The 144,179-nt window shown below is 36.4% G+C and overlaps 3 pseudogenes; 1 reads left to right on the top strand and 2 right to left on the bottom strand.

Annotated features, from left to right (window-relative positions):
* Positions 1 to 44,598: 44,598 nt before the first annotated feature.
* LOC101432657 (olfactory receptor 4C5-like) lies at positions 44,599 to 45,526 on the bottom strand (annotated as a pseudogene).
* Positions 45,527 to 75,322: 29,796 nt separating this feature from the next.
* On the top strand, positions 75,323 to 115,880 carry LOC101432872 (dolichyl-diphosphooligosaccharide--protein glycosyltransferase subunit TUSC3 pseudogene; annotated as a pseudogene).
* A 2,279-nt stretch (positions 115,881 to 118,159) lies between these two features.
* Positions 118,160 to 121,865, bottom strand: LOC101432420 (DNA repair protein RAD51 homolog 3 pseudogene; annotated as a pseudogene).
* Positions 121,866 to 144,179: the final 22,314 nt, after the last annotated feature.

Here is a 144,179-nt window from a genome sequence, read left to right as displayed (position 1 = left end):
TCCTAAATAATCTTATGAGATGAGCATGACCATAATACCAAGCTAAATAGAGATATCACTGGAATTATGAACACATATTCTTTATGAATATTGATTCAAAAATGCTCAACAGAGCTCTAGCAAACAAAATTCAACAGCATGATACAATAATTATACACCATGATCAAGTGAGATCTGTCCCAAGCATGTTTCAGTGGTTCAACATTTTAAAAAAATAGTGTAATAAACCACATTATTAAAATGAAGTAAAAAGCTATAAAAACATGATGATCTAAATTGATGTAGGAAAATCATTTGGCAATCCAGCACCATTCTTGTAAAGACACTAAAAAAGCCTAGGAATAGTAGGAAATTAACTTAAAATGGTAAAGGTCATATATGAAAATCTCACAGATAGCATTATATTCAAGATGAAGAAAAGGATTCTAACTGACACCAATATTATTCAAATTTATTGTGTCAGTTCTAACTAGGCATGAAAAGGAAATGAAAGTCATCCAATTGGAAAGGAAAATGTAAAACTTTACTATGTGCAGATGACATAATCCAATATATAGAAAATTCTCATAAATCTACAACGAACCTAAAACTGATAACTAATTCAGCAAAATGAAGGGTGCATTATCAATCTTAAAAGTCAGCTATGTTTCCATAGATCAGTTAACAATTTTAAGAGGAAATCAAGAACAAAATTCCATGTACTTAAGCAAATGTAAAGTGTCAAATTATTAGTATTAAATTTAGCCAAGACTATAAATGATTTATACAAAAATAATTGTAAAACATTTCTGAAAGTACTCAAATAAGAATGAAATAAATTTAAGGAAGTTCCATGTTCATGAATTTGAAGATTTTACATTGTTCAGGTGGCAATTCACCTAAAAGTGATTTACAGATTCAATACAATCTCAATCAAATTTCAACCTATATATTAGAAGAAATGGAAAGCCAGTCAACAAATTTGTCTGGAAGTGTAAAGGAACAAATAACCAAAAACTTCCTGAAAAAAAGATTTTGGAGACCTAACACATAGCAATTTTAACATTTATTTCAAATCTACATTAAGTAAAATATCATGACACTAGCACAAAGGCAGGTAGAGAGACCAATGGCATTTAAGTGGGGATTCAGAAATATAACTCCACTGTTTTTATAATATGGAGCCAAATTCACTTAATGGGTTGCCCCATAAGAAAATTTAAGATGCAATTCTATAATCTGCCAACTTACATTTGGAAATGTATGTATTTCCAGAGAATCATTTTCTTAAAGCTATTCTGTCCTGTAGATGTAAACCTATTATATGTAGAACACTTTGATTTCATTACTTCAGTTAAAATATGGCCCTGGGTGGGTCTTAATCCTCTTACTGGAATCCCTTATAAATGGGATGAATAAGAGAAAGTCATGGAAGGATGAAGCTGAAAGGAATGAAACAGAAGAGAAGGGAAAGATCAACAGATGCTGCCATGTACCCTGCCATGTGACAGGGGAGTTAAAGATTGTCAGCAGCCAGTATTCAGGGAGAAAGCATTTGCTGATGATGCCTTGATTGGGACACTTTCCTCAGCCTCAAAACTGTAAACTCATAAGCTAATAAGTCCCTACTGTTTAAAAGCATCCATTTATGATATGTTTTTGGTAACTTAACAAACTGAAACAGATTTTTGTACTGGTTGAGTTGGGTGATGTGATGGTTAGGCTCAAGTGTCCACTTGAACAAGTAATGGCGCCTCATTGTTTGGTCAAGCAAGCACTGGTCAAATTGTTACTGTGATGATATTTCATGAACTTAAATCATTAGTAAGTTGAATGCATCTATGTGTGGTTACATCTACAATCAACTGAGGAGACTGCCTTTGACAATGAGAAGCATCTCTTCAAATCAGTTGAAGACTTTACAAGGAAAAGTGATTATTTCACAAGTCAGGAGTGAGAACTCCATCTCAAACTCTGCCAGCCATCCACTTGGGAGTTTGCAGCTTAGAGAGCCTTCTCTAGTGAATCAGACTCATGCATCCCCACAGTTATGTGAGAACATTTTCTAAAATCTCGTAATCACTTTCTCTAGAGAACCCTGACTAGTACAAGTGCCGCTACTTCAAATATTAAAAAAAAAAGATTTTTAAAAAGTCTTTGTAATTGGGTTATGAGAACAGGCAGGAATTATTTTGAGATGCTTAATTAAAAAGGACTACATTATTTTGAAAAGACATTTGTAGAAATATGAATGATAAAAGTACTTCAAATGAGGCTTTAGACAGAAATGATGAAGTGCCACTGAAAAGTGGAAGACAGATAACACTTATTTTTAAAGTGACAAAAAATTGGAAAAACTGATTTCTGATGTCAGAAGGAAGGCAAAATTTGAAAGTGGTCATCTTGGATATTTAACCAAAGACGTTTCAAACTAAACGTGGAGAACTTATATGATTTCTCCTTGTTGCTTATAGTAAAGTGTGAGAAAGCAGAGAACTGAATTCCTAGGCACAAAGAAATCAAAAATTGATGATCTGGAAAAATTCTGAGCTTCTGGAAATGGAGTCCCCAGGGAATAGAACACCATGTAAGAATTTAAGAGAAATGGAACTAATCAAGGATTTCAGTGCAATTCAGAATTGGAATGCAGTTATCCATAAAAGATTTGTAGAGAGTTCTATTGTCTTATGGTTTGGACCTTTGTGTTTTATATGTGAAACTAACAAGTGTTTTGTGAGGTCTGTATGAGCTTGAACCCTGCCTGCTTAGACTAAAAAGAACAGAAAAGGGACCAATTGAAGGAAAAATGACTTCAAAAGCAAAATCATGGAAATAGATGTCAGGGCTGGAGACATATTCTCAGGCCAAAAAAGCACACCAACCCATGTTTGTGGAAAGGGTTGTGTATGCCCCAGTACTTGGAAATGGCTTCCATTCCATTTTTCAGAAAGATTGTTACAACCTCAGTTTTCTCAGATGCCAGGTGGCAGAGAAGCTGACTGCCATGATATTCTGGACAGGTATGAAGTCTAGAGTTTGATTGCCATACTGAATCTGGACAAGAGTGGAAACAAGGGCCTGACTGTCACCTTGATCCTTTTGAGCCTTCACCTCAGTATTTGGGAAGAGCGTGGTCACTTCACAAGCCCTTGGAAAAGGTGGTGCTGCCACTCCGCCAGACCCAGAATAGAAAACATCATTCCATAGATGACCCTCAGACCTTGAAATCTAACGGAGTATGCCCAGGAGGAATTTCAGACTGTTTGTGACCCATGCCTCCTGTCTTCCATTGATTTATCCCTACAGAAATGAGAATGTTTTTCCTGCACCAGCTCCTCCTTTTTATATTGGAAGCAGATAACTTGTTCCCTACATTTCATATGTACACAAATTTAGGAAAACTGTGCCCCAGGAAAGATCACACACGTAACTAATTTTGATGAGACTCTGTACTTCGCATTGTTACTGAAATCATTTAAGACTTTTGGTATATGTAATGGAATGATTGTATTTTGCATATGGAAAGAACATTTTTTTGGCATCCAGAGTGTGGAGTGTGGTGGTTTAGAGCTATATGTACCACCCCAAAATCATGTCCTTAAACCTAATCAATTTCTGTGTGTGTAAACTTGTTGTCACTATGACCCTTTGAATAGGCTGCTTCACTTATGGCATGGCCTGGGGTGGGATTTAATCATTTTAATGGAGTCCTTTATAAGCAGGATGAATTCAGAGAGAAAAAGAGAAAGCCACAAAAGCCAAAAGCTGGAAACAATGAAACCCAGAAGAGAAAGGAGAGATGAGTAGAAGTTACCGTGTCCTTTGCCATGTGACAGAGAAGTCCAAGATTGCCAGCATCCAGTCTATGAGGAGACCACAGAGCCTGATAATACCTTGATTTAGACATTTTTATGGAGTTTCAAAAATGAAAGCTTGTGAGCTAATAAATTCTCATCATTAAAATGTGATGTGCATGTTGTTTTCAGCAGCTTAGCAAACTAAATTGGTAGTCATCAGAAAGCACTATTTTATTTTTAATTGCATTTTTTGAAGATACATAGATAACAAAAAAAGGTTACATTCAAAAAATATAAGAGGTTCCCATATACCCCCCACCCCCCTACTCCACTCCTCCCCCATCAACCACCTCTTTCATCATTGTGGCACATTCATTGCATTTGGTAAATACATTTTGGAGCACTCCTGCACCACATGGATAATAGTTTACATTGTAGTTTACTCTCCCCCAGTACATTCAATGGGTTATAGGAGGATATATAATGTCCAGCATCTGTCCATGCATTATCATTTAGGACAACTACATGTACCAAAAATGCCCCAATATCACATCTCTTCTTCCCTCTCCCTGCCCTCAGCAACTACTGTGGACATTTTCTCTACATCAATGCTATAATTTATTCCATTACTAGTCACAATTCTTCCATAGTGGAATATCAGTAAATCCATTCTAATCCATATTTTAATGCTCCATCCTGTGGACCCTGGGATGGTGAGGTCCACCCCAACTCTATATTGAGAGGGGGCTTATATTCCACATGGATGATGGATGCAATTCTCCTGCTTGCAGTTGTAGGCACTCTCGGTTCCCTGGTGTGGTGGTTGACCATCTTCACCTCCCTGTTAGCTGACCTGAGTAAGTCCAACAAACCTACATAATTTACATACCTTTACCATCGTCAGCTTTTTTATAGTCTTGTGAAGTAAATGTTGCTTATTACAAGCAAAAAGGAAAGACACTTTATGTATATTTCACCAAATACAAGAATAGAACTCAGTTGTGTGCTTTCCACTACCACATTTGTTGGATTTCTAAATCCCAATATACATTTGTTTACATATTTTAAGGTAATGTAATATGAGAAGATGTAGAAAATTCATCTGAAATAAAGTTGAAATTTATACTTAGTTTGGCAGGTTCTGTTGTTTCTTTTAGCTAACAAGTGAATGATACTATTTCTTTCTTTAAGTTGCTCAGGAAAATTCATCCTCTTGGACTCAACTTCTCTCTCATTACTAATTACATCCATGGCATGGAAGTCATTATGCCCTTCCAAGAAATGAAGATGACGATATAATTTTATATCTGTATTTGGACATGACATTGACTTGAGGACTGGTAAATCTAAGCTAAAATCTGCGTTATCATCTGATTTGGGTACATAAATGATTCCATTGATGAATATGACTGAAGTCACTATGTTTATTTTGATTGACCTCACAGATGATCTTGATTTGCAATTTTTCTATCTTTATTATTTCTAGCAATTTATTTCTTAGTCTAGTAAGAATTGGGATTGGTTGTATTGGTCATTGTAAATTCCAAGCTTATGTTATGTTTAAACTGATCCACATAAATGCTCATTGATTAACATATCAATAATTTTTCTTTATGTAATTTTATTTTTACTTAATATAATTACAGGAAATGTCCTCAAGTGATATGGCTTGATATAAACTCATATGGTTTACAATAAATCCTCAGCACTCATTAGGAAGTTAATTTCTCATTCAGACATTCCTGTGAAACACTCCCTAATGGTACCTCATTTGTTCCATGTTCATTTACACCCTCATGTCTACCATGCCTCCGGATAGGCCTTTTGCATTCCTTGATTCAATAAATATTTATCCCATTTTTTTCTTCCCAATGTCCAATTTAAAAAATGTATTCAATGTAATCTAAAACTCCCAAAGTACTATTGATGATATGGAAATATTTGTAGAGTGTGTAATTAAGGCTCAAGGAAAACAAAATAAAAATTAAAGAGTAACTTACAACTGGCTAAAAAGTACAGTAGGACCAAAATCTGAAAATATAGTTAGCCTACCTATGTGAGTTCCTGTGATGCAGATTCTTGCTCATTTCCTAGCCATGCCTTTCACCTCTATCTTTAAGAAAGAATTTCACTTGTCATTATTTCAGTTTGCTAAATGTGGCCAATGCAAAATACTAGAAATGGGTTGTCTTTTATAATTTATAATTTAGTAGAACAAAAGCTTATAGTTCCAAGGATGTGTAAATGCCCAAATCAAGACATAAGCAGAGTTATTGTATCACTAAACATTGGTAGCTGGATTCTGGATTTCTTCCAAATGGTAAGGCAAAATGGCATGTCTGTAAATCTCTTTCTGCTTTATCCTGCAGGCTCACATAATCCTCAACCTAAGCTGTAGGCAATCAGACACAATGCCTTGTCTCTCTCCTCTCCTTTGGTCTTTTTATCTCAGGTCTGAACTGCTCCATGATTCCAGCCTCCAGCTCCTCTCTTGGTGTATCTCTGTCTTTCTGCAGCTGTAGGTTATTCTGGAGTGATCTCATAATGCAAAGGAAGTTCTTTTTGTCCATTTATAAAGTACTCCAAAAAGGATTAGGACCCACCTTGGGCCCCACAATCTAATATTAGACTTTTAGCTGAAATGATCTGACCAAAAGTGATCTAATTAGAAGGTCCCTTAACTGATTCTAATGTGAAGGTCCTATATAAAATAGGTTTACATGTACAATAATAGGTAAGTTTAAGAATATAATTTTCTGTGGTTCACAAAGGACTAATACCAGTACATTCCATCAACTTGATCCCAAAAATCTATGTTCTTTTTACATGGAAATTACAGGCATTCCATCAAAATATTTCAAAAGGCCTTAAATAATTTCAGTAGCAATGCTAGTTTAGATCTCATAAACATCACTTTCGGAGTTCTGGGAAGATGGCTTCAGAGTAGGAAGGGGTCAGTTCTATCTCAAAAATAATGGAGAAAGGGCCAAAAATTATCTGAGAGATCTGCTTTGGGTGTCAGCACACTAGGAAAGTGCTCTGCAACTCCTGGTAGACTCAAGGACAAAGGGTTGGAAAAACAAAACAACAACCAAAAGCAATGAGTAACTAAACCCCCATGGCAGCTAGGAAGATCACCCATGCCCCACCTCCAAGGTGTTTGGCCTGGATAAGACATGTGGCCCACTAATGGTGAGAAAGGATATACTCTTCCTCCCTGGGAAAAGGGAGAGTATGGCAGAGGGAGAAATATAGTTTCTTTTCAGTGAATTTAGCAAAAAAAATCTGAATTTTAGTTTTTCCCAGATCAGAAACACTGGCAAGTGGAGGCTGAAAGAAATACTTTTGTGGAAAGGGTTGCCAAAGGGTGTTATCTACTGGCCAGCTGGGGGGGGGGGGGGGAACAAGAGAAAAAAATACTTTAAGTTCTTTCAATCCAAAAGCCACAGATAATCTGTGCCCTCTTTATAGGGTACCTCGTCTCATATTCATAACTTAAACTGGGCAATTTTAAAGACTCAGAAAAAGTTTAACTGGAAATCATAGAAGAGCCATGAAAGAAAACTCTACACAAGAGAAAGAAATTGATCATTAAAATAAATTCACCAACATATTCAGATGCAAAAAATAACAAGACATCCTAGGAAATAGGAAGAGATAGACTAACCAAAGGAAAACACAAAATATCTGTATGAGGTAGAGGATGTAAGATGAATGATCAACGACAATCACACAAATCTACTAAATCAACTCAAAGAATTGAAGGAAAATATGACTGAATAGATAAAACTATACTGTGAAGACACTGGGTCAGCATAAAGAATAATTTGAAAGCCTGTAAAGGAAAGTAATATGCATATGGGAATAAAAGACATAATGGAAGAGATTAAAATATATTAGAGGTGTATAAATCCAGATTTGAATTGATGGAGTACAGATGAGGGCAGAACATCTGACCCTGGAAAGACAGGAGAAGGGAATGAGAAGAGAATGGAGAAAAGAGAAAAGGGCCTCAGGGAACTGAAGACAATATGAAATATGCAAACATACGCATTATTGTTGTCCCAAAAGGGGAAGAGAATGGAAAAGGGGTAGGAAGAATATTTGAGGAAATAATGACTGAAAACTGTTCAATCCTTAAGAAAGACCTAAATATCAATATCCCAGAAGGACAACATACCCCAAACAGAATAAATCAGAATAGTCTTATCCCAAGACACCTATTATTCTGAGTGACAAATATCAGAGATAAAGAGAGGATTCTGAAAGAAGCAAGATAATTGCGAATCATCACATACAAGGGAACTTCAAAAGATTAAGTGCTGACCCAATCAGAAATGATGGAGGTAAAAACAAACAAATAAACAAACAAACAAAAAACAGTAGTATGATGTATTTAAGGTCCTGAAAGAAAAATACTACCAGTCAAGAATTCCGTATGCTTCAAAAATGAACGTGAGTTTGAAGCCTTCACAGACAAAACAACAACAAACAAACAAACCTGTATCCAAAAGAGCAGAATGAGAGGAGATAAAAAAACATGGGTGACAGACTTGGAGTTTAGAAATGAAGACTTTTAGGAAGGGTAAAGTAATGGGTATAAAGTCAGAATAGTAAATCTGACAAAAAAAAAAAAAACCAAAAGAAAAAATGCATGAAGTAAGTAATGTATTTATGGAAATAACATTGAATGGTAATGTCTTGAACTCCCCTATCAGGAGTCAAAGACTGAGAGAGTGGATAACAGAAATAAGAGCAATCTAAATGCTGTTTACAAGAGACACACCTCACACGTAAGAATACAATCAGGTTGAAAGGAGAAGGTAGGAAAAAAGATATTCCACACAAATAGTAACCAAAAAAGATCTGAAGTAGCAATACTAACACCAGACAAAAGAGATTTTAAATGCAAAACTACTATAAGGGATGAAAAAGGTAATAATATATTAATAAAAGGGGCCAATCACCAAGAAGATACATATATATTATATGTATAATAAATATTTAAGCCCCTTGCCTGGATGTCCCAAGATACATGGGGCACAAACTGGCAAAGCTAAAGGAAGAAATAATAGTTGGAGACGTCAATACACCACTCTCTCTGATTGGATAGAACATATGGACAGAAGATAAATAAAGAAAGGGAGATCTTGAATAATATGATAAATGAACTAGATCTAACAGACATTTATAGAACAGTATATCTCAAGACAGAAGGATATACATTTTTTTCAAAATTCATGTATCATTCCCTAGGTAGACTATATGTTGGTTCACAAGACAGGTCTCAGTAAATTCATTCTATGAAGCTAGCATCACCTTAAAAGCAAAACCAGATGAAGATCATGTGAAAAAACAAAATTACAAACCAATATCACTAATGAATATAGATGCAAAACTACTCAATAAAATAATTGCAAACCAACTCCAAAGGCACATTAAAAGTATTATACATCATGATCATTAGATTTTATTCCAGTTATGCAAGGTTTTCAACACAAGAAAACCAATTAGTGTAATAAATCACATAAGTATATTAAAGAAGAAAAATCACATGAGTGTCTCCATTTACATGATAAAGTCATTTGACAAAATACAAAATCCTTTATATAAGAAAAGAAGGAATCTTTCTTAATATCATAATTGACATATAAGAAAATCTGTAACTAGCACTGTAGTCAATTGTAAAATACTGGAAGCTGTCCTGCTGAAATCTGAATCACTTTATATCCACTGTTGCCACTATTATTCAATATTGTGCTAATATTTCTAGCTATGACAGGAAGAGAAGGCAACAAAAGGCATCCAAATAGGATGGAAAAATAACACTTTTGCTATTATCTCAGTATATGATCATATATCTAGAAAATCCTGAAAAATTCACGAAAAAAAAGTTACCTGAAATAATAGATGAGTTTGGCAAAGTGGTGGGATACAATATGCAAAAATCAGCATTTTCTGTATACAATTAATGAGCACTCTGAGGAGATAATCTGAAGAAATTCCATTTGCATTAGTGACTAACAGAATCACCTATTGAGGAATAAACTTAGCCAAGGACGTAAAGGACCTGTATTCAGAAAACTATAAAAATTGCTAAAAGGAAGCAAAAAGACTTAAATAAATGGAAGGACATTCTATGTTCATGGACTGGAAGACTGACTATTGCTAAGATGTCAATTCTACCCAAACTGATTTCCAGATTCAACACAATCCCAATAAAAATCCCAACAGTTTTTTTTTTTTTTTGCAAAAATGGAGAAGCCAATTATCAAATTTGTTTGGAAGGTTAAGTGGCCCCCAATAACCCAAAGAAGTTTTAAAAAATAGAACATAGTTGGAGGACTATCACCTCTGGACATTAAAACATACTACTCAGATATGGTAGTTAAAATAGCATGGCACTGGCTTGAAGGTGGGAAGATTGATGAGTAACAATGAATTAATAACTCAGAAATAAACCCTCCCATTTACATTCAAGCAATTTTTGACAAGGCTTTTAAGTCCACCCTGCTGTGCCCAAACAGTCTATTCAATAAATGGTACTGGAAGTAATGGATATCCATATGCAAAAGAAAGAAAAATGACCCCTATTTTATACCATATGCAAAAATTAACACAAAATGAATCAAGGACCTAAATATAAAAGCAACAAGCATAAAACTTACAGAAGAAAATGTAGGAAAACATCACAAGATCTTGTGGCAGATGGTCATTTCTTAAACTTTACACTCAAAGCATGAGCAAGAAAAAAAAAATAGATAAATGGGAACTCCCCAAAATTAAACACTTTTGTTCTTGAACAGAATTTGTCAAGAATTTACAAGGGCACCTGATGCAATGGGATAAAATATTTGGAAAATACATATATGCCAAGATTGTGAAATATATGTTATACAAAGAGATCACATAACTCAATGATATAAAGACAAGGAACCCAATTATAAAATGGGCAAACGATTCGAATAGATATTTCTCCAAGAGAAACTACAAATGACCAAAAATTACATGAAAAAATGTTTATTACACGAAAAAATGCAATTAAAACCAAATTGAGATATCATCTCACACTACATAAAATGGCTATTATTTTTTTAAAAAGTGCAGAAGACTAGTGCTGGAGATGATGTGGAGATTTAGGCACTCTCCTTCACTGTTGATGGGAATGTAGAATGGTCCATCCTCTGTGAAACAGTTTGGTATTACCTCATGAAGCCGAATATAGAACTGTCACATGATCCCACAATCCAGTTACTAGGGATATATTCAGAAAAACTGAAAGCAATCATATGAACTGACATTTGCATACTAATGTTCATAGCAGCATTATTCACAATTGTTAAACTATGGTGTCAGTCCAAGTGTCCATCAACTGAAGAATGTTTAAACAAAATATAAATACACACAATGTAATACTATTCAACTGTAAGATGAAAATAAATTGCTCTCTTTCCAACTCAATCACTTCAGTTGATAAATCTCTCAATCCATTAAACATTTCTTTTTTTCTGAAATTAGTACTATACATGTATGTTTGAGAATATTTGGCATTTATCTCCGACATTGCACTGTCCTCTATTAGCAGCGCTAATGCAGCTGCCATCAACATACCCCTCTTATCCCTGTCTTTGTTAATACTTTTCAATATAATAAAGTAATGTGTTACATGTTTTCACTCTGTACAATTTGGTTGAAAAAATACCAAATGATAAAGTCATGATTAAAGATGTGAACTCTAAAGCCAGACTGCCAGGGTTCTAATTTGAGCTTATCCTTTAACCTGTTGAGTGACCATGAGCAAGGTATGAAATCAATCTGTGCCTCAGTTTCTACATTTTTAAAATTCAGCCATTCAAATACATTTGTTGTGGCACTCTTCTGGGTGTTGGGTATATTACATAGGACATAATTGGCAAAAAATCTTGTGCTTATTGAGGTTACAAGGTAGGGAAAACAGAGTAATCAGAAGATATAATCAAAATATATGGAATGATAATATGGATAACTGCTATGGAAAACAAATGGAGTGTTAATCGGGTGTATGTATGATTTTAAAAGAATGGTAACGGATGGCCTTATGAGGAAAAGAATGAGAAAAAAACCCTTGTAGTTACTTTGGGAAAGAGAATATCAGGAAGAAATAACATTGGAATATTCCAGGCAGCATCAGAACTTATGTGTATAGGGAAGGGTGAAGAGGTCAGTAAGACTGATCCAAAATGAGTGTGATAGATACAATTATAAAGCATGATTTTATGTAACTAAGGGGAAATGGAAAAATTACACTGGACCTGTAAGACATGGAAAATTTTTGATTTTTACTCTCAATGTAATAGGAAGTCTTGTAGGTTTTGTGAAGAAAACTGACAAGATACAAACTACATTTTAACAGTATCACAGGACCCAAAATTGTGATTGAAATATGGGACAGTAAGAGTGAACAGAGGGAGAAAATCTAGAAGGCTGTGGCAATAATTTTAAAAATGGAGAATATGGTTGTTTGGTCCAGGATGGTAGTTTAGGAGGTGTTGAAAAATAATCACATGCCAAACATATTCTGCAGAATCAATATGAGAATGTACAAGAAATGAGATATGAGACACAACTAAAATTCTAGTAATTCTCTCATGTCTTTGCCTGAACAAGTAGAAGGATGGCTTTCATTACCTGAGATGAAATTTCAGATATTGATCTTGTGAAGATAAACTAAGTTAATTATATACATCAAACCCTTTGAAAATTGTCTAGCACTAATTAGGTGCTCTTTAAATATAATCTATTCTTACCATTAATATATAACACCAAGCATTTGCAAACATAAACTGTTTTTTATATTTTCTCATGCTCTATACTAGTTTTATTTTCTTTATCATTTTGAAAGTAGTTCAGATTTTACAATACATAGAATTTGGATATACACCAATGAACAAAAAGTATTTTGTCTTAAAAATACTTCAGATCACATCTTACATAAAATATGATATGCACTGATATAATCAAAGAAACAGAGGAAAATGTAAATAGCATAATCTTTTCATATTGCCCAAAGGTTATATTGCATTAATTTAATAGCCTCATAAATTAATTTGAGAATATATTATATGATGACAGGATAGTCTGAATTCAATTAAAGCAAAAATAAATCCTGAATGCATTACCAAATGAAAAATTAGAGAATATGTTGAGCATCATTGATAAGAAATACCAAGGTACACTTTCTAAATCCTAGAAAAGTACATAGATTAAAGTGAGGCCAGCAAAATCATAAAAAATACCAGGTAATGTAAATGGCCTATAAATATAAGAAAAAAGCACAAGGCAAAAACAAGATGAGAGACTGATTAAAAAGGTATAATATTAAAAGATAAATGCTTGTCAAAGACATAACTATAGGCAAGCAAAGAAAAGAATTGCAATAATGTAGATTCTAGGCAAGATAGAGTTCAGAGAAAAAATAACTGTAAATAAAGTAATTTATATGGATATTATTATATATGTCAAAATTTTATATGAATTCTGAATATAGAGAAAAATAATGTATAGTTTAGTTATTTGAATAAATTAATAATCAGTGATGAACTTGTGAGAATTCATTAAAACTTTAATCCTAAAATAGGGGCTGAATTTTTTTAATCTTTCAAAAATCATTTTAGAAAAATGAAAAAATATAATTCTACTAAAAATTAATGTAATTTAAAACACTATAAATCACCTGGAGGCAAAAAATAAATCGAATAAATGCTGCTTAAGTTTAAATACAAATAAATAGAGGAAAATGAAGAAAATACACTTACTTAAACATACCTTGAATCATAGAGAAAATTAAAAGAAAATTTTTTAAGTCAATAATAACAACCTACCTGACCAAAATGTATGGGATGACACCAAATTTGTATTCATAATCAATTCTTACATTTGCAACTTTTCTCTACTAAAATTCTTAAACTAATAAACAAAGAATTTAACTCAAAAATTAATTTCTTTAAAGAACATAAAATTATAGATCAGGAAAAAGGAAATTATTTCAATCATATTGAAATAGACAAAGAAATAATAATTAGTGAAGCATATTGATGCATCATAGAGTAGCCATTTGTTTTCAAATGGCTAGCAGGTAATCTCAAACTAGATGTAACAGTGTGCCAGATATTGAACACTGTGGATTTACAAATGCAAGTTTTTAAATCATTGAAAATTGAGTTTCATGATCTAAATCATGTTCCAAGAAAATACTCATCTCCTAAGTGCAAATGTGAAAAGAATTACCAAAGGTTATAGTTATGAGTAGAAATCCAATGCTGCAAAAAAAGAAATATAAAATGATGAAAAAATTATTTATGTGCAATATATGCATGTATATGCATAAGATTAGTGTACAAGACAGTGAACAAAACTATCAAGAATGTTTAGGATATTTCTATTTTCTTTAATAATTTAAAATATCAAAAATTTCTTCAATAATCACATATACCTTTTTTGATAATTCTATCACAATAGTTTACTTAGCTTTAAAACCAAATATTTAAGTGCTGTTTTTCCTTTTGAGGCGATTGTTGCTGAATACATTTAGCCAAAAGTATTTATTATAAAACACTGAACATTTTAAAACAAATGCCACTCTGTATTAAACTTTTTGTAAGAATGTAAGCACTCTCATAATTTGGTCAAAAATTATTACTACTGCCATCGATAGTTTTCATTTGTCTGATTTAATCTGTAAAATAACTCTATAGACTTAGAATTATTTATCATTTACTGTTGAGGAAACTAGCTTTAAACTTTCAGTCACAAATTTAAGTGAGATAGAACTAAAAAGCTGGCATTTCTAAAAGCTAAACCCAAGATTTTCTAGTCCAAAGCAGCACTCTTTAGGATTGTGCTGTTTTTCTTTCCCTTAGAATAAATGACTTTTAAAAGTACTCTATGTAATAAAGTTCTCTGAAACTAGAATATGTACTGGGATTTCTATGATGCAGTTTGAAGGATAACACCACATAGTTTTGCATATCAGTTGTCCTTAAGAACAAATACATTTAAACTACAGGTTTAACACATATTTCATGACTTCCAAATACTATGTAGATTTCTAAAATCATATACTTTGAAATGTTCCAGATAAGATGTGGTCAAATATAGGAAAAGTCAGCAGAAATTCAAACTATGTAAAGGATGTTACTATAGAGAGAGAGACCAAGAAAATACCCAAATAAAATACCCAAGTAAATAAAGAAAAGATTCCCTTAAATGTTCAACACCACTGTCACTTCAGTTGCCTGGAGCCCTCTCTATTCTGTATGACTCTAGTGAGAGCATTTTTTACTCTTTGTTCTGAAGACTACAAATTAATGAATTCAGCAAGGAGATCACCATAGTATAAAACACTGAAGTTACTTGAACCTTTACCAAGTAGTAGGACATCTTTGGCTTTAAATAAGTGAAAATTGTAGATCTATAAAAGATGGTGACTCCCAGGAGGTGGGAGGCACAAGCAGAGAAGGCTTTGCAGTTTCCTGACATGGAATTAATTCTCAGGATAGTGCACAGAATGGACCATTAGGACATATATATTGTGATTAGAGACACTATTATGTTTAAACTACCAAGAATGAATATCATGATTTCGGTGTCATGAGTATCAGTGCAAAACAGGGCTAAAATTGGTGTTAGGTCCCAGAAACAGTAACAGATTACATTGGATTTGCAGAAATGCAAAATGTTCATGAAAAGAACAATAAAATAAGAATTCACCTGAGCCAATCATGTAAGACCCATTGATGAGGACACAGCAGAGTGTCGTGGACATAACAACTGGGTAGTTAAGAGAATTGCAGATGGCAACATAGTGGTCATAGACCATTGAAGAGAGAAAGAAAAAATCAGTAACAACCAGGAAGACATACATTTGGGGGAAGCAGCCTATAAATGAAATATACTTGTTGGAAGTCAGTAAATTCTCTAAGGTTTTAGCTGTGATGATTGTTGTATAACTGAGGTCATATATGGAATGACAGGTGACTGAGGGAAAAAATACATGGGGGTCTGAAATTGGAGATACAGGTGAATTATCAGTATCATTCCTGCATTCCCCACCACAGAAATCAGGTTTATCAGGAGAAATAGCATAAAGATGACCCATTGGATCATTTCAGAGTCTGTCAGTCTCATAAGGATGAAGTCAGACACATTTGTGATATTTCTCCTTCCCACACTATCATTCAGCTCTTGTAAACTGTTGAAAAATCAAAGTGCATGCTTAGCATGAATAACCTAAAAAGGTTTTTTATTATATTATATAATAGAAACATATATATATATATAAAAATGGCACAGTTAGAATAAACATGACAATGTTAAAAATACTTTCTTTCATTAATATATTTATTCAGATTAAAATATTATGTATAGTTACTATTATTGCACACATTTATTGTATGATGAAAAGTGCAAGGAAAGTTAAATAACTTACTCACAGTTATAACTAGTACATATTGTTAGTTATGTGGTTCTAGCAATACTGTTTGATTCTTGAGAGCATGCTCATAATATTTTATTTTTATATATTTAATTTCAGCAAAACCAAAAATGTGAGTTTTGTAAACAATTGTAGAACATTTTAAAAATATTTTATTGTCTTTTTTTAAAAGATACATAGATCACACAAAATGTTACATTGAAAATATGAGGTTCCCATATACCCCACTCCTCACAAACCCTATCCTCCCACAACAAAAACCTCTTTCATCAGTGTGGCCCATTCATTGCATTTGATGAATACATTTTGGAGCACTGCTACACAGCATGGATTATAATTTGCATTGTAATTTACACTCTCCCCAGGCCATTCAGTTGGTTATGACATAATATATAATGTCACACATGTGTCCCTGCAGTATCATTCAGGGCAACTCCAAGGCCTAAAAATACCCCTATATCACACCTCTTCTTCCCTATCCCTAATTTCAGCAACTCCAGTGCCACTGTCTCAACATCAATGATACAATTTCTTCCAGTGCTAGAGACATAATAATTCTGTAGTAGAATACCAGTGAGTCCATTCTAATACACAGCTGGCACATGGACAGTCCAGAGATTCAAGTCTCCTGAAAATACAAAAAACCCAGCACCAACCACAGGTTCAGTGAAAGTGACAGAAGAGGCATGTGTAGAGAGGTCACATCTGAGTCCAACTCCATTATACTCGGGAGCACAAATTCCAAAGTAGGGTCCACTGGCAAGGCACTGAAATCTGGAACCATCTGCCATGACCGTAGGACCTAAGTTTCTCCATAGCCCTCAAGAGCACCTCTATCTGGAGTTGTATTTACTTTGGCTCTCTTTCAGATCCTGCTGAGATGTGTAAGAGTGACCCCTCTGATGAACTCTGGACTCATTTTAAAATCTCTTAGCCATATAAATTCATTTGTCTTTACCATTCCCCCTTTTATTCAAGATCCTTTTCAAGTTGCACCACCAGCTGATGCTTGGTAGTAATCCCTCAGCACCAGGGAGGCTCATCACCAGGAGTCATATCCCACTCAGGGGGTAAAGTAATGCATTTACATGCTGAGTTTGGCTTAGAAAGTGGCCAAGTTTGAGTAACATGGAGGCTTTCAGGAGGTAACTCTTAGGCACTCTGCATTTCTAGGCCTAGTTGAAATTTCGAACACACAGCTTCATAAGCATAGTTTTCAGTATCAAGAGCCCATCATTGGACTGTCCTTCACTGGTTTTTGCCCTTGCATTTGGGGGATTATTGCTCTTCCATTGAGGAATGCAACAGAGCTGCCCAGGAGTATGGGAACTCAGCACTCCCTCAGTTGTCATGTGTAACTCTACACATTATAACAATATCCAATGAACATCCAAATATATCTATATACACTATATGCATGCCCTGGAGAACTCCCTCTACCCCTGAATCCCCCATCAATGACATCCCACACCAGTGCTCCTCCTCTGCCATAGTTGAGCCCCTCTGCAATACAAAACTTCTTCAAAAATGAAGCCTAATATATTGCCAAATTCAATTAGTAGGAAAATGAAATAGTAACGACAGACTTAAAGGTTAGAAATAGAATACACAATAATTTAGAAAAACTAAAATAAAGTAAAAAATAAATTGGGGCATTAAAAAATGGAAAATATCATAAAACTTTTTTTTATATTTTGCCTTTCATCACTGTAATAGGTGTTGCCCTGTATGTACAGTGGCAAGGCAATCTCTTCCATTTCTCCTTCAGTGTCTACATCCACCCCCTCTTTTTTCCCTAGTTTTTAATTTTGCCTTCAAAAAAGTTTTAGATCACAGTAAAGTCACATATACAATATAGGGGACTCCCATATATCCAACATCAAACCCTTTTCCCCCTTCCACAGCAATGATCTTTTTACACGTGGATATTACATTTGCTACAAACCCTTTTCCCCCTTCCCCAGCAATGATCTTTTTTACATGTGGATGTTACATTTGCTACATCTGATGTACAGCTATTGAAACATGGCTACCAACCGTGGTTCCATTATGTTTTACATTCTGGTTTATATTTTGTACTGTACATTTAAATAAATTTTTAGTTACATTATGGTTTACATTTTAGACTGTACACGTTTATAAATTCTTGGTGAAATTTAACATGGCCTGTATTCATAATTGCATGCTCTTGTGGAACACTTCCATTGCCCTGCAGTTATCCCATCTTCCATCTATTCTATTCCTCTCTCCCCCTCCCTTCGGCTCCCACAGGGAAAACCAAGTTTCACTGCTTGAAGGGCAAGATTCATTCATACTTGCATCAATGCTGAGGGCTTGATACACTTATTTGTCTTCCCCCATTGGGAGCCACCCATTCTCTCGAGAGACACACTACCCTCTGTTTGAGAACATCAGGCTTCCCAAGGATGGGGGTAAATCACTTTCCTGCTCATTGTGTGGGTCTTCACCCCCTGATATAATGCACTCTGACAAGATGAGCACTCGTACACTCCTTAGATGCCTGTCCTAGGTGTACCCTGTGCCAGATGACCACCCTGTCAATCACCTTAAACCAGTAACCCTTCCTTATTATATATTTTTCTCTCTCTATTTTTTTAAATGTTGCATTTCAAAAATATGAGGTCCCCATTTACCCACCACTCCTCCCACATCAACAACCTCTTTTATCATCGTGGTTCATTCACTGCATTTGGTGAACATATTTTGGAGCCCTGTTGCACCACATGGATAATGACTGGGGGAGAGTGTAAACTACAATGTAATCCTTATTGTATTTTCTTTTTTTTTTTTTATTTTATTGACTTTGTAATAATATTACATCAAAAATATATATGTGAGGTCCCATTCAACCCCACTCCCCCACCCCCCCCTCTCCCCCCCAAAACACTCGTTCCCATCATCATGACACATCCATTGGATTTGGTAAGTACATCTTTGGGCACCTCTGCACCTCATAGTCAATGGTCCACATCATGGCCCATACTCTCCTCCAAATGCTCAAGCAAGCACTTCTAACACAATGTTAAATAGGAGTAGTTATAGTGGACATCCTTGTCTTGTTCTTGATCATAGATGGAAACATTTTAGGATTTCTCCATTGTAAATGATGTTAGCTGTGGGTTTTTCATGTGTACCCTTTATCATGTTCAGAAAGTTTCCTTCTATTCCTATATTTTGCAGTGTTTTTATCAGGAAAGAGTGCTGTAGTTTGTTGAATGCTATTTCTGTATCTATAGATATGATCATGTGATTTTTTCTTTCAATCTGTTTATGAAGTATATTATATTGACTGATTTTCTTATGTTGAACCATCCTTGCATACCAGGGATAAAATCCACTTGGTCATAGTACACAACTCATTTGATGTGTTGTTGAATATGATTAGCAAGTATTTAGTTAAGGATTTTAACATCTCAGTTCATTAGAGAGATGGGTCTGTAATTTTCCTTTCTTGTGATGTTTTTATTTGGCTTTGGTATTTGGGTAATTTTGGCATCATAGAATGAGCTAGGCAATGTCTCTTCTGTTTCAATTTTTTAGAAGAGTTTAAGCAAGATTGGTATTAGTTCTTTCTGAAATGTTTGGTAGAATTCATCTGTGAAGCCATCTGGACTGGGGCTTCTTAGTTGGGAGATTTTTAATGACTGATTCTATCTCTTTACTTGTGATTGGTTTGTAAAGATCATAAATTTCTTCTTCTTCAATGTTGGCTGATTATGTCTGTCTAGGAATTTGTCCATTCCTTCTAAATTGTCCTTCTTGTTGGCCTATAGTTTTCAAAGTATCCTCTTATGATACTCTTTATTTCTATGGTGTCAATGGAGATATCCCCTTTCTCATTTCTTATTTTTATTATTTTCTTCTACTCTCTTTTTTTTCTTTGTTGGTCTAGCTAAGGGTTTGTCAATTTTGTTGATCTTCTCAAAGAACCAGCACTTTGCATTGTTTATTTTTTTTCTAGTGCTTTCTTATTTTCTATTTTAATTAGTTCTGCTCTGATCTTTCTCATTTCTTTCTTGCATCTTCCTTTGAGGTAAGTTTGTTGTTGTTGTTGTTTACTTAATTCTTCCAAGTGTGCAGTTAATTTTTCAATTTTGGCTCTTTTTTTCTTTTCTGATGTATGAATTTATGACTATGAATTTCCCTCTCAGTACAGCTTTTGCTACATCCATAAACTTTCATATGTTGTGTTGTCATTTCGTTAGTTTCAAGGTATTGAGACTTTCTCCTTGACCCACTGTTTGTCTAAGATTGTGGTGTTTAACTTCCATATCTTTGTTCCTAATCTGGTTCTCTGGCCCTTGCAGATTTCCAGCTTCATTCCACTGTGGTCAGAGAAATTATTTTGTATGATTTCAATCTTTCTGAATTCACTGAGACTTCCTTGTGGCCTAGCATGTGGTCTATTCTGGAGAATGATACATGAGCACTTAGAAGAATGTATAACCTGCTGCATTGGGTGTAATGTTCTGTATATGTCTATTAGGTCCAGATCATTGAATATATTGTTCAAAGTCTTTGTTTCTCTATTGGTTCTATGTTGAGATGTTCTGTCTAGTGGTGGTAATGTTGTATTAAAGTCCCCCACTATAATTGTAGAGGCATCTATTTCTCCACTTGGTTTTTCCAGCATTTGCCACACATACTTTGAGGTGCCTTGAGTAGAAGCAAAATATTTATAATTGTTCTTTCTTTTTGAAAGTTTACCCTTTTGCTAATATGTAGTGTCCATCTTTGTTTCTCACAATGGTTTTATAGTTAAAGTCTATTTTGTCCAATATTAGTATAACTACTCCTGGTCTTTTTTGGTTATTATTTGCTTGTAAGGTTGTTTTCCACTTGCTCACTTTCAGCCTTCCTGAATCCCTGGGTCTAAGGTGGGTTTCTTGTAGACAGCATATAGATGGGTCATATTATCTTATCCATTCTGCCAATTTGTGTCTTTGGTGAGTTTAATCCATTACCATCCAGTGTTATTACTCTTGAGAAATTACTTACATTAGTTGAATTTTACGTGGATTTGTGTGTGTCATATGTTGTTTTTATTTTTCTTTTTATCTTTTTAGTTGTTCTTATACTCTTCTCCAACTCCTTCTCCTGTTTTTGTTCTTTCAACCTTGTATTTCTTGAAAGGCTGGTTTCTTATTGGTATACTCTATTAATTTCTGTTTATCTGTGACTATCTTGAACTCTCCATCACTTTTTTATTTTTTTAATTGATTTTGTAAAAATATTACATTAAAAAAATATGAGGTCCCATTCAACCCCACCACCCCCACCGCACCCCTCCCCCCCCCAGCAACACTCACTCCCATCATCATGACACATCCATTACATTTGGTAAGTACATCTCTGGGTATCTCTGCACCTCATGGTCATTGGTCCACATCATGGCCCACACTCTCCCCCACTCCATCCAGTGAGCCCTGGGAGGATTTACAATGTCCAGTGATTGCCCCTGAAGCACCATCCAGGGCAACTCCAAGTCCCAAAGGTGCCTCCACATCTCATCTCTTCCTGCCATTCCCCATACCCAACAGCCACCATGTCCACTTTTCCCACTCCATTGCCACCTTTTCTCTGAGGTCCTTGGATTAGTTGTGTCCGTTGCTCCTCTATGTCAAGAGGAGGCTCAGATTCCACATGGTTACTGGATGAAATCCTCCCGCTTTCAGTTGTAGGCACTCTAGGTTCCATGGTGTGGTGGTTGCCCTTCTTCAACTCCATCTTAGCTGAGTGAGGTGAGTCCAATAATTCAGATTGTAGGAGCTGGAGTCTATTGAGGCTCAGGGCCTGGCTATCATATTGTCAGTAAAAAGATTCAATCCCCTAAATATATCTTAAACCCCAATACCAACTACAATTCCAGTAAAGTAGCATGATAGTCTTATGAAAAGAGATCCCCTCTGGGTCCAGTTTCATCACTCAGAAACACCAGCTCTATAGAAGGGCCATCTGACATGGCAGTGAACCCTATCTGCCATGACCGTAGAACCCGTGGGTCCCTTTAGCCCTCAAAGGAACCAATACCTGGGGATTGTATCTACTTTATCTGTCTCTTAGACTCTGCTCAGTTGTGCATAAGGGAAATCCTTCTGACAGCCTCCAGACTCTTTTTTTTTTTAGAGACTCATAGCCATATAAACTCATTTCTCCTTTCTATTTCCCCCTTACATTAGGTCAAACAGCATTTTAAAGTCATATTATTCTATGTAGACAGGGATATTCTACTGATCCGCATCGAACCTTCAATTCAAGGTCATTTTCCAGTTGTATTATCAGTTGTTAGTTGATAGTGAGCCCTCGGTGCCAGGGAGGCTCATCCCTGGGTGTCATGTCCCACGCTGGGGGGAAGTCATTGCATTTAGATGCTGAGTTAGGCTTCGAGACTGGCCACATTTGAGTAACATGAAGGCTGTCAGGAGGAAATTCCCAGGCACAGTGCTGCTCTAGGCCTTGTTCTTATTTCAGGCCTATAGGCTCACAAGCATAGTCATTAGTATCAGGGGCTTACTGTTGGACCTTCATTCCTTCTCGGTCCTTGCCGCTGCACTTGGGGGACTGCCGCTGCTCCCCTAGGGACCACGGCACAGCACCCGCAGCCAGGGACCCAGTACCCCCCCCAGCTTTAGTTTTTAATTGTTGCCACTATGAGTATATCCAAACATTACCATGCACCCTGGACATATGCCCTGTATAGCTCCCTGTCAGCCATATATCCCCTGTCAATAGTATCCCATACCAGTATTTCTCCGCTGCCATTGTTGGACCACTCTGGGATCCAGAACTTCCTGAATATTGAAGCCCCAATAACATGTCAGGATCTCTTACTAGCAAAATGGAATATAGCGATGGGTTTAAAGGATAGATATAGAATACGTGTTGACTTGGAAAAATTCTACATCCTATCTTTTTCTTTTCCTTTTTTTTTCCCCCTAATTATTGACCTTCTCTTCACAAGAGCCCTAGATGACAGCAATTCATGTATGCAATATACAGCACTCCCACACATCCATTACAAAACCTTTTCCCTTCCACAGCAATACTCTTACAACCTATTCACAACATATTTACTTAAAGTGATGTACATAGTCTGAGACAATAGCTTTCAAACCAGGTGACATCTGTGCTTACATTGTGGTGCATACTTTAGGACACACAGTTTTCTAACATTTTTAGTTATCCTATGTTTTACATTATGGTTTACATTGTCATTCTGTTGTCCCCTATATGTTTATGATGTAATATTACATATTTTATATCCTTCCTTGTGTATTCTCACGAAACTCCTCTCTTACCCCTCATTTACATTGGTTTCACACATTTAACATACATTTTCCCATCCCCTTGGTGCCCACAGTGACAGCCAACCTCCGTTTCCTGAGGTGCCACGTCCAGAGATACTTGCAACAGTGTTCAGGTCATTGAGGTCATGTAGTATTTGTCCTTCAATGCCTGGGTTGCTTCACTCAACATAAGGTTCTCAAGATTCATCCATGTTATCACGTGTGTTTGTAGTGTCTTTGTTCTTACAGCTGTGTAGTATTCCATTGTGTGTATATACCACATTTTATTGATCCACTCATCTGTTGATGGGCATTTGGGTTGATTCCAACTTTTGGCGATAGTGAACAATGCTGCTATGAACATTGGTGTACATATATCGGTTTGTGTCCTTGTTTTCAGTACTGCTGGGTATATACCCAGCAGTGGTATTGCTGGATCATATGGCAAATCTATGGTTAGCGTTTTAAGAAACCGCCAAACTGTCCTCCAGAATGGTTGGATACTTCTGCATTCCCACCAGCAGTGGATGAGTGTTCCCCTTTCTTCACATCCTCTCCAGCATTTGTATTCTTCTGTTTTTTTTTTATAGCTGCCAATCTTATGGGAGTAAGATGGTATCTCATTGTAGTTTTGATTTGCATTTCCCTGATAGCTAGAGATTTGGAGCATTTTTTCATGTGCTTTTTAGCCATTTGTATTTCTTCTTTGGAGAACTGTCTGTTTAAATCTTTTTCCCATTTTTTAAATGGGTTGTTTATCTTTTTATTTTCAAGATATATGAGTTCTTTATATATGCAAGTTATAAGTTTCTTATCAGATATATGGTTGCCAAATATTTTCTCCCACTGTGTGGGCTCCCTTTTTACTTTCTTAACAAACTCCTTTGAGGTGCAGAAGGCTTTAATTTTGAGGAAGTCCCATTTATCTATTAGTTCTTTTGCTGCTCGTGCTTTTGGTGTGATATTCATGAAGCCATTTCCTATTACTAGGTCCTGTAGATGTTTCCCTACACTGCTTTCCAAGGTTTTTATGGTCTTGGCTCTTATATTTAGGTCTTTGATCCATCTTGAGTTGATCTTTGTATAAGGTGTGAGATGGTAATCCTCTTTCATTCTTCTACATATGGCTATCCAGTTCTCCAGACACCATTTGTTGAATAGGCCACTCTCTCCCAGTTGAGAGGGTTTGGTGGCTTTATCAAATATTATATGGCTATATATGTGAGGTTCTATATGAGAGCTTTCAATTCAATTCCATTGGTCTGTGTGTCTCTCCTTATGCCAATACCATGCTGTTTTCACTACTGTAGCTTTGTAGTATGTTCTGAAGTCAGGTAGTGTGATTCCTCCAATTTCGCTTTTCTTTTTCAGTATGTCTTTGGCTATTCGGGGTCTCTTTCCTTTCCAAATAAATTTCATAGTCAGTATTTCTAGTTCCTTAAAAAAGGCTGTGTTGATTTTTATTGGGATTGCATTGAATGTGTAGATCAGTTTTGGTAGGATAGACATCTTGATAATATTCAGTCTTCCTATCCATGAACAAGGAATATTCTTCCATTTATTTAGGTCTTCTTTAATTTCCTTGAACAGCCTTGTATAGTTCTCAGTGTATAAGTTTTTTACTTCTTTAGTTAAATTTATTCCTAAGTATTTGATTTTTTTATTTTCTATTGTGAATGGTATTTGTTTCTTGATTTCCTCCTGATCCTGCTCATTATTTGGTGTACAGAAATGCTACTGATTTTTGCACATTGATCTTATAACCTGCAACTTTACTAAACTCATTTATGAGTTCTAGAAGCTTTGTTGTAGATCTCTCAGGGTTTTCTATGTATAGGATCATGTCATCTGCAAATAATGAAATTTTGACTTCTTCCTTTCCTATTTGAATGCCTTTTATATCTGGTTCTTGCCTCAGTGCTCGAGCAAGTACTTCTAAGACAATGTTAAACAGGAGTGGAGACAATGGGCATCCTTGTCTTGTTCCTGAGTTTAGAGGGAAGGAGTCTAGGATTTCTCCATTATAAACAATGTTGGCTGTAGGTTTTTCATATATACTCTTTATCATGTTCAAAAAATTTCCTTGTATTCCAATCTTTTGGAGGGTTTTTATCAAGAAAGGGTGCTGCATTTTGTCAAATGCTTTTACTGCATCTATAGATATAATCATGTGATTTTTTTCCTTCAATCTGTTTATATAGTGTATTACATTGATTGATTTTCTTATGTTGAACCATCCTTGCATACCTGGAATAAATCCCACTTGGTCGTGGTGTATAATTTGTTTAATGTGTTGTTGAATACGATTAGCAAGTATTTTGTTGAGTATTTTTGCATCTAGGTTCATTAGAGAAATTGGTCTGTAATTTTCCTTTTTTGTGGTTTCTTTGTTTGGCTTTGGTACTAGGGTAATTTTGGCATCATAGAAGGAGTTGGGTATTGTTCTTTCTGTTTCGATGTTTTGGAATAGTTTCAGCAGGATTGGTGTCAGTTCTTTCCGGAATGTTTTGTAGAATTCACCTGTGAAGCCGTCTGGCCCTGGGCTCTTCTTAGTTGGGAGATTTTTAATGACTGATTCTATCTCTCTGCTTGTGATTGGTTTGTTAAGATCATCAATTTCCTCTTTTGTCAATATGGGTTGCTTATGTGTTTCTAGGAATTTGTCCATTTCCTCTAAATTGTCATTTTTGTTGGAATATAGTTTTTCAAAGTATCCTCTTATGATAGTCTTTATTTCTGTGGGGTCAGTGGTGATATCGCCTTTCTCATTTCTTATTTTGTGTATTTGCATCTTCTCTCTTTTTTTCTTTGTTAGTCTCGCTAAATGTTTGTCAATTTTGTTGATCTTCTCAAAAAACCAGCTCTTGGTCTTGTTTATCTTTTCAAGTGCTTTCTTATTTTCTATTTCATTTAGTTCTGCTCTTATCTTTGTTATTTCCTTCCTTCTTCTTCCTGTTGGGTCACTTTGTTGTTGTTTTTCTAATTCCTTCAAATGTGCAGTTAATTCTTCAATTTTTGCTCTTTCTTCTTTTTTGATATATGAATTTATGGCTATAAATTTCCCTCTCAGTACTGCGTTTGCTGTATCCCATAAATTTTGGTATGTTGTGTTATCGTTATCATTTGTTTCAAGGTAGTCATTGATTTCTTTTGAGATTTCCTCTTTGACCCACTGTTTTTCTAAGAGTGTGTTGTTTAATTTCCAAATCATGGTGTGAAACCTGGGCCTCTGTCCCTTGCAAATTTCCAGCTTGACTCCACTGTGATCAGAGTTATTGTTTTGTATGATTTCTATCTTTCTGAATTCATTCAGCCTTTCTTTGTGGCCTAGCATATGGTCTATCTTGGAGAATGATCCATGTGCGCTTGAGAAGAATGTATATCCTGCTGTGTTTGGGTGTAATGATCTATATATGTCTATTAGCTCCAGCTCCTCTAATATACTGTTCAAACATTTTGTTTCTTTAGTGATTCTCTTTTGAGATGTTCTGTCCAAGGTAGATAGTGGTGTATAAAAATCCCCCACTATGATTGTAGATGCATCTATTGTTTCACTTAGTTTTTCCAGTGTTTGTCTCACATACTTAGAGGCACCCTTGTTAGGAGCATAAATATTTATGATTGTTCGATCTTCTTGACAAATTTTCCCTTTCACTAAAATGTAGTATCCTTCTCTGTCTCTCAGAATTGTTTCACATTTAAAGTCTATTTTGTCTGATATTAATATAGCTACTCCTGCCTTTTTTTGGTTATTGTTTGATTGTATGATTGTTTTCCAGCCATTCACTTTCAATCTCCATGCGTCTCTGGGTCTAAGATGTGTCTCTTGTAGACAGCATACAGATGGGTCATATTTCCTTATCCAATGTCCCAGTCTGAATCTTTTGATAGGTGAGTTTAATCCATTGACATTCAGTGTTATTACTTTCAAGGAATTATTTGTGTTAGCCATATTTTTATTGGATTTGTGTTTGTCATATTTTGTTTGTATTTTTTCCCCATCTAGTTTGTCTTTTTTTGTTGCTCTTATACTCTCCTCCAACTCTGCCTGTCCTGTTTTTTCCTTTCTTCCTGCAGAACTCCCTTTAGAACTTCTTGAAGGGGAGGTTTCTTGTTGGTATATTCTTTCAGTTTCTGTTTATCTGCAAATATTTTGAACTCTCCATCATGTTTGAATGTTAGTTTAGCTGGATATAGTATTCTTGGTTGGAAATTTTTTTCCTTTAGTACCTTGACTATATCATACCACTGCCTCCTTGCCTCCATGGTTTCAGAAAAGAAATCAGCACTTAATCTAATGGAGCTTCCCTTGTATGTGATGGTTTTCTTTTCTCTTGCTGCTTTTAGGTTTTTCTCTTTGTGTTGAGCATTGGATAATTTGACGAGTATATGTCTTGGGGTGGGCCTGTTGGGCTTTATGACCAGTGGAGTGTGCTGTGCTTCTTGGATATGTACGTCTGTCTCTTTCAGTAGATTTGGGATGTTTTCAGCCATTATTTCCTGCAACACTCCTTCTGACCCCTTTCCCTTCTCTTCTCCTTCTGGAATACCTATAATACGTATATTTGAGCGTTTTGCATTGTCATTCAGGTCCCTAAATCCTAGCTGGATTTTTTCTATCTTTTTATCGACCCCTTCTACTATCTGTTTGATTTCTGATGTACTGTCTTCCACATCACTAATTCTCTGCTCTGCCTCTTCTAGTCTGCTGATATTTGCTGCAAGTGTATTTTTGATTTCTTGAACTGTGGTGTTCATTCCCATCATGTCTGTTATGTTTTTGCGTATGTCTGCAATTTCCCCTCCAAGAGATGTCTTCATGTTGTTAACCTCTTTCATTACTTCATCAAATTTGTTGGTGATAAATGTTGTGAGATCTTTCATTGCTTGTGCGAAGTTCTGCTCCCCTTCCTGATTTTTAGTTTGTTGATTGGATTCAGCCATGTTTTCCTGATTACTGATTTGGTTTGTCAATTTTTGTTTCTTTCTGGTCATCCCTTTATCTTGACGGGTTTAATCAGTTCCTTAGCTTCTTTGTCTAGTCTTGGAGATTAATTAGCTGTTATTTTTGTGTAAGTGTTATATCTTCTTTTTGTCATTTTGTTCTTCTTATTCTAATTTCTTGTTGCTGGTTAAGTTCACTTTAAAGGAAAGTATTAGTGCCAGGAAAAGGCAATTGTGTAAGCAAGGAAAAAGTGTAGAATAGTATTGGTGATATATGTTAACAAAGCAAGAATATGAGATCTGGGAGGATGGAGGTTAGATTCATGTAGATTGTGTAGAGTTATAGCTGTAGGTAGAGTACCTTTTATGAGGTAGATGACTGAATATGGGAGGAATATGGTATGAACTACAAAGCTATTGTTTTCGTGAGAGAGGGAAAAAGAAAAGAAAGGTAATAGTTTCAAGAGTGGATACCAGACAGAAAACTGAACAAAGGTATTAGAAATTAAGAGTTAGACACTTTGTGGATCAAAGAACGAGAGGTGGGGGGGTGGAATATAGGAGAGACAGTAGATGATAGTGGATATCAAGATGCAGGGGAAGGGGGATAGTGTAGGTAGCCTAAATCAGTTCACACAGAAATGAGGCAGTGGAGGATGGGAAAACCTAGCAAATGTGAGGTGTTCCCTGTAGCACCTATTGTATACTTGAATTAAAATAAAATAAGTGGAAAATGAGGGACAAGAGGGAAAGAGAAAACTGAAAAAGAAAAACTAATTATAATAAAGAAAAAAAGAAAGACAAGAAGAGAGGAAGAAAGAAAAAGAGGATGGGCAAATGGTGGGGAACAGATGGGGGAAGAGAGATACAGGTATACACGTGTCACAATTGCAACACTATCTAAAACAACAATGAAAAAAAACCCTAAATAACTGTATAAAAAAAAGGACTTTGGGGGACACGCTAGGAGAAAAGACTAGGGGATAATGCAATATTAGCAATCAGGGCATCAAAAAGAGTAAAAAATAAGATAAAGTGAAAATAAAAACAAAACAATATGAACCAATAAAGATAAAATGCAAACGTTAAGGTCCAGGGCACTCAAGGACCCCAGGTAGACCCCAGGGCATGATGGATTCAGGGGTGGAAAGTCTGAGACACTGAAGACTCAAGAGGTGTGAGTCTGGGGTGTGGACCGCCAGAGTCCAGGGGACCCAGACCTGGCAACCTCAAATCTGGTCCACAGGAAGCTTAGGAGCCCCGCAGTGCAACACAGCCCTCAGGGATCCCCGTAGCTGGGTGCCAGCCCCGTGGGGGAAGCCAGGTCTGCAAACTCTATATTAAATGTCTGATGCCTGCAATTCACCTACTCCTCAGGGTTTCAGCCTTTGGACAGCTCCCTCCCTGTGCTCCCACAAAACGGCCACTTGAGGGCGCCTCTACACCACAGCCAGTTCAATGACCCAGATCCCAAGCCCCGACCGGTGGGGTGGGCTTCAGCTGGAAACGCCGAAAACAGATTCCAAGACCGGAAATCCCAAACTTCGCAAAATATTCCCCAATCGGCTTCCAGACATGTCCCCCTCCCTCACTGCACTCTACAACAGTCTCCCAATTGTGTCCCCTTATTGCCAAAAATCCAATTCCGTTGCAGATCGGCAGCCGGACCTGTGGGGATGGAGCTCCAGGCGGAAGCGCTATCCCCCCTGTCCGGCGACCAAAACGTCCCGTGCTTCATAACAAAACACCGTCTGTCTCCCCAAATCAATCTGCAAAGGAGTCTTGTCCCATCAACCCCTCACCAGCCGGCCCAGTATCCGCGAATTCCTCAGCACCGCAAAGCCTCCAGAAAAAGGAAAAAAAAAAAAAAACCTGGCCGCGGAGGCTCCCCGAGCTGCAGCAGCGCCCGATACCACGGCTCTGCCCACCCAAGGAGGGAACTTCCCGCGCCCAGCTGGGACCTCCGTTTATATATTATAGACGTATCCTCTCTGTTACCTTCCCACCAAATTGACGTCCAGACACCTTCCAACCAGCAAAAATCCCTGAAACAGCGCGGTCCCAAAGAGCCTTCAACGCTGCCCAGCCGCCCCCTGCAGAGACATTACCAGGCAAGGTCACTCAGCCACCATCTTGCCCCCTCCCTCCTCTCCATCACTTTTGAATGCCATCTTGCTCAATATAGTATTCTTGGCTGGAAATTTTATTTATTTTAGTACCTTGACTATGTCATACCCGTGTATTTTTGCTTCCATAGTTTCAGATGAGAAATCTGCACTTAATCTAATTTAGCTTCCCTAGTATGTGATAGTTCTTTTTTCTCTTGCTGCCTTCGGTATTTTCTCTTTGTCTTGAGCATTGGCTAATTTGAGAAGTATATGTCTTGGAGTAGGCCTGTTGGGATTTATACTATTCAGGGTGTCCTGTGCATCCTGGACATGCATATCAATTCCCATCCATATGTTATGTGCTGAAAGTGTATTTTTTATTTCTTGGATTATGCCATTCATCACCATCATAGTCATTATCTTTTTGTGTATGTTTACAATTTCTTCAATATGCTCTCCCAGTGTTTTCTTAACAACCTTAATCTCTTCCTTCACTTCATTAAGTTGGTCCAAGGTATGTTTGGCGAGATTTGATTAGTTGCTCAAAGATCTGCTCTTCTTCCTGATTTTTAGTTTTTTCATTGCAGTGGACTAGGTCATGCATTCCTGATTATTGCTATGTTTGTAACTTTTTGTTGATGTCTGGTTATCATTTTATCTTCATGGGTTTATTCAGTTGATTAGCTTCTCTTGCTAGTCTTAGGTTTTATTTAGTTGTGGCTTTGTATGTGTCCAAATTGTTCTCTTTGAAACTTTGTTCTTCTTATTTTATTTCCTTGTTGTTGTCAAAATTCCCTTGAGGGAAAAGGATTAGGAAAGCAAAAGAGGGAAAGCAAAAGAGGTAAGAAAAGAAAAAGTATAAGAGTAATATTTATAATAAATGTTAGCAGAAGAACAGTGTAAGAAGTAGGGGAATGAATATTAAACTCATATAAGCAGAGTAGAGTTATAGGATTAAAAAAGTGGAGTATCAACAATGAAATATGAAGCTGAATATGGAAAAATATAGTATGAATTAAAAGGCCAGTCTGATGAGGAGAGAGAGAGAAAATATAAAGGGCAATAACAGAAAAAGTTAATAAAAGATAGATAACAGAATAGTAGTGTTAGAAACAAAAAGCCAGAAAAAATGATGGACAAGCCAAGAGTGGTGAAGTGTAAGAAGACCAAAAGAAGGTAGAAGATAGAAAGATGTAGGAAGGGAAAGAGATAGCATTGGTAGCCAAAATCAGTACACACAGAAATGAGGAATTCAAGGAAGATGAAACAGAGCCACCAGGGAACAATCTGGCAGCAAAGTTTTAACCTGAGCTATCACTCCTTTTGTTGCACTCTCTCCAGATGATGTCCTGAGCTTCCTGCTTTGTGGATTTCCAAAATAGCTCACTCGGCAGGATTTTGTCCCCAGTTAGCCATTTTTTTTGTATGAGAGATGATGTAGGTGCACTTACTTTGATGCCATTTTGCCCCTCCGTCCCCTATAGAATGTTTTAGTGTACCTGTCACTATGCTTTTGTATCCTATATTTTTTTGTAACAATGACAGGCCATAAATTAAAACTTTAGGTGTATTAACATTATAGAGCACACAATATAATTAAACTTTAAAAGATAGTGTTTATTTAAAAACAGAGTAATTTCTTCTAAAAAGTATATTTTCAGTATATGTATGTTGCAAAATGACTCATAATTTATCTTTTTAGTATTTTTATTTGTACAAATCCTGGAATTACTTAGTAAGGCTTACACGATATGCCTATGGATAGGTGGAACCTTCTAATTATATCTCTATGTTTGTTTAGATTACCTAAAATGCTCTTTCAGATTAATACTAACCAGGAGTCAAAGTTGGTGAAAACTTCTACCTGCTTTAAATATCTAGAATGTTTTCAACCTCAAATTTTTCTGAAAAGTAAAATATGCAAACTACTTGTGGAGTCTAAAATTACTATAATAATTGTTTCCATTAAGATAACATAAATTTAATTTTTATGTATTTTTAAATTATTGAAGTAGAAAAAGTCAATATAAAAAATGTTTTCAGTTCCTGGTCAAATAGAAAACTCAACCAGAAATTATGTCTCACTAGGGAGCTATGGTGAACATAAGCAAGGAGAAGATCCTTTGCCCTTCAGTCTAATAATGCAAAGATACTTCTTACAATGATGATTTTTTATTAAGCAACATGTAGTCCTCTCTGGGGCCAATTAACTTGGAAGATTTCTTGGTATGATGCCAATGATACAAAATCAAGGTCTAATGCATGCATTTTAATCTGAAACAAAGAGTTTCCTTCCCCTTAGAAGTCTCATAATGTTGAGAAGCATTTCTGCTATTCTTTGTGATGTTGTATTTCATGTCTAGGAAAAAGAGGAGGTCTTTCTAGAGAAAGAGCTAATTAATTTCTGGTTAAAAGGAAAGATTATTAAAAAAGGATGGACTAGTACATTTTTTGGAATGAAACATTTTCTATCCTTAAAAGTGCGATATTGTAATAAGATTAAATATTGTTCATTTCACAATATTTTTTACAACAAAAGAAAAAGAAAAAAAATGAAACTTTTACTTGTTGCTATTCATTAGATGTATTTTCTTCCAAGTATTCTCCTTTTTACATATAAATCTTATTTACAAGTGTACTAATTGTTTATATAATTTTATCACATTGAATTTTCAGTAATATACTGATTTTGTTAGAGAAAATTTATAATCAATCTTGACCTATGTAATAATAGACTTTTATAAACCCAGAATCTCTTGTAGTTTTCTTTGACTGCTGCAGTGTGACAAACTTCTTTCTGGGAGTGTGCACCAGATGATGAGTGTGCATTTTTGAGATTTCACAGGGAAAATATGGGGGGGTTATTCCAGTCTGGTTTGGGAGTGTCAACTAAGTCAACACAGCAGTACTGTATTACTCAGCCACAACAATGTTTGTGCAACTAGTTTTACTATTTACTGAATTGGCTTTTTTTATATGAATAAAAATATGAGAGAAGAAACAAATAAAAAGTGATGAAGTGAATAAAGACTTTCTAATTATGTGAATGGCCAAAGTTTACTTCCTCTACATCCAATCAGGGGAAATGCATTTTTGTGAATCTTTAAAGTAATTTCCATGTAGATTTAGAAGGGACTCCTACAAGAAAATTCTTTCATACTGCAAACTTTTGGAGAGAATTTCCTGCCATGAATCAAGGAATTAAAAAATAATATATTTTTGTTGTAATTTGAATGTAACAACTTTCAATTCATCAAAAATAAAATGATACTCTGAGTTTCAGGCCTCCCCTGCCCTAATAACAGGTAACAATTCCAAATCCCCACCCCTGTTTCTAATCTAACAGGATGTATTAGGCACCTGTGCAATCATAAATGAAACTTGTTTTTATATTAACAGAACTGGTCAGATAAAATTTCTTAAAGCCTTAAAAAATATATAGAAATCATTCAGAATACCCAAAATAATAATTATGGACATTAGTCATGGCTATTTTCATTCCTTTTTTATTTTTCTTCACCCATAAAATCAATCCTTTTATCCCTTTTAACATCATTATTAACAGTATTGCTCCTGCTTCTTTTTGGTCCTTGTCTCTTACAGCTTCTTGTCCAATTCATACACCAAATTGTACAGTTAATAACCCAGAAATATGTAAATGGCATCTTTCTGCTGTGTGAACAACAATATCAAACCCTGCAGAACCTAAAACCACAGCCCACTGTAGAGGATGGAAAAAAACATCTTTTCTTCACCCGTTGACAGTAGGAAGTAGCCAGACAGAGTTGACGCCCCAAATCCCCTTACCCTCCTCCCATTCTGCCCAGTACCTTACACCCCAATACCCAGGTCCCCCTATATATATAAACAAAGAGCTAGGAATGTTAGAGGTTTGCAATAATTAACAAGCTGTACCTCAGTTTCCCCTGATATGCATTGGGAAAAAGGTAAACCCCTCCCCTATGTGGCACTTTCCCACAGGTTAAAAAAAGAAACCCCACAGAGACAAGAGTAAAGGGAGATAGAGATCTTCACCATCTGCATAGCAGATGGAGATGGACACCTTTACTTCCTCTACCTGCATATCAGAGGGAGACTGAGATAGAAACCTTTACTATTTGCAAACCCTTTAAAACCTTACAGATCAAAAAAAAAAAAAATTTGCTCCTGCAGCATTCCAAGAAGCCATAGACTCCCTCAACCCCCTCCCACTACCTCACTTGGACCCCTAACCCCCTCCCACTAACTATCATTTCCCCACCTAGGAAAGTTCTGTAGAAATTCAAGTCCTGGGAAGTGGATTTGGCCCAGTGGTTAGTGCGTCCATCTACCACATGGGAGGTCTGCGGTTCAAACCCTGGGCTTCCTTGACCCGTGTGGAGCTGGCCCATATGCAGTGCTGATGCACTCAAGGACTGCCCTGCCACACAGAGGTGTCTTCCACGTAGGGGAGCCCCACGTGCAAGGAGTGCACCCCGTAAAGAGAGCTGCCCAGCATGAAAGAAAGTGCAGCCTGCCTAAGAATGGCACGGCCCACACAGAGAGCTGACATAACAAGATGACACAAGAAAAAGAAACAAATTCCCAGATACAGATTCCCATGCCGTTGACAATAACAGAAGTGGACAAAGAAGAAAATGCAGCAAATAGACACAGAGAACAGACAACCAGAGTGGGAAGGGAAGAGGAGGGAGAAAAATGATAAATAAATAAATACATATATACATACATACATACATACATACATCTTTAAAAAAAATCAAGTCCTGCCCTTCTAGGAGTGGGCTGAAGTCTCCTTTCAGACCCCTACCATGATGGTGGGGGGCTGAAATCTATTCTTTAGACCCCCTCCATTGGAAGAGATTCTCAATAAATAAATTCTTTGCTTATGGTCAATAGGTCTGCGTGTCCCAGTAAGTGCTGTATTTTCCCCAAAACTTTCAAGAAAAATGAATAACCTGATATACTGCTTGAAGTTCCTCTCACCAGAAGTATTTTCCCTCACAATTGTCCTTCATGGACATCCCAGAAAGGGACTGCAGTGGTGTCCACTTTTAAGAGGTAAATGCATACCATCCATAACCATCTGAAAAACAAGCCTGAGTTTTCCCTTTCTCAGGCAACTGATTGAAAGGAACTCTTCAAGAGGCCATAGGTGTGGGCTGGGAAAGAGAATGTAATGTGGCAGGAGTAGGGGATATAACTTAGTTATGCCTTCAGGAATCCCTGGAGCCCTATCTCATATATACTCCTTCCACTTTGTGTTGGAATGCTGCTGTGCACACCCAAATTTGTGGTTTGATGGGTCAGACAATACCCAGCTCTTGAAAGGCAACTTAGGTCTCATGTTAACTTGGTGGCCCATGGTGAAGTGTTTACTCTCTACTGTGTTCTAGTAGCAGGCCAAAAACAGTTTCTCAGTAGGAAATTAGTTATCAGCACAGATGGAAGGGCTTTACTCCAAAATCCTAAGACTTTTCATTAAGATACTCCTAGGAATCTGCCCAGGTCTCCAGATGACATCTCTATTTGCCACTGAAACTTCCAGAACCATTGGCCAAAGTTGCGGTGCAGCCTGCATGGTAGCCTGGATTGCAGAGCCTCCTCTTTTTCCAGTCTCCCCTAAAAATTGGCAGATTTTCCAGTCACTTGGTAAATAGGCCAGCATAGCACACCCAAAAGAGGAACATATTGTATGCAAAGTCCAAAGAGGCCAACTAGGCCAAATGTTTCTCATTTGGTCATAGTAGGGGCTAGGTGTAACAACTTATCCTTCACTTTAGAAGGAATATCTTGAAATGTCCAACACCACTGGAAACCAAGAAATTTCACTGAGGTGAAAGGTCCCTGTATTTTTGATGCATTTATCTCACATCTTTTGACACCTAAATAACTTACCAATAAGTCTAAGGTAGTTGCTACGTCTTGTCCACTAGGTCCAATCAAGGGGATATCATTAATATAATGAACCAATGTGATATCTTGTGGGAAGGAGAGATGATCAAGTTCCTTGCAAACAATATTATAACATAGGGCTGGAGAGTTGATATACCCGTGAGGTAAGACAGCAAAGGCATATTGCTGGCATTGTTGGCATTGCCAGCTGAAAGGAAATGGCTTGTGTTGGTCCTTCCTAACAGTAATTGAGAAAAACTCATTTGCTAGATCAATAGCTGCATACTAAACACAAGGAGGTGTGTTGATTTGCTTAATGACACCGCATCTGGAACAGCAGCTACCATTTGAGTCATCAACTGGTTAAATGTATGACAATCCATTCTCATCCTCTAAGATCTGTCTGTTTTCTGAACAGGCCAAATAGGAGAGTTGAATGGGCATATGGTGGGAAACACCATTCGTGCCTCCTTCTAGGCCTTGATGGTGGCACTGATCTCTGAAATCCCTCCACAAATCCAGTATTAATTTTGATTTCCTATTTTGCTAAGTAGGGACAGTTGTAATATAATACCCCTCACTCCACAAGTCAAAGGCTCAATGTGTGGGTTCTGCTGGTTCCTGAGTATATTTTTTCCAACTATGCATTCCTGAATTTCAGAAATAACTACAGAATGGGTCCAGGGTGACACTGGACACTCTATGAAATGAACCTGAGCTAAAACAACTTCAATGACCTGATTTCCATTAGCTCCTACTCTGACTGGTGGACTAAGATCACATTTTGGTTCTCCTAGAATTATTGATGCTTCTGAGCCAGTGTCTAATAATCCCTGAATTTTCTGATCATTTCCTTTCCTAATGAATGGTTACCCTTTTAAAAAGCTACAGGTTTCTTTGGGGAAGGCTAAGTGGAAGATTAACAGTATAAAATTTTGACTGCATAGCAGTGACCTTCCTTAAGCAGTCCTGGCCTTCCTCATTCAAGGGGCTCTAGGTCTGTAAACTATCTCAAGTCTGGGGATTGATTAAGGGGTCATGCCTGTCTGTTTCTGTAATTCAAGTTAGACTTTTGTTGTCATTGCTATAATTCTTCTGCTTATACAGATCAAGTAAAAATTTAATAGACTGATCAACAAGATTACTTCTAGGTACCCTATGCCAATGCCATAGGTTTCTGCAGCTCAGATTATTTTAATTGCTGCTTTGAGTCTGTTGTTTAGTGTGGTAGCCATACCCAGCTTGTCTTTGGTGATTAAGTACTGCCAATAGGCTTCTGTCAATCCAGGATCCAATAATCTCCACAGTGTTTAAGTATCCCAGTTCAGCGATGGCAGTTCCCAAGGTACTATCTGCTCTACAAAGAAGAGCAACCACAGAGAGCTTCAGAAAAGATTGAGTTGGTCTCACAAATTTATTCCTTGTGGACTTGATGAAAGCTATGTCCTCTGCACATTCCTGGGGTGGGTGAATAGGTCTTAGATGATAAATCCATTTTAACATTCTAATCTCTCTAAACCTATGGATGCTCTTATCTACAGTATAAGAGCAGTTCTGGCATTTTGCCACCAGATAATGTCAGCCATCTTTTGATCCATTTTTTCAGTCAGCCAACTGAATAAACTGTTAGAGCCATTTCTAACCCCTCTCTTGAGCTGCAACGTTGAGTCCAAAACCTCTGATAAGTGAGTTCACATCAATAAATTCAGACTGAGCCAACATTATATTCCTTCCAATATTTTATGGATATTAATATCCATTCCCACACATATTCCCCTGAATTCTATCTATTAATATATAAATTGGGAAAGTCATGCAGTTCTTTTGGAGAATAGTTTAGTCCTCAAGAGTCACACTTTGTGCTTCATCTTTTGGGACTTGTTTGTACTTTACTTCAGATATATATCTGGATGAAGAGACTTGGTGAGTGTGGATAATGAGGAACATTAGAAATATCTTGCAAGCCAATTATCTCAGGGAATACTGTTTGCAGTCTCACCTGATGAGACAGGATTAATTTCTTCAGGTGGATGTTGGACTGCAAAATCCTTGAGGCATACTGGAAGTTGGTAAAGCATTTCCTTAGGGCAGACCATTAGAGATATCTAGCAAAAGCTCAGCAGAAATTGCTTCAATATTCCTACTGCTATTGTTATCAACCCAAATGTCTCCATTCCAATTTTCAGGATTCCATTCCTTTCCAAACAATGCCATCATTTTAATAACAGATAACCTCCAAGGTCAAGATTTTAGCTTCTATTTTAACTCTGCTACTAGCACAATGATACTCTGAGTCAGGTTTCCAGAATCTCAAATTTGAGACTTCAGGAAACAAGATTTTATTTCAGGACACACAAAGAAACTTTCATGTGGTGCATAAGTTGCAAATTTGAAGACTTCAGCTTATTCCTTTCTTTTCTAACTGTATCCAGTGTGTTTAGTAACAACCAGCCAACATCACTGGAACTTTTAACACCACAAAACTCTGTCAAGGTCTCCAAAAACACTCTCACCCTGAAACTTGCCTTTTATAAGCACGGAAGTAGCCATATCAAGTGATGGTGTTTTACAGATCTCTATTGTCAACTCATGCCATGGACTATTAGTGACCCATTGATTTTTGGAAACACAGTCATTAGTGCCTTTGAATCTTTTACTCAGAGTAGACAACAAATTGCAAATACACCATAAATAATTCAGAGATCCCTTTTTAAGATTCTGATACTCAAGACTCAATTATAGTAACAAATTGTATTAGTTAGGTTTCTCTAAAGTAACAGAATCAACAGAAAATATCTGTAAATATTATGAGATTTTATAAAATTGTCTCATGTTACAATAGGTATGCATCAGTCCAAGTTCTAGAGGGAACGCTGTAAGCCAGAACCTCTGAAGAAGGACCTTGATGAATTCCCCAGGAAGAGCTGATTATCTGAAATAGAGCTGGGAATTCTCTCTTCCGACTGCTGAAATAACTTTTCCTTTTAACGTCTTCAGTTGAGTGGATGAGATGCCTCTCATTGCTGAAGGCAATCTCCTCAGTTGACTATAGATGTAAATAGCCATAGATGCAATCACCTTACATGATTTAAGTTCATGAAATGTTCTCACAGTAACAATTAGGCCAGTGCTTGCTTGATATAACAATTAGACACCACCTGGCCAAGCTGACATATGAGTCTAAACCACCAACCACAGGGACTGGCTCTTCTACTTACTATCTATGTAATCTTGGGAAAGATTATCAGGTTCTTTTAGCCCAGTTTTCTATAAATGTACAAAGGGGATGAAAAGAAACCTATCTCATAAAACTACTATGGTGTGATATGGGATTATGCATGCAATGTTTGCAATGCAGTCAAGCATTGAGTATACTCTTTTTTGTCTATTGTCATCTTCTGTACAGAAAATAAGAAGTCATGTTGTGACTATGTATCTATCTATCTATCTACACTCTTTTTTCTTCTTATAGTTGTTAGGATACTGGGAAAATGAAGAAATTAGGAGAGAAAAATGACAAGTTTTTAAGTATTCAATAAAGACTCACAAGTCCTTGTAATTTTGAATTTATTTATAAAAGTTTGATCTTGCCACAAAAAAATCTGATCTGCAGGTGAGATTCCCTGAAAAGGCTGTAAGAGATAAGAGAAAAAAAAAGTGAATATCATGAGACTGATCAATTACGAGCACTTTTATGTATCAGTCATTCTGTTAGTGAGATAGCTCATCTGAGTGTTTTATAATCTCCATGAGTGAAATAATATCATATATATATATATATGGAAATCTGACCAAATTCAAAACCTAATAATTACTAGCACTTGGAGTGAAGTCTAGAGTCATCTGATTTCTGAACCTGAACTCTAATCATTGTGTTATTTTATCTAATCAAATACTGGTGTTGTGATGCATATATATACTAGGTATAATGGGAGAGGAAATACTGTCTCAAACAAGTTCTGGATTGTTTAGGAGATGTTCTATCACTAGGGCAGTGGGCAGAGATGTTGGAAAAAAGATAACATCTTCTATATTCTTTTCCTATATTTGGGCCCCATCCTGGTGACTTACGTAAACACAATATAAACTTCTTTGATTTTGGAATCACTTGATGGCTACAGAGCAGAAGATGTCTAAGCAGAGATTAAGATTTATGCACAGGGTCATCTTCTATATGAATGGGCTATGTTAGCATTCTAGAGAATTACATACCAAAGACAGGAGCCTGCATTTTATTCCAAATTCTTCAACCTCCTAATGTAATATTGTAAGTGTTAAATAACTTATCAGGACCTTTTAAATAGCCTTAAATAAAATAGGATTATTGGGAGAAATGGCAAAATATAACCTGTGAAATCATCAAATGTGTGTATTTTGCAAAGAAAATATTTGGAAAATATTTTTGGAATTAAATAAAAAAAATGTTTGCATGACAGACATATCCATAAGACAACACTGTTGATTGTCATTATTGGAATCCTCTATCATCTAGGGTAAATTATTCTACTTCTTTGTGTTTTTATATCATATTTTGCAAAGGAGAAGTTGCAAAAAATATGGTGTATGGGGAAAGAAGATAAGAATGACATCATTTTTTAAAAGTCAGAGTCAAAGCAAGCAATGAAATAGTGTACCACAATGTGAAAGAAGAATTTCCAAAAGGAAATATTGCCTAGGTATAATACATACACAGAAAGAAGATCTTTCTGAAAACAAATACAAAATAATTATTTTTCATACATACAAAAGCTAAAAGAATAAATCATCAACAGACTCAAAGTAAAAGACATATTAACAGAAGCCCTTCAGTCAGAGGAAAAATGATTTTAGATGGAAATATGTGCCTATGCAAAGGAATGAAGGTAGTAAAAATGGTAACTACAAAAGTAAAAATGTAAGTAAAATATATTTGACTTTCTCATGTTGCTTATATCTTCTTAAAATATTAACTGTTAAATAAGAAATAAACATCACCTGAATATCTTGTGTGTCATTTTTGTGTCTGACATTTTAATTAATGATAGAGTAAAAAGTCTTAGGACACTGGATTTCCAGCACTTCTCCCCCACTTTTTGATAATTTATAAAGTATGGATATAAAAACTGTTTTTTGCTTGAGTGCCAAAAAGTCAGTATATCATAATACATTAGGAGAATTAGAGCCTTTTCTTCTACCTTACAGCTGAGAATCATCAGACATAGAGTGGGGTTCTATATTTTATGACTCAGAGAAGTCAGTGAGAAAATCATACATAGCCAGGTTCCCCTATAAAAATACACCTAGAGGATAAAGAGAGAAACTTTGTAGGAAGGAGGGCTCCACTACCCTTCCTCTGCTTCAGTCTCTAATGTGGACTTGGTTATAATCTTACCAAGAATCATTTGGACTCATGTAACTCACTTGGCACTTTGGACTCAAACCATTCCTATATTAAGAAGATAAGGAGGGATGGCACGGACATTCCACAACCCACAGAAAAATGTACCATTAGGAAAATTCTTTGAGCAAGAAGTGGATGCTCTTGGGGATCCAGTAAAACACGTATTTACTTATATAGGGCATGGCTTTTGTCAACCTGATTCCTTGCTGACAATGGCATAGCATAACTCTAAGAACTGCAACTCTATATCTAACTAGAACTCTATGTCCATATTCTAACTTTGATAATAGTTCTAACTGTAGCTGTAATTTTATCTTCAACTCTTACTCTTACTATCTCTAACTCAAACCAACATTAACCTCTAATATTTTTATCATATAGAAAAGAAAGGAGATCTATTCTGTAATTCCCTTCCCTTAATTTTTACTTCTGGGACCAAAATTCTCACTAGGGATTAGCAGGACACAAAAAACACATTTTGGGTTCTCTGGTTGTGGGCATTAGAAGGAATATGACTGAGGAGACAGGAAAGAGCTTTAGGTCATATACATGTTGACTTATTAAAATATATATAGGATCCTTGTCTAGGTTTTATTCATTGGACAGGAAAGCATAAAGGTGAAAAGGGTTTATAGATACATTTATTGATTAAAAGGATTGAGGATGAGTGGATGATTCTGTAATGGTCTCATTTTACTGACAAATAGTAGAAGGAATAGTCTTCTGAGATGAATGGATAATGTGAAAGATATGGATTACAGGAAATTGGTGCAACATTGGAGCACACGCTAAGAAGAATATGTAAAAGTGGGAATTGCCCAGAATAGCTAAAAAAATTTCTCAAGCAGCATTGATGGAGTTTATAATTGTGTCTGCTCCCTTTCTATGATTGTATAGAATTTTATGCACCATTGCCTTCCATATTAGGTAAAGTGAAAAAGGTGATGTTTATATTTATGATTTAAATATTTCAGTTGGGGTAGTACGTTACAGTGAAGTGGAGAGGAGGTCTAACTGGATTTTTTTTTTGTAAGGATAGCTATTTCTCCATTACCCTATTTGAAAAACAAGATAATTTAAGAGCTATACTAATCTGTGCCTTTATTAATACCTATGGGACTTTTAAGACAAACTTAGTCAATACACTAGTCACAATAAGGTAAATTTGCTATAGTAGTAAATGAATCCTGAAAGATCCTTGACTGTTAGAATACAATTTTATTTCCTGAACAGATAAAATCCCCTGAGATTTGGTGATTCTGTAGGACAGTTTTCCACAGTGTAGATACTCAGTTAACCAGGTTGCTTCATCTGTGGTAGTCACCCAATTTTAATGTAGTCATTTATACTTGGTGAAGCAGGGAAAAAGACAGCTGAACAGTAGCACATGTGAACTCCCTAAGAGTTCACACTGAGTGAGGTGCACTTCACTTCTGTAAGGCAGACACATGTTCTTAAATGCAAGCGGACTGAAAGTATGATTGGGGCACATGGATATTTGGGGACCAGCAAATGAGCTAGCTACAATTGTGAAAGCTGATCTCTCATTTGGAATGAATTGTTTACTTAACTGTTGAATATTACTCTGCTTGTAATATATATTTAGCATAATATATGGTATGGCTATGGAGTAATATGTGTTAATTCTTAAGAATAAGCAGTTGTCACTAAGATTGGCCCTGGCTTTGATGTGAATCTTCTTTTATCTGGATTCTTTTCTGAGAGTTCCAGTGTGTCTACATTTCATAGGATGCCCCATCTCATTAGTCTGCAACAGCTGGTAGGTAATTTTATATTAATATTTGAAAGTGCATAAATATGATATGCATAGATATGATAAACTCTGTTTTAGGCATAGGTAAGATACACAGATTATATAGATAAGATAAACTCGGTTTTAGGCACCAGCTACTTTTCTCTTTTAGAAGCTATTTCTGGTCCTATCAGCAAAAGACAAAAATCCATCCCAAGAATTAATTTTGAAGGTTCAAGGCGGTATAGGCTGTTTGGGCAAAAGAAGTGTGGGTCATATCTTCTATCTCAGAACATCGTGTGCAATTTGCTCTATGGTTATAGCTAGAAAAAGTATATATGCCTACTTGTCTTTAGCTTGACTAAATAATTTAATCATGGAAAATACCTCCCAGATAACAATGAAAAAGGAGCTTCTTAAAGTTATACAACACAGCAATATTAATTTTGGAAAGAGTTCTCCCTTAGGACTTTATCTCATCCCCAAATACATGCATTTCTGGTTTTGTCCTTTATCTAATTGTAAATACACCAGAATTCAGCAGTAAACATTAGAAATATGAATTTTCAACAATATAGTTATTATCTCTTTTTGTTCATTGTTTTTAAATAATTGGCTTATTGCTTATATAATTTATACCTAGACATTTGAAAATTATTTTTCCACTGCTTAAAGAAAGCCATGGATTTTCCAAACATTGTAACAATTTTAAGTCAATTAGATTATCTCTTTTATCAATAATTTGTAAATTCAAGCAAGTTTCTATTTGGAAGCACTTAGTCATTATTTAATCAAACATTAATATATATGAAAGAGGAAACTTTAAAGATTGCAGATAGGAAAATGATGTAATGTACTTAAACCTAAAATTACCTAAAAATTCTGATTGCAAGACCATTATCATTTGCAATAGCCAAACTTTATAGCATATGAATAGATTTTCTTTCATTTTGCTTATTCTCATCAATTCTTAACCAAAACCAATGCTTGACTCCAGAGCTTCCTCATGGCATTTTTCACTTCTGCATTTCTAAGGGTGTAAACTATAGGGTTTAACATGGGTGTGATTATAGTATAAAATACAGCCACTGCTTTATCAATAGGGTAGGTGGTTGTGGGCCGAATGTTCACAAATATACAAGGTACAAAGAGTAAGATGACCACAGTTATATGGGAAGCACAGGTGGAGAGAGCCTTTCTTTGTCCTTCAGAGCTGTGAGTTCTAAGGGAGCATAGAATAAAGACATAGGAGGTGATAAGAATAGAAAAACAGAGCAGGCAGATCAGCCCACTGTTAGCAATAACAAAGAGTCCAAAGAGGTGAGTGTCAGTGCAGGCTAGCTTCAGCAGAGGGAAAAGATCACATATGAAATGATCAATGATATTGGGACCACAGAAAGGTAGCCATAGCATAAAAAAGATTTTGAATCAGGGAATGAAGAAAACCCCCAGCCCAGGACACAACCACCAGGAGACCACACACTCGCCAGTTCATTGTGATCATGTAGTGCAGGGGCCTGCAGATGGCCACATAGCGGTCATAGGCCATCACTGTAAGCAAGATGATCTCAACTCCCACAAAGAAATGTTCTGCAAAGAGCTGTGTCATGCATCCACTAAAGGAGATAGTTTTCTTCTCTGAAAGTAAATCAAATATCATTTTGGGGGCCATAGTAGATGAGGAACAGATATCTATGAAAGATAAAAAACACAGAAAGAAATATATGGGGCATCCCAGGGCAGGGCTGGTGGTGATAGTCACTGCAATAAGTAGGTTGCCTGCCAGGGTGATTAAATATATAACTGTGAACATGACAAACAAGAGTTTCTGCAAGTCTGGTTTCTGTGTCAGGCCGAGCAAGATGAATTCTGTCACGTTGTTCATTGCTTCATGGATCCAAGTTATCATTTGGACAAACGATTTATCTGCAAATATCACAGGGTTTGCAATAGTGATAGATAAATTTTGATGAAGCAATTTATATATCTGTGATGATTATTTTTCCTGTAACATTGATTGAAACTCTTGAGCAGATAAATCCTAGCCTTAAAGTTAGGTGTATTAGTAACTACGTGTTGAAGACATAGCCCTCTTCTGACCACATACAAATGCACTGAGCATGTTTTTATGACTGTTGTAATGTTAGGCAAATTTCCTGTATTTTACATGGATGGATACTTTCCAATCATTGCCATAGTATTTTCTGCCATAGAAAAACAGGAATAGAAAGAAATCTGAAAGATGGATAACAGACTTGAACTGTCAGCACTAATACCATGTTTCTCATCATACTAGCTAATAAAACTAAGCTGTAGAATTGGTTTCCTTATTAATTCTACCTTGTTTCAGGGTGAATAGAAAATATCATGTTATTTCAACATAAAATTTGGGTTGATGTAATGATTTTTAGAATCAACAGGCATGAGTATTTGAAGCCACAATAAGAAACATCCTAACAGTTCCATTTTTGAGCCCTTGCTACACTGAAACAGAATTGTGTAAGAAAACAAACATTTCTTTTGCAAAATCCCTCTGGACGAATGATCTCCTAAAGAGAAAAGAACAGACAGTATGATGCAATGTATATACCCTAAATTATTTGAAACTCCTGAACTCACTGTTGTGAAATTTCAGTGAAACTTAAATTTCAGGAATATTTTACAAATCAACACTCATTTTGAGGAAGATTAAAATGTTTTCTGAATTTGTTTTGAAAACAGATGCTTTAATTTGATAGAACACAGGTATCATAATGTATTGAATAGAAAATATTCTTTAGCATAGACAGACTGTTTTTGTATTTTGTTTTCAGCCATGTGAGGTTTGTATGACTCTTTGTATTACTGAGCCTTAACTTTTTCATATATAATGTAGGAATAATAACAAAGGGCATAGAAGAATTGAAGAACATCATTATACTTTTGTCAAAGCTTGTATCCTAAAGTAAAATATTTTTCTATATTTTTCCAAATTAATTGATAAAAGAACTAAAATTTAAATATATACATTAATATTCTCATTTCAAATATTTGCTCATTATATTATAAGGAGGGAAAGGAAACTAGGCTGCAGAAATTGATATATAATAAAATAGACATTTTTTAAAAATTTGTTAAATAAATTGAAGTGTTATTCGTATTGAAAAATACTCTTAAAAAAGATGAACCCATGTAAGTTGAATAAGAATCAAATATCAAAGGATATCAATTTAAAGAATATTGAAAAGAATATTATGAGTACAGCACTGGGAGCAACAAAATTTTTCAGTAACCAATAAGCATTTTTCAATACAGGGAAGTATTTTCTTCATATATTCACAAAAATAATGGGAAAAATGAAATAAGAAAAAAATTTAAAAAGCATTGTATGTATTTTAAACCTTTAAAAAAAGTACAAATCTGTTTTAAAAAGAAAATTTAAAAAATATACTTATATCCATATGGGGAAGGGATTGTTAAGTAAAAATGTATAAAACCTAGGACAAATATGACAGCTTCAACTACATAGAGAAATGGAACTCAACTGAAAATAATTAAAAGAGTAAGACCAATAATTATTTCTAAAAAAAGGCAAAATTAATGAAAATATAAAATGTCTTAAAATATCAAGAAGTGCAATTTAAAATGTGAATTATTTTTATCTGGAAAATTGCAAGGCTATATGAGATATATTTTCCATTACTTGTGAGGATATGTTGGTATAACATTCTGCAAATAAATTTTACCCTATCTATGTATCTTAGTCTAGTATTCCTTACTCCAGTTAATTTATTCTGCATAAGGAAATAATGGGCAAAAATTATGCATACAAGCTTTATTTCACAATAAGTTTTATAATAGTGAAAGAGTTGAGACAACTCAAATGTCTCCTTAAAGAGAACTATTAAGCCAATTCGGGTATGCAATTATAAATATCAGGTAGAGGTTAAAGGGTTTTGTAAGATGAATTAACGATGTGGAAAGTACTTTCAAGGTAATACTAAGTGGATAATGTCACATAAAATGCCATATATATTAAGCTATCAATTGAATAAAATGACATGTATATAGAAAAGTATATTAAGGTAAATAATACTATCTAAATTATGCTCTTAATGGGAATTTTTGTGGATGTCTTTCATAAATTTTCTGATCTGAATTTTCTGTATAGAGAATACATTGCCTTTATAATCAATCAATAAAATGATTTAATTAAAATTAATTTTCTCATATCTGTGCCTATACATCTCAAATGACAGCTTTTCAAAGTAAGGGGTATTCTGGTCCTTACTTATAAAAATCTGAGGTAGTAGAAACACATTTACATATAATTTACCTGTAAATTGAACCTTTGTAATAACAAATAATAACACATAAATCACAATAATAACAAATAAATCACAAGTTGTCCTTACCTCTATGAATACATTTGGAGAGTAGCAGATATTTTATGTTCTAGAAAACATTTGGTATGGAATTAGCATTCACTGACCTATCATTAATAATTTCTTTGCAGTTCATCCATGTTTACTTTCTTTAAGTACAGTATTTTTCCCTTAATTAGTGAAAATGATTGCTAAGACTTCTTAAATAAATCTGAGTTCATGGGTAACTGTAGACTAATACCATCCTGTGAATGTGGATCACAAGCATCCCAGCTCAGAAAGGAATTTCTTTAATCAGAATTTACAAATGTTTAGGCTTCAAAAGAAATCAATAGGGCAACACCTTATCATTGGAGGCCATCTCTCATAGGTCTTTTTCCTACACATTTTTCATTCTTGGGTTCTTAGTGACAAGGTAAGCTATACTATAGAGTCATTTGACTAAAATTAACCTGATTTATAGGCCTGAAAATAGCAAACAATGCTAAGGAAGAAAAATTTGGGATTGTAAATACCGTGCTTAGTAATAAAGTTGTCCTGAGTAGTCTCTGCATTCAACTCTTTTAAAATCTTTTCTTAGAAATGAAAGCTCCTCATGGAGATAGCTCCCTTGGCCTTTGATTCTGGATCCAAATGGCTTGGAAACATAAAAATAAAGACCTTCAGCAATCTGTAACTGGTTATGTCAAGAGGTCTATAGGCTCAGATATCCCCAAAATCTGTCCTTATCAGTACTTTCATGCATGATTACAGGGAAATATTTAAATGGATATTGCTCATGGCAAGAGTTAGGTATGCTCTTAACTTTCGGCTCCCAGAGGGTTAGAATTAGCAGCTTCAGCCAAATATAGCAGCAAAACTAGTTATCTTTTTGTCCCTTGTGTCTATAGCATCTGTGACTCCAAGGGTGGGGGTGGAAAGGGGAGAGACAGCTAGGGTGTGTTAGCAGATTCTCTTTATGTTTGTGGTTAAGAAGTGATCATATGAGATGTGGAGGCATTTTCGGGACTTGGAGTTGTCCTGGGTGGTGCTCCAGGGACAATTGCCAGACATTGTATGTCCTCCCATGGCCCACTGGATGGAACGTGGGAGAGTGTGGGCTATGGTGTGGACCACAGGCCATGGGGTGCAGCGATGCCCAGGGATGTACTCACCAGATGCAACAGATGTGTCATGATGATGGGGGAGAGTGTTACTGTGGGGGGAGTGGTGGGGTGGGGGTGGTGGGGGTGAATGGGGACCTCATATTTTTTTAATGTAATATTTTTTAAAAAATGAATAAATTGAGTAGAATTTGGAAAAAAAAAGAAGTGATCATAGAATCTGGGAGTTCAGGCACAGAATGTTCTAGTCATGGGGTAAGGGTGCATGAACATATCAGAACACATAAAGGAATCCTATAATATTTGTCTCACAGAGTGATAGGGAGGATTGAACAAAACAAGTGAAACATATAGCTTAGTGAAAAACTTTTACTTTGCACTTGATGGCCTGAGGAGTATAATAAACTGTGTCTTCTGGACTGGCTGATTTTCTTAATATCTCTCACCTTCCTTATGCCTCCTTTTCCATATGTGTAAAGGGCATGATAAGGAATACTTCTTATAGCCCTACAGTGGTGTTATTTCAGATAAGGCACATGATGCTTAAATGGCACCTGGCATAGAGGAAAGTCTTTTTGTCTATTGTTATTTTCTGTACAGGAAAATAGAGCTCTTGCTGTGCCTGACACAGGTTCTGTCAAGAATTGTCTCAGCAAATCTATAGAGCTTGACTTCTTTTTTTATACAGATGTTAGAATTCTGGTCAAATACAGAACTTAGGAAGGAGAAATGGCCAAGTTTTTGAAGTATTCAATACAGATTCACAAATCCTTACAAGTTTGATATCTTTTAGGTCTATTTGATGTCACCACAAAAATCTGACAGTGAAGTTGAGATTTCCTGAAAAGGTTGTAGGAGATAAAAGGCATGTGAATACCATGAGATCTAATAAATAATGAATATTTTCATGTATCTGTTACTCTGCTGCATTCAGTAAATCATCTGTGTGTCATATAATCCCCATATTATTCCATATATAAGGCAATTTAGCCAATGATAAAATGTAGTAATTATGGTTTTGGGTTTAAGCCCCAAGTGATCTGATTTCTAATGCTGAGCTCTATTTATGCTGTCATTTTGCCTCATCAGGCACTGGTTATCTGGTGTGTCTTACCCAATGAAAGTTGTGTGTGAAAAAGTGCTGACTCAGGCCAGCCCAGGATGGTTTACAAGCTTTGGTTGTACAGCCAGGGGCAGGCAGGACTTACCCCTACAACTGGTCCCATAGGAAAAGAGGATAAAGAAAGGAATTTCTCCTAACTTCTTTTTCTACCTTTGACTTCATCTTATTGAGCTCCCTAAGGACATTGTAATAACTTTGATTTAGGGATTTTTTTTTGATGGCTATTGTTTGGAAAAGAGGTCTGCTGAAATTTAGATTTAGGAACATGGATATCTTCTACATGAATGAGCCATGTTAGCATCTTAGATGACTGTATCAGTCAACCAAGGACTACTAATGCAAAATACCAGAAGCCTGTTGGCTTTTATAAAGGATATTTATTTGGGGTAAGAACTTACAGTTACCAGGCCATAAAGCATAAATTAATTCCCTCATCAAAGTCTATTTCCACATGCTGGAGCAAGATGTCTGCTGATGTCTGTGAGGGTTCAGGCTTCCTAGGTTCCTTTGGGCTCAACTCCTCTATTTTCTTTACAAGGTCAGCTGTAGACTATCAGGTGAATGGCTCTGTCTCTCCTGGGGGTTTCTGCCATGTCTAATGAGCTGTCTCTATTTCTCTGTGTTCTTCTCCTGGTTCAGGTCCTCTCTTCCCAGGGTCTGCTTCTTTTTCCTCTGTGGGCTGACTTCCTGGGGCTCCAGTTTAAGACTTCATCATCAAACTCCAACATCAAAACTCCAACATCAGAAATCCTCAACTCTGTCCTTTGCCATACCTTTTATCTGCGAGTCACCATCCCTTGGTGGGTAGGAACTCAATGCCCTAATGATGTGGCCCAATCAAAGTCCTAATCATAACATGATCAGACCCAGGTACAGACCAGATTACAAATATAATCCAGTATCTATTTTTGGAATCCATAACCATATCATACTGCTACAATGACTTATACCCAAATTATATGAACCTGCATATATTTCCCACTTCTATACAAATCAATGAAGAGCAAAGTCTGGGAGGTAGGGCATATGAAGCATAGAGACTTTAATAGAACATGTATTTTGTTTTTTTGTGTTTTTGTTTGTTTGTTTTTGTTACATGCTTTCCATTTTACTTTCATGTTTTTTATTAGAGAACTTGTGGGTTTACAAAACTTTATCATGCACAAAATACAGGATTCCCATATACTACCCTATTATTAACACCTTTCATTGGTTACATTTAAAGATACATTTTTAGTTTTGAACTGTTAACTATAGTCCACAGCTTAATTTAGGGCTCACTGTTTGTATAGTGAACTTTCATGGAAGTTTTTAAAATTTTTATTGTTACCACATATACATTCTAACATTTACCCTTTAAATAATATTCAGACATATATTTCTGTGCTGTTAATTGAAATCACAATATTGTGCTATCATAACTGCTATCCGTGATCAAAACATTTCTGTTATTCCAAATAGGAGCATTGTTCAATTTAAGCCTTACTCCCCTTCCCCTATCCTTACCTTTATCCAAGATTCCAACTATATGAGATTATTTATTCTAATTACTTCAAATCAGCAAGCTCATAGAATATTTGGCTTTTTTATCTGGCTTATTTCACTCAATATTATATTCTTAAGGTTCAACCACACTGACACACATATCAGGACATCATTCCTATTTATGACTGAATAAAATTCCAATGCATGTATACAGCATATTATATTTATCCTTTCATGGATATATGGACACTTGGGTTACTTCCATGTTTTGGCAATTCTGAGTAATAATGAATCGTAAGTGCATTATGTGCAAATATCTGTTAGAGTCCCTGCTTTCAATTCTTTTGGTTACATTGGTAGTAGCGGGATTGCTGGGTCATATGCTAATTTTATACATAGCTTTCTGAGGAACCGCAAAAGTGTCTTCTTCAGCAGCTGCACCATTTTACATTGCCACCAGCAATGAATGACTATTCTTGTTTCTTGACAACCTCTTCACCACTTTATATTTTCTATTAATTTAATAGCTGCCATTATAATGTGCGTGAAATTGCCTCTCATTTTGGTTTTGATTTTCATTGCCTGATGGCTAATGGTTCTGAGCATCTTTTCATGTGCTTAATATCCATTTGTATATCTTCTTTAGAGAGCTATCCAAGTCTTTTGCCCAGTTTTTAATTGGGTTGCTAATCTTTTTGTTATCAAGTTTAAGGATTACTTTATATATTCTGGATAATGACCTTTATTAGATATGTGGTTTCCAAATATTTTGTCTCAAAGTGTAGGTTGTTGTTTTACTTTCTTTATCAAAATGTTGATAAACTATTTTTGGGCACAAAAACCTGTAAAAATTTTTTATTAATTCCCAAATATTTACTTTTCTTCTGTTGCATGTGCTTTGGGTATAAAATCTAAGAATATATTGCCTAACACAAAGTCCTGAAAATGCATTCCTACATTTTCTTCTAGTAGTTTGATAATTATGATTTTTATATTTAGATCTTTGATTCATTTGAGTTGATATTTCATATGTGATGTCAGGTATGGGTCCTTCTTTATTTTTCAAATGGGGACCCAGTATACCCACCAATTGTTGAAGAAACTCTTCCTTTCCACTTCACAGTTTTTTGTCCCCTTGTCAAATATCAGTCAGGCATAAATGTGAGGCTTGGTTTCTGAGCTATTGATTCCTTTGTTCTATTTGTCTGTCCTTGTGCCAGTACCATACTGTTTTGTTTATGGTAGATTTAATAAGTTTTAAGATTGGAAAGTGTGAGTCCTCCAACTTCATTCTTCTTTTTGAAGATGGCTTTAGCTATTCAGGATCATTACTTTCCATATGAATTTGATGATTGGCTTTTTCACATCTTCAGAAAATGTTGTTGGAATTTTGATTGGGATTGCATTGAATACATAAATTTCTTTGGGTAGGATTGACATCTTAATAATACTTAGTCTTCTCATTCACAAAGAAAATATGTCCTTCCATTTATTTAGGTCTTCCTTAATTTCCTTTAAAAGTGTTTTGTAGTTTTCTGTATACATCTTAGATTTATTCCTAGATATTTGAATACTTTAGTTGCTATTGTAAATGGAATATTTTTCTTCATTTCCTCTTCTGAATGTCCATTATTTGTGTATAGTAACACTATTGATTTTGGGGTATTAATTTAGTACCCTGCAACTTTGTGGAATTCATTTCATAGTTCTAGGAGATTTTTTGTGGATTTTTCAGGATTTTCTATATATAGGATCATGTGGCCTGCAAATCAGGAAAGTATTTCTTCTTCCTTTCAGTCTTTCACCTTTAAGAAGGAAATTAGTTGAAAGTTTTTATCATATGTCTTTTTTCATATTGAGGCAGTTCCTAGTGTTTTAAGTGTTTTGATCAATAATGTGTACTGAGTTTTGTCAACTGACTTTTCTGCATTAATTGAGAATTTCATGTCATTTTTTTTCCTTCTTTGGGTTAATTTGGTATTTTACATTAACTGACTTTATGTTCACCCAACCTCGCCTACCAGGAATAAATCCTTCTTGGTCATGGTGCATAATTCTTTCAATATACAGTCAGATTTAGTTTGCTAGTATTTGTAAAATTTTATTTATTGAAGTATATCACTCATATATAAATATACATGAACGACAAGTGTATGATAATAGTTGTGAACTTACAAAACAAATATATATAACATCATACAGGACTCTCATAACTCACCCTATGGTTCTTGCTTTTATTTATAAGTTTTTAATCCACTTTGAGTTAATTTTTGGATAAAGTATGAGATAGATTATCTCTTTCTTTCTTTTGGCTATGGATATCCAATTCTTTTAGCACTATTTGTTGAATGGATAGTGCTGCCCAAGCTATGTGGGTTTGAAAGGCTAGTCAAAAATCACTTGCCTGTATGTGTGAGGGTCTGTTTCTGAACCCAGCAATTGTTTCATTTGTCTGTCTTTAGGCCAGCACCATGCTGTTTTTCCACTATAGCTAGATAGTATGATTTAAAGTCTGGAGATGAGGGTTCAATTTCCTTTTTATGATGTTTCTGGCTATTCAGGACCCCTTGCCCTTCCAAATAAATTTGATGATCATGTTTTCAATTTTTTTTAAAATGCTGGTGGAATTTTTATCAGGGTTCCATTGAATCCGTATATCAATTTGAGTAAAATTGACGTTTTATAATTTTTAGTCTTCCAATCCATGAACATAGAATATTCTTATAGTTAATTAGGCCTTTATGATTTCTTTTAAAATTAACTTGCAGTTTTCTGAATACAAGTACTTTACATATCATGGTTAAGTTTATTCCTGACTATTTGAGTTTTATCTATCATATTTTATTTTCACCACTCTTTTCACATTTTTAGTTACTTATATTGATATAATCTTCATTTCTAGACTCTCTTCCAGGTCCCTCTCTCCTGTCTTTTCTTTCAGGCTCTAGCACACCCTTTAGTATTTTCTGAAAACCTGGTCTCTTGCTTAGAAATTCTCTCAGTTCCTGTTTATCTGTGAATATTCTAATTTCACCCTCATTTTTGAAAGACAGTCTTGCTGGATATAAGATTCTTGGCTGGAAGTTTTTCTTTTGTAGTATTTTAAATATATCAGACCACTTTTTTCTTGCCTGCATGGTTTCTGGTGGGAAATCAGCGCTTAATCTTATTGGATATCCCTTATATGTTATGCATTGTTTTTCTCTTGCTATTCTCAGAATTCTTTCTTTGGCGTTTAACATTCTGATGAGTATGTGTCTTGGAGTTGGTCTGTTCAAGGTTTTTTTGGGGGGGGGGTTAGGAGTATGTTGTGTTTCTTGAATATAGATAAGGTTGGGAAAATTCCTACTATTATTTCTTCAAATAATCCTTCTGTCCCTTTCTCTTCTCTTCTCCTTCTGGGACACCCATGACATGTATTTTTGCATGCCTTTTGCTGTCATTTAGTTCCATGAGACCTTGTTCAATTTTTTTTCATTCTTTCCTTCATCTGTTCTTTTGTATGTTCCCTTTTAGAGGTCATTTCTTCAAACTCACCAATCTTTTCTTTTGCCTCCTCAAATCTGCTATTATAAGATTCCAATGTCTTTTCAATTTCATTTATTGCATCTTTCATTCCCATAAGCTCTGCTATTTCTCTATGTATGCTTTCAAATTCTTTTTGTGCTCATCCAGTGTCTTCTTAATATCCTTAATTTCTTTATCCATCTCATTGAATTTATTAAGGCGATTTGTTTGAGCATCTATGATCAGTTGTCTCAACTCCTTTATGTCATCTGGAGACTAATCTTGTTCCTTTAACTGGACCATAGCTCCTGTTTCTTGGTGTGGATTGTAAATTTTGTTGATATCTTGGCATCTGGCTTACTAGAGTATTTATTCTGGGTGCAGTTTTTCTCTTTAGTTTAGGGCTTCCTGCCCTTTCTCCCTTGCTGGTTGTGTAGTAAGAGCCAGGCATGTAGTTGGTGCTGTAAGCTGTAGAGGATCAAACTGCCCTCATTGTGCCAGGGATGAAAGAAACTTCTTCCAACTTTCTCCTTTGCCAGAGGTAGGGACAGAGTCACTGCTGTGTGGAATAATCCAACTGGTGTAGACCTAGACTGTAGTTGTCCAGAGAGACTAATGAAGCTTCAAGGTCCTTTTCCCCTGCCTGGGGTGGGGATGGAACTGCAAATGCAGGTAGCAATCTATGAAGTATGTGTCCAAGATGACCGCAGTTGCCACAGTAGACTTCCAATTTTCAGTGTGTGCCAGCCAGAGTTACCTGCATTACCTTGATAGGCTGGTACAGGGTTCACCAGCCATCTCCTTGCTGGAGGCAAGGCTGAAGCTTAGTCTAGGGCTGCAGGCTGATCTGGGTGAAAGAAACTGGTTCCTACCATCACTGTGATTTTTGGCTCTGACTTCCCCTCAGGCTGGGGACAGAGTTAAAATGCCAGACACCGGCCTCTTTCCAACTTGGATAGATTCATACCCCAGCTGTTCCCAGGGTTATATCTCAGCCAGCTGAGTCTACCAAAAAGTAGTGGAAATCAGCAGCCAATTGTCTCCCCCTCCCCTGTTTTTGGGAATTGGAGCTTCCAATTCCAGCCACAGAATAGCTCCTGGGTCAGCTAGTACTGCCAGAGTAGGATAATCACTATCTTCCACAGCTTGGCTGATAATTCCCCGGGAAGGCTGGCTTGGGTCCCTGCAGGCTTCTGCCTGCTGGAGGTGGGACTAGGGCCTCGACTAGAGCTGCAATCTGATCTGGATGGAAAGAAGCCAGTCCCCACCAGCACTGTGATCTTAGGTCAGCCCCTCTTCCCTCATGCCAGGTGTGGAGTTAAGGTGGCAGCTCCTGGCCTCTTTCTGATTTGGACAATCTCAGACTTTAGCTGTTCTTAGGATTATACTTTAGCCCACTGAATTTACTCATCAGTAGCTGAAATTGATAACCAACCATCTCTTCCTCCCCCATTTTTGGGAAGTGGAGTTTTCAATTCCAGCCATGGAATAGCTCCCGACGTGGCTTGTACCTCTGGTGGAGGATGAGCACTGACCTCCAGATTGTGGAGTGCTCTACTTATGAGTCATCTCTGCAGATGGGAAGTCTTCTCCTTCCTTTCCTTCAATGATGTGGCAGGATGCTCTTCTGGCCTCCTGGAGGCACCAAACATGTGCTCCAGCTAGCTCCAGATAGCTCCGGGTTTTTAATAAGTTCCTGGTGGCAGAAGCTGATTCTAGGAGCTCCTTACTACATTGTGATCTTGTTGGTTATCCAAGTTTGCTAGCATTTTGTTTGAGGATTTTTGCATCTATATTTGTAAGAGATATTTACCTGTACTGTTCATTTCTTGTGGTATCTTTTTCTGACTTTGGTATTTGGGTGATGGCCTCAGAGAATGAATTAGAGTGTGTTCGTTCCTCTTTACTTTTTTGGAAGAGTTTGAGTAGATTTGGAGTTTAGTCTTCTTAAAAATAATTCCTCTGTGAAGTCATCTGGTCCCGGACTTTTCTTTGTCATCAAGTTTTTAATTAGTGATTTAGTCACTTTATTAGTAATTAGTTTGTGGAAATTTTTCATTTCTTCTTTAGTCAATGTAAATACATTGTGTGTTTGTAAGAATTTCTCCATTTCATGTCAGTTATATAATTTATTAGCATACCAATGTTCATGGTATCCTTTTATATTTTTTTTTCAGTGTGTTCTGTGGTAATGCCCCCCATTTCATTTCTGATTTTCATAATTTGTGTTCTTTATTTTTTTTCTGTCTCTTTAATTAAATTTTGTCATTTTTTTTTATCTTTCTAAAGAACTAAATTTTGTATTTTCTTTTATTCTCTCTATTGTCTTTATTTTGTTTTCTTTTTCATATATCTCTGGTATAACCTTTGATTTTTTCCTTCTTTCTGCTCTCTTTGGCTTCAATTTGCTCTTCTTTTCCAGTTCCTTTATTTTTGAAATTATGTCTCTTATTAAAGTCTTTAAAAAGACTTTTTTAATGAAAGCATTTATATCTATAATTTTCCTCCTTAGTACTGCCTTTCCTACATCCCATAAGTTTTGGTATATTGTATTTTCACTTTTATTTACCTCAAGATATTTCCTAATTTCTCATGATTTTCTGTTTAACCCATTTTGTTGTTTAAGTGTATGCTGTTTAATTTTTACATATTTATGTGATTCCCTTTTCTCCTTCTATTATTGATTTCTTGCTGCCTTCTTTTGATGTCAGAGAATATGCATTGTATCATACCAATGTTTTAGAATTTTTGAGTCTTTTTTTAATCTACTATATGTTCTACCTGAGGAGTGAAACACGTGCACTAGAAAAGAAAGTATTCTGTTTTTGTTCGGTGGAGTATTCCTTATATGTCTGTTGGGTTAAATGGTTTATTATATTTTTCAAGTCTTATATTTCCTTATTTATCATCTGATTAGATGTTTTATCCATTATTTCATGTGGTGTGTTAAAGCATCCTACTTATAATATAAAGCCATAAGTTTCTTCTTCCAAATCTGTCAGTATTTGCTTCATATATTTGGGGGCTCTGCTGTTAGCTGCTTATGTATTTATAATTGTTACATCTTCTTGATGAATTGCCCTCTTTAACAGTACATATTGACCATCTTTGTCCTTCATAACAGTTTTCCACTTAAGTTGATTTTATCTGATACTATATAATAAAGCCAGCCCTACATTCTTGGTTACTACTTGCATGGTACATTATTTTCTCTTCTTTACTTGCAATCTACTTGTAAATTTGAATGTACAGTTTCAGTGAGTCTTTTTGAAACATCATATAGTTGAGTCATGCTTCATTATACATTCTGTCAGTCTTCACATTTTGACTGGAGTGTTTGATCCATTTATATTTAAAGTCACCATTGATATTATAGGACTTTTGTGTGCCATTTTCCTGTTTATCATCTATGTCTTATAACTTTTATTTCCCTTCAAGTCTTCAGTTATTGCCTATTTTTATGTTTATATGATTTTTTTTTTATTGTACCATATTGAGTGCCTTCCTTTTTCTATCTGTATACATTTTACAGCTATATGACTTGTGGTTACTATGGGGTTAAAATTTAATATAATATATACATGACAGCCATATTTGTTTTGATACCAACTTTACTTCAGTAGCAAACACATATACTTTTCCTACAAACCTACTTTTCCCCACCTTTATTTTTATAATTTTTACCACATATCTTTCTACAGTGTATGTCCAAATACATAGATTTATCTTTAGTTTTTATATGTTTGTATTTTGCACCTGTACAAAGTTATGGATCAGGGTTACATACTAAACAATATATGACAATAATACTGGCATTTATAATTACCCAAATGGTCACCTTTAACACAGATTTTATTCTTTCATGACATTTTGAATCACTGTCTAATGTCTTTTTCCTTTCAGTCTCAAGATCTTTAGTCACTGTTGTAGGGCAGATCTACTGGTGATTAACTTCCTAAGCTTTTGTTTATCTGGTGATGATTTTATCTTTCCATCATTATTTGAAAGAATGTTTTGCCAGATATAAAATTGTTGGTTGGCAGTTATTTTCTTTCAACATTTTCAGTATTTCAATTGACTGCCTTCTTGCCTCCATGATTTCTGATGAGAAATGGGCACTGCACCTAATTGGCAATCCCGTTTACATAACATATTGCTTTTCCCTTGCAGCTTTAAGAATGTTCAACCTGTCCTTTGCATTCAAAGTGTTATCAGTGTATGATAGAGTGTATTTTTTATGTTTATTCTATTTGGTGTTCTATGAGTTTCTTCACCCAGATGTGCATATTCAGCTTTCTTGCTAAGTTTGGGATGTTCTCTGTCATTATCTCTGTGAATATTCCTTCTGCCCTGTATCTCTTTCTTTTATTTCTGGGATTCCCATAAAGTGTATATTGGTATGCTTCATGATATTCCAGAGGGGTCTTAGGCTATTTTCACTTCTTGTATTTTTCTTTCCTTTTTTGTGTCTCAGCTTGATTCATTTCAAGTGTCTTGTCTTAAATTCACTGATTTGTTCTTACCTATCTCCAATCTGCTCTTGAAATCCTCTTGGGCACTTTTCATTTCATTTCATTTCATTATTGTGGCTTTCAACTTCAGTATTTCCATTTGTTTGCCTTTTAAAATGTCTTTTACTTTACTAAGATTCTCATGTTAATTCTTTGTTTTCCTGGTATCTTTAGTTCTTTCTCTGTGTTTTCCTTCAGCTGAGCATTTTTAAGATCACATTATTAAAGGTTTCTTTTCAGTATGTCCACTTTCTGGTCTTCTTTGTGTTTTCTGGATTTATATCCATTTCCTATAGATTGGCCTTCATTTCCTATTTCTTTGCTTGTCTAGTACTCTCTTGTTGCACATTGTACATTTTAGTATTTTAAAATGTTAATGCTGTGATTTATTCCCTGAGGTATCTATTTCTTGAATTTGTAACCACCTGGTGATAAGGCAGAGATTTTCTTGAGCTTCAGCCCTCCTATCTGGAATATCTGCTTAAGATGAATACACTGTGCAGGAATATTTCACCTTTCTGAGTCTCTGTCTTTGTCTTTAGTTTTTGCTTTTTAGTTGGTTTGGGGTTCTCCTGTTTCCAGGAGTTTGGCCTTGTGTTTTCCAGAACACAAACTTACCTCTCCTTGGTGTTTGAAATCTGCAATTCTTTGACCAAGAATTTCTAGATGTTTAGTTTCTTACACCATTCTCCTTATGTCAGGCTGCTTTTGCCTGGATGGCAGATTCTGGGAGAAGGGTGATCCTGGAGAAGACTTTGCCAAAATCACCTTTTCCACCTCAAACAGGGCCAGAGACTCATAAGGGAGTGCAGACCAGACCCATAGTGCCCTAAAGAGGGAAACAGAAAGGATACAAAGAGCATTTTACATGGTTTCCCAAAGGTGAGATTTCTAGATTGACCCAGCAACTGCTGCCCTTCAACTAACTGTTACCCTACAACCCTAAGGAAATTCAGCTTTCTGGTCTCTACCACTGTTGCCACTGTCCAGTGTGGTTTAACTAATGACTGCCTTCAAAGCCAGGCCCCGATAGTCTGAATCAAATGCTGTGATCAGTGATTGGCCATGCCCACACCTGGTCCTTTGGAAGATTATTTTATGTTCCTTTCTGTTATCAGGGATAACCAGGGTCTGTACTTCATGGTGTCCTGCATTAGAGTAAGGAATGGACACCAGAAGCCACTTCTCAGAGAAAACAGTTTAATATTTTTTTCATAATTCATCAGCTTCTTCTTCCCCTTCTTCCCTTGATGTTGTACAGTGTTCTTCTCTCTTCTGGAGTTTGAAATATTTGTTTCAGACAATTCCTGCTTGTATAATAATAGTTTCGGTGGAAAGACTGAGTCCTACAACTCTTGTGTCATTTTCCCACACTCATCTCCCATGCTTAGTTTTGTGATGATACTATTTATCTATTGATGTTATTTGTAGATAAAGATCATTACAAAAGTTTTGCTAATCTGCTTGCTTATTAATACTTATAATTATTTGTAATGATAAATTTAGTCAATGTATTAGTTAGGATAAACTAGGGTAACAAATGAATCCTGAACTTTGTGTGGCTTAAACAATTTTATTTCTTCTTAGGCAAAATCAACTGAGTGTTGGGTGATCCTCTATGACAGTTGTCTTCTTTATAGTTACTAATCCATGTTGCTTTCTTGTGTGGTCCTACCATCTTGAGGCATGTCTTCAAAGCTCAGAGAATAGAAAGAAAGAGCTGGGTAGTAGCACACTGTTTCCTAAATTATTCAGTCTAAGTGAGGCATGCATGATGTCTGCTAGCTTGTATTTTGGTTCCACTTAAATAAAAGGAGGCTAAAAATATGGTGGGTGCAGATGGATATTTGGTGACCAGCAAATAGGTTAACTACCATTGAGGAAATTTAATTGCCATTTGGAAAGAATCATTTATTAAACTGTTGAATATTAATCTGTATATAATATATATTTTACTATAAGATATAGGCATGTTTATGCTTAATTTGTGTTGATTCAGTTCTTATGAGTTTCAGTGTGTTATTACTAGGATTCCCAGGCCTCTTGCCTGGCCTTGATCTGAATCCTGTTCTTTATTCTGTATTCTTTCTCTTAGAATTGCAGTGGAAGTTTCTACATCTCAAATATTTCCCCATCTCATCTTTTTGCAATTGATTTGCTATTTCATATAAAAAGTTTAATGTGCAGACTTACCAAATTGAATACTGGATTTCAACAACACATTTCGTACCTGCTCCTGTTGTTGCTGTTAGCTAGGGATCAAATCCATCCTACTAAAGCAGTTTTGTAGTGGAAGTTCTCTGTAGATTTAAAATAACAGAAAATATGCTCCAATATATAAAGCCATAGATTATCCACATATTGAGACAATTTTAGTTTAATTAGCAATTTTCCTTTGATCAATGATATGTAAATACCAAGGCATTTCTACTTGGAAGATTTAATCATTTCATCAAATATTGATATTTTGAAAAAGAACAAACACTAGAGATTCCAGATAGAAATGGATGCCATATACTTAAAATTACTCATTTTTTACTGTAAGACCATTATCCTTGCATTAGTCAAATTTGTTGTTAAAATGTGAATATATTTTGTTTTTATATTATCTACTTATATTAATTATTATAATAGACCACCCTTTGGCATAAGAGCTTCCTCATGGCATTTCACTTTCACCTCTTGATTTCTGAAGATATAGATTAAGGGGTTTAACATGTGCATTACCATAGTATAAAACATAACCACTGCTTTATGAAGGGAGAGGTGGTAATGGCTGGAAGATATAGAGATATATACAGAGTACAAAGAATAAGTTAACACAATATCACAGGCAATAGTGATGAGAGGGCCTTTTGGTTCTCTTCAGAGATTTGAGTTCTGAGAGAGTAAAAATTTGGACATAAGAAGTGACAAGATAGAAAAAAGTGAGTGTACCCACTGTTGGTGACAACAAAGATTCCAAAGATGTGATTGTCAGTGCAGGAGAGCTTCAAAAAAGGGATAAGACCACAAAAGAACTTGTCAATGCTTTTGGTGTCACAATACGGTAATCACACCATAAAAAGAATTTGAATCAGAATATGAATTAATCACCAGGCTGAGGACATGGCCACCAAGAGACCACAGATCTACTAGTTCATTGTGATCATGTACGGCAGGGGCCTGCAGATGGCCACATAATGGTCACAGGCCATCACTGTGAGCTGGAAGATCCCAAGTCCCCCAAGGAAATGTTTAGCAAAAAGCTGAATCATATACCTACTGAAGGAAATTGTTTTCTTTCAGTGAGTAAATCAAATATATATATATATTTTGTGGTATTCATGGTGTAATAGGAACAGGCACCTATGAAAAGATAAGAAAACCACAAACATACATAGGGGATCTGAGGGCTGGACTAGCAGCAATGGCCAGTACAATGATTAAGATACTTGCAAGAGTAAGATAGTAAATGACTGTAAACTTGACAAATAAGAGTTTATGTATGTCAAATTTCTGTGTCAGGCTGAGCAGAAAGAATTCTGTCACATTGTTCATTGCACCATGTATTAAATTTGTCATTTGGATCAAAAAATTATCTGCAAATAGCAAAGAGGTTACAAAGGTGATAGATAAATTTTGAGCAAGCAGATAATATATGTCAGAATTATTTGTTTCATGTTGTATTGATAGAAACCTCAAGCAGATACATCTCAGCATTAAAATGGGGCCTTATTTTTAGTTGCACTTTGATGACCTAGCCCTCTTCTATGCATACACTCACACATATGCAGAACTATATATAAAACATCGTGATTTTTATGTTTGCTGACCTTAGAGTTGCAATCTTACATGGACAGATACTCCAACATAGCCAAAGTATTTTGTCTCCCATATAAAAATAGGCCTGAAAAGAAGTCTTCAAGGAGGAACAGAGAATTGAATTATAAATATCTCCTGTCCTGTGTTTCTTTATATTTGCTCCAGCTGATGAGGTTAAGCTGCAGTGTATCCTTGTGACTTTTTCCTTGTTTCACTGCATGTGTAAAAGATCATGTGATTTCAAATTAGGGATGATGGGATGATGTAGAAGCATTTCAAAATCAGCTATACTGAGTGAATATTTAAGGCTCAGTATGATACACACTGGCATTTAGATTGTGAACTATGCTACACTGGAACAAAATTATATTAAAATACCATAGTTCTTTATCAAAAACATCTGATGGAATTTCTGGAGGGGATAAAATAGACAGCATGATGAAATGCAATATTCTGGTATTACATTTGAAACTCTAGAATTCATGAATTGAGGAAATTCTCTCGTATTAGGATTTCAAGGGCATTTTGAAAATCAACACTCGACTTAAGGAAGATCATGAAATGTTTTCTGCATGTGTTCCCCAAACAGATCATTTGAAAATGAAGGTACAAAATCAACATAATTTAATGGAAAGAGTATAATTTGGGAATAGACAAACTATTTTTGTATTGTGTTCATATTGAGTAGTAGCCATATGAGGTACTACTGAAACTAACTCAAAAATATATAATGTAGGGAAAATTAAAAAGGGCCTAAAGAAATTGAAGAGCATTTTTATTATTTATGCTAAAGTTTGCATCCTAAATTTAAACTATTTATTTTTTCACACAACCCCAATATATATTAACAAAATTTGAATTTTTCACATTAATATTCCTGTCTTTGAAATGATTACTTATTACATTATCAATAGACAATAAATGCCTTAAACAAAGCTATAAATGAACAAAACAGCCACTCCAAGAAGTCTGAAATACCATCAAATATATTAGAAAAACTTGAATGCAGAAATCAATCATGTGAAAATAGAAAAACATTAGATTTGATTAATACATTCAAAATACATCAATACATTTAATCATTAAAACAGATGAACACAGATAAGCTCAATAAGAAGAAAATATTTTTAAATTCCAAAAGGACATCAAATTAAAGAACATTTAAAAGAATGTAATGTTTATAGGACATTTTTTCAAAACAAAAATTTTTTTTCACATTGTGAACAAAAGGAAAACCACATAATGAAAAAAATAATTGCTTATATTAAATCTTATAATAAAGCATGAGCACGAATGTGTTAAAAGACAGAAAAAAAAGATAAATATGTGTTGACTGGCTGGGAAAAGACTGGGTAAGCAAAACGCAGTGGTAGAAAGCATAGGACAAGTATGACTGATTCACACACATGTAAGATATGGGAGTGTAAGGTAAAAAGTTCTATTTATGCAAACCATTCTCCCCTGCTTCTATGGCTTACTTCCCCCTTTGTTCCACTGGGAACAAAGGTATTCTAAATCCACAATTAATTGTCTATGGACAGGACACTTCAGGTGTATAGTGCATGACCCATACAGGACCGATACAGAAAGGAACAGGTAAAGAACAAAGACAGCCATGTGAATTAGCTCTGGAAGCCCAGTCTTATGACCACAAAGATAAAGGTCTTTGCACAAAGACCCTGGCGAGGAATGTTAAGAAAGTCTATGACATTCCACCTAATACCTCCCAAGTCCTGAGATTGATTATACCTCTGACATTCTGCATTCTTGTTTCTCTTCCTATATATACTGCTACATATCTCTAATTGAATTACAGAGTAAGACCTGGGTCTGGCTACCTTCCTGGACCACATCTCCACCTTGTAAGCTTCCTTCTTGAAATAAAGAGTTATATGAACCACCTGTGTCTTCCAGAGGCTTTCTCTGGGCAAATGTGCCTTTGGGCCTAACTCAGCAACACTGCAGTTACAATGAGACAATTGTTGAGCCAGCCAGGATCCCAGAGATGCCAAGAAGACTGTGTGAGTAAGGAAGAGGAAACTCTAGGGGGCGAATACCAGAGTGGCCTGCATCCCCTATGTGCTTGCCACTTTAATTAGGCACTTGGGGGCCAGTGCATTAGTACTGAGACTGCCCCAAAACACCAAAGACATGACCAAGGTCTTAGAAACTCTTGGTATGGGAAAGAAAATAAGAGAATGTCAGGAAAAGGCTGCAGGGGTAGGATGATGATTGCTCACTGAATTAGAAGGAGTGACCTATCAATAACCTGCTGCAGAAGCATAGATCTGCCAATTAGAGCAAGAGCTGGGTTTAGAAAAGGACATGTGAGCAGCACAACCAACAACATAAAATTAATGACCACCAACGTACAAGAACAGGATACACAAGAAAGAAACCTTAGCCTGCCAGATGGCTGGGTTGAAAGGTTAACAGTTTCCACAACAGCAACTTTCTTCTTTGCATTATATTGCTATTATAAAATTCCCATGCAATGCTACTCTGAAAAACTGAAGAAGAATAGCAGATAACATATTAAGGGTCATCAAGATTTGCAGAGATAGAGTGTAGGCTAAATGGTTTCATTTGTTCAAACCTTGGTATTTTACTTTTAGCCTGGCAATTGTCCCGTAAGAGTTTTGAGTCTCCTTTTATCTTCACTTTTTATGTTCCTGAATCTAATGATATGATTTTTGCAGCATTTTGAACTACAAATTTTAATTTGAGGCTTGTATTTCTACAACATTAATTTTACAACTCTTCTCCATTCACTGTTCTTCAATAATTAATGCTTACAAACATTCAAGGAATACATCGTCTATATTTTGTATAAAATCTTCTACTCTGCAGTTCATCCCAGGAGGTCAGCATAACCCTGTTTTCTAAAAAGGTGTAAATGATATGTATGACCCACCATTTTATATGATGTAAAAATCCTGAACAATATTAATAAAATCACTAAAACAACTTTAAAATGTACTCTCAAATCTATTTTCTATCTCTGTGTTGATCTTTGGTGACAGTTTTTATCTGTGTTTCTTCACTATAATTATATCCCATTATTCCAGATTCTCAAATAGGTGAAAAAAATCCTATGGGATGAGCTACATAGTTTGCTTTGCAGCTGTGCTGGTAACAGGGGCTTGTGCAGAGATATGGGAAGATCTTTTTCTTGTCTCATTCCTAAGTACAGTTTTTCTTCTTACTTGCAACATGTAATATTAATTACATTGATGACAGATCAGCATGAATGCATCCCTTAAAACACTTAGGTAAATTGTGAGAAGGGAAAGGGACTAGCCAAGCCTAGACCTATGAAATGTTTGAATTTTGACAGGTTTACCAATACTGAATGAAGAATATACCCACTTGACATAATTCATCTAATGAGTGACCTTATCTGATCTTTCAATTCTGCTTATTTTCAATTCAGAAATTAGAAATATGTGCAGAAATACTTCTAACCATGGAATCTCATTATCTTTATGGAAATTCTTTTCAGGATGTCCCAAGTAGCTTTAAAACATATATTATGTATTTTCTAAGGTACCATTTTAAATGAGAGGTCAAAGAACTATATTCCTTCAATAGATATCAACACAAAGTGTATTAGTTCAGAAATATTTATACTTGTTATTAAGTAAATCCTCATTTTTAAAATTTGAACTAGAAGACAATTGGAATATATTCCTCTTGCCCACCTCCAGTGGGTTACAATGGCTAAGTGGTTATAAACAATTTAAAGAAATCATGTTAATAGTGTAAATTACATCTCTTTGCTGTACCATAGATAAGAGGGAATTTCAGATAATTTGCAGAATATTTATGAGGTAGAATATAAGTTATTAAGCTCTATTATGCTATAAAACCTCTGGTATTAAATGCTTGAGTTTTTGCCTATTACATAGGCAACTATAAATTAGCCATTAAAACCTGATTTATATAGAGTTCTACGTAAGAAATGGAAACCCCCACTCATGGAAAACAACAAAGATAAATGAAAATATAAAATTTGTTAGTGGTAAATAAGAGTGCTCCAAATTAGACAGCTGCTTTCAGTTACCTAAAGAAGAAGACAATAGTGTTTAATGTAATAGTAATTGAAGTAGGTTCCAAACTTATATGTTCATGAAAGTTTTTCAATATGGGACAGGAAACCTCCAACCATCTTGTGTCTTATATTTTCATATAATGAGTAAAATAGTCCATAATTCTTTTAAAATTTTTTGCTAGTTATCTAATCTAGAAGCCATTGCAGTTTATGCTGTTTCATAGTCTCTGTGATTCATACTTTCTTTCTCTTGACTTAATTGCTTAAAAAAGTGTTCATATACAGCAGGAGTCAGGTTGTGTTTTATTTCATCTAGTGGCAATAGATGTTTGGAGAATATATATTTCTTCTTTTCTCATTATCATTTGTTTGTGTGTTTGTAGGAATTTATCCATTTCTTCTAGGTTGTCTAATTTGCTGGTGTACAGTCATTTATAGAATTTTGTTATAATTATTTTTATTTATGTGGTGTCAGTAGATATATCTTACATTTCTCTTTTGATTTTAGTTACCCCCAAAATATTAGTAGATTTTATATAAAAAAATAAAGTTACATATTGTCTTACCTAAATATATTCTCCATCACTCTTCATTTCATTCTGAGCTTTTTGGCCTATATGATTTACCATCTCTTTGACATACTTCTTTAATGTTTTCTAACAAGGAGTTCTATTGGTGACTAAGTCTCCATTTTGTTTTTGGTCTGAGAAGGTCTTTATTTCTCCCTCATTTTTGAAAGAGAACTTTGATACATGCAAAACTTTTGGTTAGTGTTTATATTAATTTTTCTTTCAACATTTTAAATATTTCACTTCACTCTCTTCTTGAATGGTTTCTAAGGAGAAATCCAATCTAATTCTAAACCTTGTTCCTGTATAATTCAGTGGCTTGTTATATTTAGATTTTTTCAGGATTTTAACTTTGTATTTGATATCTTCTCTTTGAATAGGATTAGCCTAGGGCTTTTTCTTTGTTTTTAATTTTTGTAGTTTTTAATTTTTTAATTTAAAAAAAAGTTTTAGATTGCAGATATGTTACATAAAAATCATAGGGGATTCCCATGTGTCCCATTCCTTCTCCCACTCACACTCTGACAATTTCCCACATAAACAACATCCTTCATTAGTGTGGTACACTTGTTACAATAGATGAACACATTTTGAAGCACCATGAACTATAGTTTATATTATAGTTTACATTCTGTCCCACCCAATTTTGTAGTTTATCACAAAACATATAATGACTTGTATCTGGCATTACAATGTCATGCAGGACAAATCCAATGCCCCCAAAATGTTTCCGTATTAGACCTATTCTTCTCTCCCTCCCCTCAGAATTTCTGGTGGTAACTGCCTTTATATCAATGATAAAAGTTCCTCCATTGCTAGAATTATAATATCTATAGTAGAATAATAATTAGTCTGCTTTACACCATTGCTTATTCCACTATCTTGAGGGCTTTGGGATGGTGATGTCCACTCTGCTTCTAACTGAGAGTGGACTTAGATCCCATAGAGCAGATGGTTGGAACTATCTTGCTTGCAGTTGCAGATACTCTCTGTTCCTTGGGATTGGCACTGTCAGTCATCATCTCCTTGTTAGTTGCCTGGTTGAATTCAATAAACTGTAGAGTAGTTATGGCAACTCTGTTGAGTCACAGGGCTCAATGGGCACGTGGACAGGCCAAAAATTTATGTTTCTGGGAAATATATTTATCAAGTGTATTACTAATCATAAATTCAAATAAAAGAGGCCACAAAGTCATCTATAAGGAAAGCATAAATGAATCTAGCTCTGTTAAACAGAGGAGCATAAATTCCAAATTAAGACCCACTTACAGTGTGTCAAAATCCTGAACTGGCTGTCCTGCTTATATTGTCAGGATGCCTCTAGAGCCCTCAGGAGCCCTGCTATTTAAGGTACTGTTTATTGTGGCAATCAATGGGATCCTGCTGAGTTGTCATAAGTGAAACCTCTGGGATGAACTCCCAACTCACTGTGTAATCTCTTAGCCATAAAACTCATTCATTTTACCATTTCCCCCATTTGGTCAATGTCTTTTTCCAGATGAATTGCTAGTTGGCACTTGGTAATAATACCTTATTACCAGGGAGGCTTATCCCCAGGACTCATGTCCCATGCTGGGGTGAGGGGGGGGAGGTAGTTCACATTTGAAGTTGCTCACATTTGAGCAACAAGGAGACTTTCAGGAGGTAAGTCTTAGGCAATATATAATACTAAGCTGTTTCAATTCTACAAGAAAAAGTTCATGAGTACAATTATCAATTTCAAGGGCCTGGCATAATGTTCTGTCCTCCTTGCATTGCCAATGTACTTGGTGGATCCTTGCTATACTGTTAGAGAATGTAGCAAAACTCCCCAGGATGGGAATTCAATATTCTTTCAGTTATTGTGTGGGTCTCCACCTACTGAGACAATGTCCCATGAACACTTTAACATATTCATCAGCCTTAGAGGTATGCTCTAGGTGAACCCCTTCCCACACATCTCCCATCACTGACCTCAGCACCAATGAGTATTCCCTGCTACAGTTGTGACCCTTCTGTGATCCAAAAATCCCCAAAAATGAAGCCAAAAGAATAAAATAAATAAGTAAATATTATAATAAAAGTATAACAAATAAAATACAAATAAAAAATAAAAGAAAAAATTTTCATTGTATCTTCTTTCATTGCTTTAAGATCTGTTGTCGCATCTGTACAATGACAATTTCCTCTGTATGTACACCCAACGACTTTTTTTTTAATTGCTTCATCTTCAAAGAAGATTTAGTTTATAGGAAAGTTACCTAGAAAATATAGGGGATACCCATATACCCAAAGCCATCACCATTTCACACTCTCCCCTATTAATAACATTTTATATGTGGATGGTACATTTGTTACAATTGATGTATGAATATTGAAACATTGCTACTTACAAAGGTCATCAAATGATTTACATCATGGCTTACATTTTGCACTGTACTCTTTTATAGGTTTTTGACAAAATTTACTTATATTATATCAAAGTGCTTTTATGACTATTAGAATTTATTTTGATATGTGGTGATTTTGCAAGGAATAAGCAGAGCCTATTAAAGTGGCAATGACAGAAAATTTCCATTAGGCTCTCATTTAGTTTAAACCCTGAGGTCATCAATTGTGAAATAAATCAGTGTTGAATTTTTAATATCTAAATTTGTGTTGCTTAATATCATTGAGTTTTTGGGAATTGTGCCTTCGAAAACTCATCAAAAGTATAATATTATTTTGTAACTCCTTGATCCACAGCATCAAATTTTCTTCTAGTATTCTATGGTCTAAGTAATTTCTCTTTTAAGAGTTTTTCTACACCTACATAAAATTATCCACTATTGTTAATTAATGCAATATTCACAAGAGGGTATTTTACCTGGTTATATATAGATGATGTGAAATTTTACACATTAAATTAATTATAAAGAATTTACACTTCTTAGTTTGATTTTTACATATTTTCTTTCATGACTTTCTTTAATATAATAAAAGTTAATACAGAAAATAATAAAATAAATTGTACAAACACTGTTTTGTCAGAATACATCAGTGCATCTGCTGTGAAAATGAATTACTTAAAACTACCAATGCTGACTGGAAAAATCTCACCATATTTTCCCTTTGAATTCTCAAAAATGCTAGACCTCACTCCTAGAAAGTAGTTATGTTGCTCCAGCCAAAGCAAAATACATGAAATTTTTCTTTTAAAAACTGTTAAGAATATGGTGATACATGGGAAAAGTACAACAAATGTAACTTATGGAATGTATCTAACAGTAATACTGTAATTTTTTTGCAGCAATTACAAAGAAGAAATTATATCAATTCTAAGGGACAATAATAGGGGGTATAAAGGGGATGGGATTTTTCCTTTCAGAGTATTGAAAAATTCTAAAATTGAGATGATGACAACACAACTCTGTGATGAATATAAGAGGCACTGAGTGTACATTTTGAATGGATTGTACAAAGCTTGGGACTGTATAACAGAATGAATTCTGTGGTGGATGATGAACTGTGGTTAACCAAACAAATATGAGAACATTTTCTCATTAACTATAACTAATATATGCTGCTAATATAGAATGCCAATAACTGGGTTAGGGGAAAATACACCAAATGTAAGATATTGGCTATAGTTAGTAGTAATATTTTGATGATGCTCTTTTTGTTTTTGATTTCACAGCAATACTAGGTGTCGTTGGTGGAGTAATGTATGGGAGCCTTGAATCATGATAGCCATGTTTGTTTTGTAGGTTCACATCTTTTACTGTATACTTATTTTTTTTATGGATTTTCATGTATGAATGATAAACTTTAACTTTTAAAAGTTAAAAAAATACAAATTTTGTTTTTATATATGTTTAATAAAATATAGGTCAAACTGCATTATAAATAATATGACAATGTTACTAAAATACAGTGGATAAAAATTATGTAACCATAGATATATGTATAAATAAGCATTATAGGCAAATAGAAAAATACTTGAAAGAAAATACATCTGAAGATTAACAACATATAAGAATGATTTTCATTTTCTTCTTTGAATTTTTTGTATTCTAATTTTTGAGTAACAAACAATATTTACTCTTATTGTTTGCATCATACTATTAGATACAAAAATATTTCATTGTGAAAATTATTCTATTCCATTCAGGGTGTTTAATTTTCTGGCTTGTCAGACATGGAGTTACTTATTTTTTGTGGAAATACCTTCTCTTTTACCCAGTCATCAATGAGAGCATCATGAAAGAATACTTAAAAATGATGCTCAACATCACATGCTTTTTAAGAGATAAGGAACCCCTGGCACTAAGTTAACATGAATAAATTAATCCTTGGAACATGCCAAACATCTTCCTTGGAAATTAGCCCTAAGGGAGTTTGAATATAATATAGCCTGTGCATAAATTCAAAATTGTTTCCAAGTGTACCTAGTCTCTAGAAATCTGAATAAGTAATATAGCCCCTACAGTCTTTACTGTTCAGAAATGATGTAAGACTGAATGTGTATTCAAAGATGCATCCTGTCAGAATGTGGGGGAGATTTTAATTCAAGCTCACCTGAAATGTGGGAGATATGCTAATTCAAGCTCACCTGAAATGTGTGGGGTACTTTAATTCAAAACCTATCTAGTACTAAGGTAAACACTTAACTAACAAGGAAAGTCATTTTCTTTCAAAAAGGCACCATTTAACTCCCAAACCTTATATGCTTTCTGTGTAAAAGGGAACCAAAAATTCTATTTGGGGCTTGGTTTTTTTTTTTTTTTTTTAATTGACTTTGTAATAATATTACATTAAAAATATATATGTGAGGTCCCATTCAACCCCATCCCCCCACCCCCCCTCTCACCCCCCCAACAACACTCGTTCCCATCATCATGACACATCCATTGGATTTGGTAAGTACATCTTTGGGCACCTCTGCACCTCATATACATTGGTTCACATCATAGCCCATACTCTCCTCCATTCCATCCAGTGGGCCCTGTGAGGATTTACAATGTCCGGTGATTGCCTCTGAAGTACCATCCAGGGCAGCTCCATGTCCCAAAGACGCCTCCACCTCTCATCTCTTCCTGCCTTTCCCCATACCCTTCGTCCACTATGTCCACTTTTCCCATTCCAATGCCACCTCTTGGTCTTGGTTTTTATTAGGACAGGAGTCCACCAAATCTGGCCAGTCAAAATAAATCGATTTCCTTCTCAGAGTTCTCTAGTCCTGGCCTTCAAAACTGCATACACCCAACTTCTCTACAACATTTCTGGGGGCTCATGTGTGATTGCACTGAGAAAGTCAGAGGCAACAACAGTTGTTCACCCCTCCCAGATCACTCTCTAAAAGGGGAGGCCCCAGTACTCCTGAGAATATGGGAGGAAGCCATCTCCTCTTCAGGTCTGAGGAAAGGAAAGGGGGGGGGGCTTGTGTGTCTGTGCTTATGGTGACTGAGTGAGATGCAGAATATCACTTCTGTGGGGTGAGTGCGGAGTCCTGATGCATGGTTCCATGGTGACCTCATAAAATCAAGGGCGGTCTTGGGGGTACCTGCAAAGGGACCCTCTTCTGAATCGGGGGCTTAACTAATCCGCCAAGGTTAAGAGGCACCAAAAGCTCCCACAAGGGACACGGCTGGAGACGGACAAAGAATAAGGCTTGAGTGACTGTTGTGCACAATCGGCACAGGGTAGAATATGGGAAGCACACATGGTAGAACCCTGTTAAGTTGTATGCTGAAAAACTTCCCCCATTCATTCCGTGAAGATGTGTGCAGCATAAGGTTCCAGCCAGGAAAGCTTAGGATGCTTTGTGAATTAGAATGGACACTCGGCATGGGTTGGCCCCAGGAGGGCACTTTAGATCACTGGATCATCTGTTAAATCCATGATGCAGTAACTGGAAATCTAGGAAACCCAGACCAATTTCCCTACATCGATGCTTGGGAAAATGCTGTGAGCCAAAATTCACCATTGTTAGGGAAGTGTGTGACTAAGGAAGCTAGAATTTGCCTACTACAGAAACCTAGGGGTGCTGTCCCAGGGAATAGACCAATCACAGTGCAAAGGGCCCAGAGAAAGTGCACCCCAAGTCCAGTGCCAATTTTAGAAGGGCCATATGAACATGAATTTCTTTCACCTTATATGATGACTCCTGCTCCAGCAGTACTAAGGAATGAAAATGAGCTAGTCTACCTAAGCAGTGCCCCATTGTCCTCATCTGCCCGGGGAAGTGCAACACCCACACCATCCCCACTGCTGCTTTTATTGCCATCAGAGAGGGCACCTATACCATCCCTGCAGTTGCTTTTATCACTATCTGCACCAGACAGACCTATGTCATCCCTGCAGCAGCTTTTACCATCTCTTCAGCAGTCCTTGGCACCTACCGTAATGGAAAATGCAGAGCAGCTGCTTTTACAGCCCTTTGTCCCTGGCAACACCACTGCAGCGCTGCCCATCAGTCAGGAGAGAGATGCCAAGAGGCAGCAACTCAAACTACAGGAAGCCCTGGGGGCAGAAGAAGCAGAGAGAAAGGCTGCCTTTCAGCTACCTCTCTGTGAAGCCCTAACCCCAATGTTTTATGATGCAGATGACCATTTTCAGGGGGGGAACCAGACATTCATCTATCAGCCCTTTAAGACAACTGGCCTCTTTAACTGGAAAAGCCACACCCTGTCATTCTTGGAAAAGCCTCAGGGCATGACAGACCTTTTCCAGTCCATCACATAGACACACAAACCCACCTGGGCTGATTGTAAACAACTTATAATGACTTCATTAAACTTTGAAGAAAGAATGTGTGTCACAAAGGGAGTTCTAACCTGACTTAGAGAGCACCCATCTGAGAAAACTTTGGACAGTGATTGATATGCCCACTTACAGTTCCCAGAGGAGGACCCCCTGTGGGATCCAAATAGTGCCACCAGGCTCAACCAACTAGAAACATTCCATAGGGTCTTAGTTGAAGGATTCAGGGTGGGCAGCCACAAGGCAGTGAATATGGCAAAATCCAGTCAAATTCTACAGGCTCTGGATGAGAGTCTGTCTCAATTCTATGAAAGACTGTGAAGCGTTTTGTGTAAACATGTCCTTTAACGCAGATGCTCCTGAGAGCCAAACAATGGTCAAAGCAGCATTCGTTGCCCAATCACAGACTGACATCCAAAGAAAGCTGCAGAAGTTGGATGATTTGCTGGAATGGATATCTCTCAGCTCATGGAAGTATCTACTAAAGTCTATGTCAACCATGATGTAGAAACAAGAAAGGAAGAAAATCGGAAGATGAGGAAGAAGGCAGATCTTCTGGCAGTGGCAATCATGGAAAAATCCGTTCCTGTGTTAAGGAGAGTAACCTGGGAAGCCCCAACCCCAAAGAGAGGGAAAGGCCCACACCTAGGGCAAAATCAGTGTGCATACTGCAAAGAGGATGGGCATTGGAAGCAAGAATGTCCCAGCCAACCACTTGACCTCACCTCTGCAGCCAAAACATTAGCCAGGAAAGCCAGTGGGGCATCACAACCCAAACCATGGGTCCATAAAAGTTGAGGAAAAAACACTGCATTGGGCTGGCAGGAATAGAGGACTCTGATAGAATTATTAGAACAGACTGGGCTCCTATTCTCTCAGCCCCGTGGAGCCTATGGTCAGAGTCCAAATTGGGGGCTGCACCATACATATGATGGTTGACACTGGGGCTCAACAATCTGTAATGACCAAGCCAGGTGAACCTCTATCAAAAAGACAGGCCACAATTGTAGGGGCAGCCAGTAAAAGTTCCCAATGGCCCTTCCTTTAAGCCAGGACCTGCAACATTGGGGGTAAGGAGGTCACTCATGAATTCCTTTATCTTCCAGAGTGCCCAGTCCCCCTCCTGGGTTGAGACCTGCTGTCTAAACTGCAGGCTTAAATCACCTTTGACGCCACAGGGCAATTCCTCCTTCCTCTGCAGGAGGAATGGAGACTGTTTTGCCTCAGTGAAACTGACCAGTCCACAACCATGCAGCAACCCTTTGAAGATGTGCCTGAAGTTTGGGCAGAAAGTAACCCAATGGGGATGGCACATTACCTTCCTCAATTATTATTAAAATAAAGCCTACAGTCAGTCCAGTGAGCATAAGGCAATATCCAGTTCCACGCACAAGAAAAGGTCCAGCTACATATTCAGAGATTACTGAATGAAGGCATATTAAGCCATTCCAGTCTCCATGGAACACCCCACTCTTCCCAGTTAAAAAAGCTAATGGGGATTACCACCCAGTCCAGGATTTATGAGCAGTTAATTTGGCAGTAATAACCCTTCATTCTACAGTTTCTAATCTATATATACTCTCCTCAGCTTAATATCCTCATTGGCAATCTACTTTTCATGCCTAGCTTTTAAGGATGCCTTTTTCTGCATTCAGGTAGCACCCAGTAGCCAGCCAATTTTTGCCTTTACATGAAAACATCTGAACTAAGGTGAAAATCAGCAGCTAATATGGATGCGATTGACTCAGGGATTTAAAAATGCACCCACTATTTTTAGACAAACGCTGGCCAGTGATCTCAAATCCTTTAAACCAGAAAGCCATAACTGTTTCCTCCTCCAATATGTAGATGACCTCATTCTCAGATGCCCCACCTACCAAGACTGTGCTGGCGGGCCCCATGCTCTTTTAAAGCATCTACAACAAAAAGGCAATCTGGTGTCTAAGAAAATCCATCCATCCAGCTGGAACTTGTAAAAGCCCTAAATCCCACAACATGCTGCCCATGGAGCCAGGGTTTCCAGCCTGTAACTGCCTGGAAACATTGCAAGAAGTATATTCAAACTGGCCAGACCTCCAAAACCAGCCACTGGCAAATCCTGACATGGAGTTCTTCACAGATGGAAGTAGCTTTATGCAGGGCAGCAATTGGCAAGCGGGGTACACTGTAGTAACATCTGAAATCACAGTAGAGGCTCAGTGCCTCCCAGATAAAACATAAGCACAGAAAGCTGAACTCATTGTCCTCACCTAAGCCCTGCTACTTATAGCTAGAGCCAAAGTTAACATCTACATAGACTCCAAATATGCTTTCCTTACCCTGCACGTGCATGGAAACTTATACAAATAAAAGGGACTCATTAACTCAGAAAGAAAGAGCATTAAATATGGCACACAGATTCTGTAGCTACTAGAAGCAGTTTAGGAGCCTGTCAAAGTGGCTGTAATGACTTATAAGGAACACAAGACAAGCCACATCCCCATTGCCCAGGGAAATCAGAGGGCAGATGCTGAAGCAAAAAGGGTAGCACAGGAAGGACCCCTATCTGAGAACCTGGCCACTTCTCTCATTTCTCTACCTCTTAATTATGAGAACCTCTAGCATACAGTGCCTGCTCTCATCCCTCATCCTCTGAATCACTGAGAGCAGCAATATCCTCAAGCCAAGAGAGAGTGGATTCTCTCTGAGGGCAGGACACAAGGAAAAAATGGATGGTGAACAATGTCTGATCACAAAATAGTTGTGCCACAAATATTAGCTGCAACTGTAGTTCAAGACTACCATGAAAACACACACTTCAGAAAAACCCATCTTAAAAAAGTGTTAAAAAAAATTCTTCTACATCCCAAGACTAACATAATCACCCATGCTATATGCCAGTGGTGTGTGGCCTATGCAAAAAATAACCCTCGCCAGGGACCCACAGGAGCCCCAGGGGTCCAAAGAATTGGCAGTATGCCTCTTGAAGATTTAGTAGTTAATTTCACTGAAATGCCATGAACTGGAAGCTATAAATATCTCCTAGTCCTTGTTTGCACATTTTCTGGCTGCGTGGAAGCCTTTCCCACTTAAACAGAGAAAGCTGATGAAGTAGCCAAGGTTCTTCTCAAGGAATTCATTCTGCACTATGGGCTACCCTCTCAACTGGCTCTGAGAACCGACCTGCCTTTGTCTCCGAAATCACTCAAAAGATTGCTAAGGCACTGCACATCCAATGGAAACTGCACACTACTTACCCGCTTACCATCCTCAGAGCTCAGGAAAAGTAAAATGAATGAACCATACAATAAAGACTTATATTGCCAAGAAACTGGGCTAACATGTGTGCAAGTACTTCCAATTGCTCTCCTGCAAGTTTAAGCCAGCCCAAGCTGAAAACTAAGCCTAACCCCTTATGAAGTCCTCTTTGGGAGGCCCTCTCCCTTAATCAGAAATATAGAAGGGGATCTCAGGGAAACAAAAAACTTATCAAGCTCAGCAGATGACCAGCTTAGGAAAAACCCTACATAACCTGCATCAGTGAGTCCAAGAAAGGGCCCCTATTAGCTTAAGCAGCTCTGTAAACCTGTACAAGCCAGGAAATGCAGTCTGGGCCAAGGACTGGAAGTCAACCCCATGAACCCATCAATGGCAAGGACCCTATCTTGTCATTTTATCCACCCCCACTGCAGTTAGTGTAGCTGAAATCACCCCGTAGATACACTGTAGCCAAGTCAAGCAAGCTGCCCCAGAGTCCTGGACCTGTATTCCAGATACCCACAGCTTAACCAAATTCATTTTGTGAAAAAAAAAAAAAAAAAAAAACCACAAAGCCCTGCTCCAGTCACACCCTGGAAGCTAACTGGCTCACGCATGGCTGAAAATTGAGGATGGAACACCAAGCTCTGCTCCAATCACACCCTGGAAGCTGATCGGTCTATTGGTCTACACACAGTCGAAGAATAGGAATCCAGTTTAATCCATTGCAATGCCCCTTCTGCTATTTTTCCTACTTGTAGCCCTGATCCTCCCCTTGTCCCAGGTCGACACCACAGAGTGTGAGCCATGTATTCAGAAGGTGTGAACAGGGGCCCATGTCAATACCACATTAATATATCATAGTCATTACACCTGCAAGGACCAGATAACCACCTGTCAGTTTCAAGGAATCTCCTATAGTGTCTGTAACACATCTGGCCAAATAACCTGCTATAACCCTAAACCCCCAACAGTCTCCCATAAATGGGAAATAAGAGTTCTTGATCAAAATGGAGAGCTACTTTTCCTCCTATTTGATGCATGTCAAGTTATAAACTCTGGGATACCATGGAACCCTGATTGTGGAGGGCTCAGCTTGGAGCAGAGGTATACTCATAACAATAAGTATATGTGCACTCCAGAAATGAAAAGTACAGCCCAAGAGAGGGGAGCTTCTGGTGCAAATACATAGGTGCATACTACTGACCCTACTGGTCTTGTGTCACCTGGGCCACCTGGAACACAGACACAGCTAAACAAACAGCCATCCTCACCAAGGGTATGGCCCCGGCTAACTGTTCACGTGGTCAATGTAACCCCTTAAACCTCACCATCCTTAACCCTGAATCCTAGCAGACTCAGGGAGTCCAAATGGGCCTCCACATTGATGGTAAAGGAGTAGACCCAGGAGCCTACATCTGGGCTGGGTATTGGGAATACTTGCTGACAAGTAAAGCCCATTCTGCATTCCACTCCTTCTATGAAGAAATGGAAAAGCCCTTTTCCATCCCACAAGCAGCAAGAAACCTCTTTATAAGCCTGACTGAAATGGTAGGGGCAGCCTTAAATGTCTCCTCATACTACATATATGGAGACCAATGGACCTGGGAAATCAGAGAATACAATTATAGCCAACCACATAATGCAACTGGCATCCTGGCTCTCCCCTGAGATAGTATGTGACCCTTGCAACCTTTTGTCATAGGAAAATATTGTGCTTCATGGGCCTGCCTAAGCTCCTCTATAGGTGTTGGAAACCTAACATGTACAGGGGGAAAATTCCAAAATTATACCACAAATATAATAGAGCCTTGGGAAACATGGAATGAATCTGACCCCATTCTCATAAATTGTACTTTCCCCAAATTAATCACAGTGTGAAACTCCACCACAAAGTGTCCCTTTACTGCACCAAATGGTTTGTACTGGATTTGTGGGAAGGTTGCATTCCGAGAACTTCCATGAAACTGGTGTGGTACTTGTATGCTCAGTACAATAAAACCCTCCTTCTTCCTCACTCCCTTAACAGAAGAGAAAGAGCTAAGCCAGCTGGTATATCAAAACATAAGAGAAGAAAGGGCTGTCATTACCTGGGGAGGTGAAGAATGGCCCTCTGAGCATATCATCCAATACTATGGGCCAGTAATTTAGGCAGATGATAGTATGTGGGGTTATCGAACCCTTATCTATATGCTAAACTGAATCATCCATCTACCCACTGTGGTAGCAATAATAACTAATGAAACTGCCCATGCACTAAACTTACTAGCCCAACAGTAAACTAAATTCAGAAATGCTATTTCTCAAACCATCTTGCCCTAGACTATCTCTTGGCAGCTGAGGGGAGATTTTGTGGAAAATTCAATCTCTCTCACTGCTGCCTTGAATTAGATAGCACTGGAAAGTTTATTAATGCAATTACCAGCAAAATGTTACAAATTGCTCATGTCCCAGGGCAAACCTGGAATGGTTGGAATTTAAGTAATCCCTTTGGAAGCTGGCAGTCAATAGTAAACAATTTCAAGCTTCTACTGGGAGTAATTGCATCATAGGAGGATGCACCATACTTCCTTGCTGCCTCCCTTTCATTATAAGCAGAATGCACACCCTAATAAATGGTATAGTAAAAAAGCAGACAGTTTCCCATCTCATGGCTCTATATACATACCAATCAGTCCAGAGGGACTCTGACAATAGTGATGTTGAAGCTTAATAACTTAAGCTTGGCCTCGAAGGGGAGAATATAATATAATGTGAGCATAAATTCAAAATTGTTTCCAAGTGTATCTAGTCTCTAGAAGTCCAAATAAGTAATATAGGCCCTATATTCTTTGAAGGTTCAGAAAGGATGTAAGACTGAATGTTTATTCAAAGTTGCATCTAGACAGAATGTGGGGGGGGGGATTTTAATTCAAGCTCACGTGAAATGTGGAGGATATGCTAATTCAAGCTCACCTGAAATGTGGGGGATACTTTAATACAAAACCTATCTAGTACTCAGGCAAATGCTTAACTAACAAGGAAAGTCATTTTCTTTCAAAAAGTCACCATTTAACTCCCAATGCATATCTTTTCTTTATAAAAGGGAACCAAAAATTCTATTTGGGGCTTGGTTTTTATTAGGACAGGAGTCCACCAAGTCTGGCCGGTCAGAATAAATCAACTTCCTTTTCAGAGTTCTCATGTCCTGGCCTTCGATAGCAGGTACACCCAACTTCTCTACAACAGTACATTATCATCAATCCTCAATGGAAGAGGTGTCATGGCATTATCAGGGTGAAGTGCAAGAGCTTCTCTGGCTCTCTTTGTATTAACAGTAGTTCTCTGGTATACCTGTGAGAAGTTCTAGGTGTGCTTTCCATTTGACAGGGACCTGGACAAAAATTTTTGGTTGATTATTTTTTAACCATAAGCCTGGCTATTTCCAACGGAAGAGCCCACTTGACCAGGTGATACAAAGAAGAAACATTTCTCTTAGTAAGAAGGTGATTTATTGTGAGGGCACAAGTAGATAACTGGAGAAAATTTCCCAACCAGTTCCTGGAAAGAATAGGAGTTGGGGTTTTTATATACAGGGGTAGAAATAAAGAATGAAGGAAAAAAAACAAAACAAACAAGTGAAAGCTACATGACACAATTTTGCCAGATCAGCAAGATGCAGGATTTCTTCAAGGATCTTGTATTAAGAAATAGGATACACATCTTAATTTTAATTTTCATTAGGCATGTGAACCTTATCCTTGCTATCCCAGTTTCAGTGGTTAATCAACCACATCTTAACTGTTAGAACTTGACATGCAGATTCCTAAATTCAGGGTTTCTATGATTTCCTTTTCTGCTGACCATGAGGGCATGCCCAGCCTTCAGTGCATAAGGGACTGATATACTGAGACACAGAAAGTCTCTTTATGCATCTAGTCTAATTTTACAATGAGATGTTGTCTTATTCCTGTAAGTTGAACTGAGAGGTTCTCATAAATGTGTTGAATAAAAGATGCTAACCATCTATTGAGGGAAGAGTAGTGAAGAGACAGCTCAGCTACTTCTAGGAAGGAATGTTAGAGATTTTATATCTACTTATGTGGGGAAAATTCTTTTTTTTAAGATTTATTTTTATTTACTTATTTCTGTCCCCTTACCCCCCACCCTCCCACCCCAGTTGTCTGTTCTCTGTGTCTATTTTGCTGTATCTTCTTCGTCTGCTTCTGTTGTCAGTGGCATGGGAAACTGTGTTTCTTTTTGTTGCACTATCTTGTTGTGTCTGCTCTCCGTGTGGGTGGCACCATTCCTAGGCAGTGTGCTGGGTGGCTCTCCTTATGGGGTGCACTCCTTACACGTGGAGCTCCCCTATGCAGGGGACACCCCTGTGTGGCACGGCACTCCTTGTGCGCATCAGTACTCTGCATGGGCCAGCTCCACATGGGTCTGAACTGCAGACCTCCCATGTGGTAGGTGGGCACCCTAACCACTGGGCCAAGTCTGCTTCCTGGGAAAAATTCTTAATACACAATTTTCCAAATATCTATTTAATTTACATCAGAACAAAACAAAATCCATGCATAAAATATAAACATAAATTTTTCAAATGAAAGAAATTTATCACAGAAAGTTCAGGCTCCTTAAATGGTCACATATTTTATTTGTGAGAAAAAATTGACTTTGACCAATTTCTAGACAGATAATGGTGTTAGAAAAAGTGCTGTTCTCAAAGGTACTATGCTGTAGTTTATCCTTAAAAATGATGACAGTTCTGAAGAACATACAGATACATGTGTGTAAATGTATATATACATGCATATATATATTTGGAGAGAGAGATATCGTTAGGTCTTATCTAATAAGGCCAGGATTGTAGAAATGTACAGAAATCATTGAACCAGTGTCAATATATTTACATATAATGAAAATATAACAATGGTATAGATGTTATTGTTGTTGTTGTTGTTGTTGTTGTTTTTAGGAGAGAACTGGGATCAAACTCCTACATATGAAGCAGGCACTTATACACTGAGTTAGACCCTCTCCAAAATGTTATTTTAAATAATAATCACCAAAAAAACTATTTTCTAAAAATTAATAGTAATGTGTACTTTTTAATATTAATGCATCCCAATTAAAGTGGTTCAAGATTTCAATTTTTGATCTGGCTTTTTGTTAGATAATATTGGAATAAATGCACAGTAAATCATGGATTAAAACTCTCTACCATTACTTATTACATATGTAACATTTTTGTGCAGTTTCTCTGAAATTATTTTTATGTGGAAATACATTGTTATGAGCCTGATCACTGGACTCAACCCATCAGCAGAAAAACAGGACTAGCAGTTAATGCTCTGACTCTGGATAAGTTATTTAAGTTTCTGTGTCCTTTTACACATTCATAAACATATAAAATAGGAATACCTCTGATATAAAAATCTGTGGATAAATATGTTAATAAAGGGAGATATATAAAACAGTGCCAAGTTCATTGTATTATGCAATATATAGTTCCTATATATAATATGCAAATGATGCTTGTATCTAATCTTTATTTGGTAGTCAAAGTGTTTTTTTAGTGATATTTTGCAAACTATATTTTAATGAATTTCTAGAATCACAAAACTAACTTTTGCTGTCATTTCATTATTTTTAACAAAAAGTCATTCATGTCAAATAACACCTTTGATTTCTCAACAGTCTACAAAGGTTGAAGGCTGCTATGAGAAGTAGGAATAACACAAATGTGCCTTACTTCCTTCTTATGGGATTGACATATTATGAAGAGATTCAGCAGGTCCTCTTTATGCTGTTTCTCATGATATACCTGATTACCCTGCTGGGGAAAGCAGGCATGATACTGATAATTCATCTGGATCTCCAGTTTCACACCCCACTATTTCCTCACTAACCTGTCACTCCTTGATCTCAGTTACTCAACAGTCATCACACCTAAAACCATAGGGAGTTTGCTGACTTCAAACCAGTATATTTCATTCATGGGCTACTTCACCCAGATGTACCTTTTTGTCTTTTTAGGGGCCACTGAGTAGTACTTCCTCCTCTTTTCCATGGCCTATGACCTCTATGTAGCTATCTGCAAGCCTCTTCAGTACCAGGTTGCTATATCCAGGAGACAATGTCATGCCCTTATCACTGGGTCCTACATAATTGGTTTGACTGACTCTTCGATTAATGTTCTTTGCACAAACACTTTGAATTTCTGCAAATCCAGTGTAATCTATCACTTTTTCTGTAACACAACCCTAGTTTTTGCCCTGTCCTGCACTGACACTCATGACTGTGAAATCTCATTGGCTCAAATATAATAGGATTTTTATCACAATCTCTGTGTCCTACAGGTCCATTCTGTCTACTATGCTGAAGATTAACTCCACTTCAGGAAAATGAAAAGCCTTCTCTACCTGTGCCTTCCACCTCCTGGGAGTCACCTCTTTTATGACACTTCAATATTTATTTATTTAAAACCAAAGAAGTCCTACCCCTTTGGGAATGATCAAGCGGCCTCTGTTTTATACCATGGTCACCCCCATGCTGAATCCACTCAGTTATAGTCTTAGGAACAAAGAAGTGAAAAATGCTTTCATTAGAGCCATGCAGAAGAGAGAGGGCTCCAGGCAACTGAAATGATGGTATTTTAAAATTTTAAGTGCATCTTTTCTTCCTTCCTTGTTTGGGAGTTTATTGATCTCAGTCTAAATACACTAGCATTCTTTCATTACTTTGCAGTGCTCTTGATCCAGTATCTGCTTGGCCACAAATGCTCTGAAAGATTTCCAAGAATTGGTATTGGAAATTTACATAGTAATTGAAAGCTATGAAATTTGTGTTAAACATGTGGTTTAAATATCTATTTTTAAATAAATAAGTTTCCAAAAAAATTATATGAATAATTATAAATCCATATATTTATTATAAAGGTTAAACCAGGTGTTGAATTTAAAAATTTAATCCAGTGGTATTTTGGCCACTACCATCAGAAATAATTATATTCTTACAAAATTTTTAATATCATTTTCTTTTTTATGACAATATTCACTGATCCTTTATAAGTACCTATTGCTTATTTATTCATAAATTGCTCAAAAAGAAAGAAAGCTTTGCAATATTTGGTCTTATAAAAGAGTAAAATATTGTGATAGAATTAAGGTATAAAAAAGTATGTGTGAACACTGAAGAAAATATGGAAATATTTTTAACTTTTAAAGAAAATAAAAATATCCTCACTATTTTTGATAACTTTATTTATGGTCTCCCATTAATAAACTATGTATATGTATAACATTATACATATTTCTACAAAGTTATTTTCATTTTCTATTTCTCTTTTCAGATTTTGGTTTCCATTCATCCCTAAAATATTTTGTATATCCTTTGTATTTTTGATTTGAGAGATGAATATTTTCTTTGTACATAAGTGAAATAAACTTTAATCTTGCAATGCTTTAAGACCTGAGGTTTGGTAACTTCATGGTTTAAAATATCTACATGCAGTAATATCTTTTGCATGTTGACCTTCTAATCATCTGACAACATTGCCATTCAATGTCAACAGCTTCAGTAATAAATATTTTGATGGCATTATAGTACCAAAGGATCAATTGGCAAAGGCTTTATTCACTTTAAATTTCCTTAATGTATATGATTAAATAACACCTGCTGAATGGCATTATGCATTGAATAAGAATAAAGAAAAGGTATTGTGTGATTCAGCTAAATATTAGCCAATATATTGAAAAGATGTACTAATTAACACTTGGCAAAAGGGAAAGGTTAAAATATGAGGGCGAGGGAGGATATGTTCTTGTCATTACAGAAGACAGGGAACAAATTTGGCTGCCAGCTTGACAGATGAAACTGCAGATAGAGAAGAAGAAAGAGAATTTTGACGATGATTTCTCCTCTTCTGGTCATGTTAATGGTAACTCTGGGTCATGCAGGTGAAAATCACACTTATGGGGCATATATTCCTACTCTACCTCTAATACGTGCTCTAACATGGAGAGGCCCATCATTTCCTGTATTTTTGAATAAAACACATGTGTTTCCTGGGCCTATAGATGAAAGACTACCCTTAAAACCTGATGAAGAAGAGAAAGAAATATATAACTTATCCTTCCTTTTGACCATAGACCATTATGTATTGGAAAAAGTCCCCATTGCATGCGAACAAAAAAATCAGGCTATGGTTATCATGAAAAATAATGGTACAAAATTATTAATAACTTTGTTTCCTTCATATAATTCTCAGTAACTAAAAAGCAAAATTATAATTGTCCACCCTAAAAACCTGAAAAGAAAAAGGGATGGCAGGAATGCCATAAAGAAGGAAGATCTGTCATTTTTAATGATTCCTATGGAATAGTGTGGGAAAGTGCTCCGATGGGGACCCCAAAATTTTAACAGCAGTTTATATGGAATGGACTTAACAGCAAGGGTCAATGAGTTAGTAATTTGCAATATCCTTTTTCAGAACCTCTACTCTTGGGTGAACAAGTGGTATATACTAACAATTTTACTATTTGAAAATGTAAAGGAATATGGTTACCAACCCCTGGGATTAATGACACCTATAATCTTGATATACACAAAAACTTGTGGAAAGTATTTCTTGGAATTGTCCCTACTTATGAATGGATTGGTAATTACAGTCAAACAGGTCAATATCTACAATTAAATCAAATCTACCAATTGAAAGCCTGTGTCAGGGATCCTTTCATATTCATTACTGGAAAAGTAACCATAAAAAAATAATGTCTTGTTTTATAAGAAGGGTGCCTTGTATACATGTCTGTCAGAAAGTGTGTTGCAGTATGGAGACACCATCACAATAGCCAGAAGATGATGAGGAATATGGACTCCTTTCCAAATGAACCAAATATGGCAGTCATCACCTTAAAGTCAGCTATTGCTCCACATGGTGCAAGAAATCATGAAAAAGATTTATTGGACTCCTAATAATTAGTATAATGGAACTAACTGGAATTATCACAGCTGCTGCAACCACTGCTGTCACCTTGCATGAGACTGTTCAGACTCAACAATACGTGCATGATTGGCATAAAAATGCTAGTGATTTGTGGCATAGCCAAGAGCACATTGATGAACAGTTAAATAATCAGGTAAATGATTTAGAATCAGCTGTTTTGCATATTGGAGATCAATTATATAATTTAAATTTGTTAAGGGGATTTAGATGTGATTGGAATGAAAGCAACTTTTGTTTTACTCCTCTTGCCTATAATTCATCTGATATAGAATGGGGGAAAATTAAGAATCATTTGCTAGGCCATAAAAGTAATATCTCCCTGGAAATAATGGAATTACAAAGAAAAATATTAGAAATGTCTCAAAATCAAATTCATGTAGCCAATGATAAGGATATTTTCTCAGATATGATTTCACATATTACAAAATTTAACCCAGTGAATTGGTGGAAAACACAGCATTTCTTGTCAGCTATAGGAATAGGGCTAATCATATTTGTTCTATTGCTCATGATTCTTGCCTGTGCCGGACAGTACTTTCAAAGAAAATTACAAAGTGTAGCAGCCATGGGACATGCAAATAATCTAGTGCTAGCAAAAGCACTTCAATAATTTCCCCAAGTGGAAGAGCTTGGTTGGTAGTCAATGTTGGGTAAGACTTTCAGAGGAGGGCAAACTAAGACAGGCATGGTCACCTTGACAAAAACAAAAAGGGGGAGATGTTGGAAACTGAGGCACAGTGGCCTCACAAGGAGAGATGTGCTGTCTCCATGCTAGTGCTGTCTCCATGACTATGCTTGCGACCTAAGGAATGTGGTAATTAAGAGTTCCCAGCAAATGGGATGAAGCTGTTAAAGGCTGAAAGAAAAGATGAGCACATACCTTTTGTAGTGAATAGAACACTTAGACTTTGTACCTTGAGATAAGATTTTTTAAATTCCTTAGATTATGAGTAATGCTGCTTGATGTCACATAGGCTACGTGTTACTGCTTGATGACATGTAGGCTACGTGGTACTGCTTGTTGTTATGTACACTGGGGTATATAGAGAGCCCCTTGTAAGCAATAAATTTGTCTGAGGAGTTATTGCTTACAGACCCCCTGATCCTAGCTCTCTCACACGTTCTGTCTCCCTTTTCTCTTTCTTTCATTCCCAATACCCTTCGGGTCCAAATCTCTAACAGTATTTCTTTGTTTAATGTAAGTATGATTTAAAAAATTATTTCCTTACACCTGATATATGTTTGCTACAGTATTTAAAAAGAAATAAATTATTCTGCTAAGTTCTTTGCTTATTTAAAAAAAATAACAGAGAACATTGGTAAATCTAAGACTGGATAATGAATCCAAATTTTATGTCATCGCTTAAATATTAGTCAGATATTTTGATAAAATTTCCAGTACTAATTCCTCTATATAATCTGTAATTGCATTTAATTTTTTCTACTATTCAAAGTGTACTTAAGAAAGAATATTGACTTCATTTTTCAAGTTTTTATTTAAACTTTCACAATGGATATTTGATTTACTTTTTGTTGTTAAGTCATTTGTATTCATTTTAGTTATATTAAGATTTTCTTTGTAGAATTATATTTAGTTATTTTTCAAAATGATTTTTGACTAATTAAAATAATCTTCAACCACTGTTTTATGGTTTAAATGTTTAACAAATTTTCACTAATTCATCACTGTTAATTATTGTATTAAATATTTAAAATATGCTTTATTTTCCTCTATGTAATACTGAGTAAAAGTGGGTTCTTTTCTCCCAATGCATCTTTAATGCCAATTCCTGAGACATTGGGGATTCAAAGAGAGAAAAAGTTTATTTGGTTGTGCAAGAAGGGAGGTCAGTCACCTTAGGTGGCCCAAAAACTGCCTCTCTGTTTGCAGAAATTCTAGTATTTGATAACATCAAAATGCTTATAAGTAATTGGGGTGGAACTTGCAGTTTCCTTCATTAATAAACTAAACATTAAGGGGCTGAGAAAGGATGGGGGGTGGATACAGATGGGCATTGAGTTAAAAAGTTACAACAATTATCAGAGTTCAAAGCATCCTGGACAGGAGGATACTAAAAATGAAGGTCAGATATAAGTTTTTTCATATGAATATATAATAGTTTATAACATCTGGGTGCCAATGAATAATTGAGCTGGAGCTGAACACAGATTCTGTCATTAATAAACACTAAGGGGCTGGACAGGGATAGGGTAGTAAACCAGAGTCAGTCACAAGGATTTGGGATAGGGTAATACAAAACAATGGTCAGATTCAAGGTCCTTCATGGATATTAATCAGAGGTGAGTGGAGTGGTCACCATCCCAATAGTAAGTATACACAAGGATGAGGTTAAGTCTAGAATAAACATAAATGGAGGGGGAAGGTGTCTAGGCAGGTTTAGTAATTTCAGATATTAACCTTTTTACTACTTTATAGTATAAAAACATCTATATAATGATTTAATAGTCATAATTATTTGTTCATTCTTAACCCTTGTTATAATGTATCATGCAAAATGGTACCAACATAGGAGGGAATAATGAGTGGCAAAGAGACTCTGGTGACATGTGGCCTGAACACAGAAGTGTGTTTTAAGTTGTTACATATATTCTGTATCCCAAGTATCAAAAATAAATATTTCTGTTGCATATTCAAGAAATGAAATGACTTTATTCACTGAGAGGAAATTGACTAACATTTTGGCAGGCATCCATGAATGACAACACACAGAGAAATAGTACATGGGTTGTGAATCTGTGAATCTCTAATGGCCAATTTATCCAGTCCCAAATATCCTATCAGAGTAAAAAATAAGATGCCAGAAATAGAAAAACAAAAACAAAAACATGGAGACTTTCAGCTCAATATTATCTATGAAGTTCCTCAGTATTAACATGGTGAATTCAGTCACATTTTTCAACTGAATACTGTATAGCTGCAAATCTGTTGGCAACCCTGACATTTCAACTTATATTTATCACCCTGAATGCAATATCACATGAAAAGTGTGCCTATCCAATTATACCCTCCTGTTTGCTTCTTAGAAAAGAAAATGTATCCTAGAAAGTGATGAGGTAAGCAAAAACAAATAATTTGGACACAATTGGATGGACTTTCCTTTATCAAATAAAGAAGAAATTATTTCATACACTTTTTGGCTAAATGTGACATGCAAAATAAAACCCCAAAAACTGTCAATTTATGTAGACAATTCCCATCACAAGATTTTAATAAATTAAAATGAGAGACAATGTGAAAATTATTTAATTTAAAATGTTTCCAGAATACTTAAAAATGGGATGAGTGGGATTTATATTTCAGCTTGTCTCACAGGGCTTTCTTTTCAAACCAGACATTTTGGACTCTTTCATGGCAATAAATCCATTCCAGTAGTCCTTCAGCCGCAGAGAGGAAAGGACAGCAGATAGTACACCTTGTGTTCCATCAAAAAGAGTATAATATTTGTTCTTTAATTTCCTTTTTTGAAAGAAATATCAACAAATTTCCCATTTTTGGTATTTGCATTTTCTACTGTTACTAAAATTCAAATTTTAACTTTATGATGATATAACATATTTCTGTATTCATATGCTCACCATTCTTGTAATATCTATGTATGTATTTCTTTTTTTAAATTTTTTTGTCTTTATTCATTTTTTTAATATTAGATTAAAAAATATGTGGTCCTTATATACCTCCCCACCTCCCTCATCCCACTACTCCCCGCATAGCAACATTCTCCTCCATCATTGTGAGACATTCATTGCATTTGGTGAATACATCTCTGAGCATCGCTGCACCTCATGGTCAATGTTCCACATCATAGCCCACATTCTTCCACGTTCCATTCAGTGGGCCAGGGGAGGACATGCAATGTCTGGTAGTTGTCCCTGCAGCACCACCCAGGACAACTCCAAGTCCTGAAAATGCCTCCACATCTCATCTCTTCCTCCCATTCCTCACACCCATCAGCCACCATGGCCACTTTCTCCACACCAATGCCACATTTTCTTTGATTACTAATCACAATAGTTCATGAATAGAATATCAGTAAGTCCACTGTAATCCATATTCTATTCCTCCATCCTGTGGACTTTGGATTGGTTGTGCTCACTCCACATCTATGTCAAGAGGGGGCTGATATTCCACATGGATGCTGGATGTAATCCTTCTGCTTTCAGTTGTAGGCACTCTTGGCTCCATGGTGTGGTGGTTGGCCTTCTTCAACTCCATGTTAGCTGAGTGGGTTAAGTCCAATAAACCAGAGTGTAGGAGCTGAAGCCTGTTGAGGCTCAGGGCCTGGCTATCATATGGTCAGTCCAGAGATTGAGATCCCCTGGGTATATATCAGCACCAACTACAATTCTGGTAAAGTTACAGGAAAAGCTTGTGAAAAGAGATCGCATCTGAGTCCAGCTCCTTCACACAGAAACACCAACTCCAAACAAGGGCCAACTGACGTGGCACTGAACTCCATCTGCCATGTCCATAAAACCTATTGGTCTCTGTAGCCTTCAGAAGAACCAATACCTAGGGTTGTATCTACTTTATCTGTCTCTGGAACTCTGCTCAGGTGTGCATAAGGGCAACCCTTCTGAAAACCTCCCAGTTCTTTTTTAGAGACTCATAGCCATATAAACTCATCTCTCCTTTCCATATCCCCCTTGATTTAGGTCAAAAAGCATTTTTAACTCCTGTTATTATATGTGGAAAGAGATATTCTGGTGGTCCGAGTTGACACTTTTATTCAAGGTCATTTTCCAGTTACATCATCAGCTGGTACTTGGTAGTAATCCCTCGGCCCCAGGAAGGCTCATTCCCATGAGTCATGTACCATGCTCGGGGGGAAGGCAACACATTTACATGCTGAGTTTGGCTTTGAGACTGGCCACATTTGAGCAACACGGAGGCTCTCAGGAGGTAACTCTTAGGCACACTGCTGCTCTAGGCCTTGTTCTTATTTCAGGTGCACAGGCTCTCAAGCATAGTCATTACTATGAGGGGCTCATTGTTGGACCTTCATTCTTTTTTGGTCTTTGCCATTGCACTTGGGGGATTGTTGCTGTTCCTTTAGGGACTGTGATAGAGCTCCCCTGGCTAGGAACTCAGCACGCCCTCAGTTGTTGTTTTTAATTGTTTCCACTATGAAAATATCCAAACATTTTTATGTACCCTGGATATATGCCCTGTACATCTCCCTGCCAACCATGTGTCCCCTGTTAATAACATCCCACACCAGTATTCATCCCCTGCCATTGTTGAACCTCTCTGTGATCCAAAACTTCCTGAAAAGTGAAGCCCAATATATTGCCAGGTTCCCTTAATAGTAAAATGGAATATAATGATGAGTTTAAATGTTAGATATAGAAATACATATTAATTTGGAAAAATTCTACATCCTATCTTTTTCTTTTATTTTTTCTAATTATTAAGCTTATCTTCACAAGAGCTTTAGATCACAGTAATTCATATATACAACATACAGTACTCCCACATATCCAACACAAAACCTTTTCCCTTCCACAGCAATAATCTTTTAACATATTCATACCATATTTACTGAAACTGATGTACAGATATTGAGACAATAGCTTTCAAACAAGGTAACATTTGTGTTTACATTGTGGTTTATATTTTAGACTATACAACTTTCTAAATTTTTAGTTATCTTATGTTTTACATTATGATTTACATTTTAGCCTATCAGCCCCTATATATTTTTGGTGTAATTTTACAGGTCTTATATTCATCCTTGCATACTCTTGTGAAACACTTCTATTGCCTGCACATTTACATTGGTTCCACCTATTCAATACCTACTTCCCCCTCCCCTTAGGGCCCACAGTGACAGTCAATCTTCATTTCTTGAAGAGCCATGTTCAGAGATACTTGCAACAGTGTTGAGGGCTTGACATGCTCAACTGCCCTAATGCCCTGGGAACCACCATTTCTCTTGAGAGATACATTTCCCTCTATTTGATGGCATCAGTCCTCCCCAGGATGTGGGTATACCTTCATTCTCACTATATGGGTCTCAACTCAATGATATAACCCACTCTGGCAAAATGAGCATTCATATATTCCCTAGGAGTCTGTCGTGCATCAGATTATCCCCTTTAATTATCTTAAACAGGTAACTTTCCTTATTATATTTTTGAAAAGGTTTTCTCAGCATTATACTCTCAACAAAATACCTGACAATCTCTTATGTTCATATGTTGCCCCACTCTCCCAATTTCTTGGGCAATATTACTCATCCTCCCATCCCTAGCCCCCCTCAAGCCCTCAAAGCCCCACCCAAACATAACCCTATATCCCCATTTTATCCCTTCCTTGTACACATACTTACCTCCAGCTTATCATAGATTTCACCCATGGAGATGTCAGCTTACATCCTTCCTCTACTTCCCAATTTCCTGTAAGCCTATCATCCAGTCTCTAGCTCTCTGAGACAGCTTGGTTTACTTATTTCATATCATTGAGGTCATGTAGTATTTGTCCTTCAATGCCTGGGTTGCATCACTCAACATAAGATTCTCAAGATTCATACATGTTATCACGTGTGTTTGTCGTGTATTTGTTCTTAAAGCCGAGTAGTATTCCATTTTATGTATATACCACATTTTATTTATCCATTCACCTGTTGATGGGCATTTGGGTTGATTCCAACTTTTGTTGATAGTGAACAATGCTGCTGTGAACATTGGTGTGCATATATCCGTTTGTGTCCTTGTTTTCAGTTCTGCTGGGTATATACCCAGCAGTGGAATTGATGGGCCATATGGCAAATCTATGGCTAGTTTTTTGAGAAACCGCCCAACTGTCCTCCAGAATGGTTGGATCCTTCTGCATTCCCACCAGCAGTGGATGAGTGTTCCCATTCCTCCACATCCTCTCCATCATTTGTAGTCTCCTGTTTTTTTCATAGCTGCCAATCTTATGGGAGTAAGATGGTATCTCATTATAGTTTTGATTTGCATTTCCCTGATAGCTAGAGATTTGGAGCATTTTTCATGTGCTTTTTATCCATTTGTATTTCTTCTTTGGAGAAGTGTCTGTTTAAATCTTTTTCCCATTTTTTAAATGGGTTGTTTATCTTTTTATTTTCAAGATATATGAGTTCTTTATATATGCAAGTTATAAGTCTCCTATCTGATATATGATTACCAAATATTTTCTCCCATTGTGTAGGCTCTCTTTTCACTTTCTTGACAAACTCTTTTGAGATGGAGAAGGCTTTGATTTTGAGGAGATCCCATTTATCTATTTGTTCTTTTGCTGCTTGTGCTTTTGGTGTGAAGTTCATAAAGCCATTTCCTATTACAACGTCTTGTATATGCTTCCCTACACTGCTTTCCAAAGTCTTTATGGTCTTGGCTCTTATATTTAGGTCTTTGATCCATCTTGAGTTGATTTTTGTATAAGGTGTGAGATGGTAATCCTCTTTCATTCTTTTACATATGGATGTCTAGTTCTCCAGGCACCATTTGTTGAATAGGCCATTCTCTCCCAGTTGAGAGGGTTTGGTGGCTTTATCAAATATTATATGGCTATATATATGAGGATCTGTATCGGAACTCTCAATTCGGTTCCATTGGTCTATGTGTCTCTCCTTGTGCCAATACCATACATTTTTCACTACTGTAGCTTTGTAGTACATTTTGAAGTCAGGTAGTGTGATTCCTCCGATTCATTTTTCTTTTTCAATACGTCTTTGTCTATTCAGGGCCTTTTTCATTTCCAAATAAATTTCATAGCTAGTTTTTCTAGTTCCTTAAAGAATCCTGTGTTGATTTTTATTGGTATTGCATTGAATGTGTAGATCAGTTTTGGTAGGATAGACATCTTAATAATATTTAGTCTTCCTATCCATGAACAGGGAATATTCTCCCATTTATTTTGGTCTTCTTCGATTTCCTTGAACAGGCTTGTGTAGTTCTCCGTGAATAAGTTTTTTACATCTTTAGTTAAATTTATTCCTAGGTATTTGATTTTTTTAATCTACTATTGTAAATGGTATTTGTTTCTTTCTTTTTTTAAGATTTATTTATTTAATTCCCCCCCCCCCCCCCCGTTGTCTGTTCTCTGTTTGCTGCGTCTTGTTTCTTTGTCCGCTTCTGTTGTTGTCAGCGGCATGGGAAGTGTTGGTGGCACCATTCCTGGGCAGGCTGCCCTTTCTTTCGTGCTGGGCAGTCCTCCTCACGGGTGCACTCCTTGCGTATGGGGCTCCCCTATGTGGGGACACCCCTGCGTGGCAGGGCACTACTTGCACGCATCAGCACTGTACATGGGCCAGCTCCACATGGGTCAAGGAGGCCCGGGGTTTGAACCAAGGACCTCCCATGTGGTAGATGGTTGCCATAACCACTGGGCCAAGTCCATTTCCCTTGTTTCTTGATTTCCTCCTGAGCTCGCTCATTATTGGTGTACAGAAATGCTACTGATTTTTGCACATTGATCTTATAACCTGCAACTTTACTAAACACTTTTATGAGTTCCAAAAGCTTTGTTGTAGACCTCTCAGGGTTTTCTATGTATAGGATCATGTCATCTGCAAATAATGAAGCTTTGACTGCTTCCTTTCCAATTTGAATGCCTTTTATATCTGGTTCTTGCCTCAGTCCTCGGGCAAGTACTTCTTAGACAATGTTAAATAGAAAGGGAGAGAGTGGGCATCCTTGCCTTGTTCCTAATCTTAGAGGGAAGGATTTTAGGATTTCACCATTGTAAATGATGTTGGCTGTGTGTTTTTCATGTATACTCTTTATCATGTTCAAAAAATTTCCTTATACTCCAATCTTTTGGAGTGTTTTTATCAAGAAAGGGTGCTGTATTTTGTCAAATGCTTTTTCTGCATCTACAGATATAATCATGTGATTTTTTTCCTTCAATCTGTTTATATGGTCTATTACATTGATTGATTTTCTTATGTTGAACCATCCTTGCATACCCAGAATGAATCCCACTTGGTCATGGTGTATAATTCGTTTAATGTGTTGTTGAATATGGTTAGCAAATATTTTGTTGAGTATATTTGCATCTACATTCATTAGAGAAATTAGTCTGTAATTTTCCTTTCTTGTGGTGTCTTTGTTTGACTTTGGTACTAGGGTAATTTTGGCATCATAGAATGATTTCAGTAATGTTCTTTCTGTTTCAATTTTTTGGAAGAGTTTCAGCAGGACTGGTGTTAGTTCTTTCCAGAATGTTTTGTAGAATTCAACTGTGAAGCTGTCTGGCCCTGGGCTCTTCTTAGTTAGGAGGTTTTTAATGACTGATTCTACCTCTTGTGATTGGTTCGTTGAGATTATCAAATTCTTCTTTAGTCAATATAGGCTGCTTATGTGTTTCTACGAATTTGTCCATTTCCTCTGAATTGTCAGTTTTGTTCAAATATTCTTTTTCAAAGTATCCTCTTATGATAGTTTTTATTTCTGTGGAGTCAGTGGTGAAATCTCCTTTCTCATTTCTTATTTTGTGTATTTGCATCTTCTCTCTTTTTTTCTTTGTTAGTCTCACTAAGGGTTTGTCAATTTTATTGATCTCAAAGAACCAGCTCTTGGTCTTGTTTATCTTTTCAAGTGCTTTCTTATTTTCTATTTCATTTAGTTCTGCTCTTATTTTTTTTATTTCTTTCTTTCTTCTTCCTGTGGGGTTACTTTGTCGTTTTTTTTACTAATTCCTCCAAATGTACAGTTATTTCTTCAATTTTTGCTTTTTCTTCTTTTTGGATGTATGAGTTTATGGCTATAAATTTCACTCTCAGTACTGACTGTTTTCGCTGCATCCCATAAGTTTCGGTATGTTGTGTTATCATTATCATTAATTTCAAGGTAGTTATTAATTTCTTTTGAGATTTCCTCTTTGACCCACTGTTTTTCTAAGAGTGTGCTGTTTATTTTCCACATCTTGGTGTGAAATCTGGGCCTCAGGCCCATGGAGATTTCCGGCTTCACTCCACTGTGGTCAGAGATATTATTTTGTATGATTTTGATCTTTTTGAATTCATTAAGCCTTTCATTGTGGCCTATCATATGGTCTATCTTGGAGAATGATCCATGTGCACTTGAGAAAAATGTGTATCCTGCTATATTTGGGTGTAATGATCTGTATATGTCTATTAGATCCAGCTCCTCTAATATACTGTTCAAATATTTTGGTTCTTTTGTGATTCTCTTTTGAGATGTTCTGTCCAAAGTTGATAGTGGTATATTAAAATCTCCCACTATAATTGTACAGGCACCTATTCATTCACTAAGTTTTTCCAGTGTTTGCCTCATATATTTGGGGAGCCTTGTTAGGAGCATAAATATTTATGATTGTTCATTCTTCTTGAAAGATTGTCCCTGTCACTAATATGTAGTGTCCTCCTTTGTCTCACAATTGTTTCACATTTAAAGTCTATTTTGTCTGATATTAATATAGCTACTCCTGCCTTTTTTTGGTTATTGTTTGCTTCTAAGATTGTTTTCCAACCAGTCATTTTCAGCCTCCATGAATCCCTGGGTCTCAGATGTGTTTCTTGTAGACAGCATATAGATGGGTCATTTTCTTATCCAATGTCCCAGTCTGAATCTTTTGATAGGTGAGTTTAATCCTTTGACATTCAGTGTTATTACTTTCAGGGAATTATTTATGTTAGCCTTATTTTGATTGGACTTGTGTTTATCATATTTTGTTTGTTTTTTTCTTCCTCTTTTTGTCTTTTTTGTTGCTCTTACACTCTCCTACAGCTCTGCCTCTCCTGTTATTTCCTTTCTTCCTGCAGAACTCCCTTTAGCATTTCTTGAAGGGGAGGGTTCTTGTTGACAAACTCTTTCAATTTCTGTTTATCTGTGAATATTTTGAACTCTCCACCATTTTTGAATGCTAGTTTAGATGGGTAGAGTTTTCTTGGTTGGAATTTTTTTTCTTTCAGTACCTTGACTATATCATACCACTGCCTTCTTGCCTTCATGGTTTCAGATGAGAAATCATCACTTAATCTTATGGAGCCTCCCTTATATGTAATGGTTTTCTTTTCTCTTGTTGCTTTTAGAATTTTCTCTTTGTCTTGAGCATTGGATAATTTTACAAGTATATGTCTTGGGGTAGGCCTGTTGGGATTTATGATGTTTGGGGTACGTTGTGCTTCCTGGACATGTACATCCGTCTCTCTCAGTAGATTTGGGAAGTTTTCAGCCATTATTTCCTGCAACATCCCTTCTGTCCCCTTTCCCTTCTCTTCTCCTTCTGGGATGCCTATAATATGTATGTTTGTGCATTGGCATTGTCATTCCGGTCCCTAAGTCCTAGCTGGATTTTTTCTATCTTTTTATCAATCAATTCTACTATCTGATTTCAGATGTACTGTCTTCCATGTCACTAATTCTCTCCTCTGCCTCTTCTAATCTGCTGCTATTTGCTGAGAGTGTATTTTTGATTTCTTGAAGTGTGGTGTTCATTCCCATCATATCTATTTTCTTTATGCGTATGTCTGCAATTTCCTCTCCAAGTGTTTTCTTCATATTGTTAAATTCTTCCTTTACTTCATTAAGTTGGTCTCTAATATATGTTTTGAGATCTTTAATTACTTGTCTGATGTTCTGCTCCCCTTCCTGGTTTTTAGTTTGTTCATTGGATTCAGCCATGTTTTCCTGAGTATTGGTTTGGTTTGTAGTTTTTGTTGCTGTCCGGTCATCATTTTAACTTGATGGGTAATCAGTTCCTTAGCTTCTTTGTCTAGTCTTGAGGATTAATTAGTTTTTGTTCTTATGTAAGTGTTATGTCTTCTCTTTGTCACTTTGTTCTTCTTACTCTAATTTCTTGTTGTTGGCTAAGTTCACTTTGAAGGAAATTATTAGGGCCAGGGAAAGGAAATTGTGTAAAAAAGAAAATGTGTAAAGTAGTATAGGTAATAAATGTTAATAGAGCAATAATGTGAGATCTGGGAGAATGGATATTAGACTCATGTAAGTTGTGTAGAGTTATAGCAGTAAGTAGAGTATGTGTAATGCAATAGTCAACTGAATATGGGAAGGAATATATTATGAATTAAAAAGCCAGTGTTTTCATGAGAGAGAGAAAGAGAAAAGAATGTCAATAAATATCATTAGTGGATAAAGGACAGAAAACAGAACAAAGGTATTAGAAATTAAAAGTTAGACAATTTGGGGACCAAAGAAATGGAGGTGGAATGTAAGAGAGAGAGTAGATGATGAAGGATAGCAAGATGTGGGGGAAGGGGGATAGTGTAGGTGGCCAAAATCAATTCACACAGAAACAAGGAAATGGAGGATGAGGAAACTCAGCAAATTTGAGGCTCTCCCTGTAGCACCTATTGTATAATTAAAATAAAATAAAAGAAAAAGGGAGAAAAGAAAAAAAAAAGAGAAGAAAAAAATGGGGTCGACAAAGAAAAGGGAGGGAAACAAGCAAGAAAAAGAAGAGAAGGAAAAAAAAAAACCCAAATAAATGAAAAAGACCCTGGGGGATACAATGGGAGAAAAGACCAGGAGATAATGCAAAATTAGCAACCAAGACAATAAAATAAAAGAAAAAAGAGAAAAAGAAAAAGAAAAAAAGCACAAACGCCGAGGGGTAGGACAATCAAGGACCTCATATGGACCTCAAGGCATGGTGGATTCAGGGATGGGAAGTCTGTGATATTGCAGACTCAAGAGGTGTGAGTCTCTGGAGTGTGGGCCACCAGGGTTTGGGGGACACAGACCTGGGAACCACACATCCGGTTAACAGGGAGCCTCGGAGCACTGCAGCACAACACAGCCTTCAGGTATCCCCACAGCTTGGCACCAGCCCTAGGGGGAGGGGTCACACCTGCAAACTCTGACCCCTGTGTCAGAAACCCAAAATTCCACCTCTCACAAGAGTCTCTTCTTCACTGTCTCACCAAATTGACTTCCAGACACCTCCTGCCCTGCAAGCCCCCAAAACAGCCTGCTGGGGGCACCACTGCAGTACACATAATTCAGGGACTGCTGCAGATGGGCTGCCAGACCTAGGGGAAGGGACTCCAGTCAGAAGCTCTGACCTCCATGTCAGAAACCCAAAATTCCACATCTCGCAAAATTCTCCTCCATCACTGTCTCACCAAATCGACTTCCAGACACCTCTCGCCCTGCAAGCCCCTGAAACAGCCTGCTGGGGGTGCTGCTGTACTACAAACAGTTCGAGGACAACCAGAGATGGGCTGCCAGCCCTAGGGGGAGGGACTCTAGCCGGAAGCTCTGACCTCCATGTCAGAAACCCAAAATTCCACGTCTCGCAAGAATCTCCTCTGTCACTGTCTCACCAAATCGACTTCCAGACATCTCCCACCCTGCAAGCCCCTGAATATCCCTCTCAGGGCTTGGGAACTCCCCAGCACAGCAAAGCCTCCAGGAATTGCCGCCACCAGGCTGCCAGCCCCAGGGGGAAGCATCCTGCACACAGCCCCGATCTCCGTGAAAGAGATGCAAAATTCTACCTTTCACAAGAATCTTCTCTGTCATTGTCCCACTAAATCGATGTCTAGACACTTCCTGCCCTGCAAACACCCAAAAGAGCCTGGTCCAGCAGGATTCCAACCCTACTCAGCTGCTTCTTTGCAGGAGAGAGTATAAGGTGCACTCACTCAGATGCCATCTTATCCCACCTCTATGTATGTATTTTCAAGACATGTTTCTGTCAAGGAGAAACCATGGCCATTACATTAATATTTTATATTTTTTATGCAATCTGGAAAATAACTACAAATTGACTTTCAACTAATGATCACCAATAAATAGTTTATAGAAGCTGTTGCTGATAAAATTTTACCACAAGTAAATTTTAATTTTTGCTATTTTTCCATATGTGATCAAATTGTTTCTCATTCAGTGGATTGTGAATAGAGAATAGTACATGGGGGTAAAAACAGAAATTTCTCATTGCTACCTTTGCTTTTCATTCACTGAGTAATAGACCAAAATGTTTGGCCCAATTTAATTAATTGGCAGTTGTATTTTCTTAGGTATAAAGAGTGTAGGTTTTGTCATTTATTAGATTGTCCTGCATTTAGTGGCCTACAATGATTTCTCTTATGACATGAAATATGCTAAAGTTTTGTCATACTGAGTTTTTCATGAGTTCATCATGAAGTGAATGAGTGAAACAGTTTAAAATCACTGGAATGAGAAGAAAGACACATGGCTTATTGTCCCAGAAAGTCTCCTGCTAAGGTTAGTGGAAGATTTTTCAGTACATATTGTATTAGTCAGCCAACAGGATGCTGATGCAAAATACTAAAAATTCTACCCCAAATAAATACTAAAAAAAGGGTATTTATTTGGGGTAGAAGCTTACAGTTATCAGGGCATAAAGCATAAGTTGCTCCCCTCACTAAGGTCCGTTGCCATGTGTTGAAGCAAGCTGGCCTTCCTCTCCTCTTCATCTTCCTCTTCCTCTTAGGACTCTGTAGTCCCAGATTCTTCCAGCATCTGCTGTAGGTCATCAGGCTCTCTAGACCATGTCTCTCTCCCCTGGGGCTCAATTCTCTTCAGCTCAAGCTTGTTTTTCTCCACAAGGTGAGCTGTAGACTATCAGCTGAACGGTTCATCTTTCTTTCCTTGCCCTCTGCCATGTTTGCAGTGCTGTCTCTATTCCTCTGTGTTCTTCGCCTGTGAATTTTCTTCCTGGGCTCCAGTTCAAAATTCAAAACTCTTTTCTCTGTGATGCAATTTCTCTGTCCTAAGGATGTCCATTCAAACCTTAGTCATTTAATCAAGTAAATATATAAACTCTGAATCCAATATAATCTAATGTGCAAACAGGCCAGTTTACAAATATAATCCAATATCTATTTTTTAGAATTCATAAAAATATCAAACTGTTACACATAGTATGCATAGTGTCATAATTGTGGGTTTATAGACAAAAACTTTTTTAACCATTTCAGAACTCTGTAGTAAAAACATATAATTCAGTTAAATTTTAATTTCTGAGTAAATTCATAGAAATTTCCCAGGTCTCTAAAAACACAAACTTTATTATTTCTATTTTAGTTTAAATAGCTATGAGGATAATAGCAATATAAATATGCATTAATACATTTTGTTGATTAAAATGTATTTCTGTTACAAAAATTTCTTTATTCACTTTCTCTCCCCCTCTTTTCCCATCTTCTATCATTCTCTTTTTCTTTCTCTATCTCCTTTTCTTTCTTTCTCTCTCTCCTTCTCTTTAGTTCACTCTCTCTTTTATCCATCCACCTGGCTCATCTTTTACAAGAATGTATAGGATGTTTTCAGAAATATTTCCTAAAGAAATCAAGGACAAAACAGGATCTAGGAGGGTTTCAGGAAGCACAGTGAGAGGAAATAGAAATATGCAAGCACACTTTGAAGAATATTATCAATAAGTAATCTTCTAAAGAAATTCACCACGTAATTGATCTTGACTAGCATACCACAGAAATTTCAGCAATGTAACAGTTTTACATGTCACTGGAATGTCTGAGACAAATCAATTGTGGAAAATGATGAGTTTCTAAAACCCTCTATGAAATCTCAGTTTAGCTTCAATTGATAGTGGAGTTGGAAAAGTAACTTCACCCTTCCAGACTAAATATCAATGACTGACAAAGTTCAAATTCAACATTATGAATGTGGTGTTCTTGCAAAGTGCTTATATATGAGACCCATTCAAATAGTTTTATTATATTAAATTTTGATTATATATGAATGATGTGTACTATTGAAATATAAATTCCAATTAATTTATCTAATACAAAATAGAATTACAAAATCTTATTTTCTTTCATCAAAGCTTTGAGTAATGAATGAGCTCCAAATGAGAACCTAAATATTTTCTCTTTATGGTGTTGATATTTTTATCATAAGATACTAAAATATTATTCTATTGAGATTAAACCCAATGATTCAGAATATTCTGTGCTATATTAAAAAAAATGCATCTCTGTCACCACATACTGTTATTTAACATATCAGCAAAATATCCTACATTTTGCTTAATAGTCCTGCCATTCTTGACAAAACAATATTCTGGCATCTCTTAGTATCTCAAATCTTATTTGTAGATCAAGATGGTGTTTTACAAATGAAGGTATATCTTACATTAAACAGGTTCCAGTAATGAAATTCTCTATACCTTCATAAATATTTGGAAAACATATAAACAAAATTTACGGTGTTTTGCTTACTTATCCAATCTGGTCTTCGAACTGGTATTTCTGTTAACTAGCATTTAATTAGTATTAAATTTTTTGCATCTGTATATAGTTGATTTCATTTAAAAATGAAATAGAGGCTAAAAAGAAAAATATATAGATCCTCGATTTTAAAAAGTAAAATTACGGAATCAAGCTGGAAGACTCAAATAAAAACATTTCCTCAACTTATGAACTGAGAAAGCAAAGTAGTAGATGTCTATGGAAACAGTTATACAAACACTGAGGTTGTGAAGAAGGAAATTTATTAGAGAAGCTACCACATGTTATTAACTGGTTACTAGGAGTTGGGGTGTTTGGTACATCATCTCATGTAATCTATATAGCAACATGCAAATTAAATAATTTACTATACTCTTCTACATGAGAAAACTGGAGCACTTTGACATTAATTCTACCAAAGCCACAAACTGATAATTTGGAGGACCAGGATTCAAGCCATGATGTCTCAGATGCCGCACTCCAAACTATTTCTGATCGAGCATATTCCAATCCTATGGTGGCATGTCAAAATTGTAGAATTCTGTACATCAGTAGCAATGCAAAAAAAATCCTCACATATTTAAATTATTTTAAAGTCATCAAAATATAAATAGACCATGAAATTAAACAAACAAAAACTAAAGTGAACTCTAGATAAATTAGCTAACTGGTAAAATAAGTTTAAGTTACATTTATATTCATCTATCAGGGGAAAAAAAAACTCCATTGGGTATATACACAATGGGCAGTAGTAAGGTAATAATCTCTCCTTTTAAAAGTTTAACTAATTTTAAAATATAATCCTTCACTTCTACAATCTCAAACCTAAATATTATCTTCAAGCAAGAAAATCAAGCATATTACTCATTTCACCTCTTTTGGAATAAATACGTTAAGAACGCTTCCTATTTCACTATTCTCTGGAAGGGATGAGGTTCATATTTTAAGACAATTCTAAATAGAACACTGATCTCTAATTTAAACATTTAAATTTATAATCTGGTTTGAAATACAAGCCAACATTTTCTAAAATATAGTGGAAATGATAAACCTTTCCTTTAACTTGGGAAATGCATTGTTCACTTGTTCACACAATTAAAGTATGCTATAAAATTATACTTTTGAATTTTTCTACAAGTTTAGCAAGTTCTTCTTGAAGTGCACAGGGGATGTCCAAGGAGAAAACATTTTTCTTGCTGAGACAGAAGAGAAATGAAATGATTTTTTTTTTTTTCTATAGCACACAAGTAAATGTTTCTGGAGCATCAAACTATACGATAAAATAAAATGATTACATGAATGCAGTTTGGCCTCTGATAAATAATGAAACTCAGAGTGGAAATCCATATGTCATAGGATTGGCCAAGTACTCTAATCATAGTCCCCGTTTGAAGCTTATTAGTTATTTGCCATTAAGTTGCTTTGATGTGACTTTTTCACTGAATTTTCCATTATTTTTTAAGAGAGCAAGCCCTACCCTTTTCACGGACTCCCTCCAAATAGTTTATTTTCCATAGTAGTTATCACCATCCAAACATGTCTTTGGTTGATTACTGCCTCCAACTCCTAGTAATAGAATGTCAGTCTTGTTAGTTGGACCTCCTCCAAGGTCCTCAAACTGCATGACCCACTAGCTGCACAGACTATTCGCACTGGTGTTATCTTTTATGGAACACTTTCATTTCATAAAAATGTATGACTAACCATTCCTCATTCTAGTCTTTGATCAAGGCCAACTTTATATTGAGGCCTGTCCTGAACATACTATATCCATTTGTTTGTCATGCCTTTGCCCCCACATCTCTCACTCACTAGACTGTTTTTCAGTTTTTATTTTAAATATTACTTTTTGTATTCTAACATGGCATATCATTTACTCCTGTATGTTTCTCTGTATGTCCCATTTGGAATATGAGTTCAAAAGAGACAAATATATTTTATTGCTATATTGTGTACATATTATCAAGTACATTGAAAATATTCAATAAATTATTTATTGAATAAATGAATTAAATGAAGTAACATAATGAACAAAACACATAATATTTAAATATTCCTGCCATAAAACATTTCCTATAAATGTATTAATATGAATAATATATTTGGTCATTCCAAATTTGCAGAACCTTTGTAACTTTCTTTCAGAGCATCTATGAGTTATTTATAAAAATGTATTATAATTGATAGATAAATTTCTTTAAATTTTCAAAGTTTATGCTACATGAGCTATATTATCTGACAATAATAAATTTTTTAAATAATATTCAATAATATAAAACCTGCATCATCTATCAATTCAAAAGTTCAAAATAAATAAAATGGAAAATGACATTGTTATTCTTGGTTAAGTAATAATTAAAATATTTAACTCTAGAATATTTTTATAATAAATGTCAGTATGAATAATGCATAGCACTTCATGTAAGATAGACGGCCATCAGATGAATAATGGAAATATTAAATTCCTGAATTAATAGACAGGTAAAAAGAAAAGTTATCTGTTATCTTTAGGTGTTACAATAAAACCAATGAAATTAACCTTAATGGGAAAAAGGATAAAGCCAGAACCACAATGAACAAAAAGCAAATAAAATTGAGTAACAATTATCAGAAAGGAAAGAAAATTACAGAGCCATTATTTAATAAACCACAAATAAAGCCAGAATAGTACAAATACAGAGGAAACATAATGAAATATTGTTTTAAGCCATTTTTTTTTCATTTTCAGTCAGAGATTGAAAATCTTTGGTTATATTTTGGTTTCTGCCATAGCAATGTAGGTGGTACAAGAATTCCCTTACTATCATAAATAGCTGTAAACCTGAACAAAATGCAGATGATGAGTATTTTCAGGCATTGGAAACACACATAACATGAGATAATGGAAATACATGAGAAGGAATTTATATTTAACCTGTCTTTTTGTACTGGTACTGATTAAGGAGTTATGGACTATAAGCAGATCATTAAAGGTCTAGCATAGCTGAATAGGCTGTTTCTTTAATAGTGGAGAGTTCACCAATAAAGGAGTTGGAACAGAGAAAACAGGTATAAAAAGAAATGCCCAGATATCAGTACTAGGTCTTTTTTTTTTTTGTCTTCAAAGTTTCCCTCTCAGTTTTTTTTTTATATATATTTTTTTATTGACTTTGTAACAATATTACATTAAAAATATATATGTGAGGTCCCATTCAACCCTACCCCCCCACCCCCCCTTTCCCCCCCCCCAACAACACTCGTTCCCATCATCATGACACATCCATTGGATTTGGTAAGTACATCTTTGGGCACCTCTGCACCTCATAGACAATGGCTTTACATGGCCTTAGCTGAAGACTAGGCTGTATATGTACAGATGGAGAATCAACAGTCCAAGAGACACTCTTAGAGAACTGAGACCAGTACATTCCTAATAAAATTCATGGCATGGTAGAAGAAGTTGAATCAATGGCCCAGCTAATATGATGAAGATCTTTGATTAACTCAGGCAAAACTTAAGAGAAGAAAAGAAAGCAAAAAACCACAAAGAACATTCAAAATCCATTACCAGTCATTTATTGCCAGCCAGAAAAAACCTCAACACCCCATATCAAAACACCACAATCCAGGCTCCCAACAATGTGTCGTTCACAAATTGCAGTATATTATAAAAATAAATAAATCAGCCAACAAAATGTGAACTACATCAAGGAAAAAAAATAACAGAAACAGATTTCAAGATGAAACGGAATTTTGAATTAGCAGCCAAGGAATTTGAAACAGTTTTGAACATATGCTGAATGACTTAAGGAAAACATGTTATGATGAGGAAATACATGAGAAATCACAGCAGAAAAAAATGTAGACTAAGATAAATATGAACAAGAGACAGTTTAGAAAAGGAAAATATATAATAATGACAAATTTGTCAAAAAGATCAATAGTATACATTAAACCAGATCAATAAATGATTTTCCTACTAAGGAGTCAAGGGACAAACAACAAAAACAACTGCAAAACTGCTTACATAAATAAGCAGACTAGAAAACATGAAAAAAATGAATTAAATTTTATAAAATTTTGAAAAAAACATCAATTTACAGATTTACTATCCAAACAAGATAAAGACTATATGCCAACAACTCCCACCCCCAAAGCACACACATACAGAAGCATATCATAATCAAGCTACAGAAGATGAAATACATAAGAAATACTACCATCAGATGGTATGTGGCCTTTAGAATAGAGAACTCTAAGTAAAAGTTGAACTGACAAACATTGTATTCTCTGAGTAGTCAAAGGTTTCTAAATAAAATTTGTATTTTAAGTTAAAAAAAAAAAAAAAGAAACACTTCCAAACCACCATGGTGGGGATGAGAGAATGTATAACTTGGTTAGATGGGGATTGGAGGGGGAACTTTTGAGGGTGTGGGGAATGAGGATCATATCAATTATGGCTGACTTCCCCAAAGAAAAATCCTTATGTAAAATGTGGGAAGGTAAAAAAAATAATTCTATATCTAGTGAAAATATGTGTGAAACAGTTGTAATATGGAGTCTTATAAGATAAAGGAGAGTTCAGAACATTAATTGCCAACAATTTTGTGGTTTAAAGAAAACTAACTTAAGTTCTCCATCCAAAAGAAAAAGATATTTGAGGAAAAATTGAATGTACAAAAATAAGAGTGCAAAGAATGAGAACTATGTGAAATTTTCATAAAAGAAACTACACATCAAAAATAAGAGCATTGTATTTTCATAATTGTACAACAGAGAAGTAATGTATATGGAAAGAATGGCTTATATGAAAAGGAGCAAATGAAATTAAAGTTGTTAGGTTTCTTATATTTTATATGAAGAGGTATAATAGTTTATTTTTTTTAACTAAGAAAGTAATAGTTTATAGAAAAACTGCAGAAATACAGAGATTCCATATATTCCCTCACAAATACAGTAAACTCTATTGTTAACACTTTGCATTACTTGATGTTTTAGGTACACTCTTTTGAAACAATGTTATTATAAATAAACTTAATTAACTGTCATCCATAGATTACTTTATGGTACACTGTGATGTTGTACGGTTGCATGTTTTTTTTTTTAATTTTTAATCTGTAACATACATAATGTAAAAGTTGACATTTTAACCACATGCAAATATAGAATTATAGGTTTCAATAGTCATCTTGTTGTGCTAATCTCACCACCATCCATTATAATAGTTCATCATCTTAAAGAGAAATTCTGCATGACAAAGCGTTAATTCCCCATTCCCTTCCCCCAACCCTGGACCTGGTACCTTGTTTCTGACTTTATGAATTTGCTATCTTAAGTAGAATTATACCATAATTTTTCATCCATTTATCCATTAATGGGCACCTAGTTTGTTTCCATCTTTTACCAATTGTGAATAATGCATCTACAAATATCAGTGTGCAAATAGCTCTTTACATCCTTGATTTCAGTTCTTCTGAATTTATTTCTAGGAGTGGGATTACTGGATCATAGAGCAGTTTTATATTTAGCTTCCTAAGGAACAAACTGTTGTCCACAGAAGATGCACCATTTTACACTCCAACCAACAATGAAGGAATGTTCCTTTCTCCACATCTTCTCCAGAACTGACAGTTTTCCTTTTGTTTTTAATAATGGCCATTGTGTAACATGTCTTAATTAATTTTTATGGTGGTTTTATGTATATACTATCTTTTGCTTATACACTAATCTGATTACAGACATCTTTTAGCAATTGGGCATAGTGCTGCTACAAACACTGCTGTGCAAATGTGTTCAAGTCCCTGTTTTCAATTCATTAGGATATATACCTAAAAGTGAGATTGCAATGTCATTTAATAATTCAATACTAAACCTTCTGAAAAGCTTCAAACTGTTTTCCACACTAACTGCATTACCATCATTTGAACTTCTCATCAATAATGAACAATTCTCCACATCATCTCCAAAACTTGTTATTCCCTGTTTTGCACAGGAGAAATACTTCTGGGTATGAAATAGTATCTTATTGTACTTTTGATTTTCATATTCCTAAAGGCTTTGATGTACAACTTTTTATATGCTTCTTGACCATTTATCTATTTTCTTTAGAGAAAATTCTATTAAAGTTTTGCCTATTTTCCATTGGGTTGTGGTCTTTTTGTTATCAAATTGTTGGATTGCCTTATATAATCTGGATAATGAACTCATATTGGATAAATAATTTCCCACTATTTTCTAATATTTTGTAGGTTTTTTTTTTGTTTTGTTTTCATGATAAAGTATTTTGAGGCACAAATATTTTAATATTTATGAAGCTCTGGTTGTTTATTTCTTTTCTTCCTGGCTTTGTGTAAATGCATTGCCTAACACAAGACCCTACAAATGTTTGCCTTGTTTCCCTCAAGGAATTTTTCTTAGGTTTATGGCTTCTAAGGCAAATACTCTGAATTGGCTTGGTTAAAATCAACAGAAATTTATTGGGTCAGAGGGTAATGGCTGGCAGAAGTAAAAAGTCTAGGAATCAGAAAACTGATACTTTCTCCTCAGAATCTGTGGTATTCTCAGTTTCATTGTCATTGATTCTTCATCTTTGGCTTTTCTGTCATGTGACAGTGTGCATGTGATGTAATTCACCTTCCTACCCTGGGTCCCAGTGATTTCTAGCCTTCTGTGGCTTTCTTTCTTATTCTGATTATCATTCTGTTGATAAAGGATTGCAGCAATCTATCACAACCCAACCTTATTCAGCACATCATACCTTAACTAAAATAATAACTTCAAAAGGTCATATTTAAAAAGGAAAATGAAGGGAAAAATCCTGATGGGATTTACGGTAAGATGGAGGACTAGAGAAGCAGAAGGTTCACTAATGTCCCAGAAAAGTAGTTAGAAGGCAGAAAGAGACTGTCTGGAGGGATGCTCTGGGACTCAGGACATCAGGGGAGGGTGCGACAGCACCCAGAAGAAAGAGGGACAAAAGAAAGAGATCTCAACCAGCTCAAAAATCCTAAGAGCAAAGCAACCAAAGCAGCAGCAGACTCCCATCCCCCCACATACAAAGCAAATAGCAGCCTGCAGACTAGAGCAGGTGTAGTCAGCAGTGGCTGTGGATGGAGGGGATAGCAGGGGTCCTCTTCCACAAGAAAGTGGAGAGTAAGGGACAAAGACTCGAGCAATTCAGATTTTGGCAAGGGAACTTGGTCTGCTACATTGGAAAGTTCTCACATTTGCAGGCCAGTTAGGGCCATGGCATTGCACTGAGAGCTAAAGAAAACCTTCCTTCTCAACTTCCTTCCCTAACTGCCCCTGGCTTGTAGCTAAGGGTGTAGATCCTGAGAAAGTTTGTTTGTGAGTGTTAGCCAGTGCTGAGGATATTACTTCTGCACTGCTTATCCACTGGAGGAATTGCACTGACTGTGAACTCCCCTAGCAATGGGGTCTGAGATGAGAGGCCTCCCAAAAGTGTCTTCTGCTGGTCAGACCAGAGAAGTGCACGAAAAGAGCCAATTATAAATAAATCAAAGAGGCAAGCAAGTGACTTTACTGCCACCCTCTCCAAGGCCCTTGGACACTGACCTGCATTCCATTACTGGGTTCTTAGTCTTGGCCTGAGTAGTTAAACAGGGGCAATCCTAAATGCCTAGAATAATTTGAACCAAGAGTCAAATAAAAGTGGTACACACATCTACTTAACAGTAAATTTCTAGGAAAGAGAAAGTTAACATCAGAGTAAATTCAACATCAGAATCAGTTGCATGGATATCAGCAAAAAAATTACAAGCCATACACTTAAGAAGGAAGACATATCTCAGGCAAAGGAAAAATCAAAGCTCTAGATAAGACACAGAATTTTAACAGCTAATCAGTGAGATTCATACAAATCTTTTACTTCAGATCATGGAGTTGAAAAACAACATGGCTAAAGAAATAAAAATATATTAAAAAGATACTGGGTGAGCACAAAGAAAAATCTGAAATATTGGATATATAAAATAACAGAGCTTCTAGGAATGAAAGACACAATAAATGAGATTAAAAATACTATTGAAGCACACAATAGCAGATTTAAATCCATAAGAAAGAATCAGGGATATGGAGTAAAGCATACCTGAAATTGAAAAGAATAAAACAGAGAAAAGCATGGAAAATATTGAGCAGGATCTCAGGGGTTGAACGATAACTTGAAGTACACCAACATATATGTTATGGAATTTCTAAAAAGAGACAAGAAGGGAAAGGGGGTAGAAAGACTATTTGAGGGATAATGGCCCCAAATTTCCCAACTCTAATGAAAGAAATGAATATATGTGTCCAGGAAGCACAGCATACACCAATTACAATAAATCTAAGTAGATACACACCAAGACACATAATATTCAGAATGACAAATACCAAAGATAAAGAGAAAATTCTGAAAGCAGCAAGGGAAGAGTGAAACATCACATACAGGGGACTTAGTGTGGATTTCTCTTCAGAAACCATGGAGGCAAGAAGGCAGTGATATGATATAAAGAAGATACTGAAAGAGAAAAACTACCAACCAAGAATTCTTTATTTGCCAAAACTGTCCTAATATGACAGTGACTTTAAAATATTCACAGATAAACAGAAACTAAGAGTTTCTAAACAAGAATCCCTCTCTGCAGGAAACACACAAAAGAGAGTTGTGGTGCTAGAGGGAAACCAGTAAAGAAAGAGACTTAAAGGAGTGTGCAGAAGTGAAGGCGATCAGAAACGGTGTATTATTCTGGCAAAGGGCTGTACATTTAAAATGTGTTGAAGCAAGATGGTCTCCTGATCTCTAGCTGGTGTCTACCTTTCCTTCTGATCTGCCTCTTCATCTTGAGGCTACATGGGCCCAGCTTCTTGTGGTTTTGTGCTAAAATGATCCCATAGTCCTATCTCTCCTTCATAGGCTAGTTTCTTTATGGGCCTTCTTTATCAGTCTCAGCTTTTTAAGCCTTTTCCTTTCTGTCACACATTAGGATAAAAATGTCAGAGCTCTCTCATCCTATCTGTCTGTAAGAATGTCCCTTTATATCCAGCCTAGCAAGGGGCAGAGACTAACCTGAGTCATGCCACCTGACATAGTCACATCAAAAGACAAAATCATAACAGGTAATCTAATTGAAGAAAACTTGGCTGAATTTAATGTAATCAGAGGGTATCACACACCAGGAATAGATTAGTTTACAAAATACATTAACTTTTTCCTTTTGGGATTCATAAAAAAATCTCAAACTGCCATGAAGGGTAATTAAAAAGGTAAAAAGTTGGACAAAAGTGAGATAAGATGTATGAAATCCAAAGGATAAATATGGCAGAAATAGTAATGACTTTACAATAATAACATTGACTATTAGTTGATTAAACTCACTAACCAAAAGACAAAGGCTTAAAGAAAGGAGAAGAAAACATAAGTCATCCATGTACTGTCTGCTGGAGACTCACCTTAGACCCAAGGATGCAAATACATTGAAAATGAAAGGTTGTAACAAGATACTTCACATAAATACCAAACAAAAGAAAGCAGGGTAAGCTATACTGGTGTCAGAGAAGACAGACTTTAAGTGCAAAAAAGTCTTAAGAGATGCATACACCCATTATATATTAGTAAAAGGGACAATCCACCGGGAAGGCATTAGATGAAATATCTATGCACCTAACCAGCGTGCTACAAAATACATGAAGCAAACTCTGGCAAATCTGAAAGTAGAAATAGATGTCTCTACAATAATAGTTGGCATCTTCAATATGTCACTCACATCGATAGATAGAACTTAGAGTAGAAGATAAACAAGAAACAGAGATTGTGAAAAATATGAAAAATGAGTTGGACTTGACAGACATACAGAACATTGAACCCCAAATCTTCAGGTTATAAATTCCTCTCAAGTGCTCATGGATTCTTCTCCAGGATAGACCACATGTTGACACATAACACAGGTCTCAATATATTTAAGAAGACTGAAATTATAGAAAGCAACTTCTCTGACAATAATGGAATGAAGCTAGAAAGCAATAACAGGTGGGAGAGTATAAAATTTGCAAATATTTGAAGACTAAACAACACACCCATAAACAATCAGTGGGTCAAAAAAGAAACTGCAATAGAAAATAGTAGAAATCTCAAGTTAAAAGAAAATGAGGACACACCATATCAAAACTTATGGGATATAACAAAGGCAATGCTGAGGGGCAGTTTATAGTCTAGATGACTGCATTAAAAATAAGAAAGAGCTAAAATCAAAGATCAAACTGAACAACTGGAGAAAATAGAAAAAGCAAAGCAAACAATTCCAAAGCAAGAAGAAAGAATGAACAAGGATTAGAGCATATATAAATAAAATGGAGAAGAACCACCACCACAACAGCAACAAAATAGAGAAAATCAATAAAACCAAAATCAAGTTCCTTGAAAAAATAACAAAGTAAAAATGAATCAAGAAATTCTCAGCAAGACTATTAAAGAAAAGAAATAGATAAGAATCAAATTTTAAAAATCGTGAAGAAAAGGGAGACATTACGTCTGACCCCAGAGACACTAAAGGAACCGTAAGAGGATATTATGACAGTAAGAAGCTTCCTGGCCTTGGACTGTATTTTAAAACTACAGTGGCTGAAATAGTATGGTATTGGCATAAAGACAGAAACATTGATCAACAGAATAAAATTGAGAGTTCAGAAATAAGCCTAATCTCTTTCTTCAACTGAATTTTGATAAACCTACCAAGTCCACTTTTCTGGGACAGAACAGTCTCTTCAGCAAATGATGCTGGGACAACTGGATATCCATAATCAAAGAATCAAAGAGGTCCCCTATCTCTCTTCCTATACAAGAATCAACTGAAAATGGATTAAAGTCCTAACCATAAAAACCAGGAACACAAAATTCCTGGAAGATAATATAAGGAAACATCTACAAGACTTTGTAGTAGATGTTTTTTTTTTTTAACTTTACACTCAAAGCATGAGCAAAAAAAAAATAGACAAGATAGATAAATTGGGCCTCCTCAAAATTAAACACTTCTGAACCTCAAAGAACTTTGTGAAGAGGTTAAAAACAGTCTGTTCAATGGAAGAAAATATTTGGAAATCACACACCTGACAAGGGTCTAATATCCATGATACTTAAAAAGATCCAGCAGCAGACTTGGCCCAGTGGTTAGGGCGTCCATCTACCACATGGGAGGTCTGCGGTTCAAACCCCAGGCCTCCTTGACCCATGTGGAGCTGGCCCATGTGCAGTGCTGATGCGCACAAGAAGTGCCGTGCCACGCAGGGGTGTCCCCCGTGTAGAGGAGCCCCACGCGCAAGGAGTGCACCCCATTAGGAGAGCTGCCCAGTGCAAAAGAAATTGCAGCCTGTCCAGGAATGGTGCCATACACACAGAGAGCTGACACAACAAGATGATGCAACAAAAAGAAAACACAGATTCCCATGCTGCTGACAACAACAGAAGCTATTCCCATGCTGCTGACAACAACAGAAGCGGACAAAGAAGAAGACGCAGCAAATAGACACAGAGAACAGATGACCAGGTTGGGGGGGTGAGAAGGGAGAGAAATAAATAAAAAATAAATAAATCTTTAAAAAAAATAAAAAATAAAAAAAAGATCCTACAACTCAACAATAAAAAGACAAAAGACATGATTTAAAAATGGGCCAAATTTCATCTAAGATTCCCTCTCTCAGTGAGCCAGATGCTCCGTTAGTCTCCTCTTCCTCATCCTTGGCCACTGCATGAGTCTCTTGCTATGCCACTGTAATCCTCCTGATAGTCCAAACAAGGGGCTCCCAGTGGCTGGACCGAAGGTTGTAGGGTGCTGGGAGGAGTTAGGGAATCAGGTTACTGAGAGTGGAGGAGATACTGCCCTGCTGCTATAGGGGACAGAGGTGCTCTTTTATGCCCTAGGCAGGTGAGGTGGAAACTGTTGCACTTGTCCACTGGGAACTTTTGCTTCCTCCTTCTGCTGCTGCTCCTGTGCATCCAGCTTGCAGGAGGACAGGAGAAAAGGAATAATCTTTTAGCTGAAAAAAGTAGAACACCTGATGGAATGCAGTTTCATGAGCTCAGTCTTCCAAGTGAATAGTGACAAATTCTGAAAATTTATAAAGGCACTATTCTATGATTGTTTTGCTCATTGCACTTCAGCCTCATTCAGTGATCTATGTTCAGGCAAGCTAATGAAGTATATTCAAATGCTAGTTAACTCTTGGTACTATTCATCTGGGCGTTTTTGTAACAAATGCTTCTTCAGTAAGGTGGACTATGATGAGGGGACAGATGTTTTTCAACAGCTTACCACAAACTCTGCTCCTACATTCATGCGTTTTCCTCCAAAAGGCAGACCAGAGAGAGCTGATACATTTGCCCCTCGAAGAAACAGATTTTCAGCTAAACAAATAGTGAAGTGTATTGCTGACAGAACAGATGCTCATATTCCAGTCTTCAGACCACTCAATTACTCTGGCACCATGCTTTGGCCCTGTTGGTGTCACTGGGTAGTTTGCTTTTTTAAAGAAAAGAAACAACTTAGACTTCATCTACAAGACTGGTTGGGTCATGGGCTCACTGTTTATCAACTTTATTCTCACTTCTGGCCAGATGTGATTCCACCATGAGAATTGTTCTTCTATTTTTTTAACTGTAATAGAAAAAATTAATGATGTGAAAAACATAAGATATATATTAATATTTTTAAACAGGAGGTAACAAAATGATACAATTTTGTGTTTAAAAATGTATATGCACATATATAAACATTTTTACATTTCCTATAATAAATGCATATTATTTTTGTAAGTGAAAAATACATACCTTTCAGCAATAGCAACAATTTGAAAAGGCTATATGAAATTTTATTTTTATAAAATATGGCTTTGGCTGTAATCAGGGCCCTATAGCTCTTTTAAAGTACAGTATTATGATACTTTAAAAAGATGTCCAGAAGCAGACTTGGCCCAATGGATAGAGCGTCTGTCTACCACATGGGAGGTCCAAGGTTCAAACCCTGGGCCTTCTTGACTGGTGTGGAGCTGGCCCATGTGCAATGCTAATGCGCGCAAGAAGTGCCTTGCCACGCAGGGGTGTCCGCTGCATAGGGGAGCCCCCCATACAAGGAGTGAGCCCCATAAGGAGAGCTGCTCAGCGTGAAAGAAAGTACAGCCTGCCTGAGAGTGGCGCCCCACACACGGAGAGCTGAAATAAGATGATGCAACAAAAAGAAACACAGATTCCTGGTGCTGCTGCTAAGGATAGAAGCAGTTACAGAAGAACACACAGCGAATGGACACAGAGAGCAGACAACTGTGTGGGTGGCAGGGGAGAGAAATAAATAAAAATAAATCTTTAAAAAATTAAAATAAAAAGATATTCCACATTATCTGGTGCCTGGTAGTACTGGAATTTACGACATACAACTCTCGATTTTATGATTGGAGCAGAGAGAATATAAAATAATAGGGAATTTTTAAATGACTGTATCAATGTAATAATATATGCGTTAAAACCTTCAAAAGTAAAGTGTGGGGTAGGTGCGGCTCAGTTGTTGAGCGCCTGCTTCATATGTTTAAGGTCCTGGGTTAGATCCCTGGTATCTCCTAAAAATGAAAAATAAAAATAAATTAAAAATAAAAATAAAATAGATACTTAAAATCAGTTGTCTTACATTAAGTTAGTCATTTGAAATCAGTCATACAATTTGCCTTGGGTTTCAGGGTTTTGCACATTGTCCTGGCATAAGTGTTAGCATGCCACCTTTTATTCTCAAAGTCCTGGTTAACTATGGTTATTCCATATAATTAATTGCAAAATAGTTATGTTGAAAAATTGTATAAATTTGATGTAGTACAGAAAATACCACCTGTCACTAAAATCTGGAAAATGTGGCAATCAAAGTACATAATTTTAAATTATTTAAATAATTTTCTTCCACTGGGAATCAAAATAAATTTTGCTAGTGAATTGAGAGTACTAAGAATAACAAGGCACTAAAACATCTTCAGATGCTTTTGAAAACACTCAAGAATGAAAATTTTTAATTTTTTCCAAATGTTAAGGTTATTCAAAGGAAAATGATAATAAACCTAGAATTCTAGAATGGATCACACTAGGTATCAAAAATGTAGACATAATGTGAACTTATCAACTTATTGCAGAAGAATATGTGCTAGACAAGTTTTAGATAATAGGTCCAAATGCATTCCTTTAACATTATAAAAACAACACAGAAAATTAAACAAATGTCTTAGATGTAAAGGACAGAGGTTACTAAAATCAGTTTGGTCAGTTAATATTTTATTTTACCCATATAAATGAATATAATGATATACTGACTCCTGGGGCTACCTGTTCTTTAGACTAAGGAAGTCTGTCATTTTTAAGAGTTAGCAAAGTTACATTTAAAACAGATTTTCTAGGCAATTGTCAAAAGGGGGGGGGCATTCTGAATTCAGACTGGCCACATGAAATTAGCTTTCCACCTTTGTGAAACACAATACCTATACTATCTCTACTGAACATTACAGATAATGAAACAGCAAAATAATAGAACAATGCTTCAAAAGAACTTTTTCAGAGAATCAGACTCCTTAATTATTTTTCCCATTCACTTCAGTATATTTCTGATTCATTTATGCCATAGTATGTGTTTATATTTTAAAATAATGAGTCTACTACTTGTCCACATTGAATGTTAAGGCAACAATACATTTGCATGCTTTGAGATTAATCTTTGGATTTCTGCTCCTCTTTTTCTGATTCTCATGACCGTTTCAGGAATTCAGTGAAACTTCTATTGGCAGTGAGCATGCAGGAGCAACAACAGCATCTCTAAATTCCTGAGATGTGATTTTGAAACAGAACTGTGGGATTCCTTCTGGTTTGGTGATTTACACAATGTTGCCAACCTTTGAGTGCTCTGAAAGGAAGTCTGGAAGGAGATAAATTTGTGCCAAGAGTTCTATGTATGTAATCATGACAACGAAAATAATAAATATGGGAAAGAATATTTTCAAGAGTGAAATCTTCCAAAGCCTTGTGGTGCTCCTCTCCCATGTGTGTTCGTGCTATAAGATGAAGACACTGAATTCAGGCAGTGGCAAGGGCTACAACTCCGTCCACCATAAAACTTCCCTCTGTATCAATAAAAACTGTTTCCCCTGTCACTCCTCCAAAACATTATGGTATAGGCACATCTACTGCCAATTGCATACATAATTGTGTTTTTCCAACACCAGGTGAACCACAGATTTCTGTTGTTTTGGTTAAGGGTACTTCACCCCCAAGAATATTATCTAGTGCTGAGCAAAAGGTAATTATGAAGCCCTGGGTATGCTTGTGCTCAAGAAGTTCCACTGCTGTACATTTATTTTTGCCTGTCTCAGATGTACCAGCATGCATTGGTATATTTAAGAGACATTCTCTTCTTATAATATGTAGAGTTTCTAAGCCTTCCTCTTTAGATATCCCAATTTCTTTTCTGAGCTCTTAAGGTTTCACCACCAGGAGCTCCTCAGCAGTCTGGAAACCCGCAGAGACTAATTTCACCCGTGCCACTTTGGACAGCCGGAAACTCCCTAAATTCGCTGCATTTCAACACAGGATACTTGATTATAGTTCCCATGAGGTTAAACTGCGCATCACCCCGGTTCTTCTAAACTGCAACTTCCAAAGGAGATGATGGAAAAAGACAAATAATTTGCTTAGTAGAATTAAGATTGGAATTTTTCAAGCATATTATACTCAGTACATGCTACAGGACTGAAATAAATGCGAATGTTATTATGGAAAAAATGGACAAAAAACTTGAATAGAAATTTTTCTAAGAAGAAATATAAATGGTAAAAAAATATGAAAAAAATGTTTAACATCACTACCTTTTAAGGATATGCAAACAAAGCTACAATGCAATATCATTTTACACATAACAGAATGACCACTATTAACAAAACAAAACTACAAGTGTTAGAAATTATGTGGAGAAATAAGAATGCTTATTCACTGTTGGTGGGAATATGGAATGGTACAGCAACTGTAGAAGTCTGTTTGACAGACTTCCTAAAGATGTTAGATGTAGATCTACCATGTGTCCAAGCAATACTGCTACTATTTATATACCTAGAAGAACTGAGGGTAGTGCCAGGAACAGACATCTGCACAATGATGTTCACAGTGACATCATTCATAATTGTTAAAAGATGGAAACAACTCAAGTGTCCATCAAGGGATGAATGTGATAGCAAACTATGGTATATACACAAGATGGAATATTATAAAGCTCTAAGAAGAAATGAAGTTGTGAAACATTTGACTCTGCGGATGAACCTGGTGGACATTATGTTTAGTGATGCAAGCCAGTAACAAAAGTACAAATATTATACATTTTCAATATAGTGAACTAAATGTAATATGCTAACTCATGGAGTAAATAGCTAGAACATAAATCACCATAAAGTGGAATGTAGTTAGAAAATGAAAAGCTGAAGTTTAATCTGAGCAGAATTGGTAAAAAAAAAAGTTTGTAATTATTTGGAAATGAGTAGAAAAGGTGAAACCACATTATAGGATTATAATTAGTAACACTAACATGGATATGATAGTTTCTTTTGGGGTGAGTTCTTTTCTTTTTTTAGTAATGCAAGTGCCCTAATATTGATTGGCATAGTGAATGCACAACTCAATGATTATACAAATTCCACTGATTGTATTATTTACATAAATTATATGGTTTTTGACAGAATAAAATAATTGAGTGGGTTAGAGGAATGTATCCAGCTTTCTCAATACCCAGTGATGAAGCAAGTATTCTTTCACCTTTGAGCACATGTTGAAAATTGTCAAAAATCATCAATTGCCCATAGAAATGAAGGTTTATTCCTGAACCCCCAATTCAATCCCAATGATCTGTATGTCTACCCTTTTACTAATGTAATGAAAATTTTGATAGAATTTCCCCAAATTAGCAAAATACATAGATATCCATGAAAACTCAGAGAAACCCAAACAGTATAAACATGAAGAAAAGTATAACCCATCACATATTTTTCACACTATTAAAGGGACAACAAGGAGAGAATTCTGAAAGCTGCAAGAAAAAGTGTAAGAGAGTAGCAAGGAGATTGAGTTGAAATACTTCACACACTGAAATAAAAGAACTGCCAGCCAAGAATTTTATCATCAGAAGAATTTCTTTTAAAAATGAAGGAGAGATTAAAACATTCTCAGATAAACAAAAGCTAAGAGGTCATTATCACTAGACATTTTCGATGAGCAAGCTAAAGGAAGTTCCTAAGAAAGAAAGGAAAGAGCACTAGAAAGTGGTTTGATGTGGCATAACAATTAAGGCCTAAGGTAAAGGCAACTATTTATTTAATTATAATCACCTTTATTATTATGATGTATTGTTTGGTTTATAACTCTACTTAGTTCCTATTTATGTGAAAATGCAAATGCATAAAAAGTAATGATAACTTTTCATCTTGGACATAAATGGTACAAAAATATAAATGGTAACAAGTACAAAAAATGTGGTGGGAAAGAACAGTAAAGGAAAAGTATAGGTGCATAATATTGAAGTTATGTTGGAATCAAACCAAATATGATTGTTATATACTTATGATGTCAGATTTTAACCCCATCATAACAACAAGGAAAATCAATGAAAATATATATCTGGATAGAAATGACTAGATAGTCAATATGCTACAACACAAAAAATCAAATATATATTAAAGTGAGCATTAGTGGACAGCATCATTCATTTGTAAAAAATACGTTGTGCATTTTGTCAGAACCTAAAGAAGTGTACAGTGCAATGCTTAAACCAAAGTCTAATCTGTTGACCAGGGTTGGTGGCAATGCTGCAATATTTGTTCATCAATTGCAGCAAATGAAACATACTCATGTGTTACGTTATTCTTAGTGGAGAATATGAGAGGTAGAAGGGGTGTGGTGTATAGGAATATCCTTTATTTTCTATGTGACTTTCTGTAACCTAAAGCTTTTTTGAAACAAAGTGAAAAAAGTAAGAAGAAATTGCAGAACATGCCGAATAAAATTTCAATGTACATAAAAGATAACAAGTATATGCAGAAGAAATTCTCACTGCATGTAAAATATAGCAGATCTTAGAGTGATAAAAGACACAATGCAAAAATAAATATATTTTTATATTTTTGTTATTTTTTCATTATTTTTAAAAATGTTAAATTATATTTATGCATTTATCTTATGGCTTTGTTTTTGGAGAGGTTTCGGATTACAGAAGGTAACTATGCAACTATGGTGACTATTCTGCCAGATTTTGCACTGATGAATACAGGCCATTACACATTTTCTTAAAATGTATAACATTTTGTTATCTCTGTGACTGGAGACCCACACAATATACAACAAAAGTTAATTTCCCATCCTGGGGAGTCCTGCTACGTTCTCTAATCCAGTGGCAAGAATCTTTAGAGTATATAGGTAGTGCCTAGTCAAAGAGGACAGACTAAACACCAGACCCTTGATAATAATGCTTGTACTTATTTTTGTAAAATTGAAGTTTAGCTTAATAATATATGTTGCCTAAGAGTTACCTCCTGAAAGCCTCATAGTTGCTCAAATATGGACTCTAATCCAAACTCAGCATATAAACTAACTGCCTTCCCTGCAGCCTGACAGCCCTAATCTGATATTTATGCTCCCCAGTGTGACAGAGTTAGACTCAGAAGAACACTTCTGTTCTTCTAGTTGAACCCATAATTAGTACTAGAATTGGGAGATGTATAATCAAGAGATTTAAGTCTTTTGACTGCCCATGTGCCAGCTGAGCCTGGAATCTCAACAGAGTGGAAACACCTACTCTCCATTTCAATGAACCCAACCCAGACTATGAACAAGGAGGAGATGAAGGAAAAACCACATATTAAGGAACTGAGAGTGCTTACAACTGCAAGCAAGAGAGTGCCATCCATTGGATGTATGGGATTGAAGCCTCCCTCAATTAATGGTGGAGTGGGCATCATCATCCCAGAGTGCTCAGGATTGGGAAATGAACTATAGACTAAAATTAACTTACTAATATTCTAAAAAGGAATGAATTGGAGGGAAGATAATGATGGACTAATAAGCAGATCTGAATATTTTCATTAAATAAGTAGAGAAAAAGCCACAAACTGTCTGAGGGACCAGCTTTGCAGGTCAGTAGAACATGAAAGTTGTGTACAACTCCCAGAAGGGTGAGGGACAGAGAGATGAAGAAACCTAAATCACAAACATGAGTTAATAAGCCCCCATGGCAGCTGGGAAGGGATCCCCTTTGTCACCCTCAAGATATTAAGCTGGGGCAAAATACGTGGCTCATTGCAGCAGACTAAGAGGGGAACAGACATCTTCCTCCCTGTCACCTGTTTCAAGGGAAAAGGAAGAGGAGGTCAAGGTGATTTTCTTCAGTGAATTTACCCAATAGAGCCCACTTTGAATGTGGAGATGTAGCACAAGAGCACAGGAAAGCAGAGACTAAAATAGCTCTGTGGAAAGGTGTGCAGACTATTGCCATCTATTGGCTGGTCAGGAAATTGAATGGAAAAAAACAACAATCTCTGTATTAAAGACTGAGATATGTTGAACCAAATATCAATGAAGAACTGTGAAAAAAAAATAGGTAAGTAAGAGTAATCAGCCATCAGAGTAAATTCATCAACATATTCAGATGCCTAGACATCAGGAAAAAATTACAAACCATATTAGGAAATAAAAAGAGAGGGCCCAAGCAAAAGAACAAGCCAAATATCCTGAAAAGATACAGGATTTAATAGAATTAATCAGTTATAATCTCACAACTCTCCTGAATCACTTCAAAGAATTTAAAGAAAATATCAATGAAGAAATAAAGGATATTAGGAAGACAATGGGTGAGCAGAGACAACACTTCAAAAGTCTGCAAAGAAAAGTAACAGACCTTAAAGGAATGAAAGAGATGATGCATGAGATTAAAAATACATTAGAGGCACATATTAGTTGAGTTGAATTTCTTGAAAACAGAAATAGTGATTTTGAATACAAAATATCTGAACTGGAAAAGAGAGAACAGAAACAAAAGAGAATATTAAAAAAATGGAACTGAATCTAAGGGAAATGAATGACAATGCAAAATGCACAAGCATTCACAATATTGGTGTCTCAGAAAGAGAAGAGAATGGAAAAGGGGCAGAAAGAATATTTGAGGAAATAATGAACATAAACTCCCCAACCTTCATGAAGAACACAAATATCGATATCCAAGAAGGACAATGTACCCCAAACAGAGTAACTCTGAATAGACCTACCCTGAGACACCTAATGTTCAGAATGAAAAATACCAGAGATAAAAAGAGGATTCTGAAAGCAGCAAAATAAAATCAAAGTATCACATACATAGGAAACTCAATAAGAGTAAGTGCCACTTTCTGATCAGAAACCATGAAGGAGAGAAGAAAATGGCATGATCTATTTAAGGTACTGAAAGAGAAAAACTTCCAGCCAAGAATTCTGTACCCCTCAAAGCTGTCCTTCAGAAATGAAGGTGAGTTCAAAATCTTCACATACAAACAAAACTGGATAAGAGTATGTTACCAAAAGCCCAGATTTGTAAGAGATACTAATGGGGCTGCTGCAGTCTGAAAAGAAAAAAAACAAAAACAGAAACAAGGGCAAGGTATTTGGAGAAGTCTTTAGAAATGAAGATGATTAGGAAAGAAAATAAAGGATAAGAAGACAGAAAATAGAAAGATATGACAACAGTGAGACAATGGACAAAATAGATGAAGTAATGTCTTACAGTAATAATACAGCATTAATAAATTGAACTCCCCAATCAAAAGACATAAACAAAAGACATAAACTAATAGAATGGATATATATATATATATAAATATATATATATATATATATGCCATTTATATTTTATCTACAAGAGACCCACCTCAGAAATAATGACACAACTGGTTTAAAAGTGAAAGGCTGTAAAAGCGTATTCATGCAAATACTAACTAAAAAGAGCTGGAGTAGATCAGATAAATGTAAAATAACAACATTATAGTATATGAACAATAATTTTTCAGTGCAACTGGCAAATTGTTCCTGTCATCACTTGCTTTAAATTGAGGAGGGCTGAGGAAGAGATGTATATTTGGATACTTCATTTTTCTTTAACACTTTCTTATTCATACTCTTTAATTAAAATAACTTATCTGGATCAATAATGATTTAGTATGACTATGATTGAACAAGATGTTGAGCTATTATGCCTTACAAAATTATGAGTTGGCAAATGCTATCTGCTGTATTTCATTCCAATAAAATGTGAAGAACTACCAAATAGGAATTTGATTATCTAGAAATAATTATGACCTAAATGGAAATTAGATAAACCAATAAATTTTTTTCATTCTTACATATTATTATATCCAATAATTAGATCTATAATATAAAAATAAGAATTGTGGTATCATTAATTTCTATTATATTTGAATTAATATTTACATTTATAAATGTTTGTTGATATGCTATTTTTTATATTAGGTTATATTAAATATAACCTGGCCTCACACTCTCTATTAAAATTTGTAATTTATTTCAAAAAAATCAATTGCGCATAGACATGAAGGTTTTTTTTTGACTCCCATCTCTATTGATATGTCTGCTTTTTTGCCAGTGTCATGTTATTTTGAGATCTGTACCCTTATAAAACATTTTAAAATTTGGAAGTCTAAGTTCTCCAACATTCATCTTTTTCAAGATATTATTGGATATTTGTGCTTTTATGCTTCCTGACATATTTCTTCATTGTCTATTCAATTTCTGCTAAGATGTCTGTGGGAATTTTGGTTTGGATTGCACTGAATCTGGAAATCCCTTTTGCTACAATTGACATCATAATAATTATTCTTCAAATCCATGAAAAGAAAATTCCTTCCCATTTATTTAAGGCTTTTTTGAGTACTTCAAGACATATTTCATCATTTTCTGCATATAAGTCATGTACATCCTTGGCTAAATTTAACTCTAGTTGTTTGATTTTTTTTTTACAATTGCTATATTATACTTACTTTTATTCTTTATTTCTTCTTAAAATTGTTCATTACTAATGTATAGAAACATCACTGATTTTTTGCATTAATATTTTACCATCTAATTTAGTGAATAAATCAGCTCTTAGCTTTGTTGTGGAATTGTTTTTTCTTTATATAGGATCATGTCATGTGCAAAAAAGGAAAGTTTTACTTAAACCGTTGTAATGTGGATGCATTTTATTTCTTTTTCTTGCCTAATTACTCTGACTAGAACTGACGCTATTGTGTTGAAAAATATTGGTATTAGTAGGCATCCTTCTCTTGATCCTGAATATGATTTAGTGGTGGGATTTTCATTTATAACCTTTATAATTTTGAGTTAATTAATGATGCTTCCTAATTTTAATGTTTCAGTATTCAAAAGCGATATTGGCCCATAATATTATTGTAGTATCTTTATCTGGCTCTTGTGTTAGGGTAATTTTATCCACATAAAATGAATTAGTATGTTTTCCCTCTAATTTTTTTTTAGGAATATGCACAGGATTATTGTGTCTAAAATGATTGGTAAAATTCACCAGTGCACCTATATGGTCCTGTGATTTTCTATCTTAGGGAGTTTTGATAACTGATTTGATCTCTTTAGATCTTATTTGCCTATTGAATGTAGACATCTTATCTTCTTCAGTCAGTGTTGGGTAATTTGTATGTTTCTAGGAATTGGTTCATTTCATCTAGTTTATTTGCTTTTTGGAGGGGGCACAATTGTTTATAGTATTCTCTTATGATTCATTTTATTACTGTGTGGTCTATGATAATGTCCCTTTTTCATTTCTGGTTTTAGTTGGTTTAGCTTAGGATGCTTTGTGAATTACAATGGCCAACTTTCAGCGTGGGCTGGCCCCAGGAAGGCACGTTAGATCCCTGGATCATCTGTAAAGTCCACCACGCAGTAACTAGAAATCCAGGACATCCAGACCAATTCCCCTACATCGATGCATGGGAAAATGCTGTGAGTCAAAATCCACCTTGGTTAGGGAAGTGTGTGACTAAGGAAGCTAGAATTTGCCTAATACAGAAACTGAAGTGTGCCATCCCAGGTACCAGACCAAACAATCATCATGCAAAGGGCCCAGAGAAAGTGCACCAAGTCAAGTGCCAGTCCACCCATTTTAGAAGGGGCTTACAAACATGAATTTCTGCTGCCTTATGTGATGACTCCTGCCCCGGCAGTGCTAAGGAATGAAAATGAGCTAGTTTCCCTAAGCAGTTCTCCATTGTCCTCATCCACATTGGGAACTGTGATGCCCACAGCATCCCTGCTGCTGCTTTTATTGCCATCAGAGAAGGCATCTATACCATCCCCGCAGTTGTCTTTATCACCATCTGCACCAGAGAGCCCTATGTCATCTCCACAGCAGCTTTTACCATCTCTGCAGCAGCCTTTGGCAACCTCCACAATGGAAAATGCAGACCAGCTGCTTTTATAACTGGTTGCTCCTGGCAATGCCTCTGCAGTACTGCCCATCAGTCAGGAGGGAGATGCTGGGAGGTGGCAACTCAAACCACAGGAAGCCCGGGGGGCACAGGGAGCAGAGAGAAAGGCTGCCTTTCAGCTACCTCTCTGTGAAACACAGACCCCATTTTTTAATGATGCAGATGGCCAGATTCAGGGGGGGGAACCAGACATTCATCTATCAGGCTTTTTCTACAATGGACATCTTTAACTGGAAAAGCCACACCCCACCATTCTCAGAAAAGCCTCAGGCCATGACAGACCTTTTCCAGTCCATCATACAGACACACAAACCCACCTGGGCTGATTGTAAACAACTTACAATGACATTATTAAACTTTGAATAAAGAATGTGTGTCATGCAGGGAGCGCTAACCTGACTTAGAGAGCATCCACCTGAGTAAACTTTGGACAGTGATCAATATGCCCGCTTGCAGTTCCCAGAGGAGGACCCCCTGTGGGATCTGAATAGTGCCACCGGGCTCAACTAGAAATGTTCCATAGGGCCTTAGTTGAAGGATTCAGGGCAGACAGCCACAAGGCAGTGAATATGGCAAAAACCAGTCAAATTATACAGGCTTTAAATGAGAGTCTGGCTCAATTCTATGAGAGACTGTGAGAAACATTCGGAGTATACACGCCCTTTAATCCAGATACTCCTGAGAGTGAATAATGTTCAATGCAGCATTTGTTGCCCAATCACAGACTGACATCCGAAGAAAGCTGCAGAAATTGGATGAGTTTGCTGGAATGAATATCTCTCAGCTCATGGAAGTAGCTACTAAGGTCTATGTCAACCATGATGTAGAAACAAGAAAGGAAGAAAATAGAGGAGGAAGAAGGCAGATCTTCTGGCAGTGGCAATCATGGAAAAATCCATTCCTGTGTCAAGGAGAGTAACCTGGGAAGCCCCAGCCCCAAGGAGAGAGAAGGGCCCATGCCTAGGATGAAATCAGTGTGCATACTGCAAAGAGGACGGGCATTGGAAACAAGAGTGTCCCAGCCGGCCACTGGATCCGGCCTCTGCAGCCAAAATATTAGCCAGGAAACCTAGTGGGGCATCACAACCTAAACCCTGGGTCCATAAAGGTTCAGGAAAAAACCTGCAGATCAGTTCATTGGGCTGGCAGGAATGGAGGACTCTTGATAGAGATTATTAAAACAGACCGGGCTCCTATTCTCTCGGCCCCGTGGAGCCTATGGTCAGAGTCCAAATTGGGGGCCACACCATACATATGATGGTTGACACTGGGGCTCAACAATCTGTAATTACCAAGCCTGTTGGACCTCTATCAAAAAGACAGGCCACTATCATAGGGGCAACTGGAAAAAGTACCCAACGGACCTTCCTTCAAGCCAGGACCTGCAACATTGGGGGTAAGGAGGTCACTCACGAATCCTTTATCTTCCAGAATGCCCAGTCCCCATCCTGGGTCGAGACCTGCTATCTAAACTGCAGGCTCAAATTACCTTTCATGCCATGGGGCAATCCAAACTGACACTGGGGCCATAGTACACTCCGAAAATAGCGCTAACCCTTCCTCTGCAGGAGGAATGGAGAGTGTTTTGCCTCAGTGAAACTAACCAATCCATGGCCACGCAACTCCCCTTTGAAGATGTGCCTGAAGTATGGGCAAAGGGTAACCCAACAGGGATGGCACATGCCATTTCTCCAATTATTATTGAAATAAAGCCTACGGCCAGTCCAGCAAGCATAAAGCAATATCCAGTTCCCCGCGAAGTGCAAGAAAAGTCCAACTACATTTTCAGAGATTGCTGAGTGAGGGCATATTGAAGCCATGCCAGTCTCCCTGGAACACCCCACTCTTCCCAGTTAAAGTGGTTGAATCCCAGTCCAGGATTTACAAGCTGTTAATTCAGCAGTAATAACCCTTCATTCTGTGGTTTCTAATCCATATACTTTCCTCAACTTAATACCCTCATCGGCAGTCTACTTGTCATGCCTAGATCTTAAGGATGCCTTCTTCTGCATTTGGGTAGCACCCAGTAGCCAGCCAATTTTTGCCTTTACATGAAAAGACCCAAACTCAGGGAAAAGCAGCTAACTTGGATGTGAATACCTCAGGGACTTAAAAATGCACCCACTATTTTTGTACAAGCCCTGGCCAGTGATCTCAAATCCTTTAAACCAGAAAGCCATAACTGTTTTCTCCTCCAATATGTAGATGCCCTCATGCTCAGATGTCCTACCTACCAAGGTTGTGCTGGCAGGAACCATGCTCTTTTAAAGCATTTTCAGCAAAAAGGCTATCAGGTATCTAAAAAAAAAAACCAAATCTTCCTACCTAGGGCAAATATCTAGGTTATAAAATAATGCAGGGGCACTATGAATTGGGACTTGAAAGAAAGAAAGCAATCTGTAGTCTCCCTGAGCCCAATATCCACCAGAAGCTATGAGAGTTCCTCGTGATGGCTGGATTCTACTGCAATTAGATCCCCAATTTTGAGGTCCTTACACACCCTTTCTATAAAGCCACAAAGGGGGACGATTGTGATCTCCTGCTCTGGGAAAGCCCACAGAAAAATGCTTTCACTGTTCTCAAACAAGCTGTAATGGAAGCACCGAGCCTTGGATTTCCAGACCTCAGTAAGCCATTCTACCCCTGCATTCACAGCCACCAAAGCATTGCAGTAGGAGTACTTAATCAATACCTCAATTCCTCAAAAAGACTCATAGTGTATATATCCAAACAACTGGACACTGTAGCCCAGGGATGGCACTCATGTTTGCAAGTGATAGCAGCTGCAGCTGTGCTTACAGTAGAAGCTTTAAAATTAACTTTTGGGCAGCCTATTATTGTCCGAGTTCCACATGCAGTAATCACAATCTTAGAAGTCAAAGGAACACATTGGCTTACAAACAGCCACCTGGTTTAATATCAAACCCTATTATGGGAAAATCCATCCATCCAGCTGGAACTTGTAAAAACCCTAAATCCCGTCACCCTGGTACACGTGAAGCCAAGGGTTCCAGCCCATAACTGCCTGGAAACATTGTGAGAAGTATATTCCAGCTGGCCAGACCTCCAAAAACAGCCACTGGCAAATCCTGACATGGAGTTCTTCACAGATGGAAGTAGCTTTATGCAGGGCAGCAATCGGCAAGCAGGATACACTGTAGTAACATCTGAAATCACCGTAGAGGCTCAGCGCCTCCCAGATAATACAACAGCACAGAAAGTTTAACTCATTGCCCTCATCTGAGCCCTGCAACTTACAGCTGGAGCCAAAGTTAACATTTACATAGACTCAAATAGGTCTCCTTACCCCACATGCACATGGAACCTTATACAAACAAAAGGGACTCATTAACTCAGAAAGAAAGAGCATTAAATATAGCACACAGATTCTAGAGCTACTAGAAGCAGTTTGGGAGCCTGTCAAAGTGGCTGTAATGCACTGTAAGGGACACCAGACAAGCCACATCCCCATTGGCCTGGGAAATCAGAGGGCAGATGATGATGCAAAAAGAATGGCATGGGAAGGATTCCTATCTGAAAACCTGACCACTGCTCTCATTTCTCAACCTCTTAATTATCAGAATCTCCAGTATACACTGTATGCTCTCATCCCTCAGCCTCTGAGTCATAGATACCTGCAATATACTCAAGCCAAGAGAGAGTGGATACTCTCTGAGAGTGGGACACAAGGAGAAAATGGATGGTGGACATTGCCTGATCACAGAAGAGTTGTGCCGCAAATATTAGCAGCAACTGTAGTTCAAAGTACCATGAGAACACGCACTTGGGAAAAACCCATCTTAAAGATGTGTTAGAAAGATTCTTCTACATCCCAAGACTAGTCCTTATAACCCATGCTATATGTCAGTGGTATGTGGCATGTGCAAAAATTATCCCTTGCCAGGGGCTCATGGGAGGTCCAGGAGTCCAAAGAATTAGCAGTATGCCTCTTGAAGATCTAGTAGTTGATTTCACTGAAATGCCATGATCCAAAAGCTATAAATATCTCCTAGTCCTTGTTTGCATGTTTTCTGGCTGGGTGGAAGCCTTTGCCACTCAAACAGAGAAAGCTGATGAAGTAGCCAAGATTCTCCTCAGGGAAATCATTCCTTGCTATGGGTTACCCTTCTTAATTGGCTCTGACAATGGACCTGCCTTAGTCTCCAAAATCACTCAAAAGATTGCAAAGGCACTGCCCATCCAATGGAAACTGCACACCACTTACCGTACTAAGAGCTCAGAAAAAGTAGAGTGAATGAACTGTACAATAAAGCGTTATATAGCCAAGATTTGCCAAGAAACTGGGCTAACATGTATGCAATTACTTCCAAGTGGTCTCCTCCAAGTTCAAGGTAGCCCAAGCGAAAACTAAGCCTAATCCCTTATAAAATCCTCTTTGGGAGTCCCCCCTCCCTTAATCAGAAATATAGAGGGGATTGCAGAGAAAGGGGAAACTTATCAATAGCTCAGCAGATGATCAGGTTAGGAAAAACCCTACAAAACCTGCATCACTGGGTCCAATAAAGGGCCCCCATTAGCTTAAGCAGCTCCATACACCCATACAAGCCAGGAAATGCTGTCTATATGAAGGACTGGAAGTCAGTTCCACTAACCCCTCGATGGCAAGGACCCTATCTTGTCATTTTATCCACCCCCACTGCAGTTAAAGTAGCTGAAATCACCACATGGATACACCATAGCTGAGTCAAGAGAGCTGCCCAAAGTCCTGGACCTGTATCCTGGATACCCACAGCTCAACCAAACTCATCTTGTGAAAAAACAAAACATCAAGTCCTGCTCTAGTGACACCCCAGAAGCTGACTGGTCCATGCATGGCTGAAGATCGAGGATGGAACACCAAGCCCTGCTCCACTCACACCCTGCAAGCTGATTGGTCTATACATAGATGAAGAATAGAAATCCAGTTTAAACCATTTCAATGCCCCTTCAGCTATTTTTCCTGCTTCTAGCCCTGATTCTCCCCTGGTCCTAGATTGACACCACAGAGTGTGAGCCATATATTCAGAAGGTGTGAACAGGGGCCCATGTCAATATCACATTAATATATCATAGTCATTACACCTGCAAGGGTCAGATAACCACCTGTCAGTTTCAGGGAATCTCCTATAGTGTCTGTAATGCATCTAGCCAAATAAACTGCTATGACCCTAGACACCCAACAGTTTCCCATAAATGGGAAATAAGAGTGCTTGATCAAAATGGAGAGCTATTTTCCTCTACCCCGCTCACTAGCCAGAACCAACGAGTGTCCCTCCTATTTGATGCATGTCAAATTATAGACTCTGAGATACCATGAAACATTGATTGTGGAAGGCTCAGCTTGGAGCAGATGTATACCCATAACGATAAGTATATAGGCTCTCCAGAAATAAAAAGTGCAGCCCAAGGGGGGCGGGGTTTCTGGTGCAAATACATAGGTGCATACTACTGCCCCTACTGGTCCTGTGTCACCTAGGCCACCTGGAACACAGACACAGTTAAATAAACAGCCATCCTCACCAAGGATATGGCCCCGGCTAACCGTCCATGTGGTCAATTTTACCCCTTAAACCTCATCATCCTTAAACCTGAATCCTGGCAAACTCAAGGAGTCTGAATGGGTCTCTGCATTGATGGTAAAAGAATAAACCCAGGAGCCTACATCTGGGTTGTGTATCAGGAATACCCACTCACAAGTAAAGCCCATTCTGTGTTCCACTTCTTCTATGAATAAATGGAAAAGCCCTTTTCCATCCCACAAGCACAAGAAATCTCTTTATAAGCCTGGCTGAAGTGGTAGGGGCAGCCTTAAATGTCTCCTCATGCTATGTATGTGGAGGTAATAATATGGGAGACCAATGCCCCTGGGAAACCAGAGAATACAAGTACAGCCAACCATATAATGTAACGGGCATCCCACCTGTCCCCTGAGATAGTATGTGGCCCTTGCAAACTTTTTGTCTTAGGAAAATATTGTGCTTCAAGGGCCTGCCTAAGCTCCTTTATATCTATTGAAAACCTAACATGTACAGAGGGAAAATTCCAAAATTATACCACAAATACAACAGAGCCTTTGAGAACATTGAACAAATGTGACCTCATTCTCATAAGTCATACTTTCCTCAAATTAATCCCTGTGTGAAACTCCACCACAAAGGGCCCCTTTACTGCCCCAAATGGTTTGTACTGGATTTGTGAAAGGCTGCATTCCAAGAACTTCTGGGAAACTGGTGTGCTACTTGTATGCTCGGTACAATAAAACCTTCCTTCTTCCTCATTCCCTTAACAGAAGGGAAAGAGCTAAGTCAGCCAGTATATCGACACATAAGAGAAGAAAGGGCTGTTATTACCTAGAGAGGTGAAGAATGACCCCCTGAGCATATAATCCAATACTAGGAGTCAGCAATTTAGGCACAGGATGGCATGTGGAGTTATGGAACCCCTATCTATATGCTAAACTGAATCATCCATCTACACTCTGTGGTAGAGGTAATAACAAATGAAACTTCCCATGTAGTAAACTTACTAGCCCAACAGAAAACTAAATTCAGAAATGCTGTCTATTAAAACCATCTTGCCCTAGACTATCACTTGGCAGCTGAAGGGGAAGTTTGTGGAAAATTCAATCTTTCTCACTGCTGCCTTAAATTCAACTCACTGGAAAGGTTATTACTGAAATTACAAGCAAAACAGTAAAAATTGCTTATGTCCCAGTGCAAACCTGGAATGGTTGGAATTTAAGTAATCCCTTTGGAAGCTGGCAGTCAATAGTAAACAATTTCAAGCTTCTACTGGGAATAATTGCCTTCCTCATAGGAGGATGCACCATACTTCCTTTCCTCCTTCCTTTCATCATAAACAGAATGTGCACCCTAATAAATGGTATAATAAAAAGGCAGACAGCTGCCCATCTCATGGCTCTATGTATATACCAATCAGTCCAGAGGGACTCTGATAATAATGATGCCAAAGCTTAATAATTTATGCTTGGCCTCAAAGGAGGAAAATATAATATAGCCTGTGTATAAATTCAAAACTGTATCCAAGTATACCTAGTCTCTAGAAATCCAGAGTAATATAGGCCCTATAGTCTTTGAATGTTCAGAAAGGATGTAAGACTGAATGTGTATGCAAAGTTGCATCCAGATGGAATGTGGGGAAGATTTTAATTCAAGGTCACCTGAAATGTGGAGGATATGCTAATCAAAGCTCACCTGAAATGTGGGAGGTACTATCTCATGCTACAGTGTTGAGATGGTTAAAATAGTTTTTCTTAAGATTTTGAGAGGGCATTCTATGCCTTATTTATATCATAACTTGAGCCTAGTGGAGCAACCCCTGAAAAAATTATGTCAGTATGTAAAAGGATATTTGATCTCTTCACACATCAACATCTGCAATTGGAGTGTGTCCAAGAAAATTTTTCACTTTATTAAATTTACTGGTGTTTTCCACAAGGTTAGAATAAGCATCTTTATGTAAAGACGCTGCTACAATAATCACATCATTAGAGTCAGGAAAATGTAACATTGAGGAAAAAAAAGAGATTCAAAAACCCTCATGTCACTATTGCCAGTCTAAAATAAAATATCAGCCTAGTCAATTTTACCTATGAAGGTGATAATTTATCATCTACCTCTTTACTTTGCTATTGCATCTTTTTCTTCCATTTATTTAATTCTTAATTTATTTTTCCTTGAAATCTGTTTATATACATTAGAAATTTCTTCTCCATTTTATGTGAAATAATTATTTTTCAACTATTTATTATTTAGAAATTTCATTGAGTGCCAATTTTGTGTCAGGGACTCTGTTATGAACTAGGAAAAATAATTAATGAAACAAGAAAAAAGCAAGAAAAAGGTCCTTCTAGCTTTGACCTTATAATCTTGTAAAAGACCGAGGTAACAAAGAAGGGAACTAATTAATAAAGTAATTATAGACTATGGTAAGTGCTATTAAGACTGAAAATAGGACTGGAAGAGAAAATAAGAGGAAGAATTCTGTAGACAAAGTAGGCAGTAAAGGCCTATTCTAAAGGTAATATTGAATCTGAACTCTAAATGATGAGAAGTGCTGGTGTATGTGGAAGAACCCAGTTGTGGAGAAGTTGCTACATGGTGCATCATGGGATCACAGGCTCAGGCACACAGAGATTTTCAGCAATGATCTTTTTATTTCTACATAGCACAAAGGATTCAAAGAGATCAGGGAAAGAGATCCCTTCATGGCTGGGTCCCCAGAAAGGCCAACTGCTCCAATTATGATTTGCAAATCTGCAGTCCTCACTTCCTGTTGGAGATGAGGGTCATATGTCCTGCCCTAGTGTTGGTGTTTATACTTCCATGAATAAAGGGGACCTGCCAATGAACAAAAATCTTTCATCAAGCAGCCTTTGCTCCCTAGCAAACAGCTGGGGCTGGTTGAGATTTAGCATCATCCCCAGGTTTAACGTCCGCCTGATATTTATAATTGCATATACGAATTCATTTAACAGTTGCCTTTAAATAGACACTTGCATTTTCTCCACTTTTTCATTATTATTAAAAAATCATGAAATACAACCTGCATGCATAATTTTTTGCCCATTACTTTTTTATCTAGAATAGATTCTTTGGATTAAGGAATACTAGACCTATGGATTTAACTGATTATAAAGTCCTTATTACACAGTTGAAATTCATTTGCAGAATATTTTAAAGCAAAACACGCTTAAAATCACTGAACAATATTGGTCTCATACATCCTTGATAATTTTCCAGTGAAAAATATTTCACATTTTAAATTGTACTTTTTGATGTATTAAGAAATAAAAAGATTATTAATATCTCATTTTTTCCTCAAATTATATTTTCATTAGTTTTACCTTGCTTTAATAAGTGTTGTGAGTAGAACTCTTTTTCTTCTTTGTAAATGCTATTTTTTATAGAAATAGTTGCTGGTAATACTTCGTGCAATTATTTTTAAGTGTGTTCCATGTCTTCATATAGTTGAAGTTATCATATTTGTCCTATGTTTTATACATTTTTCCTTAACAATCTCTTCCCCATTTGGACATCAGGTACATATTTATCTCAGTGCTTTCTATTTTTAAAAGGTTTGTTTTTCATGAAGTTTAAATAAATGTCTTTTTTTAACATTTATTTTATTTATTTCTCCCCACCTCCTGTTGTTTGCATGTGCTGCATCTATTGGTTGTGTGCTTGTCTTTTTAGGAGGCACCACAAACCAAACTTGGAACCTCCCATGTGTGAGGGAGGCACCTAATCCCTTGAGCTACCTCTGTTCCCTGCTTTGTTGTATCTCTTATTATGTTTTCCTCCTTGTGTCTCTTGTTTCATCATCTTCTTGTCATCTTGTTGTGTCAACTCACCATGCCAGCCCATCCCATCAGCTGTCTTGCTCTTCTTTAGGAGGTACTGGAATCCAAACTCAGAACCTCCCATATGGTAGGCAGGAGCTCAGTTGTTTGAGTTACATCAGCTTCCTGACATCACTCTTTTTAATTTATTTTTTTCTTATTGCTTTTTCTCCCAATTTTTGGTGATAATATGCAGAAAAGACTTACACTGCTTTGACAAATGCCTATTAGTTTTTGAAAAATTTTTATTACTCCAAGTAGTAGGGCATAATGTTTTCTTTTCAATATTCTTTAAATTGGTTCCTGTTTAGGAATTGACTATAATTGTTACTTACTCAGCTTATTTACATTCATCTTTTTAAATAGTATTTTAAAAATACCAATAAGTGTTTGAATTTATTTATCAAATCTAATATTTTTCTATTTTCTGATGCATTATTTCTGCATTCAAACTTTATCTTAATATAACTGATAGGTTTTATTTAACTTCATTAGATGAGTTCATTTATAGTTCTGCTTATTTTGTTTATTTTCTCTCTTGATATAATAATGAGAAAATATTAAAAAATAAGAATATCAATGTGTATGTTCTATTTTTTTCTTTTAGCAATAATTTGGAAGTGTGCTGAAAATTACAGTTTTACCTTTGGGATACAAACTTCAACAAAAATGTAGCTGCAATGTTCTTAAATTCTTCTATGCCCTTTGTTATTATTTCTACATTATATATGAAACAATTTAGGTTCAGTAATATAAAGGGCCATACAAACTTTACATGGCAATTTATCAGTGAAAAGAGAATAGAAAAATATTCTATCTATTGTAAAAATTATTCTCTAATAAATTAGGGTGGTTTTTTTTTCCCTTAAATTTAAGTATCTGTTTTCAGAACATATTCAAGGAGTATTTCATAATCTTACTCAAAATATGTCCCGATTTGCCAAATACCCTTAAAATATTAACTTAACTGGAGATATACAATAGTGAATTCAGGAATTTCAAATAATTTGGGTGTATATACATTAAATTATGCTGTTTGTTTTTATTTTCCAGAAGATGTTATTCCTTCGGAAGTTTTTCATAATCTGTTTTTGTTTTGTTTTGTTTTATGCAATTCTGTGCCAATGTAGCATGCAGTGACAAATCAGTGGGGGTGTATCGCACAGTGGCCTTAAATATTTATTCATTTCTAGTGATTCTAAAATCATTACATCATCCCTAATTTCACATTGAAATCACTTGATGTTTCCTATTCTCTATGAAACAAGGTAAAATTAATAAGAATAGTTAACATTGTAGCTTAACTTTATCAGCTGGTGTAATGAGAATGAAACTCTAGGCAGAAGGGGCCAGTATTTCAAGTGTCTACTCCTCTGTACAAGCTTCTTTTTATACCTTTTTCCTATGGAAGAAAATATTATGGAAGTGATTGGAAAGGCTTCACTGATGTACAATTGGAGATAATGTACCTGATATTATAATAGTCATAAAAACACACTCTGTGTGTGTGTGTGTACAGAAGAGGTCTATACATTTAATATGTGACTGACAAAATGGTTCATCTTTTAGGCTGAGATATATCTACTGAGAGTTTCCATTAATCTTACATGAATCATAATCATGATAAATATATAATTTGCTTGAGCAAAATTTATCACCATTGCAATCCCTGCACTATTAGCAGATAAATCTTTTACCCAAGTGTGAATTTGGATTCGTGAAGAAATGAACAACATGACAGATTTCATCCTGCTCAACCTGACAAAGAATTAAGACATCCAGACATTTTTGTTTCTCATATTTACAGTCATCTACTTTCTCATTCTGGTAGGCACCCTATTCAGTCTAGGGACAATCACCTCTAGCCCAGCCCTGGGACGCCCCATGTAATTTTTTTTTCTTTATTTTCTTTCATAGATCTCTATTCCTCATCTGCCATTGATCCCAAAATGATATTTGTTTTACTCATTCAGAATAAAACCGTCTCCTTCAGTGAGTGCATGATTCAGCTCTTTCTGGGACATTTTGTGTGTGTGTGGGAGTTGGGATCATCCTGCTCATGGTGATGGCCTATGACTGCTATTTGACTATCTACAGACACCTGCAGTACATGATCACTATGAGCTGGTGGGTGTGTGGCCTCCTGGTGGCCATGTCCTGGGATGGAGGATTACTTCTTACCCTGAATCAGATCATTTTCATTGTGTTATTAACCTTTTGTGTCTTCAGTGTCTTGACCATTTCATGTGTGATCTTCACACTCTGCTGAAGCTCTCCCACATTGACATACACATCCTTGGACTTTGATTTCACTGACAGTGAGCTACAGTATATGCTCAATTTTTCTATTCTTATCACCTACTATGTTTTTATTCTTTGCTCCCTCAGAACTCACAGAACTGAAGGACAATAAATAGGCCCTCTCCACCTGTGCCTCCCATATTACTTTAATCATCTTACCCTCTGTGCTCTGTATATTTGTGTATTTGTTCCATGAGCACATTCCCCATTGATAAAGTAGGGGCTGTATATTATACCACGGTAATGTCCATGCTAAACCCTTTAGTCTCACCCTAAGAAATGCAGAGATGAAAAATATCATGATAAAGCTCTGGAAACAACAGTGACCTTGGTTAACAATAAATATGAATAAACAAGATGAAACAAATTTATTCATATGTTAACAAGTGTGGTTAACACAAGTGATAGTCTTGCAATCAGAATTTATAGTTTTTTGTATATCCTGTACCTTCGTATTCTGGAATCTTTAATGTTTCCATTTTCATAAATATTATTGCTTGATGAAATATTGACTAAGTCACTTCTGAATAGAAACTTCCTTGCATTTAAACATTATTTGTAAAAGGGACATTCTAATTGATGTAAAATTGTCTTAATGTTTGGAAAAATCCAAAGCTTATTTATCAGTGGAACAATTCTTTGCAAGCATCTAGGTATATATTTTAAAAGCAATAGACAAAATACTTAAATATTTAAACACAAAGGATAATGAATAAACTACTTTTTTGACAAATCATGGTTTTAATACCAGCTGCTAGACTCATGTTTGGCTTATTGTTTTGAGAGTTAATCATTAATGAATGGATATGGAGATGAAAGAAAGTCCTAAGGCAAGACTTATCTCAAAGTTAATGTTGACATGTTGCATGACTTAAGGAAGCACCATTTACATAGTAATATGGGAGAGTTTTTCCATGAGTCAATCATTTCTTCTGCTAAAGCCAAGGAGAGATATATAATTATTCCAGATACAACCCTAGAGCAAACTTATACATGATATCCCCCGATAGAAGATACATGGAGAAATTTTTTCAAAAACAGCTTACATAGCCCTTCACCTTCAAAATCACTTTTTCTGGATGGATTTGTGCCTTTCTTGATAGGACCAGAAGTACCTTGTAAAAGAATAAAAGCAGCTGGTGCAAAAGACAAGGTTTATCATATCTGAATATTCAAGACAGAGTCTGCACTTTTAAATTTTAAGAGAAAATTGCCTAACTGTTGCAAGCCAATGAGAAGTCTTTTGAGATGCAGATACATTGCAACTCTACGAGAAAAAGTACAGATAAAAGAAATGGATCCATGTCAAAGCCAGGGTAGAAGTCTGCTGAGCTTAGTGACTAATGCTATTTCTTAGGCAATGAATTAACACATATTAATCCATAGCCTGGCTAAATCTTATCAAACATAGATTTCAAACAGATTAATATTCAACAGTTAAGTAAACAATTCAAATGAGAAATCAGTTCTGTTTTTTTTAATGGTGACTCTCCCATTTGTTGATCACCAAATATCCATTCATTCCTATCATATTTTCAGTTCTCTTGTGTTTAAGGTGACTGTGTGCCTTGCTTACAGAAGTGATGGGTGCGACACTCAGTGTGAACATTAAGGAGAAAATGTGCTACTAGCCAACTAAATTTTATCCTGTTTGAACAAGCATGGAAGGCTGCACTATAATGGAAGGAGCATATGAACGCGGTATAGTAACACAGATTACTGACTATCTACGTAGTAGATAACTACCATACAGGACCACCAACCCTCAGAGGATTTTACCTGATCAGGAAATAAAATTAAATATGATCAGTCAAGGATATTTCAGGTTTCCTTTTTTTATGACAGCAAATGAACCTTTTTCTAATGAATGCATTGACTAAACCCATCTTTACAAAGACCTGTATTAATAAGGTCTCGCCTGTGGATGAGAAGATGCCTATATCATCCCTCATCGTCTCCTTAAGTGCAGGAACATCCTGAATACAAAGTGTCATGTGAATTACACCAACCCAAATGAGAATTGAGTCAACATCAGAGGATGAGGGAGAGGAAATGGAAGTGGAACTTCTTTACAGTTTCTCACTATATCCTTTAGATATATTTTAACAAGGGTACGTGGCTGAGTGTGATTTTCTCACTGACTTCTGCATATAAACATGCACTCTCACTTTATGCCTGATGGTTTTCATGTGTAGCATAGAAGAAAAGGCTCATATCCTCCAAATTTATTATGATATACTGAGTCCTAGGCACTCAAGTGATAAAAGGGTATTATATTCATGTCTTTTGAATCATTCCACTGACTGTGAGAGCTGCTGGAACTCCAGTCTCCTAAATTCTCTTAGTCAATCATTAATAAAAGGTCATGCAAAAGAGAGCATATTCACATAAGATATTCAAGAGTTTTTTATTTATGACTTAATAGTTAATATTTTAAATACTTTAAAATATTTAAATATTTTAAAATATAAATATTTTAAAGACAAATAATATGAGAAAAATCTTATAGATGTATTTGTGCAGTTACCATTTTTGGTTATCTTCATTCTTTTGTATGAATCCATATTTCCATCTAGAATAACTATTCACTATTTCTCTGCCTGAAGGACCTCCTTTAATATATCTTGTACTACAAGTCTGCTGACGAAGTCTTTTTGTTTTTGCTTGCATTAAAACATTTGTTTTGTGTTTGTTTTTGAAAGATCTTCTAATTTTGTATGTATAATACATAGACAAATTTTTCTTTCAAAAATTTTTCTTTCACATAGCATTCCACTGTTTCCTTACTTGCTTTGGTTCTGATGTGAAGAATAATGTCATTCTTATCTTCTACCCCATACATTCATATCTTTCTCAACTTCTACTTTGAAAATAGGGCACTGCAGCACAAAGAAATTAAGTAATTTTCCAAGATGATCCAGGATTTAAAAAAAATGACAACTGAGAGTGCTATATTAGTGCTTATGTCTGCCCTGCATACATTTGTCTCAATTTAATTTAGAAAATATTTTCCAAGTATTTTCTATTCAAAATACACTAGTTTGATGATTTCATGTTATATTTTCATGTTTCTCCCGATAACTCTATATATTAACACAGTTTGATAGGTCCTAGTAAGTTAATTGACACTTATATTGCCATATATTAATAGGAAGAATTTCAAATAAATGCAGGCTCATTTTGTTGGTATAGTCTTCTAGGATGTTAGCATAGCCCATTCATATAGAGAATGTCTCTCTGCCAAAATCTAAATTTCTCCTTAGACTTTTGTCTGCACTACAGCCATAAAAAATTCCAAAATCAAAGTTGTTAAAATTGTGCTTAGGCAGGTCACCAGGATGGGGGCAAAGGTAGAAAAAGAAGTCAGGTGATGTTCTCCTCTCTAACCTCTCTGTCCTGTTCAGTTGCTGTACATTGGATCTGTCTGAGTCAGGCCTGCCTGACTCTATGATAGAACCAAAACTCTTAACCTACCCAGAGATAGTTCTTATGATATTCTTTTTTTTTTTTTTTATCTCCTACAGCATCTTCAGAGAAACTCAACTTCACTGTCAGATTTTTTAATGGAGAAATCAAATGTGCAAAACAGATTTCAGTATTATACACACCTCTGTATTTACTGAATACTTCAAAAGTTAGCTTTTCTACCCTCAATTTGGGAGAGATCAGATTGAGAAGGGGATGTGCTTCCTGCTTCAGCCATTTCCTGGAGAGGGAGGACAAGAACTGGGAAAGGAGCCTGGAGAGTGGGGAGTTGGTCTGTAGGGTGGGTGGTGGACAGGGAGAAGGGAGAGGGTTTACAGGGAGATGTGGGGGCACTGGAAGCAGATGAAGTAAGTTGAGGTGCTGATGAGGCATACAGCACTGGAGGAGGGCTGTGAATGGATAAATTTGAGTTAGAAGAAGGGTTTTCTGTGTACAGAAGGCAAGGAGGGGTGGGGAGGGGATGAGAGCTCCAGCTCCGGTGCCTGTATGAGGAGGGGAGAAAGTTGGGGTGGAAGGCAGTGAGGACCAAAGCAGGAGGAAGGGGAGTTAGAGAATGAGGAGGGTGGAAGTGGACATGATGTCTGAGAAATATATGGAAGAATTGCAGGATCACTTTTATTAGCTTGATCAAAGTCTAAGTTTTTGGGGGATTTGGGGGACAGAAAGGAGGAAAAAGAAAGCTTTTGAAGAGGTTCCTGTTGTAAAAGAAGAATAAGAATGAGGGGTGGATAAAAGATGAGAGAAGACCTGAGCATAAGGAATCTCACATGTTTGCCACTGTTCTGGATAAAGGTCTTTAAGTCTTGGAGAACTTGGGAATTAAAAGTTCATTTTTTCACCATTGACTTTCATTGTACAATTGATACTGTGGTCACACAGAGGTTGAATAGAAAATGAGTGTTTTGGGGTTTGATGTTTCCTTTCAGGTAAAGAGTTTAAGGTTGTGAAGGAGACAGTCCTGAGGTGTGGTTTTCGGTGGCCCAAAATTGAATTCCCCATTTTAAGTGGCTGGGGTGAGACTAAGGATCTCTAGGATGGGGGAGATTCTGAGTGAGAGAGACATCCCTGAATCAGTCTGATATCTCCAAGGAAATGGGAAACTTCAATTGGAGCCAGATGTCTCTGGAGCCGAGGTGTTTCTTCCCACGAGGATGCAAGCCTACTGCTTACTGTGGCCCTCAGGGAATGTTGAGGATCTTGACCTAGTGCTAGGTTTTCCAGTGGGTTTTCCTGGACAACAGAAAAATTGAGAGAGAGGGACAGCAGGATCCTCCAGTGGAGAAATCCTTAACTCACCCAGCCAAGATTCGATGTCTGGGTGTTGGATGGGCATTGAGCCATGGCAGAGGCGAGAATCATCTCTAGTCAATTAGTCACAACATGATCCCAGTCCTGGGCTTTTGTCTTCAAATGTTGGAGAAAAATAGAGCTTACTGGGGCATGGAGACTGATATGACCACAGGCAGAGAATTTATTGAGAAATTCTCCCAATGGAGGGGGTCTGAAGAACACACTTCAGCCCGCTCCTGGAAGGGGGGAATTTGAATTTATACGAACTTTCCTAGGTGGGGAAGTGATAGTTGGTGGGAGGGGTTGAGGGTCTGAGTGAGGTGCAGGGACCAATAGCAAGCCCTAGAGGTGAAAATTTTCCCTGATAAAGCTAAAGGATAGTGGGTTAGGGATTATGGTTTCTTGGAATGCTGCAGGAGCAGATGTTTCTTTGATCTTAGGGATTAAAAGGTTTCTTAATCTCCCTCTGATATGTAGGTTGGGAAGGTCCCTGTCTCCCTCTGATATGCAAGTAGGGAAGGTCTTTACCTCCCTCCGGTATGCAGATAGTAAAGATCTCTGTTTCCCTTTACTCCTGTCTCTATGTGGTTTCTTTTTTTAACCTGTGGGAAAGTGCCATGCCCTCAGACACGAGGAGGTTAGCCTTTTCCCAATGCATATCAGGGGCAACTGAGCTACAGCTCGTTAATTATTGCAAACTTTTAACAGCAGGTTCATGTCTTTGGTATATATTCATTTAGGTCACTAGCATGGTACATTCATGTTGAGGAGGTTCTTGTTCCTAAATCTAACCTTCTGATTAGATTACCTTCTATCCTGCAACCATTAAAATTTTTCTGAAAAAAAGAGATCTCTAGATTGTGCTTAAGCAGGTCACCAATTGATGATAAAAGTTAGGAAAGGAAGTTAGGAGATGTTCTCTTTTCTCCAGCCTCTCTT

The sequence above is a fragment of the Dasypus novemcinctus genome, chromosome 10, assembly GCF_030445035.2.
Source record: "Dasypus novemcinctus isolate mDasNov1 chromosome 10, mDasNov1.1.hap2, whole genome shotgun sequence".
NCBI lineage: Eukaryota > Metazoa > Chordata > Mammalia > Cingulata > Dasypodidae > Dasypus > Dasypus novemcinctus.
This window is presented reverse-complemented; position numbering and strand designations above follow the sequence as displayed.